General features: G+C 38.1%; 7 protein-coding genes and 2 non-coding genes across 18 annotated transcripts; 6 read left to right on the top strand and 3 right to left on the bottom strand.

Annotated features, from left to right (window-relative positions):
- Positions 1-2,009: 2,009 nt before the first annotated feature.
- On the top strand, positions 2,010-4,082 carry LOC105226346 (protein tfg-1). Of its 4 annotated transcripts, XM_019990288.3 has the most exons (7): positions 2,012-2,529; positions 2,600-2,658; positions 2,727-3,127; positions 3,329-3,391; positions 3,485-3,520; positions 3,600-3,746; positions 3,808-4,082. In XM_019990288.3, the coding sequence occupies exons 1-7, from the start codon at positions 2,509-2,511 to the stop codon at positions 4,062-4,064; spliced, it is 984 nt and encodes a 327-aa protein (XP_019845847.2). In that variant the 5' UTR covers positions 2,012-2,508; the 3' UTR covers positions 4,065-4,082. The 4 variants fall into 4 exon arrangements, with proteins under 4 accessions (XP_049304228.1, XP_019845847.2, XP_049304229.1 ...); XM_049448271.1 differs by lacking the exon at positions 3,485-3,520 and having other exon boundaries at positions 2,010-2,529; XM_049448272.1 differs by lacking the exon at positions 3,329-3,391 and having other exon boundaries at positions 2,013-2,529.
- Positions 4,083-8,704: 4,622 nt separating this feature from the next.
- On the top strand, positions 8,705-20,110 carry LOC105226345 (endochitinase). 2 transcript variants are annotated; one of them, XM_049447940.1, is made up of 7 exons: positions 8,705-8,977; positions 15,368-15,992; positions 16,056-16,179; positions 16,243-16,734; positions 16,924-17,082; positions 18,732-18,959; positions 19,665-20,110. In XM_049447940.1, exons 1-7 carry the CDS (start codon positions 8,914-8,916, stop codon positions 19,818-19,820), a joined length of 1,848 nt encoding a protein of 615 aa, XP_049303897.1. In that variant the 5' UTR covers positions 8,705-8,913; the 3' UTR covers positions 19,821-20,110. The 2 variants fall into 2 exon arrangements, with proteins under 2 accessions (XP_049303897.1, XP_011203483.1); XM_011205181.4 differs by lacking the exon at positions 8,705-8,977 and adding an exon at positions 9,301-9,407 and having other exon boundaries at positions 19,665-20,106.
- Positions 20,111-22,670: 2,560 nt separating this feature from the next.
- LOC105226372 (serine-aspartate repeat-containing protein I) lies at positions 22,671-39,644 on the top strand. 5 transcript variants are annotated; one of them, XM_049449503.1, is made up of 8 exons: positions 22,671-22,779; positions 23,481-23,689; positions 29,805-29,918; positions 33,196-34,913; positions 35,002-35,323; positions 35,382-35,554; positions 37,346-37,801; positions 37,871-39,644. In XM_049449503.1, exons 2-8 carry the CDS (start codon positions 23,629-23,631, stop codon positions 38,294-38,296), a joined length of 3,270 nt encoding a protein of 1,089 aa, XP_049305460.1. In that variant the 5' UTR covers positions 22,671-22,779; positions 23,481-23,628; the 3' UTR covers positions 38,297-39,644. The 5 variants fall into 5 exon arrangements, with proteins under 5 accessions (XP_049305460.1, XP_049305458.1, XP_049305459.1 ...); XM_049449501.1 differs by having other exon boundaries at positions 22,677-22,779; positions 23,436-23,689; XM_049449502.1 differs by having other exon boundaries at positions 22,706-22,785; positions 23,436-23,689.
- Positions 39,645-39,815: 171 nt separating this feature from the next.
- Positions 39,816-40,581, bottom strand: LOC105226343 (protein Abitram). Its single transcript, XM_011205179.3, has one exon. It carries the CDS (start codon positions 40,579-40,581, stop codon positions 39,889-39,891), a length of 693 nt encoding a protein of 230 aa, XP_011203481.2. The 3' UTR covers positions 39,816-39,888.
- A 49-nt stretch (positions 40,582-40,630) lies between these two features.
- Positions 40,631-40,935, bottom strand: LOC105226344 (COX assembly mitochondrial protein 2 homolog). Its single transcript, XM_011205180.4, has 2 exons — positions 40,855-40,935; positions 40,631-40,783 (listed from the first exon to the last, which is right to left on the bottom strand). Exons 1-2 carry the CDS (start codon positions 40,933-40,935, stop codon positions 40,631-40,633), a joined length of 234 nt encoding a protein of 77 aa, XP_011203482.1.
- A 366-nt stretch (positions 40,936-41,301) lies between these two features.
- Positions 41,302-42,454, top strand: LOC105226342 (protein BCCIP homolog). The gene is made up of 3 exons (XM_011205178.4): positions 41,302-41,537; positions 41,596-41,722; positions 41,782-42,454. Exons 1-3 carry the CDS (start codon positions 41,412-41,414, stop codon positions 42,420-42,422), a joined length of 894 nt encoding a protein of 297 aa, XP_011203480.2. The 5' UTR covers positions 41,302-41,411; the 3' UTR covers positions 42,423-42,454.
- A 474-nt stretch (positions 42,455-42,928) lies between these two features.
- LOC105226341 (putative aminopeptidase W07G4.4) lies at positions 42,929-48,562 on the top strand. Of its 2 annotated transcripts, XM_011205177.4 has the most exons (8): positions 42,929-43,075; positions 43,464-43,573; positions 46,381-46,654; positions 46,774-46,872; positions 46,936-47,077; positions 47,297-47,637; positions 47,701-48,183; positions 48,244-48,562. In XM_011205177.4, exons 2-8 carry the CDS (start codon positions 43,560-43,562, stop codon positions 48,406-48,408), a joined length of 1,518 nt encoding a protein of 505 aa, XP_011203479.2. In that variant the 5' UTR covers positions 42,929-43,075; positions 43,464-43,559; the 3' UTR covers positions 48,409-48,562. The 2 variants fall into 2 exon arrangements, with proteins under 2 accessions (XP_011203479.2, XP_011203478.2); XM_011205176.3 differs by lacking the exons at positions 42,929-43,075; positions 43,464-43,573 and adding an exon at positions 43,789-43,929.
- A 6,527-nt stretch (positions 48,563-55,089) lies between these two features.
- Trnal-aag (transfer RNA leucine (anticodon AAG)) lies at positions 55,090-55,171 on the bottom strand. The gene has a single exon. It is a non-coding gene; the product is annotated as a tRNA-Leu (tRNA).
- Positions 55,172-90,244: 35,073 nt separating this feature from the next.
- Trnaf-gaa (transfer RNA phenylalanine (anticodon GAA)) lies at positions 90,245-90,317 on the top strand. Its single transcript has one exon. It is a non-coding gene; the product is annotated as a tRNA-Phe (tRNA).
- The last annotated feature ends 31,579 nt before the right edge of the window (positions 90,318-121,896 follow it).

The raw sequence follows: 121,896 nt of genomic DNA, 5'->3' as shown, positions 1-121,896 counted from the left end.
GTCAGCAAGCTCAAGGCCTGGCAAATCTAACTTCGTGGAAAATTTAATCTAAAATTCGTTCAGAAAAATAACATTTTCGTTTTCAAAGTGGGGTAACGTTTATTGGTTAAACATTGTATTTATATAAAAATACATTGTTAAGTTACATCTGACTTTTATAAAAAGCTTAAGCCAATCTCCCGTGTTATTTATTATAGACTGACATCTTTAGTGGAAATTTGCATCAAAAATTTCCGCATATTCCACATGATGCGTTTCCATATGTGAATGAAGTCTTTTGTTGGCATTAATGGTAATAATATGGGTTTATTGTCAGTTGAGTTCAGAATCTGCTTCCATGTTTCGGATTATTGTCTTATTGCAGTATCCAGTCATGGTTATTTTTTCCGTTAAGCATTTCAACTGCCTTCAGTAAACCTTTTTCAGATAATTTTATAATTCCAACGGCATTCAGAATTTCTGTGAAGAAGCGCAAAACCCCATGTCCAGAGAAGCAACCGTTTTAGTTGCTTTACATTCCTTTGGATAAATGTTAGTGATTTTCTTAGCTAACCACGTCTCAAGGGATTAAACACTATTAAAGTTGACTCATTTGTAAAGTATTACATTGCTCCAATCGTGGTTGAAGATTGCCTGTGCCCAACACAACATTTTTTCAAAATGTAGTTAGAGATTTATATAGTTTCTTTTAAAACAAAATTTGTTCAGTAGACGCTGTATTGATTCAGCAGTACAATCAGTTTCAAACTAACTACTCTCGAGGGTAGTGATAACCTGGATGAAGTGATGTATCAATTGTGAAAACTTTCTAAAATTCTTTACGAAGGATACTTATTAATTTTATTTCACTCTTTAACATATCTGATAACAACATATTTGTACTTGAAATCACTCAACATTAGTCCAAGAAGCTTGTGATCGATATATTTTACAACCAATATATCATAATGTATGTAAAAATACTTCGTATAAAAATCATTGAAAGCTCAGAAGGGTAATTAAAATATGAGAAAAGGATCCATCTAACATTTAGCATACATATGTATATACACATTATATATAACTCACATAATGAGTTCAAAAATATTTTGTCAAAAATATTCTCGTAGTTATGCCTCTATTTCAAGGTACAGCGTCTATTTTGGAGCCTAACCCCTTATATAAGTATTTGGTATTATATTTTATGTGCTGCTTGGGCAGAGATTTGCATTTACGATCTGAATTCAAACCTCATTCAACATAATCGATTTGCTTCTTATAATATAAATTTTTTTTGAATATCCAAAGAAAAAAAAAATTTAGCAAAAAAAAAAAATATATTTTGAATTAAAAATAAATTAAATAAAGTGCAACAAAGGCAATCACATACTATTTTTATTACTATTTTTACTAAGAAACTAAACCTTTTGTTCAAAAACTAAATTTACACACATTTTTTTTTATTTTATTATGTGCGAACTATCTGATCATCAAGAGAAATGCTGAGTTTTAAAGTTAATGCTAGTCATTGCCAGAATTCGAAAGAGAATTAATTTCAACTTACTTGAGATTAACTCATCCACACGTCGTGACGTCATTATATCGGCAACAAAAACGGCAAACAATGAATTGTTAAAGTCAACAAAGCAATGGCAGCCACTTATTGACTATTAACATATGATCCGATTGCTGTCGGAATATAATAAACACACACAAATGCATATGTATATGCATGCACGTATATAAACATACAAATATATAGTAAACATTTTATGGTTTGTTGTTTTTAGGAAATAGTTGTTGGATTGTATTTTGGCTACTAAACATTTGTAACCTTTTCTGTATGAAATAAATTAATAAGCAGCCGAAGAGTCTCTCATATGGAAGACAGAAGCTAAGCGAAACAAAGCAAACAAAACAAAAAGAAAAATAATAAAAAAAAAATAACAAAAAAATAAAAAAAATAAAAAAAACAATAAAAAAGAAACACAAAAACAAAACCGAAACAAAAAACCAATTAACAAAAAAAAATTTAAAAAAAAAAACAAAGCAAGCGTATTGATTAGTGCGCTAAATGCGGGGAAATACATACACTTGTGACAAACAGGTAATCAGCAGCAGACGAAAATTCAAAAGTCAAACCCGAAACTCGAATTTCTATACAGAAGCACGGAGGGTCACTGTCAATTTCCAGTTTAATCAAAGTGGCGTACTAAATTCAAAATAAATACACGTGTGTAATCTCACTACACATACACACGCACACACTTAATATCGCATTACTGGACAACATTTCAAGCGGACAATTGCTCACCAAAGTTTAATGCTTCTGATTTAGGCAAAAAAAAAGTTGACGCTGACAACCCGGAGATGCATTGCTCTCGCGACGCGTCTCGTCTCGTCTCATTTAGTTGATGTTCAGTGGCGCTTAAGTGAAGACGTGCGAAAAGATAGCTGACTTAAATCAATACGCTTCAAGCAGCAGACTATTTTCAGTGAAACTAAGTGTAAATATTAACAGCGCGCACGATGAGCTGGCGCTTAGGCTGCGTGAGTGATGTTTTGAAACAAAAGACTTAAGCGACGAACTTGATTTACAATTTTTTTTTTTCATTTTAAGTTCGTGTTGACCGCTCTAGCTGTGTGGCAAGCGCATGCAAAGCCATTGATAGAAGATGCGTAAGTTGTTGTTATTGTTGTTGAAATATTGTCATGTTTTTAACACGTCCTTTTGGTGTACCTTCTAGCACCTTTTCAGATGTTGACCTTGTCGCCGAAGACTCGCATGCCGATGCCGTCTACGTAGCAGCGCCGGCCCGCAGCAAACGCACACCACAACATTTCGGTGGTAATTGTGGCTTTAACGGTTGTGGTGGTCGAAACATCTTCGGCTCAAATAACAGTCCCGCATTTAACAGTTACGCTTATGTGCCTTATAATAATGCCGTGCAGCCACCGGCAACGGTGGTTAATCATGTACATCAACGTGACGGTCCACCGCCACCGATTGTTCAGCCACAACAACAATATCACCCCACACAGACCACTGCTGTTGTAGTATCTCATCAACATCAAGCATCCACCGGCACTGTTGTGCGTCATGAACATCAACGTAACGGTCCACCGCCTCCATCAACCCCCATATCAGGTGCTTATACTGAGCAGTCATCTAATTCGTACTTAACACAAAACACTCATCAACACCACCACCACCGCGAACATCATCATCATCATCATCCACCCCCTCATGATTACGAATATGCTTCAATGCCACCACAGCCACCGGTGTCATCAGCATCGCTAGCACCGCTAGATTATTATGATTATAATTCGAATGAATATTCGTCAGGTTTTCATAACCATCCACCACCAGGGTTCCACGGAGGCAATCCGTTTGGTCCACCTTATGGAGGTATGGCGCGCAATATATTTTTTTTAAATAACATATTAAAGATTTTATACTGTAAATATTATTTACTAAATATATTTTATTTTTTACCGCCAGCGCCACCTGGCTTTAATAGACACCCTCCACATTATGGTAATTTTATACACGCGACTGTTGCATAGCGCAGAACAGTTTTATTTTAGCATACATTCATACTCGTTTGTATTTATAGGACCTCCAGGTCACGGACCACCCGGTCATGGACCACCTGGACATGGACCTCCAGGCCATTATAGACCTCCACCTCCAGACCGTTTTGGCCCTCCAGGTCATTATGGTCCTCCAGGTGATTTTGGCCCACCCGATCGTGATTATGAAGGTGAGCAGTTTTTTTTTCATAAAATAATATAATTACTGACATAAATTTTAAATATTCGCAGGACCACCAGATTTTGACAATAGTCCCACACCTCCAGTTCCGTCTGTTGAACCATGGCCTTCACAAGAAACTTCGCCAGCAATTCCTCAACCAGAGGAAACACCACCGCCTTCAGCACCTACTCAGCCGGTGATCGCTCCAGTTCCAAGCACTACACCGGCGCCGGTTTTGGTGACAGTGGCCCCAACCACTTCGACTACAACAACCACAACGACTGCCGAACCATTTTACGACATTGATGTGAGATTTGGCAATTAAGTAAAATTAAATAAAATTATCCCATAATCATGGAAACAAATTTTTACTAAAACTAAAGACTTTGGCAGCGAATTTGCTCGAATTTTGTTTTTTCAAATATTAAGAATTAGAAGATATTTCAGTTAATAATTTTTATATTAATATCATTTTAATAATCATCAGCCCAATATTTGATTAATATCCTTTTGAAATTCCACAATTCTCTAGCATTATTTCCAATTTATTTTTTAATGTAAATCGCTTACTAAGCTAATGCATTGTACCACTAAATAATTAAAGACTGTATTAATTTCGCCTAAAAATTTGGGAGCAGGCAATCGAACAAGCAACTGGTATAAATCAAATAGACTGGCATAATCAGATATAGATATAATAACAAGCGGTCGTAACAGGTGGGCTGAAACGTTCGAAGGCCAACATAATTTTTTTTTTACATTTCATTTGATTATTCAATATAATTATCTTCGTGAGCGATACAACGATTATAACGTTCAAAACATTTTTCAATATAATTTTAATGATATAACTATTTGCCATAAGCCTCAGTTTCTGCGATTACCTCCTTATTGTTTTTAATTGTCTTGCCAGCGAGCAATCTTTTGAGATCCAAGAATTGGAAATAAGTAGTCACTGCGGGTTAGATCTGGAGAATATGGTGAATGCAAAAGCTATTCGAAGTTCAATTCATGAATTTTTTGAAATCCTAATCGTGAAATCGGTGCGTTATCTTGATAAAACAGCACCTCCTTCCAGATTTTGCCCTTCAAAGGCTTCAATAACGCAGTGTAATAGTCATTATTAATGGTTTTACCTTTTTGAAGATAGTCGATGCATATTATACCACAGTGCATCTCAAAATACTGATGCGATAACCTTGCCAGTCGACTTTTGCGTATTTCCACGCTATGGGGTCGGTGCATCATTTGCGGTCCCGGTATGAAATGAGGGCGCCATGTTCCATCTATTGTCACATATCGACACAAAAATTTGGTTTTAACACGATCAAAGAGTTTGAGTCGTCAGAATTAGCAATTCGTTATTGTTTTTGTTGGATTTTCAGCGCGGCACCCACGTTTCCCAGAACTTTCGCGTACAAAAATATTCATTCACAATATATCCAATGCATTCCTCTGATTTCTTAGTGTCTCAGCATTCTCAAACAACTTCAATTTAAGGGCTTTCGAAATTATTTTGGAGATTTTTTTGATGTTTTCGTTGGTAACAGCCTCTGTTACAATTTCTTTTAACTTTTTGTATGATCTTTGAAGTTAATAAATATTTCTAACTCGTCCTGAAGCATAAGTTTGTTTTCAATGTAAAAACGCAATTTCTAAATTAATTTCTGCTGTTCTATTCAAGTTGGAGAAAGTTAAGTGTTTCGAAATATTTATCAATGGAATTCAGTTGATTGATACTACTTGTCTTCTTATCGGTTTTTTATAGTGTACATGCAGAAATATCAAATGACATTTTATATAGCAAACTTAAGTGATAATAAAATAAAAATACTACTTACATATATATGCGTTGCATACGGAATTAATTATACCCTGAACAGGGTGTATTAAGTTTGCCACGGAGTTTGTAAGACCCCAAAGGAAACGTCAGATACTCAATAAAATATATATATAAACTAGGGTATCCGGCCACGCGTTGCTGTGGTATACAGTGAAAATTTTATTTACGAATTAAAGCGAAAACGTTTTTGTCAGTATAAGAATTCAAGGGATTGTACATGAGATTTAATTTTGAACTTTTTCATACAAATAAATTTCATTGGAAAAAATAACGAATTTAAGACTGCTTTCTCAATGTCTGGTTAGCAGTATTTCTGTCTAGTTAATAGATTGTACTTAATAAACATCAACAATCTGCAATGGTTAATGGAGATGTCCGCTTAATACGGCGCCCATTTAATAGACCTTTCACTATATTCTTTATTTATGAATTGTTTTTACTATCCTATCTTCTAAGTTGGTTCGAATTGGACACAGTGTGCTAAATATTACATAAATCGATTCAGTAGTTTAGGATTCCATCGCGGACAAACCACTTGACACGTACTTTTTATATATAAATATGATCAACATGATGACTAGGGTCAATTTTACATTCTCTCTCTGTCTGTATAAGTTGTAACAAACATGTACCCGGAAATTGTAAATAAAACACAATATATATATTTATCCATCAATATTATATTGTCGTCTTCCTCGAAACATTTTTCATAAGCCCTTTTGTGATCAGCTCCTTCAGCGAATTTTGTTTTATCTCTTCAATCGCCTGACTAATTCAATGGATTCCAAGAAGCGACAATTTTAGTTTGGGGAACCAGAAAAACTCAGCTCAAATCTGTTGAATACGGTGGTTGATCGATGGTATTTATTGCGTTTTCAGCTTTAAATTTGACCCCAATCGTGGCTTGATGCGATGGAGCATAATCATCGTGCAAGAACCATGAATTGATCCTCCAGAATTCAGGCCGTTTTCGATCAATACGGTTAAATAGAGCTCCTTATTGACCGTCTGTCTCTCCGGAAAAACTTCATGACGCAAACCACGAATATCGAGAAAGATAACACCGGGCAACACAATTTTTGGATCTGACATCTACATGTTAAATTTTAGTTTTTCCTATGACAAAAATAAGGTAACAATTTTTTTTCCGGTTAAAGTTTGCTTTCGTAGAAATTAGAGCAATTTTTCGATTTTTAAGCAGAAAGGACTGATTTTTATATTTTTTCTACAATTTCACTATAGATTATACTTAGAAAACTTTTTCAGATAGAAGAGTCGTTTTTATTCAAGATATGTGATTAACAATAATATATAAATGTAAAGTAACAAGAAATCACTGTCTAAAAGCGAATATTTTATGTATCAGAATGAATCAACATCATTTTTACACTAACTTGATGCCTTTTTTTAACTGAGTAATACACTAATATTGTTGTTACAGCTATAATAAACAGGTTAACATTCACTACTGTGCCTCTTACAAATGATAATACTGTTTACTTTCGGGTTAATCAAAGTGCTGCCATCTTTGATTTATGAAATAAATTATAATATACTTATCGATGTAGATCAGCCCAAAGCAAACTTAAAGAACTAAATATTAATATTTAAGTGTTTTTCAATGTCTATAATCAGAATTCAAGCATGAGAACAGAAACCCAAAAAAAATTATTTTTTTGTTGACCGGTGTAATGAGCACCACTTTGATTTTTGAACGACTTTAGCGTCGTTTTATTTCGGCTCCTTTTTCTCCTCCATTCCGATTATCGTGGACATGTTTACATGTCAAACTCTTAAATCCATGTCTCATCAGCATTTATAAATCTTTCCGTAAATATGGGAACGGAATTCGTATGACCAAGAATGTCCAAAGAGACCTGTTTACGGTACTCTTTTTAAAAAAAAAATTCAGCTTTATACGGATAAATTGAGCAAGAACATGCTTCATACTCACAATATCCACCAAACCCATTCGAACGGACTCGCGAGAGATGTCGAGCTCTCTTGCCATCTCTCTAACGCGAAACAATAACTCGAAATGCGACCTTTTATATTGAAAATAGTCTTTCAAAATACATATTGTCGAACTAATCACATAATCTGACAAAACTTCTGGGAAATAAAAAATCCTTTCAAGATCCATGCAGAGCCATTATTTTACAGGAAAATGAAACTTGGATTTACGTTTCTTCTGATGCGGCGAATACCTGAAAATCATCTTGAAAAATATATGAAAATAAGTTTAAGGTACAGATCATATTGTCCACGAAAATATCTTCCAGTAGTGCTCATACCGCGGATAGAATAGTAAACTTACAAACATTGCAAAACATTCAACTGAACTGATAATTGCTAATAGTCTGATCTCTTGAAAATATTATAATATTATACATTATAATAATATGCCTCAATTAAAGATTATTGCTTATTGATGTTTATGGATGGAATTAAACTTCGTGCTTAGCTTACAAAGGATGCTATCACGAGGCATTAGGTACTTCCTTATGAGCTGGCCGAAGTCCAAGTTTTATATCATGGAATCGCTACTGATCAAAGTTCTTCAAATTTATGTTGGGGTTTGAAGCAGCATCAGATTTTTTTCACTTATTCTTTTTTAATAAAGCATCACCTTCCAAACAGCCTCACGGTCTGTGAATATAAAATTTAACATCTAACTGAACACCAATAAATGCGCGCATAAATATCAACTTTCACATTAACCCAATTACCACAAATAACTGCCGTTATGTGCAAGAGAGTATGCTGGAGCACCTGCCCACTAAGTCAACGAAGAGCAATGAACTACCGATACAAGAGCCTACTGCGAAGCCTTACTGACCATTCGACCCGGAATGCAATGCAATCTCCGGTTGTTATTCAATCTGAATGACACTTATCATTCCAGAATGAAACGGAAACCTACCTGCTTCCAGGCTGTTTCAGAAAACCGCAATAAGATAACAAATGACAGCAAGAACTCGCTGCATGACTAAGTAGCAACGGGAAAAAAGTGTCAAAAGACAAGGTGGAAATGCAGGCCTCACAGTCCGGAGCGACGGGCGGCGCGCACGCTGGAGGCTGGTTTGCTTTCAAGCGATGCTTTGGTCATACAAAGATACCTGATCTGGATTTCGAGCAGAACGAGTTCGCAATTGTAATTCTAGATTTTTTGAATAACAAAAGACGAAGAAAGTTGCCGGAGAAATAACAAGCAAAACAAGCCAATAAAATATGCGCGCACATTCTCGCTAGCGATAAGATAAGCGGCGGCCGCTTGCAGCAACATTCAAGAGATGGGCTTTAGGCAAACGCTGCGCTGTATTCTTGTGCGATGGTAGCAAAAAGCGCGCAACCAGCAGAACGCAAGAAAGTTGCGAAGAAATTCAAAGGAAAAGGTGTATACACACAACATCACAGGGGATAGCTTTGTGGTGGCGTAAGAGCTGCTGCGGTTCGGTGACAAAGCCTGCTTTCATTCTTCCACACGTTTGTATGTATGTAGGTGAGTATATACGCGCTTGTGCGTATTTAGGCACGCAAGCTGTTGATTTTTACATGCATACCTGCGTATGTTGCTTCAACGTAGTCGGAAATGTAGCAGCGCGCTGCATAACATTAGCGCGCCATCGGGCGTTTGGCTTAAAATTACTACAATTTCTTTTTGTTGCTGTTATTGTCACTGCTGCTTATCGTGCGCGGGTGAGAACTCAATGGCATGCTCGTCAGTTGTATGTGACGCTTTTGGGCGGCAAGGCGCAAATAAAAACGTAACGCATGCGCGCAGCTACTGTCATTCGACGTCAAAGACTCGCGCGCACAGCATGGGTAAGAGCGCTGGGGAAATTTTTACTAGATATTATAAGATAAAAGTTTGAAGTGTTGCATAGTTATTTTTTAATGGAAATTAAAAAAAAATTAAAAATAATTTGGGGAAATAATGTGTATGTGTGTGCTTTTTTGCAGTGTATTGTTGTGTTGAAATGTTTAGGAATATTTTTGTGAATAACTGTAACTCTTTAATTTTAAAAAACTTATGTGAAATTTGTGATAATTATATTTTGTAAGAGTTTTCGAAGAATTTAGACTAACAAGCGGTTGTTATATGGCTCATAAAGACTTTATATGACTTTGCTATCAAAGGATGCTTTGAAGCAATAATTGAAGTAGTTCGTAATTGAAAAGTTTCTATCAAAATTATACAAATGGCAGAACTGAAAGTCAGACATTGAAACCTGCTCTTTCTTATGCCATAGTTTTTAAAACGAAAGAACTAATTTATTTTTCTTAATTATCATGATATACCTCGAGCAAAGAACGACCCATTTTTCAATTTTGGTTTTTTTTATAAAAACTGAAATAATTTATTCAACCTATTTATTTTTCGAAATATATGTATATACAATATTTACAAAGATTTTGTGAAAAGTTCAAAGGAAAATAGTCAAAACACGTCCATTACTTCGTCATTTCCGGCAGGTCCTCGATAAAAAGATGCCAACGCGTAGACAGTAGAAGTTCTTACAAGATCAACCGAATTAAAAGAAAAAAGCAGTTGTTTCAATTAAGACCATAAACCCCTTATTAGACGATGGAAGGAAAACAAAAAAGTGAAAATTGTATTTTTGGCAGACATTTGTACTTAAATGCAAATTTTGGTGAAAATGCTAGACGTTTTTGTGTTGTTAAATAGTTGTAAGTGTACAAAAGACCATTGTTTAGAGAACTGGTAAATTTTAGCTCGAAGAGTGGTGTAAAATTTCATTAAGATTAGTACTTTGAACCAAAATAATTTTTAATCCTGATTTTAATCCAAGATTTAAAATTTAATTTTTAATATTATTTTTTTTTAGTTTTGAACCAAGTTTTTGGGATCAAAAAAGAAATTAATATTAATTAATAATTAAAATTTAATCCAAAAGTTTTGGCGTTTTATTTTTTGATAATTAATTAATTTTATTAATTAATTTTTTAAATTCAATTAAATATATTATTAATTTTAATTTTAATTTTAATTAAAAATTAATCGGAAAAATTTTATTTAATTTTTAATTAAATTAATTAATCTTTTACATTTTTTAATTTAAATTAAAATTAATAAAACATTTAATTTAATTTAAAAAATTAATTAATAAAATTGAAAAAATTTATTAATTTAATTAAAACTTAATTATTTTGAGATTGTTACTTTTTGTAATTTAATTTATTAATTTTTTAAATTAAATTAAATTTTTTATTAATTTTAATTTAAATTAATTTTTAATTTTAAATTTAAATGAAATAATTTTTAATTTAAAAATTAAATTGAAATTTAAAATTTAATTTTTTTTGCGATTTTTAATAATATTCTAAAATTGTTATACAAAATTTATTAGTTTTTAATTAAATTTTTATTCAATGAGATACTAGGAACTAGATTAATAGTTTCTAATCCAAAACCTTTTTATTAAAAAATCAAAACCCAACTCGTTAGAGGACATATATAGAAACCATTTAAGTTAAATTCCAGCAATTAATTTTCAGTTAAAATTTCACTTATCAACCTCACTTATGAACTCAAGATCTACTTTTCTATTTACATATATGTATATATACATATATATGTACATACATATATATTATTTAGTTATAATAGCAACTATATCAAATAAAATAAAATAATTTCAAAATCATCCTCACTAACGTAATTAATGTTTCGTCACTTTGTAAAAATGGAAAACTCCGTTGACGTATCAAACACCCGCCGGTGAACGAACTCGGCATGGCTCGCGCCAATTTTAAAAGAAAATATTTTTAAACAACTCGAATGAATGTCATGACACAAATGGAAAATGCATTTGTCTTACGCAGGTGTGTTGTTGCAATTTCTTGTAACCGCAAGTGTGGTTGGGTGTTATTTGTTGTTTATTGAACGCGGGTGTTCCCGATATGAATTATGAACCCCCATATAACCTTAATGTTGCCAAAAAAGTACGCGCCTATAATGAATTGATGATCACACTCACATATGTACTATATAGAAGCGCACACATGAATACGCTTAGTGTGTGAAGTGCCGATAAAAGAGGCCAACGACGTATAATTGGCTATAAAGTAAAATATGAGAACGTCAACAAACTATTGACACGCCGCATTGCATATTTATTAAGTAATACCGCGCTGAGACGGGAAAACAATTTGAATAAGTGTGTTTATGTGTGCATGTGTGTGTGTGTGTACGAGGCGCGTTGCTGACGGTTGATAACAAAATGATTAATTTTAAAATTCAGTCAACGTCTGCAACGCATGTTGAAAGAAAGGAAAGCAACAGCTTGTGTTGGTGTGTGTGTGTATATGCTGGTACGGCTAAGGCTCGCACTCACACATAAATACAAACATACGTAGATGTCTATCAAAAACGCGTCGCTAACATTCTTTTATGATCAATTTGATTTTTCATACTCTCGCACCATGTTGCGGAAAGAGTATAATAGTCTTGTTCAGCTAACTGTTGTTTATAACAATTTGATATGATCGAGTTGTACGAGATATTTCAAGAAGAGAAGAGGACCTATCGATGTTATCGAAAACCTTGAACAAAAACGTTAATATTCGCTGCGTTGAGGTAGCTGATACTGCAAATGTTAGAAATCGGCTTATAACCACGCCCACAACACGATATTAACCGCAAATACTATACATAAAGTACTTTTAGGTCAGTAACCAATTTACTACAAAATCACAATTTAAAAGATACTAAAACAAAAATATACGAAGAAACTGTATATACGTATAATAAGTATCCGCTTTAGCTATGTCAACTGAATTCGTTTGATAACTTTTAGTACCCAGAAAGATAAATGATTCCTATGATTGACCTAGGGGACACAGTTCTATAATATAAAGATTTCCATTTATTTATAAAAAAAAAATATCTCGAGAAATAATCCAACATAATCAACTTATGGGGTCTAGTGGATCTGAAAACAAATATATTTATGAGCTGAAAATTATTTGAAAGTAAACGTGGCTCCACCCCCTAAATGGTTTAAAGAACATAACTTCCACACCGTCAAAGAAAAATCACTCAAACTTGCCGATAAGAAGTCTTTTTAGCTTAAGTTTATACTCTGGGAAAGTGGAATGGCTGGAAAGAAAAATGACTAGTCCACTCTCCACATAAATAAATGAGGCACAATCATTAAATTTAACAACCAAGATGGTAGGGAAGAGCTTTATTGAAGTAGTTGTAGTGTGGCACCAACCACTTTAAGGTGAAACCTATACTCAGGAACTACTTGACCGGTCTAAACCAAATTTGGTGTGTGAGGTTACACAAATATTCCTATACAGTGAAAATGGACGAAATAAGATGACAGCCACGCCTATTTTCTATATGACAAATTTCTGGAATCCATCTGGTTTTATCACTTTACTCTATGCAACTCAAACATCAGCGAAGAGTAAAACTTTGCACAAGTAATGCCCAAAAATCGGGCTTTAAATTTTCAAGGGCCTAGAGGCCAAATATGTGGACTCCAATGCATATGGCTGATTTTTTACCAAATATATCGGTTAATATGTGAAATCAAGTTTTCAAATTTGGGGAGAATATTTCTGTGATGACAGCATGCACTTGTGCCAAAAATAATTAAAACCGGGTCCCCTTAGCACACATATACCTTGTATTCATATTTTCAAATTTCCGATTACTTTATGCCGCATCTATTGGCCAATATGTAAGAAATCTTAATGAAATTCAGAAAAGACTCTCTCTAACAATAATATATTATCTTGCCTAAAATGGATGTAATCAAAGCAATACTCGCTATAGTGACCATATATCTGATATTCGCATTTTCAAATATCAGTTTGACTTCATACCTTACAAATTGGTCAATCTGTGAGGTTTCTTAATATGCACTTGGCGAAAGTATAAAATGATCGGTTTCACCCGAACTTAGTGCTTCCTTAATTTTTCTTTTTGTTTTTGCTTTGCGATTATTTTATATGCACAGCAGTTGGCGATTTTCTTTAATTTTGGCAACGTCAAAGTCAACGCGTCACGGTAATAAAATGTGCGCCTAAGATCCCTACAAATTTATTGTGCTGTAGACATTTACATTGCATGCCTCTTTGTGCAACGTGTTTGCTCTTGTTATTGGCAATTGTTAGGTGATACTTACAATTACAATAATTATGCGTTAATTGTTGTAGCGCCTGAACCGGTGCACGCACACACACATGCCGGTATATCTAAGTGCTTTGCCTTCGCACATATTTAATTCAGTTTTTATTATTTATTTTATTGCTCTGCTGTAATTGATTGTGAAATGTGTAGCAAAAAACGCGCAAAAAGGAAGCGTTTTTGTACTTGAAATTCAGTTTGTTTGTAGAATTTTAATTGAGGGCCGCAGCTGTGGCGTTAGAGCTTCTAATTTATTCTTCACCGATAGTCTTACATGCGAAGGCAACTACCCAAATTCTTGATATATGATTACATCTAATTGGGGATGTATGGTACAGGCGAAGCTTTGTTGCGATTAGTAAATAAATTATTTGTTTTTAAGTAATTAAAATATTGTTTATGTTATCACATGTTGATTACATAACACTTGTATTTTGGTCTGAGGCAGTTTCGGTAGCCTTAAATTGTTTAGCAGCTACGTATATTACTAATCCATAATTAATATCAGTATGAGCAACATTATTGAGGTTTTGACTCGCGCTATTGACAATCCATGATTAAAAGTAAATCTGATATATTTGAAAATTAATACCTAGCACTTACAGCACAGCACCTTTATTCTTTATTGAAAGTACACATTAGCCATAAAAGCAATAAGAACCTCTAGAGAACAAGAATAAGAGCATTAGATTAGGTTTGGTTATACATATGTTCGATCCTAACAGGGATCACACTTAGCCAGTTAAGAGCCGGTGCGTTGTTGTACCTAAAACTCCCCTATAGCAGACCATATCTTACAGATTCATGGACCAGCGCCTGCTGAAAGCGTGGGTGGTCCATTAGTTCAGTGCTAGATCGCTAGTCTTCGGTCCTATTCCGATGTAAGTGAAGCAAGGGTACACACACTAGCTAGTTCATCGGCTTTGCAGATACCTAAACGATTCTGATGTAATTAGCTTGTTGCTACTTCTAGTAAGGGCAGCCACTCTTTGACCAGCTATGAGCGCACAGTTACTGAGTTAACCGCTGGTATACCGCTCGCATGTTGGAGTGAATGTTCACATCTCTTAAGGTGGCTGCACTTCGTAGCAGTACCTCTACCACCACCATGATAGCAGTTGCTTCTGACTAATAACGCTACAGTGGTGCTAAATCCATCCGTGAAAAAGTTCGCTGTGCCCGTGTCGTTATATGAGCGGAAAAAATGCCTCTGTGACGCAGTGATCCAAGTTTTCAGAAATTCAGTTGAAGAAGGATACATTTTCGGCGTATTCTTCTTCGAACCCATTCATAAGCTCAGCTTTCGTGGGTTTCAGAACGCTCCACGCAGTAATGCAACAGTCGGCAGAGACCACCTTAGTCCGCAATGCATCGGAGATGCCGATGAGAGTCATTCATTGGACACGTTCAAGCTTCTTAGCAAGTGCAGCATTTCCAAGCGCCTTTCATCAGAAGAATGGTATATTCCGGCATTATTAGCTTCATTACGGATTCGTAAAGCCAAAGCACCACCTTTGACATATTGATTTAAGCCTAAAATTGCTATATTCAATTATGTAAAATATCTTTAAGAAAACTAAATAATATTAATAATATTCAATAACTTCTCTCTCATTTTTAGACATTCCTTTAAAGCTATTACTACTTAGCTTAACGCTAACTGCGGCGCTTACAAGTACAATTGCCAATGAGCAGCCCGCACGTATTGTCTGCTACTTCAGTAACTGGGCCGTATATCGCCCCGGTGTGGGACGTTATGGACTCGAAGATGTGCCCGCCGATTTGTGCACACATTTGGTCTACTCATTCATTGGTTTGAACGACAAGAGTTGGGACATCTTGGTTATCGATCCCGAGCTGGACGTGGAACAAGATGGTTTCCGCAAATTCACACAACTACGACAAAAGCATCCCAACCTAAAGCTACAGGTGGCTGTCGGCGGCTGGGCAGAGGGTGGCTCTAAATATTCACAGATGGTTGCGGTACGTGAACGACGACTCAGTTTCATACGCAGCGTTGTGCAGTTCATGAAGGAATATGACTTCGATGGCTTCGATTTGGATTGGGAGTACCCCGGTGCTACCGATCGTGGTGGCACTTTTGGCGACAAGGACAAATTCTTGTACTTTGTGCAAGAGTTACGACGTGCTTTCGATCGTGAAGGACGCGGTTGGGAAATAACAATGGCGGTGCCGGTGGCGAAGTTCAGATTGCAGGAAGGCTATCATGTGCCCGAGCTGTGCGAGTGAGTAGCGAATGTCTGCAGGTCCAGCCGTCCATTCCACTTATTAAAAGTATTTTTTAACAGATTACTGGATGCCATACACGCCATGACTTACGATCTACGCGGCAACTGGGCCGGCTTTGCTGATGTACACAGTCCGCTCTATAAGCGCAAGCACGATCAGTGGGCTTATGAGAAACTAAATGTGGTATGTATGGCCTTAACTACTCTGTTTAAGTTGGATATAAACTTTTTTTCTATAATTTTATAGAACGATGGTCTTGCTCTCTGGGAGGAGATGGGTTGCCCCGCCAATAAGCTGGTCGTTGGCGTGCCCTTCTATGGACGCACTTACACACTGAGCAACTCCAATAAGAACTACAACATGGGTACATACATCAATAAGGAGGCTGGCGGTGGCGCACCCGGACCCTACACCAATGCCAGTGGTTTCCTCGCTTACTATGAAATATGTACCGAGGTACAGGATGCCACCAAGGGTTGGACCGTGCAATGGGATGAACAGGGCATGGTGCCCTACACCTACAAAGACACACAATGGGTGGGCTACGAGGATGAAAAGTCGGTGCAAATCAAAATGGACTATATCAAGCAAAAGGGCTATGCGGGCGCTATGACCTGGGCCATTGATATGGATGACTTCCATGGTTTGTGTGGGCGCGAGAATGCACTAATGCAAATTCTCTACGACAATATGCACGATTACACGGTGCCGGAGCCGACGCGCGAAACGACTGAGCGGGTTAGTGTGCCAAGTTTAGCGCTTGTATATAATTAACGGTTTTGTGGTAATATTCTTTATTGTTCTTCTTTGATTGCCGCAAAATTTTTGGCTGCCGAAAACGAGAGCCAAAATCTACACATCGTTCTCTTTTATTATTAATACGCCAAGCATCTGTAATTTATTATGTTTCTTGTTTGTGTCTTGTAGCCCGAGTGGGCCAAACCACCAGCGACGCCGCCGAATCCCGACGAGGCCAGTTTCGTGTCACAAGATGTCACCACGAAGCGACCGAAGCCAAAGCCCACAGCAACGACAATCACAACAAAACGACCGTTGGCCGAGCAAACAACTACAACAACAACCAAGGTGAGTCTTAGCGATATATTATATTATACATAATTGTATGGCAACAGAACAATGCGAGCAAAATTAAAGACGATTTTCGCATCTCAGCTAATTGCCAAATTGTTTGCTGAGTTGTTTGTTAAATTCAAGAATCTGCGTACGCTAATATCTATGATTTTGCACAGAGATGTATTAGGGTGATACTCATATGTTTGTACGTATGTACATGCTAGGTGAGCGCGCATAGCATTGCTCCACTGGGCCATGCCAAGCCAAATACGATTCCCTATTTATAGTTGGCTTGCTTGTGTTTGCGAAATTAGCTTCCGCAAAAATAGAAAATTAAGGCACAAAATTAACGAGTGCGCTAAAAATGTCCGCAGCGTTAAAAGAACGATGAGTGAGCACAAAAAAGAGCTTAATAAAAATAACACAAAGTAGACAGCTAAGCAAAGAAAGAGCTGCAGAGTATAATTAGTTTTTAAATGATCATATAGGGTTTAAAGAAGATATTAATGTCCATTCCCCATAAGGCAAAATGAATTATTTTTATTGAAGCTTTAGTTCGTAATCCTTTTGCTTTTTATGAGGCCTGAAAATATAGTCCTTTCATATAAAGGGTGATCCATTTTGAGGTTCTCTACCTTTTAAAAGAAAAAACACAGAAGCTTCAAATATATAAATATGGGGAATGTTTATTATCATACGAAAGAACATTCTTTCGTATTTATTTTAGAAGATTATCTCTTTCAAAAGTTGGCCGCGGCTACGTCTCAGATAGTCTATCCGTTGATTCAAGCATTTCGATTGGTAACTGGCGAATGACACGCCTGATGTTTTGCTTCACGGCCTGAATCGAAGCGCGATTGTCCGCATAGACATCACACACAGTCTAACGGTATAATATCACATGATTTTGATGGCCAATGGACCGTTTGGGTCGGCCAAAACCACGTTTAGGTTATTTTTTCAAACAAAATGACAGAGTCGATAAATATGGACACATTATATCTTTCCGGAAACAATGTCTTGACAGTTACTCATTTCAACTAGAGCACACACAGCGAAGCAACCCGCTCAGTTTCAGCTTTAATTAGTGCTTTGGACGCAGTGTTAATAATTGGCAAACCAGATCTTTACCATTATACCTCACCCCTTTGAAGTATGATTTGAAGAATAAACTATACGCCAGCAAACCTCGAATCACCGGCGAGCTCAGGGAAAACATTTGTATTGTTATCATCGCTAAACCGGCCGAGAGGCTTAAAAAGTAAAGCTTAGCGAAAAGCATCTATTTTGATGTAATCAATAAATGCATCCACATGACTAGTCATATAAAAATAGTGAAAATAAATTGGTTAGACAAAGAAAAGTTAAGCAAAAATATCTTAATTAATTTTAACAGTTTTTTCTTTCAATTTTTTCACAACACGATTAGTGCCTGCCTGGTATGAAAAATTTTGCAGTACCCGTATGTTCAACTATATGTTGGCAATTATAAGATTTTTAACAATTTAGTGTAATCCCATGTTACAGTATTGAAATCACAGCTTAAATTACACCCTTTCTTATATATTTTATATATACTTTTATTTTGAAGAATTCAATTCAGCCAAAAAATACTACAAATTATTACTAACATATGGTTATCCTGCTATGTTTTTATTCAGAAACCATCCAAAGGCTCCAAGAAACCCAAACCGAGACCCAAGCCAAGACCCACAACATCCACGACAACAACCACAACAGAAACACCGACATCATCAAGCAGCGAGGAAACCGGTGGATTGGAAGTTTTAGAACCAAAACCGGAGATTGTTGAACCCAGCGGCGGACATGTGATGCCCGATATTGATTGTACGAATAAGGACTTTATACCGCATGCAGATTGTCAAAAGGTGAGACATCAGAAAAAATTATTTTTACACAATGAACTGGGTATGTTAAGTTTGCTACGAAAGACCAGAACCAGGCGGAAACGTTTCGAGTTCCTATGAAATAAATATGTATATATATGTATAGATGAACAGCGTGACAAGCTGGGTCGGTGTACTGATGTTCGTCTGTATATACGTGAACTAGTCTCACAGTTTTTAGATATCGATCTGAAATTTTGCACACGTCCGTTTTCCCCCAAGAAGCTGCTCATTTGTCGGAAATATCGATATTTAAGTGATCAGAATCAGGTCTTTGTATGGAAAACTTTTTTATTTGTTACGACAGCTTAACGAAATTTGACATGGATTATTGCCCAAGACAGCGCTACAATCTCTCTATACATTGTTTAGATCCGTCCTCTGTAGCATATATATAGCTGTCAGGCAAAGTGACCAGCCCATATGAAGTTCTTGTTTGGAGCATTTTTTTAATTGACAAGTTCACAAGATTCGGCACATATTATTATCCACAGCAACTCTACAATTGTCGAAGACATTGGTCAGATCGAACCACTATAGCATATAGCTGTCATACAAACAGAGCGATCAAAATCAAGATAAAAATCATTTTATAAACTTTCATGTTGCTGTGCAGCCTAAATTGACATTTTTCTTATTTATAACTTTTTTTTTACTAATTCCACACCATTTAAATTCTTTCCACAGTACTATCGCTGCGTGCACGGCGAACCAGTTGAATTCGAATGCAAGGAGGGCACCGCTTTCCATACAATTTTGAATGTTTGCGATTGGATTGAGAATAGCGATCGCTATTACTGCACCAAAACCAAGAAGAAGGCACTAATCAATGAGACGAAATAATTTTTTATTTATAATAACAACATTTTTCATTAAAAATAAGTGTAAAGAAAGTATTTGTGTACTAAGTTAATTAAATGTAGTATATAAGAATGCGAAAACGATATTTTTGTAAGTCGAACGAGTGTATAATTTAGCGATAATTTTATTTTATTGACACAATTATAACAATAAAAAATTAAAAAAATTTAAAAAATAAAAAATAAACAAAGTTACATCTTTATTTTCGCTTTTGTACTGTGAGGGTCATCTTTTCAATACATTTTCTTCTACAATTTATATATAGTAAGGCGACTTACTCATTTTTGTGTGAGTCAATGCAGAAGGTGAACTGCGACAAAATTCTCCACAACCTACACACTTCTCACTAGATTTTCATTCATGCGTTTCGCACAGAGGCGGCAAAGCCACAGCGTCTAGGTGCTGCAAATTATTAGCTAAATTTATGCTTATGATTTGTGCCTGCTTGTTTCAAACACTTACCAATGTCAAATAACTAGAACATAATCTACAACAGAGAAATTATTAAAAATAAAGAACAACAAAAAAAAAATAATATGCCGCTGTAGATAAAAATGTGTAAGCAGCCTAAAGGGATTAAACTATATTTTTTCATAAAAAATTGCGTTTGGCAGTAGACCGGAACAAAATGAGAGGCGGGGGATTAGGAATCAAAAGCTTACTGTATTTTTAGAAAATTTCGATTAATATTATTATTATTTTTTAGTATAATATGACATCAGTTTGAAGCCGCAAAAGATTACATCTCTGCACCATTGCTTCATCTCAACTTCTAGCACTGAAAAGTCTACACTTCTGCAGACCCTCAGTAGCACTCAGCCAATACATACCACAATCATAAGCAGAAATTTTACCAAAAATTATGCTGTAACCGCAATTGACGTATGTGCGGCATGAAATTTAATAAAATGTGGCATACAACATATCGCTTGGCAACACTTACACAGCAAACTCATACACAAATATCTGCACATAGCTTTGTGTATTTAAATAATTTAATTTATGATTTGCTTTAGCCAGCATCCAAATGTTTGCACACTTTCTCTTCAACTATTTTCCGAGTAATTTTGCTGTTGCCGCTTCTTCTTCTTCTTCACTTTTGGCATCTTAAGATCTTAAGCAAGCAGAAATATTCTTTCTTTTACGCCAGTTGATCGTGTCTTACACGTATTTGTCACTTATGCATATTTCTGCCATTGAGTTGCACTCATTTCACAGCCGCACGACAAATTTTTCAAAGCGATTGAGCGCATGCTGCCCGCGAAATGAGCGCTTTTCAACGACATTTATGAGTGATTGTGGAAAATTTTCTAATTTTAAAAACCAAAATTAGTGGTTGAATACAGTGCATAGTTATTCTCTGCACTTGTTGAGCGGAGAGTGGGAAGAAATTTTAAGATTTGCAATATTCGTCCAATCGTCATTAACAATGAATCTTTAATATTAAAGCAGTATTATTAGGATTAGCAAACATAACCAATAAAACACATATTGGAAGTTATGGCCAATTTGAACCCAACAACATTTTTGGCGATGAAACTTTATCAAGGATAAGATTTATGGATGAATTCAAGCGAGGACGTAGATTACTCAAAGCTAAGTTTTGTTAAGATCGTCCAAAATCAGTTTCTGTTCCGAAAACTATTGATGCGCATGTGACCTACCGTAAGATTGAGTGAACTTTAGGCGTGACTGGAACCAGAATATGTTCAATATTTAGTGAACATATGACTGTAAACAAATTTTTTCACATTGGATTCCACAAAATTCTGACGGGTAAACGACCATTAGTTTGCCGCTTGTCTTGCAACACATCAGGTAAACCACTCGCCGAAAATGGAACACTTTCACCACGACAACAACTGCATTTTTGAGCACTCAGAACATCGGTTTTCTTAGACATCCACCATAAAGTCCTGGCTAGGTAAAAAATTACTACTTTTAAAAAAATAAGAGATCAACGGTTTTCGACATCTGTCTTTGTTCTCTAATCCGGAAATATAAAAGGACAACCTTATTTTTAACAAGAAAAGAACTAATTTATTTTTAAAGAATTAGAAGTCACAAATTATACAAAACTATAATAAATCTTAATACATAATTTTATAATTACGAGCTCTCAAACATTATAGATTCTGTTAATCTTATATCGCTAACACAACTAAAATTCGATTAGGAAACATAATCGATTCCTAAACCGTCGAAGGTACAATGAGAGTTCAAGGTAGTCAAATAAACTAAATTTTCAAAATCAAAATTAAAAATTTATAAATCACCAAATCAGAAATGATTAAAACTCGATGATCAGTTGAAAACAAAAAAAAATCATAGCAAGACCATTTGAACCATTTTGACCATTGGAAACGTAATATAAAATCAAAAATATTTAAGGGAAAATAATTGACGGACGAACTAAGGTCGAAAAGAGGAGTTTTAGGAGCGTGGGGAATTTTTATTTCTTATTTTGACTTTAAAAACCCCTAATTTTCAACCGAAAAATCTCAGAAAATACAAAAAGGACCCCACTAAGTGCGTAAGACTTTTTCAAACAGATCCAATATCATTTTAATTTCGTTAGGCACAAGTGCATACTCTACGTACTATCCGACCTATATAGTGACATCTCACGTTCACTCACTTCATTACAGCTGCACTGTGCTCTCTTCATCAAACATATTAAGCTGCAATAGATGAGTTTCCCTTCGATTGAGCGTTTTATTAAAAGAAAAGCCATCACGTTGGCAATTCTCAGACATAAGCGAAAAGCGCTCACAAATGAGTTTCACTCAAAAATCACTAAAATTTTGTCAGTGAAATATTATGTGGACTTTCAATATGAAAATATCAAAAATTTTCGCGGTCACAAGGTAAAATTGTGAGATCTCCTTGCTATGTTACGAATTGGTTTTGGACCGGGAGAGATCGACCGACTCGTATACACGTACTCGTATTAAAAATATATATTTTTTCAGAATCAAGAATTTTTTTTGGTGCAACAGATTTCGAACTTATATATTTTTTGAAATATTTTTGGTGCATATGCAAAACGGTTACACAGCAGATTGCAGAAACGCAGTCACTTGGCGAAACGCGAAGCAATACATATATATATATATCAATATATATATAAATCATATAACTATAGCACAAGCAAATCAAATATATTTATTAGCTGGCATTCGCTGGCAGGGACACAAAGGATTACCCAAGCCACGGATGTCCTGCTAAACGAATAAAATTTATTCATAAATAATTATGAAATTAATTAAAAAGGAATAAATATTATAACTGAAAAGAAGATCTTGTGTTAGTCGTGCGAAGAAATATTTTTTACGAAACGAATTTTTTAAACGAAACCGAACGAACGACGTGAAACGGCAGCCATACGCGCGGATGCATGATTTCGAAATCATCTAGTGCTTTGTGTGCTCAACTGCATAATTATTTTAATTTTTATTTTCTTTCTTTTCAATTTTTATTTATTTTTTTTTTAATTTGGTTTCAAATTTTCAATACGCAGCATTCAAAAACGCGTTTTCTGGCCAGCAAAATTTTATTATAAATATTTTTATTTTTTTTTTATAAATTTTGTTACAGTGCATTTCACGACGAAATATAAATTAAAGTTTTATATTAATGCAGAATACGAGGGCGCAGCAGATAATAATTTTTGCAACCTAACATATTGATTTAGAAAAAAATCTAAATTTATGAAGTGACTTAAGTACTAACGAAACACACAAAGATTGGAGAGGAGTATTGAACCAAAACAAGGAATTCACGACAAATCATGGGGCGGTTTACATTTTTGGTCCTGTGCGGACTAATCCTGTCGGCCGTCTCATTTAATGGTAGGTGAAACGCCACTAAGGCAGATACACATATGAAAAATCCAAAAAAAATACAAAAAAATAAAAAAAATTAAAAAAATTTGAAAAATTCCAAAAAAAAATTTTGTAAAAATATATCAATAGCTCAGCTGCGGTTATAATTGTTGTTGCATAAAGTTCAAGGACATTAAGGACATTGTGAAAAACACACTGAAACTACGCCAAAAGACATTATTATCAAGCAGTGAGGACATAACTGTGTTATTCAAATTGAAAAAGCAAAAAAAAAACAAACAAGTGAGAATAAAAACTTTTTCTCGCCAGTGTAGTGCAAATCATATGAAATATCGCTGAAAGATTATATAATATTTTTTGTAGGCAAAGGCCAACACACAAGATTTTGTCGCTGTCGCACGCAGCACCCTAGCTAAAAGCCATAATAGCAACAATAAAAATAACAACAACAACAATTTGGGTGGGCTGTATACGCGCAGCAGTGTCACCGCGCGCCCTCTTACACATACGCAAACTTTTGTGTGTATGTATGTGCATTGCTGTAAGTGTGTTGTGGCAAAGGCGACAGCAGCGGCCAAGCAACAACAAACACAAAAAGAAACAACAGCTAAAGACTAAAAAATATGCGCAAAGCTAAATGCTACAGCACCAATCATAATAATATATAGACGAGCAACAACAACAACAACAACAACACCGAGTGAAAGTAGTCGTAGCGATTTATTATGCAATTTTTTTGTTGTTGGCACTTTTAGTTGTTGTTGCTTTCGTTTTTGAAAATTTTGTTGAAAAATAATATTTTAAAAATATTTTCGCTATTTCGTGGCTTTCGTGTTGCGGATCGCGTTCGTTCTTTGCTGGCCGTTTGATGCTCGTGGCCACTGAGTGTAACTGTTCGCGCGCTCGAGTGCAACTGATGTACGGACCAAAGATAAGGCTGCTATCTGTCGTGCTGTTGAGTTACTCGCATTCGTGGCGACGAGTGTATGTTTTGCCAAAGAATTCGAGCCAAAAAAAATTTGAAGAAAAAAAAGCAAAAAATCTAAAAATTCAAATATTTTCGCGTTGAAAACGTTCGCTCAGAAACAGAGCAGGGAAAGCAAAGAAAAATCGCTGAAGGCGACATTGGACGACACAGAGTGTGGTGGCAACGGCTGCCCGGTGTGTCGGCAACTGCACGCCGCTGCCCCCACTGCTTCGTGTGTCGCTCGGTGGCTAGGCAGTAGGTGCTGCTGATGAACGCCTCCAGCAAACACCGCGCACCGCTTTCACCAGCCGCTATTTGTAACCATTTAATTTTAGCAGTGAAGCAAAAGCTAAACAAATCATTGAAATCATAAAAAGCAGCGGTATGCTAGAGAAATTCTGTTGGTGAGGATTTTAAAAACAAAAAATGTATAATGCTTTCTATTCTGCTTGAAAGAAGGCGAATGCGCTCGCCAAAGACTCCGAGGCAACTTGCCAAAGAAATAGGTTTTTTAAATGTAATTTTTTTCCATTTACTTTCGTTTAAAATTTTTTTTTTGATTCTCACGAGAAAATATACTATTTTAGCTTGTCAACAGTCCAATGATAGCAATTTGGAATTTTAAACAAAACTAGGCTTCTTAAAACCTTTCTTTTTTCTGATTCACATATGATGATTTTAAGGCAAATTTAAGCCGATTTTTTAAATAAAATCCATACATTTCTTTTTAACTACTTCTTTTCGGCCACAATGATTAGTTTTGCACCCTTCAATCAGAATCGAGTTTCAGCACAAATTCCAACTAAGGTTCGATTGCATTTTTGTTATGCGAAAAACGTCTGATAACCTCCCTTTCAGTCTATGACGAGCTGAGTCGATTTAGCCATGTCTTTCTGTCCGTTCTTCAAGAATTAGTTCAATCCTCGGCTGGCAATAGCATACCTTAGATTGTCCGTCCCACAGTTTTTAAGATTTCGATCTCAAATTTTGCTCGCTTCTTTTTTTTACTCAAACTACCTACCCTACCATACAAACTGAACGATCGAAACCATGTTCTTGTACAGAAAATTTTATTATTGACAAGATATCTTACCGAAATTCGGCAGAGAATATTGTCTAAGCCTATGCTATTATCTCCAAATATGTCGTTCGCATCGGACCACTGTGATATGTAGTTTCCATACAAACTGGTTGATCAAAATCAAAAAAAAAAAATGTTATATCCTTTTATCTATTAAGAAAGCACCTGTCAAAGCACCTGTCAAAGGTATTATAGCTTTAACTGAAGTTAAGAACACATAATTGCCTCCTCTCGCCTATCATGGGGCCGTTAATAAATCGCTTTTTTCATATTGATTGGATACTTCGGTCAAAAAATTGATACTTTTTACCCTCAGATGCTCATCAATATATATATATTGTATAAATAGTATATAGGATATATATGTATATAATTCATGTTTTTGTTTATTTATTGGCAATCTGTTTAAATATCATTCAGCAGAATTGAGGAAGTTAGTATACATATCAAGCAATATTAATCATTATTTTATTGAAAACGATATTTGTTATCCAGTTAATTTTTCCTATAATCTAAAAAATGCATTATAATTTATTTATTTATTAAATGAAAAATTATAATACAATTATCATTTAACAGAAAATAAACATTAACTGTCAGTGCTTACGGCTTACTAAAAAAAAATTAAAATCGCAAAATTGTATGAGAAGCGTTCAGTTGTCCCCAGAAAACTTCTGTTAACTCAGTAGTTTACGTTTCTATAGGCAATGCCTTATATTGGCAGAAGTAACGATTCATTTTGACCAGAGTGATCTTCAGGGATGTAGACTATAAGTCTTTAGCAGGAAATATTTAAGATTTAAAATCTATTGAGCAAACCAAAATCGACGTCATTGAAAATTCGACTAGTCATATTTATGACAGCACTGATATTGGGTTGTCAAAAAAGTCTTGCAGTATTTTTATTGAATCAATTCGTGTGGCACCCATACATCGAGCTTCTTAATGACTCCAAGCTTCTTCAAATGGTTTATATCGGTTTAATGACTACTATGCCGGTCTCTTTCTACCAATTCAGCGATTTCGCAATTTTCGACGACAGGCCTTCCGGAGCTTGGCGCATCTTCGACCACCTCTACACCAGAACGAAAACGTTGAAACCATCGTTGTGCGGTGGAAATGGAAACTATATCGAGTCCATAAACTGCACAAATTTTATTGGCGGCTTGAGATGCATTTTTGCCTTGATCGTAGTAGTACTGTAAAATATGCCGTATTTTCCCTTTATTTTGCTCCATGTTTTCGACGCTATAACTCACGAACGACTCAAAAGAAACGACAATCAATCAAACACGTGTTAGCGCGTGAAAGGAGCTTTCCAAAAAGGAAACCCGATGCACGAATAAAACTAGAACTAAGCGCTTTCAGCGACAACTAGCGAAAATACCGCAAGCCTTTTTTGACAACCCAATATTTTGCGGTTAATATTGCTAATATTTCATATTTTCCTTGGCAGATCATTTCGATCGGTAACTAAAGCAATATATAATAATTTTGTATTTACTACTCGTTCTTCATATAAAAACATTAAGCAGTAAAGAAGTGTCGTATACAAGAATATAATCAGTACCATTACAGAAGTTATAACGTTCACCTTGGCGTATGAGCAACTTATATATCTTGTCCAAGCATATGCGTCGCATAATCGTACGAGTGCTTGTGTTTATTACAAGACATGTATGTATTTGAGATTTATTGACGGCAAATGCTTGACACACGATCAATCAAGTTTTCCGATATAAAAATGTTTTGGCGAGAAGAAAATTATTTATTTTTGTATAAAGTGTGTCTTCTTTTAAATATTACTTTCACATTTTCATATGCCGCTGACAGTCTTTGTGCTTTTTTTATTACGAAAATGGCAATATTTGTAAAGCCTATGTATGTACCCCACATTGTTACAATCCCACCGACAAAGCGAAATATGTCATTTTAAATAATGTTCCGCACTTAGGTTGCTATATCAATACGTAGAAATAATTGTTTGATAATATATGTATCTAGGAAGATATTTTTGAATGATGTATAGAGCTCTACGCATGACTTTACATCTGAATTACATACTCAGTCCGAAGTAGCACCTGTTGGTAAAAGTTATTCTGCGTTGGATTTCGAGGCTAACGTTGCTGTTGGTATTGATACTGGTTCCAAGATAGACGAAATTATCAACGACTTCAAAGTTATGACTGTCAACAGTGGCGTTGGAGCCAAGTCACGAGTCCGCCGGCTGTTTGTTTGATGGCAGGAGATATTTAATTTTTCTCTCGTAGACTAGCGGACCCATTAACTTTGCTTCTTTGTCCAACCTCGGATAAAGCAAAACTAACAGCGCCGTTGATAGTTCTTGGCCGGGAAAAAATTCGATTCCGGTCCAGTTGAGTCCATTATGAAAACCAACTGCATAATTTTTTCAAAGGCCATAGATATATACATATATATAGATTGAGATATAATGGACTGATAGTTATACACCGACAAAGTAAAATAAAAATTAAGTAGGGCCTTACGAACTGTCTATGTCTCGTGCAATGTGCTCTTCAATGATAAAATTTCATTGCGGAGACTTTGAGTAAACTTGTTTATAAAGGCAAAACTTGAAAAAAAAAATTTATTGGGCAATTTTGAAATTTCGTTCAATTCAAAATGCCACCGTCTTAACGGATTAATTTTGCAATATAAAAAAAAAAACAAATACTTACTAAGCAAAATAAATTTACAACTGGAATCAAGAGCCTTCAACTCATTCTCTAATAAATTAATTTTTATTTATTTTTTTTTTTAATTTTTCAAAGTGAAGAGCGCCTGTAAATTCATAAAAAAATTATATATGGTATAACTATTAGCCTTTTGTGAGATTAGTTATTAGCTTCAGAATTTTTCTGTTCAAATTTTCTTCAATATTTATTTAAATAAAGATTTTTTTAAATCATACAAACGTAAAATTAATTTTTCATGCGCAACACACACACAGCCACAAACTTGAACACTCATTAAAACGTCATATGCACAGCTTTTCTCACATTTGTCAGTACTTTTCAAATTTCGAAAACAAAAAAATCAACAAGCTTCACCCACTCAGCAGCGCGGCGGTGGGGGCCTGTGACTTTCGCCTTGTGTACGCAACGCCCACACACGGCATATGGAAACCTTGACCGGGTGATAAGTAAACTGACAAATATAGAATAGAGACACTCATACATATATACATATGTATATATTTATGTGTAATGAAAATGTGTGCTTTTGAATGGCAAATGAAAGCTGCGAACGCAAAAGCTCATAAAGCGACAATAATCAATTAATTTAGCCGATAATTTGCTAGAAATGTAGCAACAAGCATGTGTTTAACCAACGGGGACCGTGAAAACGACGCTGGAAGTTGTATGTGCTTGTGAATGTGTGTGTGAAGATGCGAAATTGACGACAGCGCGCCGTGATTGATGAACCAAAGCTGGCAGAAGCATGACGAAAGTTGAAAAAAAAAAGTTTGTGAAAGCTAAAAAGTAATTGAAGCGAACTGCGTTTAATTAAAAAAGTACTTACAAATATATACATACATATGATATGAGTGCGTGTATGTTTGTGAGTGTGTGTGTGTGTTTGTGGTGTTGCGTATGCGTTGGGCAAGTAAGAAGGCGTGCAAAGCGTGAAGAAAATGGGCAAAAAGCCAACACCAACGCTGAAGGCACAGCGAAGCTACCGCAGAAATTTCGAAAAATACACACATGCACGCATACGTGTATGTGTGTATATATTTAAAAATAAAATTCTTATTATTAATCGCTAATAAAATAAGATCATGTCAAGTTTGCGTAACAAAAACGCCGCACAGCGCCGCTGTCAGCGTAAATATTTCATGTACCGCTTTGTAATTATGTGTGTAAAATTCAAATACCATGCAACAACAATGATAACCAAGCATAAATGCTAACTAAAACAACGGTAAAACACATTCGTTAGCGCAAATTAATTAATTGCGCCAAATGCTGCTCGGAAAAATGCTCGAAAAAAGCATTTATTACAGCCAAAAGTGTTTGGTGAATTTGACTAAAATCTTTCTTTTTATCCGCCAGGTGCCTTCGTCAGTGGCGACGACTCCAATGTTGGACCGAGCGAAGCTCAATGCCGTCCCTATATTGAAAAGGCGATAAACGAACTGAAAACAGGTGAACCCAGCGATGGCATAGGTGAGTATCTGAATGCATGTGTGTGCATGTGTGTGTGTGTGTGGGTTTCAATACAAGTAATCATGAATGAGCGGCAATATGGCCGTTGACAAGCACCATTGGCACACATGTCGCAAGGTGTGAAGCCTTGAGTGGCGAACTGTCAATACTTTTCGACCGTTACACGCATATGCTTGTATGTGTGTTTGTACATATGTAAATAGACGCAGCATTCTCGCAGCTGATAAATGTTCCTCTAGTAAACCACAAATTTGTGCACGCGTATTGCTCATTTGTCCTCCATGCAAGCTTTTACATGCCGAAAAAAATTCTATTTTTCCATTTTCAAACAATGTCTGCATTTGTTGTTGTTGTGCACGCCATATTTTTTCCTTGGCACAGCACCAAAAGTACACTTAAGCACCGCAAGTAATACATTTAAAAATACATAAAAGTATAATTTAACATTTCACAAATTACCGTAATTTTCCTACACTATATGTACCCGCATTAGCATGTGTGCGCACGTGTGTGTGTGTATGACTGATTTTTAAGATTTTCCAAAAGCCATTTGGCGGCCATAAAACTTGTCAAACACGTCCATATTCATGTATTGGCTAATAATTGAAGACAATTGAATGAAATGTCGGCCAGCGCGAAAGTGGAAATGTACTTAACGGTATACACAACGCTTACTTATGTATGTGTACGTAGAGTATTTATGAATATCCGTTCACATTTCACTTCAATGGAGAGTCTCCGATTTCTGTGTTAACTTGTCACGCGTAAGAGGCGTGTTAAAACAAGGCACCAAATCTCTTAATTTTGTACTTTCTAATATCCGGTTGGCACCGCAAAATATTCTTCGTCCGATAATTCCTTATAATTTAAGAACATACAAAAATATTCTAAGAATCTTTTACATCTTCTTCTTTATTGGCGTAGACAACGCTTACGCGTTTATACACCGAGTTACTAAGTGCAGCCAGGTCCTTCTCCATCTGGTTATTCTAATGTAGTGGAGGTTTTCCTTTTTCTCTGCTTCCCCCTATGGATTCTTCGTCGACTCCGAGAATATTTTCATCCATTCGGACGACATGATCTAGCCAGCGAAGCCGCTGTTTCTTGATTTGCTGAACTATGTCAATGCCATCCTACTATATATCTCGTACAGCTCATCATTTCACCGACTGCGGTATTCGCCGCTATCAATGCGCCATGAACCATTAATCTTCCGCAGAACCTTTCTCTCGGAATTTCGTAACGTCGAATCATCAGATGTTGTCATCATCCATGCCTCTGCACCATACAGCATGACTTATATAATTTAGTGTTTATTCGCCGACAGAAGACTTTACTTCTCAATTGCCTACTCAGTTCGTTGTAGCATCTGTTTGCAAGAGTTATTCTTCGTTGAATTTCGAGGCTGACTTTGTTGTTGGTGTTAATGTTGGTTCCAAGATAAATGAAATTATCTCCGACTTCGAAGTGATGACTGATAATAATGACGTGGGGGCCAAGTCGTCTGAGCGACAACTCTTTGTTTGATGACAGGAGATATTTCGTGTTGCTCTCATTCACTACCAGTCCCATTTGTTTCACTCTTTTGTCCAGTCTGGAGAAAGCAGAACTAACAACGCGGTTGTTGAGACCAATAATATAAATACCATCGGCGTACGCCAACAGCTGTACACTACTATAAAAATTTTCATCTAAATAGGCTCCCTCATATGATATATTCCTTCCAAAATCAGAGCCCAACACTGCTTCGGCCGAAGCTGTGAAAGATAGTTACATGCTCATTGGGCTTGCCTACTTCCTTCTAAGAAAGCAAATAATGCACCTTCTTAAGAGAAAAACTTCGGAAGTGGCTCAGTGAGTTCAACAGTTGCTAATTCAACTTTTTTCCTTTCCATACTTTTTGTAAAGAATGTTCTAACCAGATCCTAAAGCTTTCTTGAATGTTCCGAATAAAATTCAAAATTCCTCATTGTTCTTCGAAAATCAAATAATAGTGTTCGGAGTAACGTCTTAAATACTAGTCAATCTTCTGCTTAATATAGATCCCGAAAATACTTGATAATGTGGACTTGATTTAGCAGCTCTAGCATCTAGACATACTATATAGTATAGGCTTCGAAAACTTTCTTAGTTAGAATCAAACAAGAATGATCTCAAGTCAGCACACGTGAAAGTACTGGCCTCCAAAGGACGGATATAGCGATAGAACGCTCATTCTTCAACTATTTTAATATTTATATGTTCTGTATGATTCTGTATTGATCGACCTTCAACACAACCTCATATTAAAATACCAAAGATCTTCCTTAATTAACAGTACAGTGCATGAATTCACACCATTTGACCGAAAATATACCTTAACACAACTGATTCTTTATTGGAGTAGACACCACTTACGCGGTTATCCCACCTGCCCACTTAAGAGACCCGACATACCGGGTGCATGCCCTTAAATCGTAATCCTTAGTACATTTGCAGTGGTCTTCATCAGACGGGAGATCTCTCATCCAAAGCTGTTTTCTTCTTTTCATTGGGGGTGTTTTTTACGTGGCGGCTTCCAAACCTAGCGCACAACCCTAGAGAGAGAGAGCTTTCTCATTTTAGCTCGACTTGAAACGATCTATCGTGAGCTGCTTGAGATATATTTAAACAAATCGTTTTGAGGTTTGAATGACCCTCAGAGAACTCTCCTCACTTGCGTGAACTGCTATATATGACTCCATCCTCCACACTCAAGATTAAGGCATAAAAATATGATCCTAAAGGTTACCGAAAACGATCGAACTATTGCTGAGGTTAAGGTCCTTTCAGAAACAAGTTTAGTTACCGTCACTTTAATTCTTCGATTCTTCTTTGGATTATCTTTGACCGTACATTTTCTACAACTATTCTCTATTTTCCAACACTTCACTAAAGTACTGGAAAACAATACTTTAGCACATTATACAGAATTTTCCCTTATTTTTTAAGGCAATACGAAACGATTCTAAGAATTTCGTAGCATTTATCAAAAACGCCTCTCTTAAACGCTGCTTCTGGACGAAATTTGATTCGATTTCAATTAGATAAAGAGGAGGAAGTCTCGATATTTCCAGCTTATATACAAATTTTCTTAGACAAAGATACTATTTTGGCCAAATTCCTAGAGTTCGCACAAGAATTTCCCTAAAAGAAACCAGTTCATGTTACGAATCCTACAAAAATTTGCTTTGAACAAAATTTTAATTAGTATTTATTGATAAACACTTCTTCTTCTTCATATTATTTAACACACCAGAGGCAGGTGATATCCCTAGTGCCGAAACTATATCCGCCGAAGTCTCAACGAACAATGAACCCGATCAGCAAGACGACAATGCAATCGACTCTGGTGAAATGCAATCCGATCAACCGGTTGGCGGTGAAAAGGAGACTGTCGAAATAACCGATGCCGAATCCGTGGAGGAAGAAGAAGAGAAATCTATCGATACGGATGGTGATGGCATACGCAATGAAGATGATACCGATATTGATGGTGATAATAAGCCAAATGAACAAGATGAAGATATGGACGGTGATGGTATTTTGAATGAAGAGGACGATGACATCGATGGTGATGTTATACCAAATGAACGCGATCCCGATATCGATGGTGATGGTGTATTGAATGTTGACGATCGCGATATCGATGGTGATGGCGTACCAAATGTGATCGATCATGATCTTGACGGTGATGGTGTGCCGAATATTGTCGATAAGGATATTGATGGCGACGGTGTTAGCAATGCCAACGATAATGATCTAGATGGTGATGGCATACCCAATGAAGAAGATGATGACATTGACGGTGATGGCATACCGAATGATCAGGACGATGATATCGATGGTGACGGCATACCCAACGATCAAGACGATGATATCGATGGTGATGGTATACCAAATAGCCAAGATGATGATATAGATGGCGATGGCATACCAAATGAACAAGACAATGATATTGATGGTGATGGCATACCCAACGATCAGGACGATGACATCGATGGCGATGGCATACCAAATGAAAAGGACAATGACATCGATGGTGATGGCATACCAAATGATGAGGACGAGGATATCGATGGTGATGGCATACCGAATGACGAGGACGCCGATTTGGACGGTGATGGCATACCAAATAAGGATGATGATGACATCGATGGTGATGGTGTATCGAATGAAGATGATGCTGACATTGATGGTGATGGCGTGCCGAATGAGAGTGATGAAGACATTGATGGCGATGGCATTAAGAATGAACAAGACGATGATATTGATGGTGATGGCGTGGCTAATGAACAAGATAATGACATCGATGGTGATGGTGAACCAAACGAGGCGGATAAAGATATTGATGGCGATGGCGTGCTTAATCACGATGACGTCGACATCGATGGAGACGGCATACCGAATGAACGTGACCACGATGTTGACGGAGATGGTATGCCCAATGAAGAGGAACCCAAGAGTTTGGATATTGATGGTGATGGTATTCCCAATGATGATGACAGCGACATTGACGGTGACCTTAAGCCAAATGAGGTAGACGACGACATGGACGGTGATGGCATACCAAACGTACACGATCGTGACGTTGATGGTGATGGCGTACCTAATATACATGACGAGGACAGTCTCGAGGCAGAAGAGGTGGCGTCCAGACAAAAACGTGATGTTGGCGCTGAACCAGCCTCTGTTGAAGCTGGTGAAGAGCAAGAGGAACCCAGCCAAGAAAAACCAGGCGATATTGACGGTGATGGTATACCAGATCACGAAGATGATGACAAAGATGGTGACGGCGTGCCCGATCATAAGGATGATGACATCGATGGCGATGGCATACCAAATGAACACGACACCGACCGCGATGGCGATGGTATACCGAATGAGCACGATGATGACGACGGTGAGGAGCATGAGGAGAAGGAAGACGATTCGGAACCAGAAGATGACACCAAACCAGAAGACGAATTGTTGTGGGTAAGTGCGACGAGAGATTTGTTTATAAAATATTGGGAAAGAGATCTATGTTTCCAATTTTTTCAATTTATTTTATATGCATTTTTAGGAAGGTGAAATACCTGCGCAGCTCCGCAGCCGTGACCACATTACCGAGCTGCTGCAACTGAACACTGAATTCAACGCACGCGAGAAGGCCGTGGACAATGTGGCCGAGATCATTTTGCGCGACATTAAGCGCATCTACGAGAGCGCCATCAAGCCTTTGGAAACGCTCTACAAATACCGTGACTTGAGTAATCGTCACTTCAGTGATCCGGAAATCTTTTCGAAGCCATTGGTATTGTTTATGGGGCCATGGTCGGGTGGCAAATCGACTATCATAAACTACCTAACTGGCAATGAATATACACCACACTCATTGCGATCAGGTAATGACAACTGCATACATAGATAATTAGAATAACTCTAACAACTCTCGAACTGCAGGCGCGGAACCTTCACCTGCCTACTTCAACATCCTGACATGGGGCAATGAGACTGAGGTGCTGGACGGCACACAGCTCGCCGCTGACTACACCTTCTCTGGCTTGCAGAAATTCGGTGAAGGCTTGGAGGAACGTCTACGTGGGCTGAAAATGCCAAACAAATTGTTGGAAAAGGTGAGTGTATGTGTGTGTGAGTGTAATGATGATGCGCCCAAGTGGCGTCTTTAGCATTCCTCATTGTATGTGATGACGTCAATGTCATAGAAAATATTTAAATATAAATAATATGCTTTGTGATGACCTCGAAATGGTCTTAACTGCCCGTGTAATGGCAACAAAAGTGTGGAGAAAATTACAACTAAACTGAAAGAAGAAGAACAACAACAAATTACACAAAGCTAAAGACAAACAAACTCTTTGAGGTTGTAATAGTGGCTGTTGAGTGGTCGTTCGTCGTTTTTGTTTCGTTTTCTTGCTTTTTTGTTTATGAAAAGCAAATATTTTTAGAATTATCTTTCGAGAGAAAAGTACATACTACACATAAACAAATTAATGTAATTGCATATCATGTGCAATGTGTCTATAAGTGTATAACACTTGGCGGCAGAGCAATGCCGCCCACTGTTGTAGGCACCGTTAACGCTTAACGCATGTAACTCACTCGCTGCACAAAAATTACTCAATTATGAGTGAGTTTAAAGCCGGGAGAGAAATGCGATCGTGAATTGAGAGCGTAGCACTCTGAATATATTTTATTTTCACTCAAAACTTTAGAGTTTTTACTCAATAATTGAGTGTCAATTCACGATTAACTCTATGAAATTATAATGGTCTATGAATTTGAGTGCATTGTGTATTTATTGCATTTAAAGAGCTCTCAGCATATTTTGCGATCTATTTTGAGAAAGTAAACAAAGGCAACAAAGTCACGCTGCATTTATCTTCCGTTGGCGATCGCGCAGGTACAATTTCAAATAAATGTTCGGCGTCTGTATTGCAAGCATTGAAATGCCTCGATATTTTTGAACTCCCAAAAGCTTTAGGTGAATCGTCATTTCGGAATAAATTCTGAAAAATAAAAGGGTTTTTAAGAAAAATTAAATTGAAGAGCTAGAACCAGGCTAGCATTCGAAAAACCTCACAGAGAACCTTAGATGTTTCTTGTGAGATGCATTAGGAGCGAAGAGAAGTCTAACAAGTTGAGCTGGGACCAAGCCAGTAATCGAAAACTTGAAAAACATTTATTGTGAGAAGAAAAGTACACTCCTCGCCCAACAGTGACCAATAGCTCGGACTTTTCGATTTCCACTAATAAAAGTCAATTCAATACTTCGGAAATTAGATCCTTTAAAACGGGATTATCAATCTGATTTCGCTAAATATATGTACTAGTTTACTTCTCTAAGTGATATTACCAGTTTAACACGCAAGAACTAGAACTTGCTTATCAAGAACCCAAGACCGAAAGTGTTTTCAAAGAATACCATTGCCACTCAAGCTCAAGCCGTGCAATTTTTTCCAAGGCAGCTTTGTATAATTTTAAAGAAGAAACTGAGCTAAGCAATTTTCTACTGACCAACTTTAACTCATTTCGTTTCTTTTGTTTGTGTTAAAGATACTTACTTTTTGAAACAAGAATAATATTCGTTCCAGTTTTTGCCTCGGTTATTCACTGAATTTGGCCTCACGTTTCGTGAAGACCTTCTAAAATATTCAGAAAATAGAGACCTATTATGTCTATATATTGGTGTAACGAGATCTTAAAGTCAATGTTAAATCTTTCACAAATTGTGGGATCCCAACTGACTTCTTTTCTTTTAAGTACGAATACGCATCATACCTACGCTTCCTTTCTTTTCCGTTCATTCCTTTACGAAAAATCAATAATATGATTATGGATACTCATTACAGTTGAAGAAAAATTCGCCTTTGAGTTTAACTGAAAGAACAAATCCTTTATTTCAGGTCAACATCGTTGAAATTCCCGGCATTTTGGAAGTACGCAAACAGGTCTCCCGTCTTTTCCCCTTCAACGATGCTTGTCAGTGGTTTATCGATCGTGCCGACATCATATTCCTCGTCTACGATCCGGCCAAACTTGATGTTGGCCCCGAGACCGAGGCTATATTGGATCAACTTAAGGGACGTGAATATCAAACACGTATTATATTGAACAAAGCTGACACCGTTAAACCAGAGGAGCTTTTGCGCGTACAGAGTGCACTTATTTGGAATATCTCGCCGCTGATGTCCTCCGCCCAGCCACCTTTGGTCTATACATCTTCGCTGTGGTCGCATCCCTATCAGGAGGGCGCACCGGCACGTCTGCTGTTGGCGCAAGAGCGCGCCTTCCTGCGCGATTTGCGCACCGCTGTCGACAAGAGGATCGAACATAAAATCGCCAGTGCGCGTCGTTTCGCTGTAAGTATTTCAAGGAGAACCGTATTGTTAACATTATTGCTAAATACAACTTTTATGCTTGCGTTGTAGGTGCGCGTCCGCAATCATGCCAAAATGGTGGATTGCTACCTCAATACCTACTACAACCACAAGACCCTCTTCGGCAATAAGAAACGCATCGCGGATGAAATTATCAATCATCCACAAAACTACCACATCTATGAGGGCCTCTCAACACTGACGAATATTTCACGTTACGATTTGCCAGACCCTGAAGTCTATCGCGACTTCTTCCGCCTCAATCCGCTTTATGAGTTCAAGAAACTTTCGGAGACCTGCACGTACTTCCGTGGTTGCCCCATTACCAAGCTGGATGTAGCAATCGCTTACGATCTACCTGAATTGGCTGGTAAATATAAGAAGATGGCGGAATCGGCGCTCGCCAACATTGAAAGCAAAGGCACGGCAGATGGCGAACCGGAAACAAAAGGCTCTGGCAAGAGCACGAAAAGTTGAGCTACTCAAACCAAAAACTGCACTGAAAATTGTCCAAAAAGTAATGCACATCAACTAAATGAAGAAAGATCTACAAGCACTGGACAAATGCAGAATAAGACAGCAACACACAGACATATAGTATGTGCTTATGTAAACGAGTAAAATGAGTTTTGAACGAAAGGAAACCACGTTCAAAGCAAATAAAAGAGATCAATTTTAAAACCAAAAAAAAATTAAAATAATAACCGAAATTGAACCAAATTGCCGACTAAGAGAGAGAGACATTAGTTATATTTTATAAAAAAAAAAAAGCAAAGTGAGAGAGAGTGAGCGATCTAACAGCGAAACAATCAAATTTGCTGAAACTTTACAACTTAACGAGACAAAACAAAAACATAAAAGTAAAAAAGTGAAAAAACTGTCAATCGAAATTCCTTAAATACAAAAGCTTAAAACATACTTAAGGAAGAGAGAGAGAGAGAGACACACACACGTACACATTTACTTACTAACTAATCTAACGAGTGGGAGGGACTGAGACAAAAGGGATAACAGTAACAACTTAAAAAATATAATACACGCTCGAGAATTGGCCATAAAAAAGCATTATAGAGGGAGAGATGACTAAAATAACAGTAACAAACAATTAACCGCTAACACTACATTTGAAATTTCTAACCAGCAAACGTTGCCCGAATTCGAACCCGTCAAAATTTGAAATTCCGCCTTAACGACGAAGCTTTAACTTTTCGCTTACAAAAACAACTAAAATCTTTTGCACAACCATTGAAGGCATTTATTTTTTGAAATTAATTGTTTAATTGTTCTGTAATAATTGTGCACAAATATAATTTCGTATATCCCCACACTGTGCGTCCTGTACCCATGTACTGCAGAAATATGTTTTCCGTTTTCTTTTGCTTCCATTGAGAGAGCTTTAATATATAAGTTTGCGTGTTAAAAAAAAAAATACAAATAAAAAGTAATAAATTTAATAAAAAAAACGTACATATAATTTTAACTACTATCACTGCACTGCACCAAAGGCATTGTGAATTTAGACCCTGTCATAGTTAATAAGTTTTCTTTTTTATTTGAGTGAGTAAAGTGTAAAAAATTTAATGAAAAATGCAATAAAAAGAGCAAAACAAACAGTGAAGACGTTGCATGATTTTTTTATAAGAAACAGAATAATTAAAACTTAAATCAACTTGTAAGCATTACATCGACAAATTAATGTAAAAATGATTTAGCCAAATCTGTGACAGCTGAAATATCAGTGAGCTTACATTTAAATGTAATGTTGGACATAATGATAGACTCTGAATTGTAACAACAAATAAAAAACAACTTAGAAAAAACCAAATCGCGTGTTTTAATTAATTGATGGTGTAGCAAGCCTAAAATAGACTTCGCAAATAGTTTCGGACCTGCATAGTTTTATATACATACCAGCATAATTTATAACCTTTAAGCCACAGCACAGTTTCATTTTTAATTTGAAAACACCATAATTAAAATTAAAAATTATTTGATAAAAAAAACAAGCATATTTATTTAGAAATTCACAAATATCAACAAAACACTTAATAAAACCGCACTCATGATCACTATTCATTTTGTTTTTCCACCGGTGCAGATTTTTGCTCAGTTTGCGCAGATTTTTGCTCAGTTTTGGCCACGTTGCTCTCATTTGCCAACTTCTGCGCAGCATTCATTTGTATCGCTGTCCACTTTTCCTTATATTGTGCTTGTGTTAAGAGGCTACGTTTAATATTTTCACAATCTTCAGGTTTTGGTAATACAATAGCGACATATCCTTCACCTTCGCCGGCAGTTTCCAATTGCTTTGGTGCTTCAACCCACGCTGTATTCACTTCCACTAATTTACTTTGTACACAACTGGGTATTTTGTACGCTTTATTTTGCTCGCTGGTCAATATGGCTAGCGTGGAGTCATGTTGTAGAACCATACCGCCTTTCTTGCCCTTTCCTTTCACCGTATTTTTACTGCGATCTGTATTGCCGATATCAAAGGTGAATGATTTTATACCGTCTTTTATTGCGGGATGCTCTGGAGCCAAACAAATTAAACAAACCCGATTGGAGTGAAAAAGTACTTGATAGGGTGCCGGTTCAGGACTTTCCTTAATGTAGTAGTACCGTGTGAAAAATCGATCAACGACACTGGGATAATTTTCAACCCATTCCTCTGTAATGGACGGAACGTCTATGCCACCAATGATTTCTGGCACATGGTTATAATAGTATGGTTCAAGTGGATCTTCTGGTTCGGTAGGCATTGTTGGTAGATTATAGTAAATATGTATATGTATTAAAAGATGAGAATGTTTATGAGGACACTAGACGCTCCTTTAAGCGAGCTTGTCGTTCGGCCGCTTTGACGCGATTGGCTGCAGCACGTGCTTGACGTTCACGTTTTAAACACCTCACCAACTGGTTATCAATATCGTTACAGACACCAAGAAATTTTGAAAACGTATTCTGAAAATGAATTACACAATTATGTAAGCTGTAACAACTAGTGGATATCACGTTTGGGAATATTTGTTTACCTCAATATGACAATTATTTAGTTGTTCAATCAAGTTATTGCACTCCGATGTATGCAGATGAGGAGATAGATCAGTATGCATACTTTTTTCTTGGTTTCAAAAACAACACAAATTGCACTTTTTCTTTGCTAGCCGACAAAATGAAATGTCAATTATTTTTTTCTATTAGAGCTGCCAATAGCGGTTAACGGAAAAATCAATGTTATCAGTTTTTTAAATATTCGATAGAAAAACTCAAGTATTTAAAGCCTAATTGGAAATGATTGTACTACAAAAATATTTTGTATTCTATAGAGGTTCATATATATTTTTCCGTTCGTAAAGCGTAATATATTTGAAAAATAATAAATAATAATTATATTGTTTTTAAAATTACAGAAAACTATCTATGCAACTCTGTGTTTAATGCTGTGTTCATTGCAAAAGCCTAAAAGCAACACGTGCTGGCCAATCAGCTGTTCTATTAAAGAAGCAGATTGGATACAAAACAAGTTTTATTTTAATAATTATAGTGTTGTTCAAAAATTATTAGTTATAAAACTTGAATTCATTTCATAATGTCGGCAAATAAAAAGAAGAACTTGAATTCTATGGAGGAAGATCCAACAGCCGACGACTCGGATAGCTCAAGTGAGGATGATGATGATGATGAGCCTCATCCTGATGCCTATACCGGCAATGAGGTTTGTAAAAGTAATACAAAACAAGCAACTTTACAAAAAGCACATAATTGCGTTGCAGGAAGTGGAAATTGATTTCGAAGGTCGTGCCCCCACTGATCCAGATTGTCATGGAATTTCACAACTGTTACAGCGGGTGTTCTTGCGAGCGCCAATAAACACCATGCAAATGGCAGATATGATAATTGGTAAATTTTTTGTTAATTTAATAAAGTCATAGCTTATATTTATTTTTTACTTATTTAAGCTCAAAATTATGTGGGCAGTGTTATTTGCCAATGTGAGCCAGATGGTGCGGAGAGTGACATGGACGATGATATGGTAGAAGAAGGCACAATATTTGGTATTACAACAGTCATCAATATGACGGCAAAAAAGGACATAGCTTGCATAGAGCAATTGCGTGGATATATAATACAGCGAGCTGAAAAAAATGCGCCAGATTCAGTATTGACACACCTTCGAGATGTGCTCGGAAATGAGGGGCGACCAGTGGGCTTTCTTATCAATGAACGTTTCATAAATATTCCAGCACAAATCTCAGTGCCGTTACTGGAGAATTTACATAAAGAAGTGCTAACAGCTAAACAAAAGGGCATGCAATTTAACTTCAGTTATTTTATAATGATAGTTAAATTCTATCGCAAAGAGGCACGCAAGGGAAAACCTGCTGAAGATACATATACGAATGCCGAAGAGGAAGTAATTTGTTCCAAAGCAGTAAATTCATTCGAGTATTCTGTTGCAGACGAGTGTGATGTTGGAATGAGTGGAGATTGGCTAGAAGGCGACGCGACATTAACACCTTATCGCAAAATTATCTTACTTGACGCAAAGGATCTACCACATTTAATTGACGATATTAGAAATTACATCAGTGGAGTGTAAAATTTATATAAAAAGTTAATGTACATAATTTACATTTTCAGTTGTTTTTATACTCAAAACAGGGATTATTAAGTTTACTAGGAAGTTTGTAACTCCCAGAAGGAAACTTCGGATACCCTATAAAATGAAAAAACAAACTGATTTGGCTGTCCGTCTGCATGTGTAAATGAAACTAGTCCCTCAATTATCCCTTCCGCCCAAGAATCTTTTCATATCCTTTATTATCGCACTACTATAACACACAGCCACATTGGACGCTCAAAATCAAGTTCTGTGTGGAAAACTTTTTTTTATTAGTTCGGACCGCTATAGCGTAGAGCTGTCATACAAACTGAATGATCAAAATCAAATTATTGTATGGACAATTTCTATTTGTGAAGGGTATTCAGTTAAAGTTTTTTCTTGTTTTAATTTAATCAAGAAAGAAAATTAGCTACTTCTTATCAGACGGGGTAAATTTTAGTAATGGTAGCACACTGCTTACAGCACTGTCCATAACAGCTGATTGGCGCATTTAAAGCGTGTGAAGAGTGTATTGAGCTACTGCACCGGCAATTTTTTATGCAAAAGAGACTTGCAGAATTTAAATAAATTTTTGTTTAGCTTAAAGTTTTCTGAGAAACGCAGCTTACTCATCGGCGATAAGCTTTACAGTGAGTAGTAGTTAACGCAAAGTATATAGTTCGTAGGGTATTGTTAGCCTGAGAATCATGCATTTGGCATGTGTATTGCCACAATTTGGACTTAGTAAGCTTAAGATATAAGTGTAATATTAACACGTTCCTCTCTGTTTACTCGTAATTACATTGTAACAATTACTTTGACCGATTTCTATAAAGTGATGCTCTTTAGAGCTGATTTTCATAGTAAAAGTTTTCCTTCCTGGAACACAGTCATCGGTTACACAAAGTGTGCCAAAAACGTGTTTTATCTACCTTAATGTATAACTAACAAGTGGAACAAACAGCCTTATTTTCATTGAATGATTTATTAGTTGCAGTGATTGTGTCTAATGCGGTTTTCTTCTACCTTAATTTCTAGTTAGTAAGAACCATACTGCCGTCTACTAAAACATCGATAGAAAACTAAAAACAAAACAAACGAAGTTCAGTTGTGATAGTGTGTCCAGCTTGCATCATGGGAATTGAGAGGTAAGTATAAAAACCAAAAATTTCTCATCAACAAAAACTATGTTAAAAGTATACAGTAGTTAGAGTAGGTAACTTTATAAATAATGTATTTAGAATTATAAATTAACAATTTTCCTATAAGAAAAAGTTGTTACCTTATCAATAGCGAACTTTACTGTATATACACAGTAGATAAATCGGCATCATAATACAACAATAGTAAAGTACACGAATGTTGGTATAGAATTTTTGTTGGAAGATTAGAAAGTTGTATTGCAATAGTCAGTTAGGCAGCGGTCGTCGTCGTTGTCGGATGTTTAAATTGTTTAATAATATCTGTGTCTGTAAAATATACAGTTTAACATGGTAGCCGATACGTAAGTGAGCTTTTTGTTTTATTGGAATAATAATAGTTGGAGCAATAAATAATTAAGCAATAACTTGTAAATGTGTATTTCAGAAAATGTATAGGTGATAAAATTAATAGTTTCTTATCTCACGGAGGGAAATTAATTTGCGGCGGCATACCCATTCATACTTTTCCTTTGTTTCAAAAGACTGTAAATATAGAATTAGAATTTATAGATAACAAAACACAGAGTTTTCATATCGCTGCTTTCAGAGTTCACTGCGTGATTTTACATTATAAAATCAAGATTTTTGTGTGAATTTTTGTATGCTTAAGCATATGAGTGTATGCTGTACAAGTTTTTGGGATATACTATTCATACCATACATACATACGTATGTATATACAATGTACTTGCGGTGTTTGCTATTAATATGCGAGAGATTCCAGCTATCTACGTGTACTAAATATTAAATGCATTTCGTATAGAAGTTATCAGCTGCAAGTATTTGCACACTGTAACAACAAAAACAAATTTAATTCAAAGCTTCGGAAGTAAGCAAAAACAGACGCTAAAGGAAGGTTTGATTTTATGAATATTAAATTCTTATCCCAACAGCCTTTAGTCATACACACTCCTACTTATGTATGTACATTTACCCAATAATTCAAAGCAATGTAATTCAAAGTAACTCCAAAAATGTATGAAAACAATACTTGACGCACATAAAATAAAAAATTAATAACAATTGAAAGCAAAAATTTTGTTCGAATGGCACATAAACGATCAGCTTATCGTAGACGAAGCAATTCGCCGTTAAACAAGAAAGATCATCTCGAGCTTATTGAAGTTTCTATATCCAACACTTTGTAAGTGTCAAATAGTGATGTTAAAGATGGTATACTAAGAACATGAGAGGTTAGAGTAATCTTTTATTGCCTTCGAAGTGTAGGATAATGTGAAAAGCATAAATCATTGATAATACATGTGTATATCAGACATACAAATATGTATGTATATAAGTTCGCCAATAGAAAATTATGAAATGGGCTTTAAAAATGCAGTGTGATAATTTGTTTTATTTTTATACCTTGGACAGGGTTTGCAACCAAAATTGGATACCCAAGAAAGACCTCAGAGACCATATGAAATACATATAGGTATAAATAAATGACCAACGTGTCGATCTGAGTCTATTTAGCCATTTCCGTCTGACTGTATGTACGCAAATTAATCCCTCGGTGTCTGAGATATTGATCTTAAATTTTGTATACGTTTTTTTTCTTGTCCCAGAAGCTGCTCATTTGGCGGAACCGCCGATAGCGGCCCTCTATAGCATATAGCTGTCGTACAAACTGAACGATTAAAGGTTCTCTTATGAACAACTATTTTATATGATCAGATACCTTCACGAAATTTCGATTATTGTTTAAGGCAACGGTGATATCTCCGAAAAATTTGTTTATTTTGGACCAATGATTCAAATTCTCGTATGGAAACTTCTTTATTTGAGAAGGGTATTATAGCTTCCGCGCAACCGAAGTTAACACTTTTTTGAAACATTGTGGCAATGTTTGTGTTACTATGTGTATTATTATGTACATACATATATTTTATTATTGTCGATTAGATTAGTGCCGTTGAGTTGTAAATCTAACAGTTTAACTGAAGCATGCAGGGAGTTGATGTAGGAGAACAGAAACAATTTTTTAATGTGTCGAATTAAAATTTTTTTTTTATGTGCGTCTCAAACGTTGGGTATAAAACCGATTGTAATTTAAATATTTTTAGAATGCTTAAACGTACGGTGTTATACTTTTGGCACATTCTTTTAATTGCATTTCCAATTAGAGCAAATTACATACATAAATAACAAATGTTAATTTGTATAAATCCATTTAGTTAAAAACAAAGAAAAATTTGCATAATGCACTTTGTTTCATACGCGAGGCTGCGCTTAAAAGAGATTTGTATTCATAAAGCAAAAAATATATATGTTCATGCATACATACATATGTACATATATTTTAAGGCATTCCTGAATACGTTCAATTTTACGCCCATTTCCCTGCTGATAAGACAAACCGGCTCCATATTAATTGTTGTAAATTATGAACGTTAGTTGGCCGTCACCTATTTATAGCGGCACTTAAAAATTACTCCGTGACAAAAAAATAATTGTTTATAACAAAAATACAGCAAAGCAGATGAGGAAATGAACGAATGCAACAAAGCATTTAATGTCAATTGCTATAAAACGCAAATGGTACATCGTACACAACGATGTGCTGATTGGTTCCTATAGCACACTGATATACATACATGCAATGTTGTATATGTGTATACAGACTTGCAGTTTATAGAGTGCAGTTGTATTTGTTTTTGCTCCTGAATTGTATTTGCCTTGAACTTTAAAAGTGCATGACATACAAATTTATATAATATTTTCTATTGTTATTTTTATTTTCCTGCTTTTAGACTCTTGCCTTGCAGTGTGAAAATCGCTAAACTCATACAGAAGTCCAGTTGCGATGTACTCTGTATTATCGATCGTCAAGTGCCGCCAGAGTTGGTGGAGCAGTTCGGTGAATTCCGCTCATTTGATAAGGCTTTTGATAGTGTGGTGTCATGCTTTAAGTCGCCCAAGCTGGACTTGCCAATAGTTTATTCACCCGTACAGGAATTGACTGATTATCATGATGTGCGCACATATCAGAAAGCGGCAGCCAAGTCATTGGAGCGCGCCATTAAGGTGAGATGAAGTTGTAAAACAAATATAACGGAACAAGGCAAATATGTTTACAATATTCCAACGTTATTTACAATAAATGTATTTATCGCAACGCTTATCACTTTCTTGTATTTGCTTAGGCTGGCTTCAAATCGCCACTGCTGCTGGTGCCAGCAAGCAACCGTTTCACCAATGCCGAACTTTGCACCGTGTTGGGTGCCTTGGATCAGTTATATGTTGTAAGTAGCAATATTTTAGGTAGAAAATTTGTAAAAAATAAAAAATAAAGTTATTGTATTTAGCCTATTCAACTGCGCGAGGATGTGCCCGAGCAAGCGAAGCGTATTAAGGAGCTGTCACTTTTGATTTCCACTCCCAAGGCTGAGGAAATTATAAAAGATGCTTTGGTTTTGGAATCAGGTCGGATGGTGGCACGCGATATTGGTGAGTAGCATTTAAATCAAATTTTTTTTTTACCAAAATATTGCAAAAGTACAAAAGCTGTTATTTGCAAAATTTATTTGCATATTTTTTAAATTTTTCAATAATGCAAGCACTTTGCAACTGGCAATGCTGCAACTGGACGTTGTGCTATTTATTTACACGCGTACCTAAAAGTATGCAACGATACTCTTAACAGCATGTTGATGTTTACTTTTGCAGGTGTTGGCGATCCAGAACGCATGGCGCCACCTCGCGTTGAAGACTACGTTAACAGCGTACTGTCCTCGCTGAAGAAGGAGGTCATTAGCGATTTGAATGTATTACAAGAGGATTATCCACTTTTCGCCGCTGTCAATCGCGCTGCCAATCAAGTGAGTCGCCATCGCGGCCGCATCATTTTCCTGGAGTATGTGCCACCGCAACCGGCACGCAAAACACTGATGTTGGTGGGTAAGGGCGTCACCTACGATACTGGCGGCGCTGACATTAAGGCTGGCGGTGTGATGGCCGGCATGTCACGTGATAAGTGTGGCGCCGCTGCCGTTGCTGGCTTCATGCAGGTAAGAGGTTTTCTTTCACATATATTTACGATAAATTTTAATTAAATTGTTCCATGCACACAGATTGTCAACGAGCAAAAGCCTGCCGATGTGCATGTTATCGCTGCACTTTGCATGGTCCGCAATTCGGTGGGCGAAGAATCCTATGTTTCCGATGAGGTGTACACCTCACGCGCCGGTGTGCGCATACGCATTGGCAACACCGATGCCGAGGGACGCATGTGCATGGCGGATGCTTTGTGTCGCATGAAAGAGATGGCCATCGAGCGCAAATTGCCCGATCCACATCTCTTCACCATTGCTACATTGACGGGACATGCTTGCATTTCAGCTGGTGATGGCTACTCGATTGCCATTGACAATAGTGTGGCGCAAAAGACTGGGCATGCACGTCTGTTGCAAGAGACTGGCCAGTCTTTTGGCGAACCCTTCGAAGTGTCGGTTTTGCGTCCAGATGATTTCGATTTCAATAAGGGTAAAGTGCTTGGTGAAGATCTTGTGCAAGCCAACAATGCACCATCGACACGCACGCCCCGTGGACACCAGGTAAATAATTTTGAATTAATTTTTTAATATGCATTCTAATCCTAATTTCTTTAATTTTAGATTCCAGCCGCTTTTCTCATTCAGGCCACTGGTTTGGACAAGCATGGCCTGGAGTCCAGCACGCCATTGAAATATACGCACATTGATATTGCTGCCAGCGCTTGCGTATTCCCAGAGATACCAACAGCTGCGCCCATTGTGACCTTGGCAAAGACACATTTATAGAATTTTTTATTCGCTTTGCATTTAAGTTGAAAACTTTGCAAGCATTTACATAAGATATCAATTGTATTGTACTTATTGCCGCAAATATGTATGTAATTTGTTACGCTAAACACTACGAAATATAATCACATATACAATGAAAGCCAATGCTAAATGTCCGCTTCTGATTGGGCTACAAATATGAGGCAGGACTTTGAAAAGACGATTGATATACTGTCTACCGATTGTCACGCTGATGTTTACCATATGTGTATGGTATATACCAGATGTAGCGGTATGAGTTGAATGTTAAGATACAAATGTGTTAGTAGAGAAGATTTGTTGTGAACGAGCCTTATTTTTTTTCTGTTTGGTTGGCATGGCATCTGTCAAATATAAATTCAGAAAATGAAAATGTTAAATTTTGTGCCGAAAAGTAATGCTTTGCGGAAGGCATTAATTTTTTGTTTCCATTTGAAGAAAAGTACTGAAGAGTCGCACTGAATCCTTGTCGAGGCATATGGTGATCATGTTCTATTAGAAGTAACATGCAGAAGATGGTTTCAAAGTTTCAGGGATAGTGATTTCGATGTGAGAAATAAAAAACCTGGAAGACCACCCAAAAAGAAGACGTCGAACTGCAAGACATATTGGGCGAATATTGAAAGCTAAAGGAAAAAAGGAAGACTCAAAAGTGTGGAAAATGGGTGCCACATGAATTGAATGAAAGATCAATGAGAAACCGAAAAAACACTTGTGAAATTTTGCTTCAAAGACACGAAAGAAAATCGGTTTTGCATCGAATAATCACTGGTGATGAAAATGGGTTTATTGTAGGAATCCTTAACGGAGAAAATCATGGATTAATCCAGATGCAATTAGAAAGCAAAGCTCTGTGTTTGGTGGGATCAGAAGGATCTCAAAGCTTATGAAACTGCTAATATTAATCGCTACAGACAAGAAATGAGCAATTTGAACCATGCATAGATCGGAAAAATTACCAGAATAGCCCAGAAGACCCGGCAAAGTAGTTTTGTGGCACGACTACGCATCTGTACAAAAAACAAAATCGGTTCAGAATACAGTCAAGGTACTTGGCTGGGCTTGCCCCTTCTGATTAGCATTGGTTGTCGAAGGGACACACCTTGCCTGATCAGTACTTCGATTCCAGCGAAGAAGTCGAAAATTGGGTGTCTGATAAGTTTGCTGCAGAAGGCGAACATTTCTGTTGGCATGATATCCATAAATTGCGAGAAAGGTGATCAAAATGTTTAAAATGCAATGGTCAATTCTTTGAATATTTTTTTTTCTTTTTCCATTCAAAAGTATAGTATAAAATTTTCAAAAAAAAAACGCTCATTTCATATCGAAGTTTCTTTTTGGACGTTACAACTGCTCAGGGTATAAACAGGAAAATTTTAAAAAGTAGTTGAACTTCCCTAACTCGAAACGTCATAATCTACAGAAACCAAAATCGAATTAAAGAGCCTTCGAGTTATGAAGGGTGATCCATTTCAAGGTTTAAAGAAAAAACACAGAAACTTCAAATTGAATGAGGGAATGTTTATTATCATTTGAAAGTACATCCTTTGGTATTTATTTTCTGAAGACTATCTCTTTCAAATGTTGGCCGCGGCTACGTCTCAGATAGTGTATCTGTTGAGTCCAATTTTCCATGACTTGTTCGACCATTTCGGCAGGTAACTGGCGAATGACACGTGGGATGTTTCGCTCCAAGGCCTGAATCTAACCCGGAATTGGCCGCATAGACTTTAGACTTTACATATGCCCAAGGGAAAAAGTCTAACAGTGTGATATCACACGATCTTGGTGGGCAATCGACCGGCTCATAACGTGAAATTATCTGCTCAACGGTGTGCTCTCTCAATAAATCCATTGATTGTTGTGATATGTGGAAAGTAGCAGCGTCTTGTTGAAACGAAATGTTGCCAAGATCACGAGCTTCAATTTCAGACGTCAAATAGTCGGTTATCATGGCGCGATTACGGTCGCAGATGGAGGTTACGTTCTTACCTGCATCATTTTTGAAGAAATATGGATCGATGGTTCTACCGGCCTACAAACCACACAAACCGTTGATTTTTATGAATAAAATGGCAGCTCTTGAATCTCTTCAGGTTGGTTTTCGTCCCAACTGCTACAATTTTGTTTATTTACATACAAATTGAGCCAGAAATGAGCCTCATCGCTGAACGAAATTTCACTAGAAAACATTGGATCTTCTTGCAACTTTTCAAGAGCCCATAGAGCAGCGAATAATCCAAAAATTGTGCCGAAAATTTTCAATCGCTTATTTTATTTAATTATAATTATTTGTTTCTTTATTTATTAAATTTTTTAAAAATATGCTTTTCTTTAATTTTTCTTTAATTTAATTTGATTTTTTTCTCTATAATTCCCTATTCCATTTGGTTTCAATTGATTTAAAATATTTAATTTTAATTTCGCAACTTCTTTGCATTTAACTTCCCAACGATTCCTTCATTCTTGCTGCGTTAGTGTGCAATAACGGTGCTAGCGCGTGTAAGCAGTAATCGTTCTTGCGCATGCACCGTTAATCTGGCTTTTGAAAACTCGGTCAAGAGTGCCTCGTTCATGTTGTGATTGCATAATTTACCGTTGCCCGTTGACCACTATTCACTGTCACCGCTTATGTTGTTGTTGTTGTTGTTGGTGGTCGTTCTCGCCAATGCCCCACAAGGTGGCTCACTTAAAACTACCGTTGTTCTGCGCCTCGCATTTCCCTTCACTTGGCCGGTCATGAGTCCATGCGATGACTTGCATTGTTGTCTTTAGTAAACGGCTTGTGAGCCTTTCTTTCTCTCTTTCATTTCGTTTGTGTTTAGTTCGTTTTCTGCTTTCTTTTGTTGCTTCGGAGGTCCATCTTGTCGGCTACGTAGCTTGTCGTACGCAGTTTACAGGCTGGCCGATGGCTTTAAATGAGTGCAACTTGGCTGCCTTGGACTTGTTTTGATTGTTGTTGCTGTTTTTATGTGCTTTCATTTTGTTTTGCTTTCTTGTTTTGCCAACTGACGACCGTCATCATTGTGGCTCCTTACGGTACCTTGCTTATTTGCTTCACTGCATTTACATATACATATGTATATGTATGTATGTATACCCTGGTACATAACAAGAATCGTGCGACGCATCAGTGGGCCAGTCTTTTACATTCATTTTATTTTTGTTTTTGTTGTTTTTTGTTTTTTGGAAGCCTATAATGGTTGTGTGCCGAGGCGGTGATTCATTTATCGATACGACTGCTTAACATTCCACTTTATAACAGTAAGCTTGTAACATATAACGGTTCATTTTTGACAGGCACCGTTACCTTTATTATGTGAATTAATATTGACCAGTTTTTGGACGTGCTCTTCATTTTTTTTATTTTTTAGACTTTTGTGGTTACCATGCATTTGAAGAAAGAACAAGAAAAAAACGTTGTCTTCGGCTGCACCGAAGCTATAATAATTTACAGTTTCAAATTTTCCTTGCAATAACTGTCAGCTGGCAAAGTAATGACGCGTGTATTTTGAAATGCCCATTGAATAATTGTATCGCCAAGAGCAAACCATTGCCATCTATTTTAAACTGGCAATTCTATTCTATGCATCTGACCACAAGTGACTTTCTCTCCAGACCTCATGAATATGGTAGTATATGGAAAGAAAGTTTGCGCCAGAAAGCGTTGGCGTCCTCTTGACCGATGCTACGGCTGCTATTATGCCGGTCTCCTTCGACCAATTCAGCGATTTTATCGCAATTTTCGACGACAGGCCTACCGGAGCGTGGCGCATCTTCGACCACTTCTACACCAGAATGAAAACGTTGAAACCATCGTTGTGAGGTGGAAATGGAAACTGTATCGGGTCCACAAACTGCACAAATTTTATTGGCGGCTTGATATGCATTTTTGCCTTTATCGTAGCAGTACTGTAAAATATGCCGTATTTTCTCTTTATTTTTTTAACTCACGAAGGACTTAAAAGAAACGACAATCAACAACACGTGTTATCGCGTGAAATGAGCTTTCCAAAAAGGTATAGCATGACCCGATGCGACGAATAAAACTAGAACTACGCGCTTTCAGCGCCAACTAGCGAAAATACCGCAAGACTTTTTTGACAATATATTTGAGTGGCACAAAGCGTTCAATCAGGTCGTGAAGTCTTCGGAAACTTGCCTCAGGCGAGTCGTCCATCCGAATTTGCTAAGGACGATAATATCTGAATTTTTAAGAGAACAGTGCTTGAAAATCGTTGTGTTGATATCAAAAAATAGAAAAAGATCTCAGCATCTCTTATGGGTCATCCACACATTTTGGCTAATATTTTGGGTATGAAGCGTGTCAATGCTAGTCTCGTACCAAAAGAACTGAATCTTTTGCAACGATGTCGAGTAGAGGTTCTAAAAGAGATGCTTTATAATTTAACTAAGGAACCTGCTATCAGCAAACGCGTTATACTGGTAACGAGACGTGGATTTATCAATATTATGTCGAAACTTTTCAATAACCAGCAAATGGCACTCACAAAATGAGCCGTAACCGAAAGAACGGAATTCGCTAAAGGCACTGAAGACCGCCCAAGCAGAGGCTTTTTAAAAGTATATGGAAAATGAGAATTTAGAGATAAGATAGATAGCCGAGGATTTAACCAGGACCTTGGGTCTATTGTGCCCTCTCATAAATCACAAAGACTTACCTAGCTCCAGAATATTGATAAAGTCCAATATATTGGTAGGTGCTAATCGGGTGATGTGATCCCTATTTGGAAACGTAGATTCCAGGGCCTTTATCTTGCGTCTTCTGACTTCTATGCAGTTAATTAGCAGGTGTTCTGAAGTTTCAGACTCCCTGTCGCTGAACCGGCAATTTGCGCCAGAAGCTAGGCCCATGTTATTTAAGTGCTTCTTCAGCTTGCAGTGGCCAGTGTGGAATGCTACAAGCCAATGCCTGAATTTGTCCGTAGAGAGTTTGATTACATATTACACCAGCTGAGGTTATAACTTCCCATTAGCAACTTGGCATGGGATTTGAAGGCGATAATAAGGATTTGTATTTTAAAATGCGAAAATGTAGTTCTTTTTGAACAGTTCGAGTCAAATTGATCATATGATATATAAAAGAGTATAGCAAAGCGCCAATCTGAAAAATAAAAAATTTCTTAAAATAAACGATTATTAAATAACAAAAATTAATTATTTAAAAATATATTTTCAATATTTGGAGTAGATAATAAAAAAAACTTTAACTTCGGCTTCATAGGTTCTAGTCTTCCTTATAAGAAATTGAGTTTTACCGACAGCTCAATTTCTTCGGAGATTATACGATTGCCTTGGACAATACAAAAGCTCTCCATTTGAAGACCAGATCCTGATCGATTTGATAGATCCGTTTGTATAGTAACTACCATATATGTAATAGAGGTCAGATATCAGCGGTTCCGACTAATGAGCAGCTTCTTTGAGAGGAAAGGACGTGAAATTTCAGTGAAATATCTCAAAAATTAGGGACCAGTACGCATATATACAGACAGACGGTCATGGAAACCAATTCGGCTGTCACGATAATCATTTATATACATACATATTTTATAGGTTCTCCGACTTTTCCTTCTGATTAAAGTGGGAACAAATTCGTAAAGTCTCAAATATCTTTCTTTATTCAAATCCATGCGGAGCCAGTGCTTCAATGGACGCTGTCATCGAGGAGAGGTCGTCGCGCAAAATTATGTGGCAGTTGCGGTAGTGCCATTTGCTACTTGCAACTTGCGGCGATGGCGAGTTGTCAATGCGGCTTGTTTGGCTGGATCTGCGCGCTATAAACAGTGAGAAAAACTACAACAAAACAACAACAACAGCAAACTGTGCAGCAACCGGAGGTACAGTCGACATTAATAATAGCAATGACGCGACGGCAGCAGCTGAAGCGATGCAACGACAGACAAACAGCGAAACAAATATTAAAAAAAAAAAAAAACAATTACAACAAAAACAACAATGATGGAAGAGATCTTAAATGAATGCGGAAGTTTTGCTGGAGTTTCGTAACCAGCCGCCGCGGCATATGGAGCTGCTGCAGTGATTGCCGCAATATGCGGCAGTAACTACAATACCAACAGCAACAATGACGGCCACTTAAAAGCGGTGGCAAGTGAACAAGAGACAAATATTAAACCAAATCTAATGTGAGGCAGGCAAATAAACGCACAGCCAACCGTTGCAGCGTGTATAGAAGGGTAACGGGGCAACTAAGCGAGGGTGGCGGGAGTGCGATTAAGTCGTGCGACGAGTAGGCAGACGCCGCCATGTGCATATGGCTGTCGGCACGGCGTATTGTTGATGTGACACCGACAACGCTGACATTAATGGCGACGTTGCCTGCCGATGGCGGGGGGGCATGGCGGTTGCCGGTTGGTGGAGTAGTATATAAGTAGTATAGAGGCTGGCGGTGAAGCATGAGAAAAGCGCGGCACGGCATAATACAATAGTAATTTGCTTGCAACGTGCAGCAAGCATGAGAATTTCTATTTCAAAGCAAATATTTACAAAAAATGTAATAAAATTATTACAGGCAGATATCTACATACATGTGTACCGCATTATTTACTCATTAAAATTGGAAATTAAAAAAATAAATATTTTGTAAAAATAAAAAAAAATTTAGCAAAAAATATTACTTGGCAGCGGTGGGATTCGAACCCACGCCCCCGAAGAGACTGGTGCCTTAAACCAGCGCCTTAGACCGCTCGGCCACGCTACCCACTTGGCCCCTCACACACCAGCAGCCAACATAACAGTAACAATGACTGTCGGATGCAAGCATACACACACACATAGCCACATACATATATACATATACTCATATGAGCGCGTTATATTTAGAGGATAACGTGACGAGCGTGTGAATTAGCCGAAGACATTTATTTTCAAGCGTCTCAACTTAAATTTGGACTACCGACAGTCTCATGAACTTTCTGGGCGACATCACGTAAAAGTCGAATGTATACTCGTGAGTGCGCTCTGCGGCGCTGATGGATGCTACTCGCAGTCTGGGTGGCTGCTTGCTGTCTGGACGCCAAATATGCACCTGCCACGCAGAAGTGCCCGCTGTGCCATAAAGCTGCGATACAATGCTGCTTTGGTCATTCGATATTGGTGTGTCAATTAATAGCTGTAATAAACACGCACACACACCAATGATTGTCATAGATTTTTGGCAGCCACAGCTTCTGCCGCGTGCAACACAACGCTTTTCGACTTTCGATTTTCTCACAATTCTTCGCTCGCAAAGGACACGCTCGCTGATGCGAAAACTGCTGCAGAGCTTTATATGTTTAATCGGGTGTAAATGGTTTCTTAACCACATCGTTCGGCCGTTTGTGCGTTTGTTTGTTGTTGGCCACCTGAAACAGGCGCAGCCATTGCGTGGGAGTTAAGTAGCAATTTTGGAAGCTGCAACAGGTGTTTTTGCGTTATGCTTTATGTTGGCTCCCACCAGGATTCAATTTACCCTCACTAAATGCATATTCACTGATTTTTGTGGATGGTGTGAAAATATGGACAGGTGCTCTACAGCGCTGGAGTTAAGCCTTTCGGGGCGTAAGACTTCTTATTGGCAACTTAAATTGAAAATAAATTAATGAATATCGTTCTGTAATTATAAGAAAATAAAGTCATACGACTTTCGAAGAAGAAAACTTTGTCAACTGAAGAGATGGGTTTTAGGTATTCTCAGCCAATGCTGGTCAAAAGCTTTCTGTTGAAGGTTAACCAAAATTAAACATTCAATTATCCTTTCAATTCCGTCATAGCCCTACAGCGTACATAGTGCCTCGTAGAAACTTGTCAAAGGCGCAACCCGCATATACGAAGGGCAGATCAGTAGAGACGCTACTACATACAATGATATTTAATATTAAACGAGCTCTTGAATATAAGAAATATACACTTGAAGCATTCCTGGACATATCTGGAGCGTTGAACAAAGTCTCTATGCAATCATTCTGAGTAGTATCCTGTCAATGGCTGTTGGTGCTGTTATACAACGTTGGATCAGAAGCCTCTTGACCTCTAGCAGAATAGCAGCAGAATGGAACGACACCAGAAAGGCCAAGGAAGTCTGTGTAGCTACTCCGCAAGGTGGAGTGCTATATCCGCTTCTATAGACATTAGTGGTAAATAAACTTCCAAGGAACTTACACAGCAAAGCTTCTAAGATAGTGACATATGCGGACGACATTGCCATCTTAATAACGGATAGATGGCTATAGACCATTAGCACTATTATGGCCATCACTCTCAATACAGTCCAGAATTGGGCATCGCAAATGGGTCTGGAGTTGAAAACGTATCTGTTTGTGTTCATAATAAAGTATGGACTAAACTCTATCTCAAGGACCACACCAAGTATCTTCGGGTAGTTTTGAACAGCAAACTGCTGTGGAAGTTATAATACACTGGAAGGGGTATCGATATTAAGGCTACAGAGTCTGTTGAAATTCGCTTGAAGCGCAGGCATCCTAAAGGATGACAACCCCTTATGGACCTAAAAACGGACCAAAAGTGGTCTATGCGCGGCTCATTGGCCAGCCAAACTAACCTAACCTAATATTACAACTCTTAAGATGATGAGGTTTAGTTATCGCACAATTTTTTCCGAGTTTAGTCAAAGTATTCAAGAATGACGTCGTGAGACTCAAAATATAACAAGTTGGTGCGTTTGGTGGTTTATCCTTTTCTGTCTTTATTCATTTTAGGTTCAGAGATTATAAAGTTTGTTATAAAAAAAACTGCTGTTCCCAATGTTAGACCGAGTCCGAGTTAGTGGAACAATTGATTCGCAGTACATTTACAAGAGCCATTGGAGCTGAGTCCAATTCCAATGAACTTTCCTCTGCACGAAATGATTGAAATATTTACCTATTTTTATTTAGCACTTCAAAACCCTAATTTGCAGATATTGTCATCGTCTTTGCGCTTCTTCATTCAATATACTAAGATAGGTAGTGCGCATCCAGCGCATTTTGATTGGCTATCGTAGGATCTTATAATTTTGCTATACTCAAACAGTTTTGCTTGAAACTATGACGGATATAAGTAGTTCTGCTTTTCGTGGACATCCATTCAAGGATTACTCCCTGATGGGTTTAAAGTATTTTATGATTTGAACATTTACAGAGCGAGTGGATAACAGTTTCCGCATTACCTTCTAGCTTGCAGCTCCGGCAAAAATTGTTATAAGGTAGGCCCCTTGAGATAAGCTCGACTGGAAGTTTTTTTTTGGGATGAAGAGAACTTTATTTTGGCCGCCCTTCCTTAGAAGAAAATATTGGGTTGTCAAAAAAGTCTTGCGGTATCTTCGCTAGTTGGCGCTGAGAGCGCGTAGTTCTAGTTTTATTCGTCGCATCAGGTCATGCTATACCTCATGAAAGCTCATTTCACGCCCTAACACGTGTTTGATTGATTGTCGTTTCTTTTAAGTCGTTCGTGAGTTATAGCGTCGCAAACATGGAGCAAAATAAAGAGAAAATACGGCATATTTTACAGTACTACTACGATAAAGGCAAAAATGCAACTCAAGCCGCCAATAAAATTTGTGCAGTTTATGGACCCGATACAGTTTTCATTTCCACCGCACAACGAAGGTTTCAACGTTTTCGTTCTGGTGTAGAGGTGGTCGAAGATGCGCCACGCTCCGGAAGGCCTGTCGTCGAAAATTGCGATAAAATCGCTGAATTGGTCGAAAGAGACCGGCATAGTAGCAGCCGTAGCATCGGTCAAGAGCTGGGCATGAGTCATCAAACCGTTATAAACCATTTGAAGAAATTTCAATAAAAATTCAATAAAAATACCGCAAGACTTTTTTGACAACCCAATAACTGGCGTATATCCCTCCTTAAAACTTAGTAATCTAACGACTGTATAAGCTGATTTCGACAATCCAGTTCGTTTATTAGACCGTCTGTTAATTTCTTTTATTAAACGGGGTTTACTTAGCCGGTACAACAAAAATAATCGGATTTTGGTTACATAGCAAAATTATTATCAGTCAATTAACGAGGAAGTTAACTACAAGTTCTTAAGATTAATATATTCTGTCCTCGTTTTGTATTCCAGCTCTGGAAGCGTGGACTCTACTTGGGCTTAGCCGGCGCTGATCAACAACTAACTCCTTTTCGACTGCGCGATCCTTCTGGCCTTTAGTAGAGGGCAAAGGATCCACTGAATTACTTGCTCTCAGCTAATGTCATCTTGCCACAATTTCCCAAGTTCTTACTGGACATTGTCCAGTAGGTGTACATGCGGTAATCTTGTTGGACGCTGACTGTCAAAATTGTATGTGAGAAGGTCAGTTACCATAACAAGCTTTTGAAAGACTGAGGTCTTGGTCGTCATATTGTCGGTAAACCTGGTGAAATAGCCGGAGTTGATATTGACCAGCTCAACTAATTTGTGACAGACTCATTGACTTTGTCCATTTTTGAGGGCCTTTTCGTTCAAGAGTAAGGAGTATTTAGATATCATAATGGACCGGCGCTACAGCTGTCCAACTAGGGTCCCCCTTTGGATCCACCTTCTAACCTAACCCAACAATCTGTCACTTGAGATCGGTGTTACTTAAGTAGAAATTAAAACAATTTGTCGGACTACATCAGCGGGTTTCTCACAACGAACAACTAGATGATCATATAAGCTCGGCAAACCGTTGTCCATGAAAAAATCTCTGAAGAAGAGCAAGCATTCTAAAAATTTTTCTATAACTTTCGCTTTTAGCGTAGAGCTTAAAGGCGAGTTCTGGGCTTTCTTTAAAAATCCGAATCATTTCGGGCCACAAAATTGAATAAAGGTACAATGTATGATTTTTCCTTGGATTAAAGAATACTAAAATCAATAAAAAGAGATAGCCAAGCATCTCACGAGCTTAACAAACCTACACTCCGGCGTATAGCGCGCCGAAAGGGATATCGTTTTACATGAGAAGCACAGCATTCATTGACACTCATTCACACCACGTGCAAATCGGGCCACACAACAACCTGGGAGCAAAGCGTAAGCAAAAAAGAAGATAAACACAAGAGTCATAAAAAAATATGAACGAAAATGAAAATGTTTCACACGACATTTATCGCATTGACGACCATTTATGCCATTGTCCTGCGGCAATAATTCGAAACATATTTATTTTACATTATTTTATCTTTCGACAATTTTCTGCATAAACTAATAAATATCGAAAATCTCACTGGCGCCCACACGCGCACACCTTAGCACAACTCACACACACACATACACACAAACAAGCAAATATTTTTCAATATTTATACGCTCATATGCCATAATCGCTCACTCGCTGCGCCTGGTTTTCATTAGAAAAATGGCCAACGGCAGAGATGTGAGGCGCCGTCCATGACAATCGGCGACACACGGTGCGACAATATTGCCACACGGTGTTGCAACAATGGTGGCCGTAAAACTACTTTCACTTTTGTTCGCGGCGCACAAACGGCAAACAGCCAATTGGCGTGGGCAAAAAAAGGAGCGGTGCGGGAAAGTCCTGCTGCCACCGCCCCGTCGTGACGGCTAACAAACCATGTTGCATGCCGCTCACGTAGCGCAACGTGTTGTGCGCGCTGCCACAATATTTGACACATCATAAATTCACTTAAAATTATGAACTTCATTTCTTTTTCATAAATTTTATTGTTTTTACACCTTTTTGGAGTGTATAAACACACATATGTACATATGTGCATGCACAAATACACATTGCTTTCTATTGACTATTGTCACTGGCATTGTTATTGCTGTTGTTGCTGCCACTTGCGTTGCATTGTACTTTTCGTGTTCACGCTCATGTTTCGCGCGCACCCACACAACCGGCCGCACACATACACTAATGTATATACATACGTATGATTGCAAACACACCTTGCCACTCTCTGCTTTATTCCACGTGAAATTTTTTTGTTGCAAATAGTTGTTGTTGTTGCAACGCCGCTATTACTAATGAAGCGATAAAAAGACGGGTTTCAAGTGAAAATGTCAAGGTTTTAGCGCACACCAACAATTTCACGCCAACACAAGCGCGCTTGGTCCGACGTGTCAGCGTGTCACAATTGCATTTGCCAAAACGTTTGCCGCACGTTTGGGTGCGCCTGACCTTGCCTCCTTGATGGCTGTACGGCTGACTTCGCCTTGGCTGCGCTCGATCGTTTGCTTGCCTGTTGCGACCTCTTGCGGCCCTGCTCTCAGCCGCGCGTTGCTGGGTGCCGCCGCACGCTGCGCGCGCATTTTGCTTTTGTAGCGTTTGGCCAAAATGGAAAATCGGAAAATTTTGTGCTTTTTACTTTCACCGCCAACATTGTGGGCTTCCATGTACCATGCATTGTTGTTGCTGCTGTTTTTATTGTCGGCATTGTTGCATGCTGCTTGCCGAGGTTGCGACACTCAAGGTACGCCAAGCGGTCGGCGGGCTGTGAAGTGCTATTATCTGCACTCGCTTGTTGTTGCTTTCATAAATTTATTTGTATTTTACTTTCGCAATATTTTTCACATTTTTTTTGCTTGCATTTTATGACATTGCCTCTTGTAATGTCTTCCAATATCTTTGAATATAATAACAATATAATCGTTTACTTGAACTCACCCCCCGCCAGCGCACTCAAAGGTGGTCTATATCATTGGCATTTGCCCTCTGCGTCGCTCTGTGGTCCGAATTTAACGCAGGCTGGCGGTTTGCCGATTTGCCGATAAGGTTAGGTGAAATGGTTATTAGTTTTTGGAGAATTGTCATAAATATTATGACACTCGCAGCTGCTCCGAGCGACACTGATTACGATCTAGTTACATAAAGGTGCTGCCATTGAGGATTCAAGATTGTGAATTTTGGGATTACGTAGGTAGATAGATAAGTAATTTGCACAATTTTGGAAATTCGACAAATGGCATCTGCCAAAACTTAACCTCACTTTTTGATTAGTTCTATTGCCGTAATGAATTTGTATTACATATGGTCATTTGAAAATATCTTGCCATTTTACGAATTATTCTTTACTCAGTATGTTGTAGCGACACTCGAAGATGTGAGATCAAAAAATTGCTGGGAGCCGGATCTAGAGTAAATGGTGGTTGAGAAGAAAATTTAAAGCTCTATTCAAGCAATTTTTTCACCATTTTCATTGAGTTATGTATCTGTGAATCGTCTGATGAATCGATCGACTGTGAGATCGCGTGCTATCCACTGACAAGCCCAAGTATTCATGAGAAACACGTCGAATACTTTTCTTAGATATCTTTAGAATATCAGCTTTGTTTTCTTAATTGACGTAGACACCGCTACACGGTTAAATCTGAGTTAACAACAGCGGTCCAGTCGTTTCTTCTTTCGCTATTTGGCCCCAATTCGGAATATCAAATGCAGCCATGCCCTTCTCAACATGATCTCTTCCTCATCTTCTACTTTCACTGCTTGTACTGAATCGAAAATCTTCAAAGCTGGAATATTCTCATCCATCCGGACAACATGAGCTAGCCAGCGTAGTCGCTGTCTTTTAATTCGCTGAATTATGTCAATGTCGCCGCATATCTCATACAACTCATTGTTCCACTGACTGCGGTTTTCGCCATTGTAAATGTGCAAAGGACCATAAATCTTCTGCAAAACTTTTCTCCCGAAAACACTCTTAAAGAGGACTCATCAGATGTCATAATCCATGCCTCTGCATTATATAGCAGGACGCGCAGGATGATAGATTTGATCTTTATTTGTCGAGAGAGAACTTTACTTCTCAATTGGCTACTTAGTCCAAAGTAAACTTGTTGGCGAGAGTGATTCTGTGTTAGATTATAAGACTGATATTGTTGTTGGTGTTAATGATGATTCCAAAATAGACGAAATTATGTACGACATCAAAGGTATGACTGTCATTAGTGACGTTTGATCCAATTCACGAATGTGATGGCTGTTTGTTTGACAATATGAGATAATTCACCTTATCCGGGTTCACAACCAGCCCATAAGTTTCGCTTCCGTATATAGTCTAGAAAAAACAGAACTAACGACGCGGTTGGTGAAATTGAAGATATTAAAATCAACCGCATACGCCAGCAACTTTTCTAATGCTATGAGAGTCTCTTATATAATATTTATTGTGCTTTCGCTATATACATAGTTCTGCAGCTTGTAATATTTTCTCCAGTAGTAGATATTAGATAGATAGAAAAATTGTGGTTTTGCATTGATACCGATGGTCTATTGTGTCCTCCCATACATCACATATGGTCACAGAGGTCCAGCAGTTTGCGCAAGAGACTATGCCCATATTGGATAAGTGCTTCCTGAGCCTGGGGTACCCTTTATAGAGCGCAACAAGGACACGGAGTTTGTCTGAGTAATAGATTGAGGAAGTCACACGATACGAAGTCTCCCTGTCTGGAAACTTACTTCGTGTCGAACGGCTCTGAGAGGTCTTTCTCGATGTTGACGAAGCTTTTGGTTTCCGAGGTTCATCGTCTTCGATACAGATAATATTCAGTAGCGTTCTTTCTCATCAAAGAATAGTGCTTTAATACCAAAAAAAAATATATTTTTTGTATTATTTTTCTTATTCCAAAACTTAGGATCACTCGGAAATATAGCAAATCATTAACTACATGATTAATAATCTAGTACACATTTTTCGAACGTTCCCTACTTAACATACTACAGACGTGTTAAGTAACCATGGTAATCAATCGCATTAAAGAATTTATTCCCGGCCCTAGTTAAATTTAGAGTTCTATAAACATTCTCTATATTTAACTTATTTTAGGGACCTAGTCATATTTTAAAACCTATGTTGATAACTCAAGATTTTTAAAATTTTTGGGAAGTCAAACTGCTATTAAAATTGTTTCTTTTCGGTCAGGGTCGAGGGTTTTTGATATTCTTAACAAACTACAAGCACAAAGCATCTTACAATTTTTCTCGAATGACTGCTGAACTCAAACGAGAAAGGCCGAAAAACGAACACTTTTGGAAGAAATGAAATTATTTTGAAAAATTTTCAGAAATGTTCCAAAAAAAAATATATAATCGTACCAAAATTTTAAGCAAACCACCTCCAATCTCCTCGTTATCTGCAAAAAGCTCATACTCAGCGAGCGCCGCACCGGACAAACTTCTCTTACTATCTGTAAATCTTTGTTTCGTGCTCTTCGAATACTTCCCTTTTGGCGCGCGGTGATCTTGAAGAGTAGGCAGGCAGGCCTGCCCTTTCTTTGCACGTCGATAAGCAACTCAATATTTTCAACCTTAGCATAAAAGAAGTTAAGCTCAGTTGTCACACCACAACCACAGCTGCCAGCCACGTAGAGCCAACAGCCGAGCGACACCACATCGAACACTTCCGCACTGCATAAAAGATCGCATTGCCTATTCGGTTCGATGTTGGCCGTCAGTATTGTTGGTTCGTTTGGCCATTATGCTGGGTGTGTGCTTGGTTGGTTTGTTGCTTGGACTGCAGCTTGTGACGAAGCTGTTAGCCGGTTCGCGAGTATGCATACATAGCTTGTTGGCTGAGTTGCCGGCTCGACTTGTTTCCAGCCACCGTACATACTGAGATAACGCCAGCCAGCTCTCAGTAATATATTATAGTGCAGTATGTTGTTGTTGTTGCTGTTGGCGAATGATGTCGAGTCATGCCGACACTCGATTTGGGGAGTCCGTCGTTCTCGTTGCTGGCATTATGATTGTGGTTGTGGTAGTCTTGGTGCGGCTACTCGTTTGCTGTGTGTCGAGTAATACGTCACATGAGGTGAACGCACTCGCGGATGTTAGTGGGTCACTATTTGTACGGTCAACGAACTTTTGGCCGTTTGTAAATACATGAAATGCGACGAATCGGTCGTACTGAGCGCCGCGAACCGCACACCGCAACGCTGCTGCCGCTAACACGGCCGTCAAGCTTTGGCTACTTTCTGATATTTTATTTTCCTTGATTTTAGCTGCGCGGGCCAACGCTGTTGCTAGTGCCAATGCTGTGACCATTGTTGTTGGTAAGACGTATTCGTATTCCTCTATTTTATTTGCTGGCGCGGTCGCTGGAGCTCTCGTGTTGTTGCATTTGCTGCTATGGCTTTCATGTGTCCGTAAAAATTGTCTTCCTCTGCTCGTTTTGCTTGGGTGCTGGGCGTTGTAAGTGTAAAGTTGACTTACTGCCGCGAATGTGCTGGTGCGACCGTCGCCTCGTCGTCGTCGAGCGTTGTTATCGCCGAAAAGGGGCCGACGGGTGGGTGCGCGCCTGCCAATACGATCAGCAACCAAGTGGTAAGGCATGCAGCACCACGCTGGGCCGCATAGCGAAGCATGGCTGGCATGCCATCACTTTGGACATCGTCGGAAATGAAGAATATCGACAACGGGCTGATCTTATGACAGTGATCGTTGTTGATGATCTTCAACTGAGCTGTGAACAGTCATTTGCATATGTATGAGTACCAGCACAAAAACAAAAAACACTGAGAAATGTATGCGCCTTTTTTTTGTATATGTCAGCCCTTTCGGAACTTGGCAAGCAAAGCGGCAAAACTTTAATAAAAGCGCTCACATAACTCCTAATCCACGTACGTGTGAGTTAAGCTTATTAAGTATATGTATGCTGTCTTCGCACTCAGTCATGACAAACATGCCAGTGAGAATGAACTTTAATTACACAGCTTACTAATAGAAATATATATTTATAACTCTTGGGATCACCGCAATACCATGGAATAATACATAATAATATCCAAATCAGCCTTCGCGCACCTCCGAGCGCGTGTTTACCCATCGGACGTGCAGGTCGCTCAGCGTGAAGGCCTACCGTCGCGCGGCTTCGCTGGAATTCCTCGACCGGGCCGCTCGGTCCGTCGGTCCAGCCGGCAATTTGTGCCTCCAATTGACTTGCACTTGTCCAGCGTCCACAATGTTTCGGCAGCAACGGCGGCGGCGGCGGCATTGCATGCAGCAGCTCGCCACAAATATACTCATGCAACGTGCAACGCTGAGAAAACAATTTAGCTTCTACATTTTTCATTCGCCTCCATTCGTGGCGGCCTGGGTACCATGGTGTTGCCAAAGTGATCACGCATGCGCAGTGTTGCCTTGTGCTGCCAACTGCAACATATATGCCGCCGTCTGCGTCGCTACGTCGCTGCTGAATTGCTTTGCCAACTATGAAAATCTATTTCCGCATTTTTCCTTGTGAAGCGTTTAAGCAGCATATATGCATGAGTATGCATATGTGTGTGTGTGTTTGTGTACTTTGTTGTTGTTTTGTCTTGTAAGTGTGACTGTAAGTTTCAATTTTTCGTATAATGGCGTTGCATTTAGCTTAATTGTATTTTTATATGTATATAAATATCGCGTTGCATATGCTTATGTGTTTATGTGTGTGTGTGTTTGTGTATATTTGCTGTACGCCTAACATATGTTTGTCTATTTTCGCTTGAGTTTTCCTATTGCTATCTCATAAAATGCTGCATACCGAAGCATCCGTCCATAAACTAATATTGTAGTTGTAGTTATATGTAAATGCAAGCCTGATGGCTTTAGCAAATTGTCATTTTGTTGTATTGAAACTTATGAGTAGCGTTTATTGATAGATCATAGGCATGACTGCTTTGATTACATAATACCATGACTTTAGCACTTTGAAGCTCATAAGTGATTTTTCAAGAATTTGTTTAATCTTAATTAAGAAAAGTAGCTCTCATAGGATTACTTCATTACTAGAGAAAGGAGAGCGCTGATGTTTACGGTATAAGCTCTGTTATTTCAGTAATAACTTAGGACTTTTAAACATTCACAATTTCAAGATTTCGCCACTATTAGAAACAAATTTTTGCCAGACCGCATTAGACCACACTACCTTCCCAATAACAATGAACTCAGCATAGAAGACATCCTCAGCTTATAAATTATATCACAGATAACATAAAATTTAATAGTAAAATATACTTAATACTGCAATTAAGGGTTATGTGGGTATACTGACGTTGAGCAATACCAAAAGCTCCGTCAGGATCGGGAAGGACCTCTCCACGCCGTTCGATAACAAACGAGGTTTCAGACAAGGCGACCCTCTTTCGTGCGACTTCTTTAATCTACTCTTGGAGAAAATAATTCGAGCTGCAGAACTAAATAGAGGAGGTACAATCTTCTACAAGAGTGTAAAACTGCCGGCGCACGCCGATGATATTGATATCATTTTCCTCAATAACCGCGCCATTACTTCTGTTTTCTTCAGACTATTTAAGGAAACGAAGCATATGGATCTGGTTGTGATAGCAGAATCAAACAAATAGTCGTCGCATTCGCGACATGGCTTGAACGCCACTGTTCACAGTCTTAACTTCGAAGTCGTAAATGAATTCGTCTATCTTGGAACCAGCATTAACACAAACGTCAGCATCGAATTAAAACGCAGAATAACTCTTGCCAACAGGTGCTACTTCGGACTGAGTAGGCAATTGAGAAGTAAAGTTCTCTCTCGACAAACAAAGACCAAATACAGCAAAACATCATCCCCGTTCTGCTATATGGTGCAGAGGCATGGACGATGACAACATCTAATGGGTCGACGTTGGGAGTTTTCGAGAGAAAGTTTCTGCGGAAGAATTACGGTCTTTTGCGCGTTGACAAAGGCGAATACCGCAGTCGATGGAACGATGAGCTGTACGAGATATACGACGACAGTGATATAGAACAGCGAATTAAGATACAGTTGCTACACTGGCTAAGTTATGTCATCCGAATGGAAGAGCAAGATCGCCACTCCCTTGGAAAGACCAGGTGGTAAAGGACCTGGCTATACTTGGAATCTCCAATTGGCGGCAACCAATGAGAAGGAAGAACAACTGTCGCACTGGGTATACTGTATAAATTATTATAGACTACAATGCACAACAACTGGCTGAATATTGAACTATTGCAATTTCTTGGTCTTAGAAGTTATTCCCCAAAAACGAAATACTTGAAATTCGAAATTAGGCTTTTCGAAAACAAAATTATTAGTTATATTATTGCAGAATTGAGCGCTGTTAAGATGACTGTAGTCGTACTGCTACAAAGTGCAAGGAAGTGAGCATTCACTCTGACAGCATGGCCGCAAAACTAGCGCTGAACTATTTAACTGTGTGCTCAAAGTAATTTAAGCAGTGTCTGTCTCCACTAGAAGTAACATCAATGTACTTCATCCCCAGACTGTTTTGATTACCTGGACAAAGTGGAATAGCTGGTTAGATATCTGGCGCCGTCTTGCGTTCTACATAGTACTGGACTAACGAACCTCGCGCGCGATTAGGCGAAAATCTTATCAGACACTAGTTGTCTAAGATCTGTGGATGCGGGTGAGGTGGAAACATTTTGACGCTTTCTCGTCCATTGTCCTTTTGAAAGACTGAGATTGAAATATCTCGACCGTCTCAACAAATTTGTGACACTCTCCAATTTCATGATTTCATGATTTCCTTATTTCGGTAATTTCGAACCATTATTTTAAGGGTGGAAGAAGAGCGTCAAATAAAATCTACGAGTATGCCCATAGATAATATTGGAAGTAGAGTTCCTCGGAATCTAATTACAGCTCTACGGAAGTTTCAAAGTCGAATAAAAAGAATGTTTAAATAGTACGCCTTTAATTATAGCTTCGAATTTGCTTAATTATAGTAATAAATTCTGATGAATAACTGGGTCTGTTTGATACTTTCTGGAGCCGTTAAACAAAATTGTCATATTTCAAGAACAGGAAGAACATTCGACATTCCTGAACTGCTACGGCATTTTAAAAAATTACTATTTGGACCAACATATACGCCCAACATTTTTTGATTTCCTAGTGGGTAACATTTGTTAATAGAGCATAAATTCTAATGTAAACAAGTGGACTCATGTTTACTTAAATGAACAAAGATGCTAATTGTTCTCATTACTAATACTAAAAGTGTTCTAAATGTAACAACATATTGAAAAAAAATTTACATACTTATTCATCAACATATTTTTAAAAATTATGTAGGTACTCGCGCAGTTATTTTTTTAATTATTATTTGATTAATTTCACCACAGATTATGTATCTATGTCCATACAATATAAATGCATAAAAAAATGTTAAAGATAATACAGAATACATTTATAGTTTATTTTAGTAAAAAATATTAATAATATTAAACTGAAAACAAGTAAGAAAGAGCTAGGTTCGGGTGGAAATGAACATTTTATACTCTTGCAAGTTTCCAGGAATCAAAGGGAAATACCTTAAGATGTGCAACGTCAACCAGAGGATCGGAATCTAAGCAATTTTATATACCATATACATATATATTATATAAATAAGAGCGCTACAGCTTATTTTACTTAAATCAAAAAGGTATATTCGAAGAGAAGAAACGACTGCCGCGCTGTTGTTGACTCGGCTACAATCGCGTAAGCGGTGTCTACGAAAATTAAGGAGAAGAAGAAGAAGATATTCGATGTTATTATATAATCTTTATTATGTCGAAGTCCAGACGCTGAACCCAATTTTCGACGGTTTTCAAGCACAAACCCACCGATACCGTTGCAATTTCACGTTCGATATTCGTACGAAGTTCATCAATCGTCGCTGGCTTGTTGGCATAGACCATAGACTTAACGTAGTCTGACGTCAAATCGCACCACCGATGCGGCGAACTGACTAGGTCATTTCCTGAGATAAAACGTTCTTCTTGCTCATTCAAACTTGCTTGGCAATAAATCGATTGTGACATTCGCTGTGTGGCTTGAGACGCCATCCTGATGGAACCACATATTGTCCAAGTGCGTATCATCCAACTCGGCCAAAATTATTAGGTTATGATTGAGAGGTAGCGACTATCGTTCACAGAAACGTGCCGGTCTTGATCATCACGGAAGAAGTACGGCCCCATAATGCCGCCAGCCCATAAACCACAGTAAAATGTAATTTTTTTCGGGATGCAATGATGTCTCATGGAGTATGTGTGGATTGCTGCCTGACCAATATTGCATAATTTGCTTATTAGACGAAGCCATTCAGCCAGAATGGAGCCTAATCGCTGAAGATGATTTTTCGGTGAATTCCGGACCTCCTGAATCCGGATCATTTTCAAGTTGTCCGCAGCCCAATTCACGAACATACGATGATTCAAGTGGTCAAGGGGCTTCAGTTCTTGTGTGAATTTGATCTTGTAAGGAGGTAGGCCAAGATCTTCTCGCAAAATTCACTACGACCACGTCACAGAGATGCCCAAGGCTTGAAAGCGAAGTGTGAGAGACTGATTTGGGTCTACCTCAATTGAGTCGATAGCGGCAGCAATATTCTTGACACTACGGGCACTTCTTTGTCTCACTGGCACAGAAACATTTTGTAATGTGCCTGTGAATGCAAATTTTCTCACTGGACGCCCAATTGTTGATCTGACAGGACGATTATGACGACCATAAATAGGACGTAGCGCTCTTAAAGTTGAGGCCTTTGACTTCGAATTTTGGTAGAAAATTTTAATAATTTCGATTCGTTATTGGATCGTATATCTTTCCATGATGAAATGGCAAACATTACTGAAGAGAAATGTCAAAATAACGGGAAAAAGTATGGCGTCGTTTGCTGTCCCTATCGGTATACTTTTGAATCGTCCCTATTGAAAAGCCCGTTACGTATGCCCGAACAAGGTTTACAAAAATCAGCATTCATTATTGGATAATATTCGGTGGAATAGACCAGGTCCAGCATGCAGTGAAGAAAATATAGCGGAACTAGCTAAGAGTGTACACGAAGACCGAGTCGATTTGGTGCCGTTCGCAGCAACTCGAACTGAAGTATGCCGACTTGATACATTTTACGTAGAGATTTTAAATTAAAGCGTACAGAATACAGCTTATGCAAGAACTGAAGCCATTAGACCTTCTCAAGCAACCTTGCTTCACTCTACGGGCTCTCGAAAAGTTCCAACATGATCCAAAGTTGTAGAGCCAAAGTTTGTTCAGCGATGAGGCCCACTTCTGGCTCAATGGGTATGATAACGGCATTTGGGACAAAGAGCAGCCTGAAGAGATTTAGGAGCCGTCATTTCATCCAGAAAAAACAACGGTTTCCAGGCTAGTAGAATCATCGGTTTATATTTCTTCAAAAATGATGTCCGTGAGAACATAACTGTTAATGTGGTTTCCGGGCTAGTAGAATCATCGGTTTTTATTTCTTCAAAAATGATGTCGGTGAGAACATAACCGTTAATGGCAATTCGCGACGCCACTTTCTACATATCACATCAATCAATAGAGTTATTTGGAGAACAATTCGGTGGGCAAAGAATTTTAGGCCGGTCGATTGGCCAATAAGATCGTGTGACATCAGGCCTGAAGCCTAAAATCAATGCGAACAACCCCTCTTCGATTCAGGCCTTGAAGCAAAGCATCATGCGAGTAATTTGCCGGTTATCAGTCGAAATGCTCGAACGAGTAATTGAAAATTGGACTCAACGGTTGGTCCATCTAAGACATATCCGCGGCCAACATTTGAAAGAGATAATCTTCAAAAAATAAATACCAAAGAATACCCTTTCGAATGATAATATACATTCCCCATTAAAATTGAAACTTCTGTGTATTTTCTTTAAAAAAGTAGGGAACCTCGAAATGGATAACCCTTTATAAAAAAAACACAGAAGGGCCAAAAAGTGAATAATTCTGCCACACTACCTCAAAGATTTCTATGAGAACATGAAATAATATATTCATATGGAACAATGTTTTCATGCATTTACATTTATGGCTCTTCAGTGATATTTTTAGACACTTTAGATAAATTTTAATTGAAAATGGCTATGATTGTGGAAAAGCAAATGTTCGTCGCTTCGACGAGTGACGAAATGGTGATAATTTCTCCAATTTTCACTCATTTTGCTTTTCGAACTACTTCCGCACAAAAAATTCACACACACACACCAACACGCCACCATTATTCTTTATTTAGCACGGCTACGCCATGACCATTCGTGAGTGTGTATATGTGTAAGTGTTGGTGGGCATGTGTGTGTATTTGTTGGCTTTTTTGGCTATTCATGCGATGTTCGTGTCATATACAGCGCTTAATGCATTCCTAAGTAGCAGTGGCAACTAAAGCAACAACAACAGCAACAATAGTGATACGAAACAATGCGAACATTAGAAATAGCAGCAACGACAGCGCGAAGTGTCAATGATCTCGCGTTGTTGTAGCCAACAACATATGAACAATATAGTGCGACAGCGACAGCGCCGAAGAAGAAGCAAGCAACAACATTGTGTCTTAGCAACACTGTGGCGGTAAAGTTCAGTGCCCTGCTCTAATACATAGATCGCTCTAAAAAAAATCTAAAAACTGAAAACCAAAAACAAAACCGAAAAGCAAAAACAAAAACGTGCACATTAAAGCCAAATCATGCTTTAAATTGCAAAAAGAAGATAAATTAATATGGTCAGCATGTCATGAATCCACGTATCCATCTGCTTTCTATTCTTTCAATTCGACAATTTCTTCTTCTAATTTCTCTATTGCCCGCTATCACTTGAGCTGTTGTTGTTGTTGCTGCATTTGGACAATCAGCTGCGCGCCTCGTGTGCTTGCGCTTCCCCTTCCCGAGTCACTTGCAAACAATGCGTACATTCAACCCAATCGCAGTGGCCTGTTGCTAAGCTTCTATTCTGCCGCGCAGTTAATGGTTAAGCTCGCACAGACCGCAAACCCCCTACACCCCCAACTGGCGAATGGTCAACCAACGCCGGAATCATTTCATATGCAGACGCACACACACATACTTACATACAGCGAAATGTATTTTTCGGTAAAATTTGTATAAATCAGCTGTGCACAAAGGGTCATATACCTTGGCGTAGGGAAAGAAGTTAGAAAAGAGTTAGCAAAGAACTGGAAAGAGCGCTAAAATTGTTTGAGTGCGTTATTGGCATCGTCTTTACATTAAAACACAATTCTTAGCAAAATATGAACTCAAAGACTTTATGTTGGTTTGGATTTCTTCGATAATTTGATTGGAATAATACATAGTTGCATTTCTTATAGCAGAAAGGGTATATCTATGCCATTATGGGTAATAATCCATTCCAAATTCCGTGAAGATATGTATATCGTCAAATTAAAATGTTCTCCATAGAAGTACTTAATTCCGATCGTTAATTTTGTATAGTAACTATATGCTGTTTTGGTCGGATATTCTCGGTTCAGACAAATGAGTAGCTTTTTGAGGAGAAAATTACTTGTGCAAATTTTCAGATCGATATCTTAAAAAACTGAGGGACTATTTCGCGTATATGAAGACAGACGAAGATGCCTAAATCGACTCAGCTTGTCACGCTGGCTTTGGCATTTCCTTTTGGGAGTCGTCGGTTTTTTCCGAAATGGCCAGTGACCAATCGTCTTGAAATTTTCACACGATCTTCTTAGAACCACATCTCAAGTAAAGATCGAACATCTTTGATAATAATTTCATTTTTATAAGTCACACTGAAGCGGACGTTTTCTTTACAAACAATAGACATTTTCCAAGACCAAAACCGAAGTCTTGACTAGGCGTCACTTCAGAATAGGAACTGGGGTCCACATATTCGGTTACTGGGGGCTTGAATAGTTTTGGTCTGATTTGGAAAATGTTTGGTCATAAAGGGACATGCTTCACATTTCTGTTAAGTTTATGCGGATACATTGATTAAGCCTTAATTTGCATGCTAGAAAGTGGAATATTTCATTTTATATGGAAAGTAAGAGTGGTTTTGGTCTGATTTGATACATTTTTGCTTTTAATATAAGTATGTATGTATGTCATTATACGAGGTATGACAATTAAGTAATGAGACTGATTCCATAAAAACCGTATATTTGAATATTCTACAACTCTGCCATCCCCTTCAAAGCAGTCCCCTTGGGCAGCTATACAGCGATTCCAGCGCGTTTTCCATGCTTCGTAACATTTCTGGAACGCTTCGACTTTGATGTCCGCGAGTACCCTCGTCACGGCCGCCTAGATATCCGTAATCGACTCGAAATGGGTTCCTTTGACCACCGATTTTGTTTTAGGAAACAAAAAAAAAGTCACAGGGTGACATGTCGGGCGAATAAGACAACTGTTGCAACACGGCGATCCCTTTAGAGGCCAAATACTGGGACACGCTGAGAGCGGTGTGGCGCGCAGCGCTTTGTCGTGATGAAGGATCCAGTTACGAGCGATGTCTGGGCGCACCCTGTTGACTCGTTTTCGCAATCTTTCGAGTACTTGGCAATGGTAGACTTGTTTCACCGTTTTCCCCCGTGGGACGAAATCTTTGTGGACGATTCCAGGGCTATCAAATCTCGATTAGTTGTAAGGTGATACAAACAAATGTTAGATAAACAAAAGTATTATAATCTGAAGCAACAAGTGCAAGAGTATACCCAGGTAGGAAATCACCAATGGCCCAGCCTTTAACCAAGCCGTTCCCAAGACTTGGCAAGCTTTGATCAATCTTGGTATCCAAGCCCGGACCAATAGTGGATGAGCATTGGAATGTAACGTGGGGCCAGATTTGGTAACTAGGGCTGGCCCAGGCCGTCTTATTAACACTGGTTCAGGCTCTGAAACCAGCGCCGTTCCAGGCTTATCTTCCTGAAGGCCAGACACATTCTTTCGGAGGTCTTACTGGAGATTAGCTAAGGGATCAAAAAATCCCAAGTTTTTTGAACTACTGAAAACCGGTTCCACGGAGCGGCAATTTTGGTTTGGGGAACAAGAGCCCAATCTGGTCAGTATGATGGTTAATCGATGAATGACTCATTGCGTTTTTGGCTTTAAATTCAGTCACAATCGTGGCTCGATTCGAGGGTGCATTATCTTCTTGTAAAATCCATGAATTTTTCTTTCACAAATCTGACCATTTTTGACGAAAATTCTCACTCAAACGCCTCAATACGGCCAACTAGAACTCCTTGTTTGCATTTCAAATTCATAAGCTCATGTCTGATGGGCATTTATTCAAGCATGTCTAAAGAGATCTGTTTACTTTACTAATTTTGAAAAAAATCAGCTTTATCGGGACAAGTCAAGCTAGAACGAATTTCATACCCAAAGTATATTTTATTCGAATGGACTCGAGTGCGATGTCGTGCTCTGTTGCCTTTTCTCTAACCCTTGTCTGGCGGCTTTCAAGCACCATATCCTTCACTTTTTTAATATTTTCGACAGTTGAAGAGGTCGAAGGTTGTCTAGAACGAGATATGTCTTCAACGATCTCTCGATCGTTAAGGACTGTCTTGACAACTTAGCAATATACATTTTTTTGAAATATTACCAAAATAATTTAATTACAATTTCGAAGTGCTTTTTTGTTCCGATGTATATCTGGAGCACAACCGAATTTAGTTCAACATTTTATAGTATTCGACTATATCAACATCGGCGTTTTAACAAGGTCTTGTATAGCAGTTGTTTTCTGGAGAGGGTTTATTGTAAGAAAATTAGTATTTAACAAGAGAACAAGCAGGCAAGAGCGAAAGGTAAAAAATTGGCGTAATTTCAATTATTCATTACATTTACGCACGCATCGACGACAAAGCATAATGGAAGCTCAAGCAGAACCCCGCTTAACTCAACCACAAATGCCAAAAACTGAAACCAAAAAATAAATCATTGGAAGACCGCAAAAATATCAGTGCCAAGTTTTCGTTGATAACATCCAAGCATATAAAGCCACGATGAAGCGACTGCAAAGTTAAGAAGGGAGAGGTAGTAGAGAGTCGCGAGCAGCTAACAAACAACGGCAAACATTGCGACGAAGAACAGACAAAAAATACCGAAATTTCAAGCGCGTTACAACGGCGCTGCGCATGCGTAGCTACGCTTAATTTCAGACTTATAAGCAAGTGAGTTAGTATGACTTCGCGCATGAGTAGACGGTGCAAGCTGCGGTTATAGGCTGACGGGGTGGGTGGAAGGGAGGCAGTAAAGCATTATCTTTTCGTTACTTCTTCAATTTCTGATATCAGCGCCACTGTCGCACGAAAAGCCATGAGCATAATAAGTATTATACGAATATTTGAGACAGTTGTTAAGACGGTTACTTGAGAAACTATGAAAACTGCTTTCATACGGTTTTTTCTTTGATTTTGTCGTAAAAGAGGCACAACAATGACGTTGCCGCTGACGACGGCAATAGTAACGCCTGCTGGCGATAGTGTCAGTATCATCGGCATGAGCGCGGTCATTCACCTTCCCCAAAAACCAAAAGACGTCCAAGCACACAAAGGTTTTGGGCCAAAGAGAAAAGCCAAAGCCGCCATTCTTGTAAGCGCACTGCAAAGCCAACGAAGTTGTTGGAGAGTAAGTACGCGTTGGACTATGTTGCCAGGCCAGCGACGCTTTCAGCCAAGTGCATGCCATTTTGGGGGTTCGAACTTTTTACAAACCGCCGACCGACTCCACTGCTCCCGCTGTGTGCTAAGTTGACAGCTTCAAGAAGTCGCAGTCAGCGCCGCAATGGAAATTTTTGGCGATGGTTCGATGCAAGTAAATCAGCGAAAAATAAAAAAAAGAAATAATAAAAGTAAAAGACGTAAACCCTTGTAATGAACAAGGCAACTGCACAAGGCAGCGAGTTACGGTTATTGCTGGTTATTCTTTACACGCCTCTACTTGGAACGGCAATGCCGCAAAGGGCCTGCGCGCATGTAAGTATGCGAGCAAGTATGTAAGTAATGTCTTTTCGACAGTTCGAACGCCAAGTCCAAGACAAGACATCCGAAAAAAATTGCTACCCCACACCCCACCACCGTCAGTTGTGCGGTTGTTGCTGCGTCGCAAATGATTTTCATGTAATAAGCTGCGGCTGTCTCAGGTCTCATCATCGCAACTTCGCCAAGCTGAGCGAGCTGCATGTCATGCCTGTTCATATGTAAGTATGTGTGTATGTGTGTATATGTGTATGTAAGTGATGTCCGTAAAGGGCCTATCGGGCCTTAGGGCATTTTTTAGACAATGATATATGTCTGCGGCCGGTTCTTGATCAATCGCAACATGCTTGCGCATGTGCCACACAAGTGTGTTGTTGTATTTTGGAGCTTTTACTCGCTCACACACATACACAAACATATCTACACGGTGCATATATGCATGCAGATATGTATGAATGTATATGAACAACATCTTCTGTGTGTGTGTGTGTTTGTCGTCCATTCGGCAGTCGAGTCAGTGCGGCTAAGGCGGGCAGTCATGCAGCGTTGATTTAATTAAAAATCATGTGAAGACATTAAGTGTTCGTGTTATTTGATTATTATGGCCGCACGTACATAATTGAACATTAATTTAATTATGGTGCTCAAGCGAAATTTTTTCATGGGACACATTTAACGGCCACTCGGTCACTCGGCAACTTAACGAATAGTTGGAGTAGTCCAAGTTTAAGAGAAACAAAATTATAATAAAGAAATTAAGAAGTAATATACATATGTGGCGTAAAGGTTCAGTTGCTACCCTTACAATTGGTAATAGTTCATTACAAGGCGAACGAACTGATTCTACCAATTTTTCGTTTCATATTATCTTAAGCTACAGAAGAAGTACATACTTGTTACATATTTGTCTTGAAATATATGCCTTATTATCTTAAAAAAACTGAACTTGACGAGCAGAAGTTAATTTATTATTTGTTTTGCTGATAAGACAATGTAACGGGTTATCCAAGTAGAGGTACTTTTCAATAGCCTTCTTTGACAGATCACGCATGAGTCGTGTCAAGCTCTCACGATATTTTTTTCAGTATTGTTTGGCGTTTCATCTTGGAAAGACTTACGGTTGAATAACGTTTACAAATCAATTCACGTTCTGTTAAGAATGTGTTTCGCGCGCTTCGCTCATCTTATGGGCAACATAATCGGCCCACTGAACATACTATACGTAAAACCATTACCCCTCTTGAAACTCAGCATTAATTATTGGATAATACTCGACCGAATAGATCGCGTCCGGCACGCAGTGAAGAAAATATAAAAGCCGTAGCTGAGGGTGTACACGAAGACCATGGAGAGTCGATTTGGCGCCGTTCGCAGAAACTCGAACTATGGAATGGAACGACTTGGCGCCTTTTACATTGAGATTTTAAATTGAAAGCTTACAGAATACAGCTTGTGCAAGAACTGAAGCCGCTCGGCCTTCCTATTGACATTGTTTCGCTCGACTAGGCTCTTGAAAAGTTCCAGAAGATCAGACGTTTTCGGCCAATTTCTGGCTCAGTGGGTATGTACACACGCAACATTGCCGCATTTGGGATAAAGAGAGAAACATCGGTCCATATATCTTTAAAAATGATGGCGGTGAGAACGTAACCGTCAATGGTGACTATTGTCGCACCATCGTTCATGATAATGGCGACCTTTGGTTTCAACACTTATTACATATCGCATTAATCAATGGAAATGCTCGAACTAGTCATCGAAAAATGAACTCAACGGATGAATTTCTTGATACGTTGTCGCGGCCAACATTTCAAAGAGATAATTTCCAAAAAATAAATGCCAAAGAATACTCTTTCGAATGATAATAAACATTCCTCAATAAATTTCAAGTTTCTGTGTTTTTTCTTTACAAAAGTAGGGAACCCTGAAATGGATACCATTAATTTGTAGTACCGAACCTGCTTTAAAGGATTCACCTACTTGGTAATACACCTGGGATCAAAATTGACACGGACAGGTCCAACGAAACCGCGCTCGCAAAGCGATTCGATAAAATGTGTATCCTAGATTAGTACAACCTTCTTTTCTTTTTGTTCATACAACATCTCGTATGGATCGATTCAACAATTTTGGTTAATAATTTAGGTATGAAGAGTGCAAATGTTAGACCCCTACCAAAAAACCTGAATGCATCGACATGTTCTAACATCACTGTGGCTGGCTTTCAGGCCAGACACGAAACGAGAGTCATTGCTCATATATCGTATACGCCAAATTTGGCTCCCTGTTACTCTTTTCTGCTCTTGAAACTGAAAAATCTGCTTCGGGAAACCGCTATGAGTTCACTGATTCAATACGAGGGCTGCCATATATATTTCGGGCCTAATAATGAAAATAGGAATATTTATCAACGAAAATGGTTTTATTGTTTTTTAAAATATTCTCCATCAAGATTTATACACTTTTGCATGCGCTCAAACAAATTTTCGAAGCACTTTTTCCACTCCGATTGAGACACCTCCAAAACATGATTTTTGAATGCTTCAACAGCATCTTCTGGCGACGAAAATCCTTGACCACGCATTATTTTCTTGATGTGTGGGAATAAAAAGAAGTCATTGGGTGCCAAGTCAGGGCTGTACGGCGGATGACCCATCAATTCGACGTTTTGGCCGGTCAAAAAGGCGCTGGTTTGAGCCGAAGTGTGAGAGCTCGAATTATCATGGTGCACAATGATTCGTCTTCTCTTGTTCGTTTTTCGAATTTCTCCGAAGACTTCAGGCAAACAAATGGTGGTGTACCACTCAGAATTGACCTTCTACGTTGCTCAAGCGGAACAGTTGCCACATGACTAGTTTTGCCGAAGAAACAGGCGACCATTTGCTTCGAAGTGCTTCTTCCACGAACAACTTTCGTTGGATTTGGCTCGTCTTCGAAGACCCACACGGTCGATTGCAGTTTTGTTTCGGGCTCATACGCATAGATCCATGATTCGTCACCTGTGACGATCATATAAACGTCTTTTGAAGCACCGCGATCGTATTTTTTCAGCATTTCCCTACACCAATCCACACGAGCCTTTTTTTGAGCGATTGTCAAATTGTGCGGGATCCAACGAGAACAAACCTTTTTTACGGCCAGGTGTTCATGCAATATCGAATGTATGCTGGTGGGAGAAATGCATAGGTATGCCTCTATCTGAAGGTATGTTACATGACGGTCTTGCATTATCAGTTCACGTACGGCATCGATGTTTTCTGGCACAACGGCTGTTTTTGGACGACCTTCGCGGAATTCGTCTTTGAGCGAGCGTCGGCCACGATTGAATTCGTTGTATCAGTTTTTCACAGTGCTATAAGATGGTGCTTCATAGCCATAGTTCATCGATGCACTCTTGTCGTGATAATCCACGTCGAAAGTTGTGAAAAATGATCGCACGAAAATGTTCACGAGTTAATTCCATTTTTTGGCAAACATGAATTTTTTAATTCCCTGTAAATAAAACAATTCACGATTAAATGACAAAACGTTCTAAGTGATGTTATGCTAAAAATGTCAAACTTTCCAATGGAAATGTCAGATTGCACCTGGCAACACTTAGTGTTGCCTAGGCCAGAAATATATATGGCAGCCTCCGTAAAAATCGTCTGTAAAAATTTACTCGTCGCAAACATACAATAATTGTTAAAAAAAATTATCGATTAGGGTCTGGTGCGCAATTTAAATGGATCAGTCCGGGTCAAATTTGATCTTAAGTATATAAGATCGATATCATTCCCACTGTTGTGAAAACAAATACAGCTTGAAGAAGCATAGGCACAGGCAAAAGTTAGCTTTATGGCATTTGAGGGAATAAACATAATCTTAAAATATCTATCCTATAGATAACTCTGACTAGTATTGACTCCTTCGCTATTTTCTTGATTGGAATGTAATAATCGATGTTTATGCCATACCATTCAAGCAGCGATATCAGAATATGAATAGAGAGTGGTTTTTAGAGGTACTGAACTATTATTTGAAATAGAATACAGTTATATGTTGTGATTTTTTTAATGCTGAAATATAATTTCGGTCATAAGGTCATATGGACATAGGGGCATACGGCGATTGGGTCTTGTGAACACTACAAAACACGCGCTGAATTTCCTCCGTTCAGTTTAGAAATAGTGTTCCTTCTATTACCTGCCTCAAATATTATTTTATTAAATTTGTCGCGTACAATAATCGTAACACACAAAATGCATTCCGTTGGCGGATACATGCTTAGTATTTTATTTTCTTAAAAGTTAAAATCAAGTGAATTCATTTAAGAATGATTTGTAGATGGAGCTATTGTTGTCTGATTCAGTATGTGAGTAATTTCAGATCGTAACCAGTCAGCAATAAAATAAATATCTGGGAAGTGAATTTCAATTGTCGTGTCGATAAATCAGAGTTAGTCAGCGTTAATGAGTCAGCACTATTTTATTATATATGCACTACTTTAAGCTGGGTGTTTAGTGTATTGTAAGTATATGCCTAGCTATGTACTTAATATAACTATTATAATTGCAACACTTGAAATTGTTCAATATAAAACAGCATTCCAGAGTGATAAGACTACGAAATGACAAGTGCATTGTCGAGACTGACTGCTGCTATAGCTTGATTTACTCACTTGTTTACTGCTTGACAATGATTAACCTCTTCATCTGTGACATAACAGCAATCGAGATCACTTCACAAATCAGAAAATCAATTAAGTGGCTTATTCGGTCACTTTCCGAATACTATTTTCTATGTTTTTCTACCAGTGGATAGTTATATTCTTATTATAACTACTAAATAAGATTTTTGATTATGCATATGTCGTATGCTTATAGTTTGTTATATTAATATACAGGGTTTGTCCGGAAAGTAATAGGACTAATTTCCTTCCGCCCCGACTGTACTTGGGAACGTGCGCGCACCTACTGGATTCGGTTGAAGATGCTCTTAGGTAACGAACGAGCGGCTGGTCAGTTGTCTCCGAGCACTTGGAGAGTCAGGACAAATATTTTCGCGCGACGTGTTTCAATAAGTAGTTCAAGCCGAAAATGCAGCGTTCCTTAGAGCAGAGGTACGCGTTTAAGTTCTGTGTGAAACTTGGTAAGTCAGCGACAGAGACGTTTGAGATGATCAAGCAAGCTTACTCAGATGTTGCTTTAGCAAGAAGTGGTGTGCTGCGGTGACACCAGTCCTTTTTCTAGGTCTTTCTGGCCCTCGCTGATGAATGGGCAAATCCAAAGTGAAACTTTGCTCATTGTCTTTTTTAACATCATAGGCATCGTCCATGAATTAGTTCTTTCTGGACAAACCGTTAACGCCAAGTGTTAGCATCAAATGAATAGTCAATCGGGTCCAATAAGACATCGCAGCGGATTGTAAGTTGCAGTCCAATAAGACACGATGAACGGCAATTATTTTGAGAAGACAAAGAGGATCCAAGCAGCATGCACTTCGGCTCTGAAGGCTTTTCTGGAGAATGCCTTTCGTGACGCCTTCAGTGTTTGGAAATCGTGGTGGCAGCGCTGCATCCACGCAGAAGAAGCCTCTTTTGATAGTTTTTAAAGAATTGTAACGATTGGTTTAATAAATTTTTTTTAAACGACTCAGTCCTATTACTTACCGGACAAACCCTGTATGCTTCTGTTTGTTTTCGACGGATGTTCTCACGCAAACGCTTCAATGACCAAATAAAACACCTTATTGATCGTCTGTTCCCGGAACAAATTCATGATGCAACAAATCACGAATGTAGAAAAGAACAATGAGCATCACACCTTGGTTTTTGATCGGATTTGGCCTTTTTTTGTTTTGGCTAGTTTCTATGATTGTTGGCTGAACTCATAAATCCATGTTTTATCGGTAGTTATAATGCTCTCAATGAATGTGGGATCGAAAATCGCATGTCCACAGAGACCTGTTTGCGGTACGTTTTTTGAAAAAAGTTCAGCTTTATTCGGATAAATCGAACAAGAACGTGCTACATACTCAAAATATCCATCAAAATCATTTGAACGGACTCACGAGAGACGTCGGGCTGTCTTCCCATCTCTCTAGCACTTGCCTGACGATTTTCAAGCACCATATGGTTCACTTTTTTAATAACTTCATCAGTTAAAATGGTCGAATATCTCTCGACCGTCTTTAAAGGCTTTGTACCACTCATAGGCTTCTGTTTTTGAAAAACTGCATCACCGTAAGCCTTTTCCAACATTTGTAGTGATTCCGCATACGAAATTTAGTTAGAAATACAAAATTTAAGACAAATTCTTTATTTGATATCATTTACCATTTATCATTTCTTTAGTCATTTGGATTCGGCGTCATTCGCAAGTTATCAGTCGAAATGCTCGAAGGAGTCATCGAAAATTGGACTCAATGGTTGGACCATCTGAGACGCAGCCGCGGCCAATATTTGAAAGAGATAATCTTCAAGCACCCTTCAGTATCTACATATCTCGAAACAGAGACAGGAGCAGAAAGAAAATGCGTAGAACGTTGATGCCACATTTCAGATTTTTTTCTAAGTGAGAGCATTCTATTGAAAAGCTTGAAGATGAAATAATGAAGTAAATTTCCCAGATTACCCCAGAACATTTATATTTGCATATTTGCGTGTCTGAAGATTTATATTTTATATTTTTTCAATATAAAATTACATACTTTAAGACTACAGATTTCTGAATTAAAAACTTAGTTGCTTGAAAAAGAGAGCTTTTATAATAAAATTATATAAATACTAAATTTAGTTTATTTTTCCTATGCACACACTTTACGTAGCTACTCATATCCATTATTTATAGGAGGGACACATATCTAATAATATATGTAATTATATATAATTACTAATTAAAAAGGTAATTACCGTTGCAACTTCCTTATTTTGTAATATTTGTGGTTTATAATTGCTATTATGTCACTTTCGAGATAATTTATGTGTGTGTGTGTGTGTGTGTGTGAGTCAACAAAAGTTGGGAAAACTCTGATTATGTCATTATTATTTTTAATTTTTTTTGTACCGAAAGAATTGCTAATATGTAATAATTACAATTATAACTGTGTTTACATAAAATAATTATAAATTTTGTATCTGTCTTCTTTGTACTTTCTGCATAAAAAATTTTGAGGGGGGTCTGATATTCAGCGTCTACCACCGGTGGTTACGTGATTTTGATTCCTCGTGGGGCAATGTTTGATTACGGATTTGTTTAAAATTTTGTCAGTGTGTTCAATAAGGTTTGCTGTATCATGTTGTGATGTTTCATTTTGGTGCAACGCTTGAAAGATTATTATAAAAATCTATGTTTTCCAAAACATGCACAAATTCACGTTCATCGAAATCACTTCAAATGAGGCTCATTTCTGGCTTAATGGTTCCGTTAACAAGCAAAATTGTCACTATTGATGTGAGTCAAATCTTCGTAAGGTTCAAAAAACGCCATCGCATTCCCAAAAATTGACCGATTGGTCCGGATTGTGGTTTGACGGCCTCATTGGAAATTCAATAGCAAGCATTATACACCCAGTCAAGAAAGTATCGGGAATTCTTTATTGTAAAGTTAAAAAATATGTATATATTTTTTTGAAATTAACAAATGGATATAACCTACTGTATTACATAGTTGTTAGCTGTGTATACCTTGTATTTCGAACTGTCCAAGTAGGAATGAATAAATATTAATTTTTTTTTTAAGTCAGCTGGTATAAATTCTTCATTTTTAGATATAGTATACCACCTTATCATTAGCCAAATACCTGCACTAGTGCAAAAAAATCGCTACTTTTATCATTCTTTCGTTCTTCTCTTTGTTTCAAATAAAATTGTAAGTCAAACTACTCTATTCCATTATTGAAGTCACAAATCATAACCACACAAACACAAAAATAAACTTGTTAACTGATATCAATAATTTGATGCTGCCCCGATCTTCTCCCCCAAGTTTCTCTTTTAAGTTATCGATAAATAAACCTTCTCAGTTGCTTTAAGAAATACCGCAATACTCCTAGATGCGCAACTCATGCGAGCTCTAAATTACATGTCTGCAGATTGAGTTGCCTCAGGCATTATAATCAATACAATGTTGCTGCTAAAGAGCCAACGAAGTCTTTTGAAATGTTGCTGCGTCGTTACGTTTACATACTGTATGTGTACGTTAGAGAACAGATGAAAGTCTACAATACAAAAGAAAAAATTATGGATCGTGCGAGCCTTTGGTCGTATTCTATATGTTGTGAGAGAAAAAAACTATGAATGACAATTATGGAAAATATGCTCTGACCTAAAGTCAAACAATCAAAGAAGTCGCGGTCTTCCGGAAAGAATACTCTTATATCGGGATAATAGCCCAAACTTGGCCGTATTTTCGCCTATGTTAAACAAAGTATGAGGTACGAGATTTTCTAATCGACATTTTGGAATTTTCTGAGTTACCAGAATGATGTTTTAGATAAGTCTATACTTCCACAGTTTCTTATGAAAAAGCTTCAGCAAAATTTAGTGTAAACAAAAAGTTCATATTTAATATTTTTAAAGGTCTGTCATAAAGTTGAATAAGTCAAGCAAAACAAGTGAGAGCTGACTGACTATACTGAGGATATATCGTATATGGCGCTTAGAGGGATTTGCTGATCGACCAAAATTACTTTAAATAAATTACTGTCGGCTAGTTATGGAGCCAAAATTCTCTATAGGGAAGAGAATTTAATGTATCTTTTGGGTGAAGTCCTGTAAAAAATGAAGATTGGGGGCGAAATTACGAAGTCAAAGGGCTTGATCTAAAGAAAAATTTTGATGCAAATCGAATAGGAAGGATGCTATAACATGGGATTTTTATGACGGTTTCGACAATGTATATGTCAGATGACACTCCATTCAAACTCCAGAGCAAAATCTGAAGTCTTCCCTTATTATTTATTTACGTATTCAATCTAACCAATCCATGCAAAACCACAGGGTTACAAGCTTTCATCAGTGCAGCAGTATGGCGGTGCCTCAAACAAGTCCCTATTTTCTCTCCCCGTATGGTCACAAAATCTTTATTGCAAACGTTTTTCTGTTCGCCACTGTCATTTCGTTAAATCGTGACCGCACTCCCTCAATTGAAATCAAGTTATGAGCAATTCCAGTAAACGCAGTGATTTGTATTCTTTAAATCGGAAATAAACGACCCATTACATTTTCATAACAGATGCATAAAATATACACAAATGACAAGCTTCGCTCTCGTGCAGAGCGTTAAGCCGCTCACCATATCATATGCCCACTTTTATGACCACAAATGTATAGTACACAATTGAGGAGAGTTGTGAAGAGTGTGTGTAAACAAATTTGTTCGAAGAGCTAAAAAACTTGTTAAGCGACACTCAAACGCAAGCGAAGATAATAAAAGCTCTTAATTATTGCTAGCGTTTGAAAAGTCACAAAAACGTTTTCTTATCGCTGATCGGATGGCTCAGCTGCTTCGTGCATGATGTTGTCGTGTGACAACCATATGATTGTGCGCCGCCACAACGACGTCAAACTATGCACGAACACAATTACTCTACTCTCTTGTGTTGGGAGTACTCACAATTACAACGAAATATAGAGTATGTTCGCGGAAGAGGTGGCTCCACACAACTCGTACTCTTCTAGTAGTACTTGGTCTAAGTTGTGTGGACGCGCTCTCAGCGGTTTTTCGCAACAAGTTCTAAACGTATACAATAATAGCAAAACCAAAACAAAAAGTTACAACTATCAATGCGGAAATGCTCCAACTCAACGAAAGATTTCTGAATTTCACTACTGAGAGATGCCTCCATATACGACGCTCTGCTTTGCTCCATTCCGCCCTGCTACTTTGCTCATCTGCTCTGTGAAAAAGTTGTTGTAACAATGACATGCTGTGTAGACAACTGACTGCGAGTGTTTGTAAGCTCGTGTGTGAAACGGGCTAGGCCGCATCGGGCTAGGCTCTAGGCCCAACCATTTCACTTCAGCTGAGTTGTGTGTTGAGCTGAGCGGAACTGAGCTGTGATCGTCGCGAGGCGGCGGTTGTGCAGCCACAGACAATCTGGGTCACATTTTGCCATTGAACCGGTGACGTCACGGCGGGGCAATGACCGCCAAGCTTAGGCAAGCAGCTGCCGCAGCAGCAGCAGCAGCGCCAGCTTTACTAGCCGAGGAGCAGTAGCAACAAAAACAACAATAACTAGTGTTGGCTGTTTGCACGACCACAAAGCATACACGGACAAAATGACAGACGGACATATTTTTGTTGGTAATGCATACCTCCCGAGATAGCTAGCACCAACGTATGCACCAACAACTATAACAGCACTCGTTGGGTTTGTTGTAACTTAACGCTGTATACACCTTGAATGCGATCATAATACAACAATAACATTGTGCTACAACAACCAATGCAAATGGACTGGCGGCATGGCATCCATGGTTGGGCATGCGCCGAGGAGTCGTAGGCATTCGCCAGCCGAGTACTTCATTTCACTTCAGGTTTTGGGTGTTGCTGCCTCTTTTATTGGTGATATCTTTTGCTGCTGCTGCTGCTGTTAGCTTTTGCACTCTACTTTTTCTCCTCTGGTTTTTGTCGCTTGTTTTTGTTGTTTGTAATTATTTGTGTTTATTTTATTTGTTGGTTGGAATGTTTGTTGTACACCAACTATGCGCGCTTGTAACTCTTGTAATTGTGTGTTATCGTTGCAATTTTGTAGCAATTGTTGTTGTTTTTATTGCAGTTTTTCTTTCACACAGTTGATATCTTTCGCTCCTGCCAATGTTGTTCGTGTTGTACATTTGTAAGTATGTATGTGTGAATGTTTGAGCGCTGTCTGAAGATGAACTCGCCGTTGGGGGCATTTCTCGATATTGTTTTTTTTTTTTGTGTTGGACGCGCTTGAACTTCTTGCGATTATTGATTGTTTTGTTCTTTCGTTGTAATGCTAAATTTAAATTCAAATTGTCAGTGTGTTGAGTTCTATAATAAGCACCGACATGCGGGGAGTGTGATGGGATGGACTGGTTATTATTTTCATTTTGTTTAAAAAACTATAAACTAAAAGACTCTTAAGACATTTTTTTGTTATTATAACCATAAAAGAGTATAAAAAGATATTTATCTTGATACTGGGAGATCAGTTTGTATGGCAGCTATATGTTAGAGTGCTCTGATCTAAGCCATATGTCCACAGATTATAGCGTTGACTTGAACGATAATCTGTGCCAAATTTCATGAAGATATCTTGTCAAATGAATACAGTGCATGCGTAGGCAATTTGAAGCCCAATTCATGGATTTTTTAAACTGTACTTTCTTTTTCTTTAAATGCGGCCGGCTTTCGGCGATTTCGTCTGTCAATAACGCTATGTAAAAGTCACTCTTGGTGGTCTCTACTTTTTCAAGTTAATAGATATATGTTAATAGATGTTATGTCCCATGCGCATCCCAAATTACAGACACCATAACCTAGCCTGCGGACTGTTGCGTTTTTCCATACTTTGCAGCGGGTGCAGTCCGCTCAGATGACTATCGATTGGACTTCGGATTGCAATGATGGATCCATGTTTCATGCATTGTCACACATCGACGCAAAAACTGGGGCTTATTACACTTAAACATCTCCAAACACTGTTCCGAATCATCAACTCGTCTTTGTTTTTGGTCAAAAGTGAGCTCGCACAACACCTACTTAACACAGAGCATTCTCATACCAGTATTCGTACATTACATTATATCATTCCCGTTCAGTTGATATCTTCACAGTGCCTACTATTTCGAACAACGTCACTTTACGGTCATCCAAAATTATTTTCGGGGTTTTCGTTGGTACCTGGACAAAAGTTGCTTTACTCAAAATGATATAATTTACAAACTAACGATCCGATAACAATCCAATTTATACACGCGCCTTTTGAAGGGCTAACTAAAATCATATGGATTTAATTATATATAGTTATAGTGGTCCGATATCGGCAGTTCCGAAGAGAAAATGACGTTTACAAAATTTCAAAACGATATCTTAAAAACTGAGGGACTAGTTCGTATATATACAGACAGACAGACAGACGGACATGGCTAAATCGACTCAGCTCGACATACTGATCATTTATATAGGGTCTGCGACGCTTCCTTCTGGTGTTACAAACTTCGTGACAAACTTAGGATATGTTCAGGGTATAAAAAGTCAAAATGTCGATCCCTAAGAGATCTCATATCAACTTAAAACGCCGGTCGGTTGTAGTCCTATATACTGCATCATAAGACCCTTACAGATCGACAAACGTTTTTTATGTAGTCACTAATTTGTTGAGACGGATAATATCAGTTTCGGAAATGTCATCTGTTTCGCCGAAGGTAAGATTACTATGATGTTTCAGCCCCAGTCTTGTAAAGGCTGGATAATGGAAAAAAAAGTGTCTAAATGTTTCCACTTCACCCTCCACCATACAACTTCCGTCACGATTTGTCTCTTCTGTCCTATCTTTTAACTTAAATCAAACTGGGTACAGTGTGATGCATTTTACTAAAATCGGTTCAGTAGTTTAGAAGTATACACCGGAGAAATGTGAAATCAGGTTTTTTAGGTATATGTAGATACTATTTCAGGTTAAGATATCTAAGTAAATATAAAACAAAGTAAGATAAGTATATTTCATTTAGCACTTCTACTTAACTATAATAAAATAAAATATATAATATATAATACAATAAGTACGTATTTGGAACTTCAGTACTTTAAATAACTGGAGAAGGAAATAATCATTGAACTCACTAAAACTTTCATCAACGGGTTAGTCATATTCACATGCAAGTAAAAAAAGCGGTTCCGTCTGAGTTTTTTATTTGAAGATGTATTTTATTTAATATGAAAATTAAAAAAAAAAATCATTTACAGAATTTAATGGACTTTAATAATCGGTGAATCACTTTGAAAAATTTTGGGTGGGTTCCGAGATTTCAAAAATTTGTTTTTATTGTTTAAATACTATGATATGTCTAGAATATATTCCCAAAGTTTCAAAAGAATCGCAATAACAGTATAGGAGATAGAACCTTTTGGAGAGCTGCCCTCCAGGCTAGACCGGTCGTCAACTTCAATCTTTGATCGTATTTTTATCGAAACATCAACGAAAGTCTGTGCGAACTATTTCTCAGAAGTTAGTAAAGCGATATTATTGAAAATTTTCACAGTTGTTCTCTAATAGAATGGCCTCTTGATTGGTCGAGGACTTTTTTTGATGCTTAAAACTCACAGTGGTAAAAATGTAAATTAAAATCATACTGCTTTGTTCGCAGCTTTGCCAAATATTGATTTTTTTCAAATCTTTCGATTAATCACGACCTATGTTTATCTACTAACTGATGAACATGATTATTTGATTTTAGTTGAATCTTTCATCTGTTACGCTTGCCGCGAAGGTACGTTTTGGGGCAGTGCCTCCGGAACACTGCTGCCAATGGCCGAATTTTCAAAATTTTTTGATGAAAAATTCATAAAATATTACTCAAATGTTGCGTTTTTATATGCTTAAAATTTGTAGTAAATTAAATTATTTACGCGTATTATACGAAAAAATTGGTGAAAATGTGATAATTTAAAGTGGGTCGCTTCAGTTTTGGAGAAATCTTCCTCACCGACTCTGAAAACATTGTTGAAAATGCGTTAAGATTTCGGACTATTGCCGTATAAGCTATAATTTATCGAAGAATATTCTCAAATTCAATATGTATGGAACAAAATTCAATATAAATATGTACATTTGCATAAAAATATACACATTGAATTAATTTGCTGAACTAATTCTATCATTAAATATAGATACATATGTAGGAATATAGCAAAATTAATAGCAGAATAGTTCTTATTAATAGTATCAACAGGCCTGCTAGTTAATAATATCAACATGCGATGTTCATATCACATAAAATAGACTACAAAAACAACCACCGATAACTAAGCGAACTGCTGATAGTCAGAAGTATTGCAGATTCGTACCTATACACAGTCGCACACTCGTGTTCCGAAGAATGTGTACATACATAGCCTAGAATGTTTGCTGTGTATGAATAGTAAGGCATTCGGCTACCTTATTTGTATGAGCCGAAATAGCTCAGTTGGGAGAGCGTTAGACTGAAGATCTAAAGGTCCCCGGTTCAATCCCGGGTTTCGGCAAACAAAACTTTTTTTATTATTTATTTAAATAATTTTTTTTTATTCTTAACAATTTAAGAAAGAAATAAAACGAATAACTGAAATTGAACCATCATTGAAATTCTTAAAGAAATGAAACCGGAGTTTGCAAATATTATTCACTCATACTTTAAGCCAATCCGATTCTGTAGCGAAAATCATGCTGTAAGATAAATTTAGGGGGGTATTCTAGTTTAGAAATTAAAAAAAAAATAGAAATTTTTGTTTTTATATTTTCAAAGTTTAACTATTCAAGAATATGTTTTCAAAATTCAAATTATTTTCGGAGATATAGGCATTTTTCTGACCCGGCATCCAAACTGGTTCGGCCGGAACGCGAAACTTTAAACGCGTTTTTCTCAAAACTGACTTTTTCGGAACGATGCCCAAGATTTCTCAGGTTCTACTGGACCGATTTACTTGAAATGTTTATAGAGTCTTCTTTGTAGGCTTGTCTATGGTTGGAACTAGCCCATCCCCAAATTTTTATTTTTATTATTTTTAAAAAATTCGAAATAGTCAGAAAAAGTGATCCAAAAACACTTTTTTTTTTTAGACATTCACCATTTTGAGAAACATTTTTTTCCCACTTTTCCGTAGTTCCGACCATTGCGACATTATTCTAGATTAATAACCTTTTTTTCTTTTTGGTTTCAGATAACTAGGAGGGTTTAAATCATGGGCATGGTCACGTGGAAATTTTTAGAGACCCCCCACTTCGTCAGCTCATAATTTTTGAAATTTTTTACCTTTTTTTTTAGTTTTCAATTTTTTTCTCTACTCTTCTAAAATTAAGAAATAACTAATAAAAAAATTGATTGTAAAAATATTAATTGCCTTTTTTTTACGACACTTTAAAAATTACCTGAAATTCATGCTTCTAGACTAGAATACCCCCTTAAAGAATTCATAGCGTTCATTCTCGATGGAATGTTTGTTACCCTTATTTTAGACTATCCGCCGTGACCGACTCGAATAAATTCCAGCCAGAGAAGCTAAACTACGACTTTTTACAGGAATTGCGGCTGTATGTTAGCAATAATGCGTCAAATATTTTCCTCCTAGGCGTCAAGCGACTTCATAAAATCAGTCAAGAAAAATTCAGCAGTGTTAAGCCGCAAAATCTTGTAGGCCACACCACTGGCCCACGACGCGAGATAATGCCCTCACCAAAAGTCTCCTTCAAAAAAATTTATTGTTTCATTGGATATACATATAACAAGTAGCGACGTCTTTTTGGAACCCCAAAGGTCATCCAAATCAACATCTTCCGATTTAAGCACGAACAAATTATTAATCATGGGTCTGTAAAATAGATAGGCACAGAAATAATTGTTGCGTCCAATGTCGAATGGGCTCATTCGGGTCTGCTGTAATGCTTTGTTCCACTGCAGCATAAACATCTGCGCTGATCGGGCCATAATGTTGGCAGTTCATACACTATTCTTGTTTGTTCTGAAACATTGGCAAGGAAATAAGCTCCAGCTTAAAGTTTTAAAAGGCTCTAAACGCCTCCTAAAAAATTATTAGTTTGCTCTCTCCATTCCAGTTATTGAATACTTAGATACCTTGAATTATTTCGTAAAAACAGGCTATCCGATCCATTGACGGAATTCAGTTCAGACAACATTTTACAAATTTAGGCATATTACAACTAAACCTAACCTACATCCAAACTCAACTTACTAGAGGTTGAATTTTTGGCCAAATAAGTAACCAAAAGCTGGAAGTAATTTTAGACAGAAAGCTAATGTGGAAAGTCAATGTAGAGGAGAGAGTGAAAAAGGCCAGTGATGTCCTATACACATGTAAGAAAATGATAGGGTCTACTTGGGGCCTATCACCTGGCATCATGCATTCCTTTAACACAGTGGTAGTCAAGCCAATCTTACTGTATCGTGCTCGGATGTGGTGGGCCGTTTTGAAAATAATTTCATACAGGATACCGATAGAACGAGTACAGCGACTCGCTGTTCTCTGCATAATGGGAGCGCTAAGAACCACTCCAACGACTAGAAGGGTTACTTAACATATCACTGATCGACATTGTAGTTCTGCTACAAAATCAGTAGCAAATTTGGCGGAATTAGATGAATACTCTACAACGCTTTATTTAGGAGAAGATTCCGAGTTACATTAAGAGGTGGTGAAGTGCGCAGAAGACAGCGACACACCAATGGAACTTAAAACATCTAAACAGATTGATTCTAAATGGTAAATGGAGTGGGAGCCGAAACTTATTGCTCGGAGTGGGATCTCAGGCTACCTTTCAAGCTACCGGAATACCGCAGTATTTTCCAGGCATAAATCTTTGCTGATAGGAAAACTGCCAAAATAGCTAACAACACAGGAAACAACATAACAAGAATAAATATATACGTCGATACATAAGAAGTAATCAATAGTAATAATCTTACATCGATTTACGTATAAGAGTGTCATTGAAAGCAGTGTCAGGAAAGCAGGATCGCCAAGATCTTGTGAAAGAGCCCTTCAAAAAACTCGACTCGCTTGCTTCTTACTCACACGGTGGCGAAAGGTCTGGCGGTCGGTTGTTGGTCTAATGACTGGTCACAACCTACTGGCATTAAGAGCCGTATGGGCATAAGTGTTGGCGATCTGCATGTAGTGCAGAGATCTTGACATGAAAGCGACACTGGAGCTACAATATGCCTGTGTCGAGCATTATCTAGGACTCGTCTTAAGTGTCTAGAAGCTTCGGAATTCAAGGGACTAGACGAAGTATCAAACGTAGATATCAAGTCGCTCTTAAAGATCGCAAAAACATTGACGTCTTATATGACAAATACTTGTTCTTAAACTAAACTGAACCTCCATCTTGCATTACTAAGGACTAATAGGTCTATGTATGACAGAGCTGGCCATTATAACATAACCTAACCTAAGTTGACAAAAATAATTGATAAATAAAATTTCGTTGTTATGGTTACTTTGGGTTTCACAAACTGGTACAAATATCAATGAGCCATTCATTAACGGATTTGTCACACCTCAGTATTGCACTTTATTCCCTATTATTTGCAACAGAAGTACACTTTAGTACTTAATTTGCAAGGCACCTTTGCTGTGCCACACTTTGTGCGCTTTCAAAATTGCAACTGCACAAAGTATGTTATTGTTATTGGCGCGCTGAAGATATTTCCCTCAGTTTATCAGCCACATGCACACACACACATGCGGCGCAGTCAATGATTGCCGCGCACGAACGGACAGCGGCAATCGAATTTGGTTCAATAGGACAAGCAGAGCGCATGTGGACAAACCTGCACAGACATACATACGCAAATGCATAGGTATATGTGGTGTCTTTGCAGCGCAAATACCTGGCGCGCAGAATCGAAAAACAAAAACAAAAAAAAATACAACAACAATAAATAAGCGCAGGCTCAAGCAGTGAACCGGCGCGTCAGTTACGCCAATTGTCAATATGTTTGTTGAGTGGCTGATGTGTGTGCGCTCGATGAATTCGTAAATTGACTGAATAAAATCGTCAGCCCCGCTGCCGCGCTTGCTTCGAATTCAATGCAATTGTGTTGCACGCGCTGGACATGCATGCCACCACGGCCGCGCTGCTTGGTAGCTGACAGCGAACGCGCAGCCAAACACTCCTCGCATTGTCCCATTTTCATGTACATGCTTTCATGCTATGCAATGCTATGCTATGCTTTGTGGCAGCGGGGTCGCGGTGCGGCCGACGCGCTCATTCATTTGCTTTCTTTTCGTGTTTCTTTCTTAAGTCTTTTGTTTGATAGCAAATGTGTGGCTATTCGAGTGTTCCAGGGTGTGTGTGTGTGTGCGTGTATGCGTGACTGCTGGCATTTCACGAAAATGTGTCAACAACTGCGTTAATAATGCGATTTGCATTTCTAGCATTTCTTCCTCGCCTACCATGCTACACATCGATGGCATTTGCAAGCGTGTTTTGGTGTGTGTGTGCCTGTTTGGGTCTGTGTAGGCGTACAGGCGCTACCCTCTTCATGTCACCTATTCTTCAAATTGTATTTTGCTATTTTTCACCGTTCACTGGACACATTGATTGAGTGTTGTCCACTTTTTGCTCTCTCTCTATCTTCCTGTTTGCCACCGTTTGTTGCAAGCATTTAATTTTTGCGTCTTTTGTAATTTTCATAAATACCATATTTTGCTTCGCCATCTATGCCACGCCGCTTATGCATATGCATTTGCATGGTGGGCAATTCTACATATGCATATGTGTGTACATGTGCCTTTATCAGCTGGTGTTCGCGGTTGTCCACATGCTCATTGCTATTATTATTGGTTGGTCAGTGGCGCATTCATACGTTCGGCTTAGTTTTTCACCTTTGCGCGCTCACACATGCCACTTTGGACTTCCTTCTTTAGCAATATATAGCAATGTGACAAATTCGCAATCCATTTTATAGCTGCTTACGGGATTAATTTGACAATTGACCAATTCACATGCGCAAGCTGGTGGCTCTCTTTTGATGGATTAGCTGGCGATGGGACATATGCTTCTGGAATTAACTATACATATGAGCCAGGAAGATATTTTTATGTAAAACAAAATGTACCGCGTGCGGCAGATATGCGTGTCAGGCAAACAGCAAGAAAAAACTATTTATGAAGACTAAATTTTGTACAAAATTATTGGTTTTACATTATTATCTTGAAAATATACACAAATACGATATAAAGGGTCAACCAAATAGAGATAGTTTTCTCAATAGCATTTTTTAAGAAATTGTTTGGCATTTCATCATGGAAAAACTTACGGCTGAACAACGTTTACAAGTCGTTCAACTTTATAACGAAAATTCACTTACTGTAAACAATGTTGTTTGCGCACTCCGCTCAACTTATGGTCAACATAATCGGCCTAATGAGTATATTCTTCGCAACACCATCATGCATATTGAGACCCAGCATTTTGAATATGGATAATATTTGATCGAATAGACCACGTCCAGCACGCAGGGAAGAAAATATAACAGCGGTCCCTCAGAGTGTACACGAAGACCATGGTGAGTCGATTCGGCGCTGTTCGCAGCAACTCGGACTAGCGTATGAAATGACTTGACGCATTTTATTTCGATATCTTAAATTGAAAGCATACAAAATTCAGATAGTGCAAGCACTGACGTCGCTCGACGTGCCCAAGCGACATCGCTTCGCTCTGTGGGCTCTTGAAAGAAAATCCGACGGCCCATTTCTGACTCAATTGGTATGCAAACCAGCGAAATTGCCGCATTTAGAACGAAGAGCAAACTGAAGAGATTCAAGAGCTGTCTTTTTATCCAGAAAATAAAAAACACCAGTTTGGTGTGGTTTGTGTACCGGTGGAGTCATCGGGCCATATTTCTTCAAAAATAGTACCGGTGAGAACGTAACCCTCAATGGCGACCGTTTTCGCGCCATGATTACGGCCTATTGGATGCCTGAAATTAAAGCCCGTGATCGCGGCGACATTTGGTTTCAACAAGATGGCGCCACTTTCCACATGTAGCATCAATCAATAGAGTTATAGAGAGAACCCTTCGGTGAGCAAATAATTTCACGTTTTGGGCATTACGCGTGTCATTCGCTAGTTAGCAGTCCAAGCGCTCTAACGAGTCTTCGAAATTTGGACACAACGGATGGACCATCTGAGACGTTGCCGCGGCCAATATTCAATAAAGATAATCCTCAAAAAACAGAGATTATTCTTTCGAATGGTAATAATCATTCCCAATTAAATTTGAAGTTTCTGTGTTCTTTCCTCATGGAAATGACACCTTATTTTTTCGAGATCAATGATGGCTCCTGGAGAACGAGTGGATTGCTGCATATTTTGCTTATTGATGAAGCCTTTAAGCCAGAAATCCTCCAGAAATCCTCATTTCTGAAGATGATTTTTCGATGAATATCCGGATCACTTTCAAGTTGATGATCAGCCCAATTCACGAACATACGGCGATTCTGGTTGTCAAGCGGTTAGGTTAAGATCTTTTCTCAAAATTCGCCACAACGACACGAATTCGCTAACGACAGCAATATTCTCGACACTACGGGCACTTCTTTGTCTCACCGGCACGGGAACAATATGTACTGTGTCTGTGGCTTCAAATTTTTCCACTAGGCGCTCAATTGTTGATCTGCCAGGACGGTTATGACAACCATAGATTGGACGTAACACTCTTAAAGTTGAGGCCACTGACTCCAAATGACAGTTTGGACTGTTCCTTTTGGTTCGCCGAAGGTAAGACTATCGAGTTGTTTCAGGAAAAGTCTTGCAAAGGCTAGACAATGGAGAAGAAATGACCTCACTCTCCTCCACACAACTTTGGCAACTAGCTTTCGACAATATTTTTAAGACGACGTAAGCTCTATTGGATTGCCTATTGGACAGTATCCAGTAAGAACTCCTCTACGATACGCCAAAACTATCATTGGATACTACTTCAAGGTAGTACCTTCCTAAGTTTATTTACGAAGTTTATTCTGTAAGTTATATATTATCAGATCTTTTTTTATTATTTAAGAACTTTACTTTTTTGGATAGGACTAATATCAAGAACTGCTCACATAAATTTTATATTTAAAGCTTACTTTAAGAACACTTCAGGATCCCATTATTGCAATTTGCGAAACATCTTTCAATAAGTTTTGATCATTCAACTATTTTGTGGCAAAAAAGTGGTAAGCTGCCACACCATTGCCTTTAGTATTAAAATACAATGAAAAATGATTACATCTGGCATTCTAAACTACAGTTCGATTCAAGTCTCCAAATTGGCAAAGATTACTGTCATCTGAGTCGATTCCTATAGGTTCCATATGTTCTAGACCCTTTAGTGAAACATAAGATCCAACGACAACAATTTTCTGGCATGACAAAGATTTGTCTGTAGTTTTCCGGTTGATTCTGAAGGTTGAGGGCTTGTTTTCCTTCTTCAAAGATAAAGGTTTTGATAGTTTTTGCAGCTGAGCTAGAGAATAATAATTAGAATTCCATGGTCAGGAAAATCTTTAAAATATGTCTTTTATTTAGATCTCAGTACTATATGACTAATGTTTTATACAGCCAAACGCTGAGGTTCTTCATAAAGAAGAAGTATTTTGACACCAAATTCTCCATGTTGTTGAGTCTTGTAAAATGATTTGAGTCTTCTATGATTTGAGGTAGCAGAGGTAAAATGACCGATATATTTAAAATAGACTACTACATTTTACTTAAACTGAAGGACTTATCAATTCATCATGACTAAGTTTAATCAAAGCAGAAAATGTGATCTGTCTTCAAATCAAGTCTGCTAGTGCTACTTGCTGTTTGGATGAAAGAATAATAAGAGAGCAGTGTTTTACTGGAATTGTCAAAAAAGAATCGTAGAAGGGTCCAGTCGCCTATTTCGCTTTATGAAAATATATATTCTACTGCACAACCAAGTTCTCAAAAGAGACGCATATCCAAGGTATTGAGATATTTGAATATCTTTGGAAAGACTTTTTCAAATTCTCAAAAAACTAACATCTAATTGGACAGGTTTTAAACGAAAAGAACTGGCAAATGTTATCTTAGATTCGAAATTCACGCATGTGAAAAGATTATTTTACATGTGACACAAGCAATTCACGACTTCCGGTCTTAGACCAAGTATCCTCTGGGCAGCCAAAAAACATCTGTTTGATGGCGAGCTAAAGTGAGAAGGCGAAACATCCCTCCCCAGGGTTGTGCGCTGGGTTTGAGACCCAGCCTCAGATAAGAGACTAACTCGGCCATAACCGCCTAAACAGTGTATACGCCAACAAAGAAGAAGAATGTAAGATGCCTTGCCGAAGGAAAGATGTAAAATTTGCCTCTCCATAATCATCGCAAGTCATACAGTTTGCAAATTTGACAGATCTCCAAAACACTTAGCGGCAGTTAATATAAATGCCTTTGAGGACATATTTCCGATTTCTATTTCATTTTGTATTTAATAAACATCCTGTACTTCAGTTCCCCTGCTTCCTAGGTGCGCATCGAACAATGATTGCTTTGGACTTCTGCATATTTTCTATTTGTTGACCCAACTTTCTCCCCACAACTCCGCTAATTTGTTTAATTAACGGGGCTGATCTTCCGCTTCCTATGGAAGCCCATCAAACACAACTCATGTCGCTAACCTCCTAAGCAAACAAGCAGCGAAGTACGCCTTCTTTAGTTTTTGTACTATTGACTTAACATCATCTTTGACAGCAGTAATTTGGAGTGAGGAGAGGCAAAGCGGCGACCAACTGTCGATCTCGCAAATGCAAATACACAAAAGCAAAAGGAAAATGAAAAGTGACCCAACCACTGAAGATCGCCAAAGCAGCTTGCGAAATTTATTCATTTGCGTCAATTGAATGAAGTCTTGGGTAACCACAAGGCACGCGGGAGTGCCTGCCACACAAAGGTAATACTCCAGCACAAGAAAAAAATCACCCCTGCTCATTAGATGTGGAGTGTAGGCATCCAGCGCATACATGTGTCGGGTAAAAAACTCACGCATATGTGCAAAAAATTAGTGCACACCCTCACATGCCGTCGCTCGATGGCAGCCGGTTCCGCACAGCAAATGTAAAAAAATAGATTAACCAAAAAAATATGATTAGATCATAGAAAAAATTGGAAGCACAAAAAATCGCTTCCGCGATAAAATCAGTAGTTGTGGCACACTGAAGTCGCTGCGTTTGCGTTGGCGCGCGTGTGCGCATGCGCACCCTTGAACTCCGACAATGGCGCTCTGTCTGAGTGCTTCCTTTCACTTTCGACGCAAAGATTGAATGCTGTGCTGAAGTTCAATGTTGAATGCGTAATTTTTTGCTCTCCATTTTTTGCTGTGAATGCATATCCTGAGCGTGGCGCCCTGAGCGCTGCAGCAAAATTAAAAACTCTTCAAAGAAAAAATGGAAGAAAAGAAATCTGTAGTAGACGCAAGGCAGTTTTCACTTTCATGCCGCATTCATAAGTTGAATAATGGAAATGTGCGAAGCTGCTGCACTTCCTTTTCCACTTTTTTCCACAATTTTTTTCTTTGCGTTTTTTGCGATCCACCGCCGAAGAAAGAGATCGTTTGAAAAGGCGTAACTAAATTGGTTGCACGCGCGCCAACGAAAGTGTGTGGTAACGCGCGACACCGCGTGTAAATTGCATTTTTTATGCCCCTCTGCAAGCGGACGCACACACCTCTTCTTTGGCTCCCTCGTTCTCGCTTCTGACTGGAGTTTTTTGATCGCCAGTGCAGCATGTGTTTTGTGGCTTTTTTCACAGCATCTTCTACTTTTTATATTTTTTTTAGTTTATAGAAAATTTGAATAGTAAAAAAAGATGTTAAAAACTTTCTGTTGTGGTTTTGGTTTTTTTCTGTTTTTACATCTTTTCATTTTTTGTAGTGAAATCTCTAAGGATATACGATACTATGGGTGATCGCGTGGCCTCTAAGTCAGCGGCTGCTTTTGCCAGCTGTTGGGTTAGGTTTTTTTTGTCTAATAACATTATGTATATGGCATTTGTGGCTCGTGCTGGAGGTGTGTTTTAAATAAAACCGAATTCTTTAATGAAATCCACAAATGGTGGCGCGTGGCTTTCAAAATGATGACAGCTGTCATACAAATAAAACCAAAAGTGAGTACCTTTAAATGTGGCAATGTAAAGAAATCTTCACTCAATATATATCACATCAAGGTAATCTGTAACGACCAATAAAAGAATGAACTCTGGTTCGGTGTCAGAATTTTGCTATACAAATCGTTGTAAAGATAGGACGCAGCATTTAACGTAATTCCCTTTTACCATGTACGAAGGATGAATTCAAACTAAAGTTTAAGACATGCAATAAGGTCAGGTAAACAGATACTCATAATTTTTGACTCAAATTAAAGGTGGCAAGGTTTCGGTAGATTCATACAATTTAGATTAAATATGCACCATGTTGTTTAATAATTTGCTATCATTTTGAAAGTAATTTCATAATGCTTCGTAGAAGCTCCCGTACCAGCTGGCGAAAAATTCAAACAATTGCTTTTTACATACTTCTCTTGAGGCGAATTTTGTACCAATATACATATATGCCATAAACAGAAACAAATAGTAATCACTTGGTACGAGGACCGGCATAAAAGGTGGATACATAAGATTCTTCCAAACAAATCTAGAATTGTTCGAGGTATTGTGTTGTCTGCCGTTGTCTTAATAGAACACAATTGCTCTTCTATTGGTCAAAACTGGCTGCTTCTGGGAGATTTATTTCAATTGTTAACTGTATAGTCAGAATCAAGAGTTTGGCCGTAGGAGAGCAGCACATAGATGATGATTCCCTGCAAATTTCACCAACATAGAGGAAAACTTTGCTGATCGTCAATCCGGTCTCGGCCAGCGGTTGCGCAGATCGAGCTCGCCGTTGTCGGAGGTGAACCACATTTCATCATCAGTAACCATCCACTTTGTGATTCAGAAACAATTCACAGATGGAAAATCAGAACTCGTTGGCATCTACATCTTAAACTTCATTTTATATCTAGCCTCATTTCAATGGTTCGTAACGGGTTTTTATGCACTGTTGAGCTCCTGGCCAATCCAAATACATAGTGCTTACATGACGATTGGATTGAGGACGTTCATTGTTTCATTGATGTTTTCGGCATGTTTTCCAGAACCTGATGCATCTTTGACTTCATTACCGGAATGCATGATCTAATGTTACAGTATCAGGCCAATACACAATATTCACATTTTCAGCCGCCTGGATTGCGTTTTCGTCTTTGTCGAAGAAAAACTGAAGGGCGTATTTTCTTCTTGCCAGTGTCTATCTGTGACGTGTGCTCTAACAATACTGAGCAATCACAAATCGGTTTGAGAAGCCGTTGTTTTTAATACGAAAACTTATCTTTCTAACGCTATAAAACGTAACTCAACCGTAAAATTTAGATTACTGAAGGCATCTATTAGAAAAACTATTAATTTCCATTTACTAGACCCTATGTATTGATTTTATGCTATGAAGTGATCTGGATAAGTGCCTAACTTTTTATTTGTAAAGGGGAAACGAAAATATGAAAATTTTGCATTGATTAACAGCCCATCGTACCTATCATGTTTGCTCCAAAATGCTATTATGAACGTAGAGGGGTTCTTATCGACTTTTCGTATTTTATATTTTACATCCATATGCTTCCATCAATTTCAAGAGAAGTAGTGGTAAAAAAAGTCATGTGTTTATCAGGCTTGGTGTGGAATCTATATTATGCTCTGTTTTCTCACTCATTTTTGGGTGTTGGCTACATTTTAGATGGTCCATCCGTTCATTCGAGCATTTAGACTGGTAACCGCGTATGACATTCGCGTGCGTGATATTTTGCTCCAAGACCTGAATCGAAGCGAGATTTTCCGCATAGACTTTAGACTTTACATAACCCCACAGGAAAAAGTCTAACGGTGTGATATCGCACGTTCTTGGCGGCCAATCGGTGGGCCAAAAAAGTGAAATTATCTTCTCACTGAAGTGTTCTCTCAATAAATCCATCGATTGATGCGATGTGTGGGAAGTGATGCCAGCTTGTTAAAACCAGATGTCGCTAAGATCGCAAGCTTGAAAATATTCAGTTATCATGGCGCGGTAACGGTCACTATTGACGGTTACTTTCTCAAGAGACATTATTTTTGATGAAATATGAACCGATCATTCCACCGTCCCACAAAGCACACCAAACCGTTTTCATTTCTGGAAAAAATTGCAGCTTTTGAATCTCTGCAGGTTACTCTTTGTCAAATTGAGCCAGATATGGGGCTTAACGCTGAACAAAACTTGACTCGAAAACGTCAGGTCTTCTTGGAACTTTTCAAGAGTTCATAAAGCGAAGCAAGTTGCTGCGTACGGTGCCGAATGGACTCTCCATTGAACGATTTGTAAACATTGTTCAGGCGTAAGTCTTTCCATGATGAAATGCTACAAAATACTGAACAAAAATAATATTACAGCTTGGCCTTTACTTGGAGCACCCGTTTAATATTTCAATATACATCAAAAGGCCTATATCTAACTTGATGGGTTTGCTATAATACTCAATTAGGTGTTACAAATAACCGTCAAGATGATCAAACCAAGGTTCCTTGTGAATATATTTCTGTCATAGAAACTGAAAATCTGCTTCCGAGAGCGCAACATGAGTCCATAGAAAAATATTACACTCAGCGGCTTATGTTAAGGATATATCTATTATCTCCAAGTATATATTTATATTATCTAAACCAGGAAACTTTTGTTGAGTATTCAAATTATACACTAACACACACGCAGACAGCCATATATACACAGGCAGTAGCAATGATGTTTACAATGTTTACAAGCCTTGTAAGTTTTGGAAAATTTGTAGTACCACATGGCTGTAAAAGATATTAGGGCAACAGTAATGATAGCTACGCGGCTGCTGGAGGGTCATGGATGCGAATAGATACGACCTTTGGCAATGCATTCGCGCGCGCATAATGACGATGCTTCCAGGGATGGCGTCATAAAGGTAATAACAATGTACTTATGCTATGCCGTGTTATGAACATATAAGCAAGAACAAAAAACAAAAAAAAAAAACAAAAAATCATGGAACGAAATAGATAGATGGTTATGTTGTGGGGGAAAATCGCTAGAGATGCGTACGTTTACTTGCCAATAAAGAGCCGCTCTGTTGGAGCTACAATTACAATGTTGCATGAAAATCGGGCATAACACATACAAATTAATGGGGAGTTATTAACAAACCATAGCCTTGGCACTTTAGAAATGCCAACAGGAAGACACGTTAGTTGTGTATTGAGCGGAGAAAGTGGCGCAAATTGAGAAAGTAACCAACATGGACTCTCGTGAGAACCAATAACCTGAGTGCTTAACAAATATATGTATAAACGAACTTATGTATGGTTGTACATATGTGTATAGGAATATGTCCGTTATTGCCAACAAAAGTGTGTATGCGTCATCTATGTGCCGCCATATATTTTACATCCACCCTTTTATGCGTCAAGTCACCACACAGGAAGCTGTACACAAGTGATAAGCCCGATGCAAGCTTGCAAGCGTACGGTCAGGATAACAAGAACCACCCACCTACCGTGGCGCCTGTTTGCCTGTTAGCAGAGTCTACAGATACTCTTTTTCTTGGGTGAAATTAGACGCCCACGCAAATCGCTTTTCTAATGCCACTTTGCTGTTGTTGGCGTATGATTACTTTATACCGTTAGATTGTTGTAGGATGCCAGGTAGTTGTAGCTGCAGCTGTCTGTGCGTGTGTGTGTGCATATTTCCATATCATGAATTGATAATATCAGAAACCACGTGGGACCTCGGTGCGAGCGGCTGAGCAGCCAGCGAAACACACACAAACGCACTCACACATACAATGTGCCTGAAAGGTGCCGTGGCAAACGCTGCCGGCATCGGTGCCACGTGGTCTCGTGCACTGCAGGCGCTGCACACAAATTCTTATCAGAGCGGCGACAGTATTAGGTGCACAAAATGGCGCAGCAAGTGGGTTGCGGTCGCGAGGTAAACAAAAATACAAGGCGCCTCACTCTCAAATACACACATACACATGCACTTACGTGATTGCGTTGAAGGACCTACTTGTAGGGGGTCTCATGTGACTTGTATAAAAATCCAAACACACATAGAATTGGTAAGGGACGCGTGCACGCCTAAAAGTAGGCAACTTGTGGCGAAAGTTCATAGAAAATTTATGAGAAGCAATAACAGTACAAATAGTTACAAGCATGAAAGCAAGTGGCAACAGAAATGTCACAAATACTGAGGACCTACCCTGCACTGACTTACAACACCAATGCAGGGTTGCATTAAGGGTTTGGCTGTAGCTGTGCGCTCGCATGTAGACTGCGCATGTCTGCTTTTTCAACTTACGAAGCGTTTTGTATCCTGTCGGTAGACCTTCTCATACCACACCCTTATTTTGCTTCGTATTTTTACAACCAGCAAGAACGCCTAGAAGTATACTACTAAAAAAGCATATGCTCTGCGCTCAGCTGCCTTTATTTCCTGCACGCCTGTTGCAAAACGACGTCGGTGGCTTGACTGTTTTCACATTAAAATACGAAATTTATTGCCGCACATCCATCAACTGTAGTACAGACGCTGTGAATTCTTTTCCAGCCGTGGGTCGTGTGAGTCACACACGTAGTTTTTCTATTAGTGTGCTCTTAGGCGTTCATCGCATCGTATTTTATGCCGTGTGTGTACGCTTGTGTCGCATCTAATCTTCTAAACAACACTTAGTGTTGGCATTTCTAACCGTGAGCTATTTCCTAAAATTTCTATGCGAATATTATTTGAACAGGCGTCGAGCACATTGCAGGGCGTTGCTTTCGCAACTCTTCGTTAAGTCGCAGAAATTTCTTTTTGTTTGTGACAAAGGAGAGATACCGCTAACTCGCGTCTGTGTCGCTGTGGAGAAAAATGTCCGTAAGTCGCTGGCCAAGCATCCATTTCCGCTTGTGGCACTGCTTCGCTTCGCTTGGGAAAAATTGCTAATTTTATGGCGCAAAGTGCTTGCAACCTTTTGCTGTTATCCTGTCGAAGTGTGACGAAAATGGAAATTTTTCGAACTTGCCGTGTGGTATTTATTGGGGCATTGGCTTGCATTTGGGGCATTAATGATGGACTTTCGGTATAGAATATTTGGCTGCGAAAATACAATATTTTGCATTATTTTGTGTATGTATTTGGGCGTATAGTTGTATATTTTTTTTTGATACATTTTTTTCGTTTTCGAAAAAGCGTGATGTCCTAAACAACTCTTAAAAAAAATTTATTTATTATATAAATGAATTAAAATTAATTTTGAAGTGGAATTCAATGCCTTCGAAATTAAATAAGGGGAATGCCTGTAAAATGCACTTTCAATAAAAATAAATTATTTGAGAGCAACTCTAATTATTCTCCACCGCATCGACTGTATTCGAACCTTAACAAAATATGTTATAAAATTTATTTAAATAAGGTAAAAAAAAAGTATGGTACCTCATCCAAAATTGTTTAATGATTTCGTTAATGGGTCAGTAGGGTAATCTTTTTTAAATTTTTTTTATTTTTTTGCGTTTTCTGTTCCCTTACATCCTTAGAATTAATGTAGAAACCCACTTTACCATTGGAAGGTTTCGAAAAAGGCCGAAAAATTATAATACCGTTCGACATTTGGAGGGCTCGAAGAGCACGCCTCAAACATTAAACGTGTTTTTCTCAAAACACACTTTTTTAAATTGGCGAATATGATTCCGGTCGAACTACTCAACCGATTTGCTTAATTTTTTTTAAATGTTCATAAAACACCTGGCTATCGTCCCTACTAAATTCTTCATTTTCTGTAATTTATTTACAATGTTATGACAAAATTTATGTAAAAAAAATATTGGGAAAAATAAAAAATTAAAAAAAAAAAAATTTTTATTTATCAATATTTTTTCATGATTCCAGTAGGGACGATAACCAACCATTCACGCATTTTTTAAGAATAAATTGCGTTTTTGTGTTTCAGATGATCCAAACATGAGAAATCGTGTCCGCCAATGAAAAAAGCATCTTATTCACCCAGCGATTTCTCTGACAGGTGTCATCAAAAAATTCCCAAAAATTTGTTTATATACTCCACGATATACCTCATGATATGTGAAAAAAGTTCTATTGTAGAATAAAATTTTCTATGAAAAAAAAAAATGTCAAAAAAACATAGGCCAGATTATCCTACTGACCTCATAGTTTCAAACGCAGGATTTACAAATTTCCGTCCGCGATGAAATACAAATCAATCATGTCATGTGACAATCATATTATTTTCAATATGTTTGCAGAATTTTTCAAGTCAAACAACTCTCGATTTCTTCTAAAATGTTTTCACGTGCACGTGCTTTGTCTGAATACCTCCATTAATGCCCCAATTAATTCTAAAGAAGACGTCTTGCTTAATTTAAATAAGTTAAAAGCATCTTTTAATTACGGCCCAGATATGATACAATCATGCTTCATGAAATATTTTGCCAAATACAACTTCTTGCCTTTGATAAAGATTTTTAATTCCTCTCCTAAACAAACTATATTCCTTTCAATATGAAAACAGTCTCTTTGCATTAAAGTGGACTTAGGCCATTCACTGAAAACTGAAGCGATATTGTAAACCATTAGTTATACCTAAACTTTTTCAAGCTATTTTTCCAGACCATATAACTTTTTCGATATCTCCTATAATTTCATCTTCTCAACATGGACTTCGTAAAGTTAAATCTACTCTAACAAATTTACCTGAATTTGTACACCATGTATCATTGGGTTTTAGCAAAGCTTACGATAAAGTAAATCTCTCGACTCTCGTACATAAACTTGATCTTCTGCGCTTTCAACCAAAATTTCTTCAATGGGTATTTTCTTATCTGTATAATAGAACACGACGAGTGATATTTGAAGATACTCTTTCAGATGCAATTAATGTCTCTTTAGGTGTTCCGCAAGGTAGTCATCTTAGCCCGATTCTGTTCTTATTAATTAATGATATCTCTTCTATTAGAGAATGCTCAAATATTTTATTATATGCCGACGACGAATAGCTTTTTTAATAATATACTTCAATTGATGAAAGCCTTTTTTTGCAAACAGACTTTAACAATTTCGTTGCTTGGAGTGATAGAAATGTTTTACCATTGAATCTCCAAAAAGTTACTATGGATCCTAAGCTTAATTATATCCTTCATATTGATAATATAGTCTTGAAAGCAAAAGGCGTTCTCAGTTTTTTTAAACGTTGGTCTAAAGAATTTAGGGATCCGTATGCTACTAAAACATATTTTACAACTTTGATCAAACCTATGCTGGAATATGGCTCTGTTTTATGGGACTCTAGTTACCAAATCCATACTGACAAGTTAGTCTATTCAAAAGCAATTTCTACTTTGTGCTTTTGGGCAATTCCTTAATATTATTTTTGTTTAATATATGCCTGGAGTTTACATTGTTTTTTTCGCCGTGTGGTTTTGAATGCAACAATATTTTTTCGGAGTTGGTCTTTCTGACAGCTGTTACTTTATTTATACTCAGTATGGTTTGCAATTTCATAATGTGCCAACTGGAACACCGTCCAAATTTATTACCAAAACAATGGTTCGGTACGCGCCCCTCGTGCGCTGCGTCAAAACTCGGTTCATACGAGTATAACCCTTGGATAATGCGTATCCCCAGAGACACCATATGCTGCGCACCGCAGACGCTGCTATAAAGGAGACTATTAAAGAAGAGTCGAATGAGTTCATCCGCCATCGTGTGCAATATTGGGGCTATGCCCCTCCATTTTATGGAAGATTTGACGTAAGAAGCTTAGTTTGCGGGCTTACAAAATCCAACTCGTGAAAGTATTGAAATCAAACGACTTTCAATAACGTCGCACTTTCGGTGGTTGGGCCACCGATCCTGATTTTCGCAAGGAAATTGTGTTCATGACGAAACTCACTTTTGGTTGGAAACCCCTGGTAAGCGCATTATCTAGCATCGTGGAATTTATTCGAACAAACAGACGATCGAACGGCTGAATATAGTGGCAAGGTGACCAGAATCTGAAAAAACGACGTCGAAGCAGATCAAAAGTCAAAGTTATCTTGACAGTTTTCTTCGATTAACGAGGTGTGGTGCACTCGGAAATCCTTCCGACCGGTCAAACTGTCAACAAGCAATATTACGAGGGCTGCTATATATATTTCTGGCCTAGGGAACACTAAGTGTTCCCAGGTGCAATCTGACATTTCCATTGGAAAGTTTGACATTTTTTAGCATAACATCACTCAGAACGTTTTGTCATTTAATCGTGAATTGTTTTATTTACAGGGAATTAAAAAATTCATCTCCGCCAAAAAATGGAATTAACTCGTGAACATTTTCGTGCGATCATTTTTCACAACTTTCGACGTGGATTATCACGACAAGAGTGCATCGATGAATTAAAATCGTTGTATGGCTATGAATCACCATCCTATAGCACTGTGAAAAACTATTACAACGAATTCAATCGTGGCCGACGCTCGCTCAAAGACGAATTCCGTGAAGGTCGTCCAAAAACAGCCGTTGTGCCAGAAAACATCGATGCCGTACGTGAACTGATAATTCAAGACCGTCATGTAACATACCTTCAGATAGAGGCATGCCTATGCATTTCTCCCACCTGCATACATTCGATATTGCATGAACACCTGGCCGTAAAAAAGGTTTGTTCTCGTTGGATCCCGCACAATTTGACAATCGCTCAAAAAAAGGCTCGTGTGGGTTCGTGTAAAGAAATGCTGAAAAAATACGATCGCGGTGCTTCAAAAGACGTTTATAAGATTGTCACAGGTGACGAATCATGGATCTATGCGTATGAGCCCGAAACAAAACCGCAATCGACCGTGTGGGTCTTCCAAGACGAGCCAAATCCAACGAAAGTTGTTCGTGGAAGAAGCACTTCGAAGCAAATGGTCGCCTGTTTCTTTGGCAAAACTGGTCATGTGGCGACTGTTTCGCTTCAGCAACGTAGGACGTTCAAACCACTATTTGTTTGCCTGAAGTCTTTGGAGAAATTCGAAAAACGATCAAGAGAAGACGAATCAATTTGCACCATGACAATGCGAGCTCTCTCACTTGGCACCCAATGACTTCTTTTTATTCCCACACATCAAGAAAATAATGCGTGGTCAACGATTTTCGTCGCCAGAAGATGCTGTTAAAGCATTCAAAAACCATGTTTTGGAGGTGTCTCAATCGGAGTGGAAAAAGTGCTTCGAAAATTGGTTTGAGCGCATGCAAAAGTGTATAAATCTTTTTGAAAAACAATAAAACCATTTTCGTTGATAAATATTTCTATTTTCATTACTAGGCCAGAAATATATATAGCAGCCCTCGTACATATAAAAAATTTGGGAAAATAAGGAGCATTTAAAAAAATGTCTAAAACATAACATTTTCAAAACAAAATAATTAAGGTCTGCTTCTAAACACACTTTAGTCATAAATGATCGGGTATTAAATCATATATTAAACCATTAAGCAAATATTGTGACAAAAAAGTACCCAGAAATTGTAATGTATAGCAATTTTTTATGTGTAGTTATGAGCCTACTAGGCATTTAAGAAGTAGAACGTTATTTGCGCCCTTCGTCATGCGAAAAGGTTGATTTCGAGTAAGAAGGCGTCTGGTTTCACCGTTATCTCATAGCAATGCTACACAAAGGCGCACAAAACAAACAAATTTGCTTACATTCGTGTGCCACATAAAGCAAACACACCCAGTCAGACAGACTTAAGCATATGTATGTAAGAATGTGTGGTTGTATGTACAATGAGGGCTTGCTACTAGAGTGCCGTTTGGGCGCACAAATTTGTACTACACCAATAACAACAACCATTTGCATGCAACATTTAAAAGTTTTTCGGGTTTTTCGAACGTGCCGCCGCCAAAATTACACTGAGTTCGCCGCATAAGGGCCGCCCAACTACACGCTTAACGAGCCTACAACACGCAGCGCAACCAAACACACCGCAACATTTCGGTTTTGACAGCAAAGCAACGCTGCGCATTTGCTGCTGGCCTGGTGGAATATACAAAAAGATTGATGACTTGACATTTTAATGACGTGTTAAGTGCTCGTAAAAGTCAACGAAAAAGGGCGATGCGTATGTGTGTGCGTGTGACTGTTCATGTGTGTGTGTGATAGTGTGGCAAGTGTGGCAAGTGTGGCGGAGTGCTGCTCGAATTTCCAAACTAACTTTTCTACTTTGTTGTATAGATGCACATACATACATACATGCTTGTGCTTGTTAGTTGCTTGGTTTTGTGGTTGAACTCAAGCACGCTTGGCGTTTCGTTGTAATTGCTGTGTGGCAAAGCTTTATTGACTCTTTAAGTTAGTATGTGTTTTGTGCATTGCTAGAAAATCGCCGAGACTGCAGTAGCCGTGCAGCAGCCAGTCGAGTATGTTGGCCTGCTAAATGAACCCCAAAATGATATTTTTTTAATGCTTTCAACATATTTGCTGCGAGGCGACGCGCCGCTCATTTGCATGCTGAACTTTAAGGGCATACACGGCTCGTTGCTCCAAAAAAAGCAAAGCAAGCATGCTACACACACATACATACTAATTTGTGTATAAAAAGTGTCTCTGCTCTAACAAATTTCCAAAGAGAAGCGCCAAGTAGTAGCCCCACTTTCGTTTGGGTGTTCATAAGCGTGCAACGTGTATGTATATGTGCGTCTACAAGCATGCAGCTAAGTTCTTGCGGTCATGTGAAGTGATTCTACAAAACTTTTTCAAATATTTACACATGTATTGTCTGCCCGTTGCGCCACTGCCGCCGTTGGCTGACTCCACATTTAGTTCGATATTCTTGCTGTCTGTGGGAAGCTCTGTGCACCTGTTAGGAAAAAGCCTTCAATTGACTCTTTAAGACGCCATTTTGTCGGCAGCCATATTGCTAAAAAATTAATGCAGCCAAATACATGCAAATATATACAGTGATCGACATATGTAAGTGTGCGTGTGGCGACGCAGTGTGGCCACAAAATGCTGCCAGCTTGAATTTCTACACAAACTACGCTGAGCTCACGTGTACAGCTGGCAAATTAGTTGAAATTTGAAAAAATAACTTTAAGCAAAAAGCATGCGGCCAACAGACATAACGGTACTGCTTAATGGGAACTTGTGAAAAACGTTTATTAAAAGCGCTTACAAGAATTAATTGACTTGGCAGACAACATATCCTTGCTAGCAAACATACGCATATCCGCACACACGCTGACATACGCACACACATGCAAAAAAAAAAACATACAAATTCCCACACATAACTAAGTATGTGAGCGCGTACATATGCATCGCCACAATCTCCACAAAAAGCGTTTTAGTAGCTTTCTAGGCGACCCTCCTCAGTTTGGCGTGCTGGCGCGCCACTTGCTGTCGTTTGCTGTGCCGCTGGTGCAAAACAGCGAAATTTAGATGGAGCCGCTCTTTATCTATTGCGGCACATCTAACAGCGTTTTGGCCTCACTTGTATGTGGCAAGCCTCAAGGCTAAGCGCGCGCGTCACAGCGTCGAAAGTGAAAGTCATTTCTAATGCTAGCGAACGCCTTACTTCAACGCAAGCACAAATAGAAAAATGTCTAACGGTGTTTGCATTGCCAAACGTTATCTGGCGCGCGCTTACAAGCGCTCCCCAACTGGCGCATATCCTTGCGGCACATGCCGACGCCCGTGCATTTCCTTTGTGGCAGTTGCACAAAGGCTTGTTTTGTTTTGTGGCTTCTAATGGAATTCCAGCGGCATGCGAATGCGGAACTAACGCATTTTCTAACAACAGGCCAACAAAATGCGCCAGCAAGCGAAGCCGGAAGTGAATTATTTATTGTCGCTTCCGTCGCCACACTTGCCAACTAACTTGCCTATGTGTCGGTCGTCGTCTTGGAGTGGGCAAAATGTGCGGTATTTCTTTTTGTCGCCGCTCACAACAAACGCATACATACAATGGCAACAACAACAATAAGAAGAAAGCGCTTTATAGCATGTCCACAGTGTAGCGAGCGCCAGCGAATCAATATCCTCGCTACTAAACACTCAAAGCGCATGCACAAAGCTTTGCCCGCGTGTGTGTGTGTGTGTCTGCATTATTGTTATTGTAATTTTGCTGGTGGTGAATTTCCGTGTGACGCCACCAACCACACACACAGCGCTTATCCTGCGCTCTAACAATGCTCATTAGTTTGCCGTTAGTCGAAAAGTGCCAGTGCTATCCACGCGCTCGCCCTTTGCTGTTGTCCTGTTGAAAAACTGTTTTGTAAGTTAACTTTTTCCCACCAAAAATTTATATGCGCATAAAATTATTTATGAAATTTTGAAAATTTGCCGCAAGCAATGCGCTTGGAATGTCGTCATTTTGTCAGTGCCGCCATTAAGTGTCGAGCGAAGTTTGCTCTTAGGCTTTGCATGCATTGGAATTTCGCTCTAATTTTCCGTTAGATTCATTTCGTGCGCTTGCCTTCGCTGTTCGCCGGTTCTTCGGCAGCCGAAAAATGTTTGACTGCATTTTTGTTTCCATGCATACATAACGGCGCTTTGTTTAACGATTTATCGGCGGCGTGATTTGTATGTTGACCTTGGTGACCCCACGCATTGGCCGCGGCTGCTGTATGCCTTTGTCATTTCTGTTTGCCTAACGTCAGTATTTTCGTGGTATCCAAAATGTTATCGACAAACTGTATAGCTATGTTAGATATTAACGGCATTTTTTGCGCCGCTAAATAAAGTGTGTGGAAAATGTTTTGGGGCTGAGTGATAACATGATGTTATTGGCTTTTGGCATTAGGACCGCAGAAGTGCGATAAGTGGTAGTGCAATATTTTTCAGTGGCAACTTTTGAAGTTGGGAATAAATAAGAATTCTTAGAGGCGAAGAAATATTATTTGTTGCGTGTCGGCTGGTTAGGGTGACAAAACTCCAATGAGTATAAATATACCTTATACATAATTCCAATAGGCCGCTGTCGAAATAAAAAATAAAATAGATAATAATATGATGAAATTCATTGAAAAAAAAAACAGAAAATACATACAATATAATAAAAAATGATAGAAAACAAAAATACGGACGATTTGTGGTCGAGAAGTGGAGAGTTGAGTTCTTATGGTTTGAAACGGCTTAACACGATGTTAAGAACAACTAAAAGTTCTATGTTCATGCTAAGACCTACATGGCAACGTTGTAGGTAATAAAAAAGAACTTTCATGTTAACATTTTTTCTCGTAATCTCAAAATATACGTGAAAAGTTGAAATAATAATTCGTTGGACTTTTTACATGTTTTTCACGAAGCTTGGTTCAAACCTTATTATTTTCCAAATATATTGTACTTTTGCTGATTTAATATTTATTAAATTTATTTTGGTTTTCATCTTAAAATTTTGACTTAATATCGGTAGAAGCCTAGTTTCAATAAAAATTCTCTTATGTCCGCTTTAAAAAAAAAACGATGGATTGTTTCATTGTAAAAATCTCTAGTTTCTGATAGTGTGAAATATATATACATATATAGATCACTATGGAATTTTTTTTATACCGCCAATTAGTCGGCCCCAAACCCATATTTCGAAAGGAGGAAGGTTGGATGAGGTACCCCGATTGGCTTTTAGTAAGCGCCTCGGAAAGTCCGTGGAAAAAGCGAATAATATTCTCGAAGGACCCATAAGCCATTTAGCAAAAGTTAAAATGTTTATGAGTGAGAGTGAAGATTAATACACCATGTTGCAGCTAACAAAGGGGTAATCCATTCCCAAGACAGCAAATAGTAATAACTCGTCCCAGAGCGCTAAGAACAGAAGAGCCTTCCGCGAAAATAAGAAACCTACGGAGTTAGGAAAACGACTTGGAACACATGAGGTTACCAGAAGCGCTAAAAAAGGTGAAGCATCACGCCTCTTGCAAAGGACCAACTGAGCGGGACAGTAATGAACGACCAGTTTGAAGGACCGGCAAGGAGAAAATTACTAGTGATGGGGCGGAGGGGAAAAGGAGGTCATACGTGGAGACGGTCCGTCCGTTCAACTGCGTCATAATCGATACTGGCAGACTCGGAGTAGGCATATAAGCGATATAATTTATATTACAATGGCGTAATTCAAAAAACTTGTAAATACAATAAAAGCATAAACAGAATAATTTTGGTGTGAGACTTCGATAAATTAGTGTGGTAAGCAATCTAAATGCAGGCAATAAGTTACTTAAAAGGCAGCCCACATTAATGAACATTAATAAATGAGAAATGAAATGACTAAAATTTAAGAGAAATAATAATATAAATTTTTTGCTTTTAAGCGCGACTTTGATAAATCAAATTTATAAAAATTCTTATGCCATAAACGAATCCGATTATAAGCGCTTTATAATGCTGAAAGAACATTTAAATAAAAATATGAATGTTCTTGCACTTTGAAAATAATCTTTAGCAGTAATTATATAAAAATAATAATAATTATATATTTGGAAATGGTTCATATTGCCATAACTGTTTTAAAACATCATTAAGGCACATAAAAAGTAGAGAAAGCATATCTTAGGTGCGTGACTTCGATAAATGAGTTCAGTAGTCATTCTAAATGTAGGCAATAACCTAGTTAAAATTACAAAGCAGAGAACAAACATTGTCATTCAAAAAGCAAGCATTCGAGATATAATTATATTTTTTAGAAAAATAGTAATACATTTTTATTTCCATTGAAAAATTTGTAAGCGCAGCTTCGATGGATTGAAATTATATTTATATTTATACAAAATGGCGCTATTTAGAAGAAATTTATAAATACCGGTACTAAAATAATATAAATAGATATACTTTCATATATAAAAAAATATATGAAAAAATGTGTGAATTTCTATGAAGCGCTTTGAAAAGTTCTATACAAGTATAAAAGTCATGTTGAAATTAAATAAAATTTTTTCGGAAATATTTTGAAAACTGATAAATTTTAAATGTAACCCATTATATTTCCTCTAATTTAGTTCATAATAAAAAAAATTTAAATTTAAAAATGACACTTAATTGTGTTTTCAAGAAAATAAATAATGTTCTCAATAAGCTTGCCTACATTTAGGGTTCACAAATTTTGTCAACAATCAACAAATATAAGAAACTAGCTAACCCCGCAGCCGTTGTCCTGCGCGAAATTATGTGTTTTGAAATGAAAAGACAAAAATTCATATTTTATTGATAATCATTTATTTGCTATTTGTCTACATTTTTCTTCAATGCAACGCAGCTTGATAAACAGAGAAGATGGGTTTCCAAATCTTGAGCACGCCACGTATATCTGGCCGTGTGAAAAACATAGCATTTCCAAATGTATGCCACCCACTATGCGACTATTCTGTTGATCGTCATTTTAAATTCAATTTTCACTGGAAACGGAATACTTTTGAACCGAAATGGCAAATCGTTAGAACTCAAAAGAAATCCGTAGAATCAAGCATTCTGTCCCTTATATTTGATAGGTGCATCCCAATCAGATTGCGATAATGCGGTGGCATACCAGGCCTCTCCAAAGAATTTACAAATTCCACTGGTAATTCACGGTGTCGTCTTCATTGTCAGACGATCGATCGATTTGAATGATTGCAAGTCTCCTGGAATTTGACTTTGAATTTTCCAGTTTAAGTCAACAACATAGGTATTTGTGGCAGCTAAGATTGCTCGTACACTCAAGGATGAGTCCATCTTTCGTGAATTGATAAACGGCATATGGGATTGATATCAGACCATGGGAAGTATCAATCAGTATTGACCCATTTCCAATTCTTAGCGTATGCAATGTAAAATGTCTTCGGCAATGTAATTTTTGGTCGTATCACATAACCCGGATTTGAAGGCTGATCATCGCGAAATGTGTGTGAACTTCAGTGGCATTCGTTTTTCGGGTGGATTGTGTAAGATCATTCTAATGCATTAGTTGAGAACACGCCTGGATGTCCATCTACTGGATGACCCTGCTTTCTGCGTAGCAATTTCTTCGATAATGCATCCCATGTATAATATCAACGTATTTCGAATAGAGCAATGTTCTCGCAAACGGATCACTGACGGAAGTTGAGAAAAAACTCGCTAATGTTAATTTTGTTGCTGGTGGTGTTTCTGTTGACTGTACTGTATTCTCTGGGTTGAAATAGACTCTTTGGTCATTCCCCAAATTAACTTCGAGACGCACAACAGTCGGAAAACGTTCATGAATTTCAAAAGAAATATCCTACAAAGCACTTTATTTCAGTTCACGTATCGACCGTGTCGTTTAAAACCAATAACCGCCATGTTGCTTCCTATGGTGACGTATTTACAAACGCATTTTATCGATTACACCAAACTACAATACGCAACATTCACATGACTTTTGAATGTGAATTAGACAATAGTGGCGAATATGGTACGACCCATGTGTTGTCAACTTTGATGTGTTGTTAACTTCGATATTTACGCCGATAGAGTGGATATCCATCATTTCCAGCTTGTGTTTCAGAAAAGCACATGGATAATGTTTCGCGCATTTATTGTCAGGCATACAAACCGAATTGTAATTGTGGTGTCCGCAAGGTCCATGAACCATGTTGGTTTTCATCACTTCATATAATACTGGATCTTTCTCTGCATCATTAATTTCCGCAGAAATGAGTTCATCAATTTGATCTGGTGTGACAACCATCCACCATCCAAAGAAGAATATGTACGTGCGACAAACCTCTCTTTTGCCACTCAACAGAGTACATTTAGCATCTAACAGTACCACATATACCTACCCTACTCCAAGATAAACTCCATGAAACATCGTAACTGTTGTTTGAAAAGTCGTGCTGTGACATCGTGACGATCGCTTGCTTATTGACCGCGATCCATAATTCCGCACGTACATATGTCACCGCATCCTGGGAGTACTTCTTGCCTTGCCTTGCTTTTGGCTGTCATACTTTGATGGACCGATATTAGGGCGACCTCTTCGTGGCTTCGTAACAAATTTCAATCTGCAATTGAATCTTCTTGTGTGAAACGCACGTGTGTGAAACGCACGTAAAGTTTTCACTGAATAATTTTTCTTTTGAATAGCCGGAATAAAAAAGCAAGCGACCGAAATAATTTACAAATCAAAATATTGAAAAACAAAACAAACAAAAATTGAAAAAAAAAATGTTTATGGAAAAAAGACACTTTTTGGAATTATCCTAAAAAAAAAAAGTATTCTCGATGTGATAAAAACTTGATCCACAGATGTTGCCTTTTACTTTGGCATCGTTTTGTTTAATACGCCAATTTAAGGTTTGAGTATTGGATACTGCGATGGTAGCGCCATCTATCGGTCAAACATTCCAAATTTAAAAATTGATTAAAAATGAAAAAATAATTTTAAAAACATTTTCCAGTGGACCAAATTGTAAATATAAACCATTCCCGAATCTCCTTGAACGTACACACAAAATTTCATCAAAATCGGTCCATCCGTTTAGGAGCAATTCCAAGGCAAACACACGGTCAGAAGATTTACATATATAAAGATTAATAAAAAATTCGTAAAAATTTACAACAAACCTCGCATAATGTTCATACTTACACAGTTATGTCCACATTGTCGCTGTGCTCCCCAACTAGCCCCAACACCACACCACATCAACAATTTTTATTTCGCCTGCAATATTAATAGAAAAATGCTACGCTGTATACCCTTTCTAATAGATCCTATTCTCCCGATGCTTTTGCGCAACAAGGGTAACTTTCACTGATTTCTTTCTACACGTCATCGAGATAAGAAAGTACGGACCTGGGGCGAAACACGAAAGCATTTGTGTTGGTGGAAGGTCGGAAAAGAGCGGTGAAATAAAAGTGAAAGTTTTATAGTGTAAACTCAATACTTTTTTTGTGCGCCTAAAAGCACACTACACACACGTAATCCTTTGAAATATTCGTTTCGCTATGTGCGAGTCGGATAAGTGCGAAGGATAGGGGTTGTTCGCTAGCAGTTAGCACACACTAGCGTGTAGAAAAATCTCATACGGCATATGTGTAGTTATCTTTACAGTCACATTTGTGTGTATTTGTGGTTTGGGGGTTGCAACTATAATCATAAACTTTGGTGGCGCACACATATGTGGCGGGCATGTGTGTAGTTTTACCGCGTAGCGTGTGCTGGTAGCATGTCGTCGGCCACTATGGCGTATGTGCGATAGTTTTGCATGCTTTCATGCGACTACTGGGCGCCTAGTGCAACGATATGGTAATATTGTTAGTTTTGAAACATAACTATTTCGCTAATAGTTTCGCAGTGCAAATGAGTGCGGCTTTGGTGGGTGCGGTACTTCAGCAGAAGCATTAGAAAAGCAATTGTGTCTAAGGAAACTGAAAAAATGAAGTTGAAGACGCTGTAGAAATTGTGTTGGGGCGCAGAAAGTTTGTCAAATGCAAGTTACAGTGAAAATGCAGTCGAAAAAAACGAAAAGAGAAGAGCAAAATAGTCAGGTTTTTCTTTAGTATATATGTAAAATAGCCCACCAATGCTATGCTGTAAGTTTCCCACATAAATTGTTAACGTTGTAGCATAAAAAAGAGAGTCTGGAAACTGCCCCTCTACCACTTATGCCCGCAAATAAATAAATAACTAAATTAATAATAATGGCGTATAATAAATGCGGCAAACACCTACACTTTTTGCTGTTCGCCATGTCGTAATTTATGAAGGTCTAAATATCCTGCGCGCCAAGTAATGCGCGAGTGAGACGCTGCGTGCGCTCTACACGCGGCAAAGCGGCAAATAAGCGTTGCTTATATGAATTCTTGCAGTATATACAATACAATGTTTGTGGGGTCATTGCCGGGGTCGTGCAAATGGCGGATGGGGTGCTGCTTTTCCCCACCGCATGGCAATAAAACTTATGCACCTGCCTTATCAGCGGCGCCAACTCGTGTTCCGCCCCAACAACACGCAGCAGAACTGTTTAATTTTTTATCAGCCGCGCCTTTCATATGATTAGTATGATTTGTCAGCGCTTATTCTCACAGGTGAATTAATAAAAAATGCCATGATTTGTTGATAAAGATTGCATAATTTACCTGGGTTCAGCAGGCGTCCAGAAAGCCGAGCACACATACGTTTTGGGGATTTTTACCGCGAACAAGAAATGAAACCAGGCGCCAACTGAAAAAATCAAGAGAAAGTTAGACGTTGAAGTGGCGAAGTAAAGTAAGTCCTGCGGGATGCCTTCAATGGTTGAGAAAAAGTTAGGCGCTTAACGGCAACAGCAGCGATAGGAGGTCGCAGTGCCGCAGGGTTAAACAAAAACAAAACAAAAAAAATTAACATACATTATATTTGTATGAAGAGAGATAAAAGTTTGCAGTAGACATATGCAGTGAGAGAAATCATGAGAGAACACGTACACATGCACGAGCGGCTGTCCTTGGCAACACAGCTCAAATGGCAACTGGACTTTTTTCAAATTTTTTCTTGTGGCAAGCTTTTTATGAAAGAAAGTGGATACACACACACTTGTAAAAAGTGCTTACAAGGCATACACACGTATACGTACATGCACATATGCCTATATATGCATATGTATATGCAAGATGTGCTCTAAGCACTCGACATTTCTAAATTAGCTAAATGGATGTCGAGCAACAAAGCCCCTCAAACATTGTGTTGCACACACACTCACGTCCACATATGTGTTTCTAATGTTATGCCGGCACGCCTGTAGCGTTAGAAAATTCTATATCAAATGCATGCAAGGAATTTCGATATTAGAAAGTGACAGGCGAACAGCACGTGGCAATAGGCCGACATTGGCATTAGAACATTTGAGGCCACAGCTGTTGGTGCATGCCACACATATACATACTCGTATACAAGTTTACATTATAAAAATAGAAGCATTATGGAAGCGTGCTAACATATTACTACAGTAACAACAACAACTAACCATTTGAAAACGCACTCATGCGCACAGCCGCACAGACAGCTCCCACATATGAGAAAGCATCGTGTAGAGTGTCGCCCGCGAATGTTTTGGGGGTGGCTTGGCGAAGTGCGTTTGGCGCTCAGGCGACGATGGTGAAATACTTGCGAAGAACCGAGGTTTTTTTGAGTATAGATTTTCATATGTGTGTTCAGCAAATACTACCATGGATATATATACATTTGTAAAGTAAATATGTATAGATTTGACCTCAGACAAAGGACTTGTGTACTTTGGCCAGCAATGCTCTACAAACAGGAAATGAATACACACTTTTTTCCACAGTTATGTCTATACATTAGGGTGTAGCCTGCATACGAGAGAACATCTCTTATACCATATTTCCGGTTTTAGACCCATAGTCTCGTAAGCAAAGGTGTTCAGAATAATCCATTAAAAATTTCTCATATACGTGAATTTCCGCTTTTGTTGGCTCCCTGTACATCAACTCGCTTTAATATGGCGAGATATCGGCGATAATTTTGAGCAAGCGCCCATCTGAATCGAGGCCAGTTAAATTCTGATTAAGGAAATCAGTTTAGTTAGACTAAAGGCTGGCGAGAGCGAAATTCTGTCACCTCAATAGGTAAGAGTGACAGATCATCAAAGAGTCTAACACTGTAGTCCTCTATCAGTCTGATTAAAACCCTGGCAGGTCTTCAAGTACGTTCAATGCAAGTCGCATAAATTTGATCATACAGGTTCAATCGAGACGAGTTTCTGGCTCTGAACCTAAACTTCCCTAAAAACTTGTGATAAACCTCGCGTGATCTCACGGCTTGTATAGATAACCATGCGGCTCAATAGAGCAACGGTTTCAGCGTGCGGAGATAGCGGCTTGGAGCGGAGGCTTATTAGCATGAATACACTACAACGACAAAAAACGAAAACCACAAGAAAAAGAATAGTACGAAAAAACACAACAAAACAAAGACGGCCAATATGAAGAATACGGAACAGTTTTCCGTGGGGGTAGCAGGGCTCTGAGGTAACCTATACTAACTGTCACACCAAAAGAACCGGACAAAGCTGGAGAAAATACAGTTTTTAGGGATACACAAAGAAGCAGGATCCAAAAAGCAAACAGAAGTCCGTAGCGCGCCAGCTGGCATCACAAAAGGTGGGACTTCAACGCATATAGTTGAGTTAATGCCGAAAATATTGAATAAATTGAGAAACAAGCATGAATTCATGACAATCCTTGGCGGTCATTAACGTCTTAGGAGGAGAATTGGTTAATGCCGTCTATCTGAATCAAGTAGCCGCAGAGATGTAAGCTAATTAGAGGCAAAATTCGCCTAGATTTCCAACAAAAAAAAAGTGGCGCGTCAATCGACCAAAAACCGCTTTGTGGTGAAAATGTGTCAACCATAAGAAACTAGGTGACCTGATTTTTCGATGAATTTTCGTGCTACAAGTTTCACTTGGAATTTGAGAACCATCCTAACGCATGAAATACCATAAGTTTTTCGAAGACATGCATTCTAAGTATATTTCGACAAAATTAAAATATAATCACTTCAAGCATTTAAGATCCACCCTAACCAACATAAACAAATGCATTTGCATCAACAATACAACAATAAAAGAAATCGATGATTCCGGCGTTGGCGTTCACTTGCCTCAACTACTATCTATGAAATGTCCTTTGATCACCGCCTGTTACCAAAGAACTTCGCCGCTAAACAACAGTTGGCATTATAGACTACTCTAAAAGAATGGAATGAAAGCCAATTCAAGAAACCAAATGTGCTCACGTGCAGGAAATGAAAACGCTAGTTTATATTAACTAAGCAAATCAGTCGCATCTTTTGCCTGCAACTTCGCATAATCGCCTGGTATTTAAGCTCAATTGGAGTTGGCCTTAGTGGCGCTTATTTATCTGAAAATTTAGTCGAAAGCATTAAAAAGCATGATAATTATTAAGAAGTTGTATTTGTCTGGGGGCTTATGCTTATGCTTAAAAGCATGGCTATGAGGAAGTTAAGCGTTCTCGGAACTTGTTTAAGTTCACAAG

Source organism: Bactrocera dorsalis, chromosome 2, assembly GCF_023373825.1.
Source record: "Bactrocera dorsalis isolate Fly_Bdor chromosome 2, ASM2337382v1, whole genome shotgun sequence".
Taxonomy (NCBI): Eukaryota; Metazoa; Arthropoda; class Insecta; order Diptera; family Tephritidae; genus Bactrocera; species Bactrocera dorsalis.
Note: the sequence above shows the minus strand (reverse complement) of the source record. Positions and strands in the feature narration are given on the sequence as shown.

Bases quoted from the DNA above. Each gene is read 5' to 3' on its own strand.
- LOC105226343 (XM_011205179.3), bottom strand. From the start codon at position 40,581: ATGCCTACCGAACCAGAAGATCCACTTGAACCATACTATTATAACCAT.
- LOC105226342 (XM_011205178.4), top strand. From the start codon at position 41,412: ATGTCGGCAAATAAAAAGAAGAACTTGAATTCTATGGAGGAAGATCCA. The intron at 41,538-41,595 runs GTTTGTAAAAGT...ATTGCGTTGCAG, and splicing joins ATGCCTATACCGGCAATGAG to GAAGTGGAAATTGATTTCGA. The intron at 41,723-41,781 runs GTAAATTTTTTG...TACTTATTTAAG, and splicing joins AATGGCAGATATGATAATTG to CTCAAAATTATGTGGGCAGT.
- LOC105226344 (XM_011205180.4), bottom strand. From the start codon at position 40,935: ATGCATACTGATCTATCTCCTCATCTGCATACATCGGAGTGCAATAAC. The intron at 40,784-40,854 runs GTAAACAAATAT...ATTCATTTTCAG, and splicing joins TAAATAATTGTCATATTGAG to AATACGTTTTCAAAATTTCT.
- LOC105226341 (XM_011205177.4), top strand. The intron at 47,078-47,296 runs GTGAGTAGCATT...TTACTTTTGCAG, and splicing joins GATGGTGGCACGCGATATTG to GTGTTGGCGATCCAGAACGC. The intron at 47,638-47,700 runs GTAAGAGGTTTT...CCATGCACACAG, and splicing joins CCGTTGCTGGCTTCATGCAG to ATTGTCAACGAGCAAAAGCC.
- LOC105226372 (XM_049449503.1), top strand. From the start codon at position 23,629: ATGGGGCGGTTTACATTTTTGGTCCTGTGCGGACTAATCCTGTCGGCC. The intron at 35,555-37,345 runs GTGAGTGTATGT...CCTTTATTTCAG, and splicing joins CAAACAAATTGTTGGAAAAG to GTCAACATCGTTGAAATTCC. The intron at 37,802-37,870 runs GTAAGTATTTCA...CTTGCGTTGTAG, and splicing joins CCAGTGCGCGTCGTTTCGCT to GTGCGCGTCCGCAATCATGC.
- LOC105226345 (XM_049447940.1), top strand. From the start codon at position 8,914: ATGGTAGCAAAAAGCGCGCAACCAGCAGAACGCAAGAAAGTTGCGAAG. The intron at 15,993-16,055 runs GTGAGTAGCGAA...ATTTTTTAACAG, and splicing joins CATGTGCCCGAGCTGTGCGA to ATTACTGGATGCCATACACG. The intron at 18,960-19,664 runs GTGAGACATCAG...TTCTTTCCACAG, and splicing joins CGCATGCAGATTGTCAAAAG to TACTATCGCTGCGTGCACGG.
- LOC105226346 (XM_019990288.3), top strand. From the start codon at position 2,509: ATGAGCTGGCGCTTAGGCTGC. The intron at 2,659-2,726 runs GTAAGTTGTTGT...TGTACCTTCTAG, and splicing joins AAGCCATTGATAGAAGATGC to CACCTTTTCAGATGTTGACC. The intron at 3,521-3,599 runs GTAATTTTATAC...TTGTATTTATAG, and splicing joins TAGACACCCTCCACATTATG to GACCTCCAGGTCACGGACCA.